At 45.1% G+C, this 144,179-nt stretch overlaps 1 protein-coding gene across 1 annotated transcript; it reads left to right on the top strand.

Annotated features, from left to right (window-relative positions):
• Positions 1-29,958: 29,958 nt before the first annotated feature.
• On the top strand, positions 29,959-128,144 carry PRDM6 (PR/SET domain 6). The gene is made up of 8 exons (XM_032425359.1): positions 29,959-30,025; positions 30,507-31,110; positions 40,171-40,478; positions 96,491-96,618; positions 100,122-100,246; positions 111,863-112,205; positions 120,883-121,059; positions 127,960-128,144. The coding sequence occupies exons 2-8, from the start codon at positions 30,522-30,524 to the stop codon at positions 128,072-128,074; spliced, it is 1,785 nt and encodes a 594-aa protein (XP_032281250.1). The 5' UTR covers positions 29,959-30,025; positions 30,507-30,521; the 3' UTR covers positions 128,075-128,144.
• Positions 128,145-144,179: the final 16,035 nt, after the last annotated feature.

The raw sequence follows: 144,179 nt of genomic DNA, 5'->3' as shown, positions 1-144,179 counted from the left end.
AAAGTCACATGATAATGTCTAAAAGAGAGGAAGGAAAGATAGCATAATTTACATATAGTATTTAGGACCGAAGTGTCATGATGGTTTTAATTTACTTGTTAAAGAATTCATCAAAAATGTGAGTGTCTAATTACAAGGATGTATATATATATACTTTTTGTAGTTTTTCCTAATAAAAATTTATGAATAAAAATATATGATATAAAAAAAGTTGTGTAAATGCTGGAAGCAACAACTCAAAGTGATACTCCCTGAGGACAGACACCAGAGATGTGGTGAAGAGGTCAGTTAGGGACCCGTGTTTTTTTTTTTTATTGGTTTGGTTTGGTTTTTGTGAGAAGCCTTTTAGTTGTTACTTTCTGACCTTGTAAACGATGAGCATGCTTCACTTAGATAAAAATAAAAATTTACTTAAAAATTTGAAGAAAGAAAAGAAAAAAAGGACTCATGGTCCAGTTACGTTCTACCACTACCAGTTATATGACTGGGCAAGTCCTTAACCGCAGAAGACCGCAGGGTTCTGAACTGTTCTGTGAAGTTCAGCTAGCCCCTACTTCAAGTCAGAACCGCCACTTCTCTCATCAGATACAGCTTGTTTGTTTATTTAAATGTTGTCTTCTTCATTACTTTAAATTTTATATGTCTAGAGGTCCAAAACCCTTTCCCGATTATCCATTCTCATTGAATAGAAAAGTAACTCTCAACAGTGATGACTTTAGCTGTTGGTCACAAAAATTGGCACTTGCACCTGGGTTGATCGTCTTTACCGTCAACAAGAAAAGCTGGTCTTCCTAGATTTCCAGTCTTTAACGTGGAAAAAAATATGGAGCATGTGGAACAAAAATAGCTCAAATGTAGAATCACTCAGGGAATAATTTGGACTTACATAGTTAAATGAAAAATCTCCAAAGTCATATTCACCAGAATTACATCCAAGAACAACGTTTTATTTAGCAACTAACTGAGATGAATAGCAGCTTCAGTAGCTCTAAGCAAAGGCTCTATTCATCAAATTTAAGGACATAGGCAAAGGAAATTGATTCATTTCTGGACCTGATTGAGTTTCCACAGTTGGATGCATTGGAGGGAGACACGGCCTGAATGCTTCAATTCTCTGGTCATTGCCTGCATGTCATCTGGTCTGGAACGCCCTGCCCTTGCGTCCTCGGGTCCGACCAGTTTCCCCACAAGAGAAGAGACTCTTAGCGCCATACCACTTTTATGATAATCAATGAGATCTTTAAGAAATACTTGTGATCTTTCAATGGAAACAGAGCCTTCTCTGCGGAGATGCCTGTAGGTGGGAAACTAGAGATGCATGAAATTTTGGAATACCTTATGAAAAGGAAGGCTTAGCTTGGTGCGTTGGACTCCGTTGGTGTTCCAGCAAATGCTTGTTAAATCAATCAAAGGTCTCATGTTAAACTTACTGCATTTGACACAGTTACAAGATTTATTTCTTTTCACCTCCTCCCCCTCATCCTGTGAGTCTGCTTGGGAACCAGAAGGTCCTTCTCCTGTGGCATGTTATCACGGCCACTTCTGTTCCCTGGAGTCACTGAGTCACACTGGCTCTAGAGATGTCTTAACTTATCTCTAGAGTATGAAGGCAGGGACCATGTCTGCTAATTCACCCTTCGCAAGGCACCTAGTAGGTGCTGGGAAAATACCTGTTAGAGGAGCAGGCTTGGTTCTGGCTTTGTATTCTCATCACCCAGGAGGCTTGTTGGATGTCAGGATGCTAGGTTCCTTAGTTAACTCATTAACTCGGGTTTGGAAGCCTTGCCCCTGGAGTCAAAAGACCCTCAGTTTGAACCCCAGCTTGACCTATTAATTATAGGACCTCAGACCATTTCCTTAAACTCTCTAAGCTTCAGTGTCTTCAGCTCTAAAAAGGAAGCGATAACCTTCCCAAGATTTTGATGAGAGTTTAATGAAATTATGTATCTAGGATGGTCTAGGATAGAATCTAGTACATCATAGGTACTCAGTAATGCTAGATCTTTTCTGTTCACAGATCATGTTACTGATCAGTAGAACTTGAAAGTAAGAAGGAGCTGCAAACTTTTTAATAGTTCAAAAAGACCAATAGAATTGTTACATTGACTTATAATATTAACAAAAATGTTAAGCTTTTTAGGGAAATGTATCAACTTACTGTCTCATGGTAATCTTTCTTGGTACATAGATGTCTCAGATTAATTACAAATGAACTATTCATATATGTAACGTAGTATGTAAAAACTCAAAATTGGGACGCCTGGGTGGCTCAGCCGGTGGAGCATCTGACTCTTGATTTCAGCTCAGGTCATGATCTCAGGGTCGTGAGATCGAGCCCACCTCTGGTTCCACCCTCAGCAGAGTCTGCTTGAGATTCTCTCCCCTCCCTTTCCCTCTGTCCCCACCCACTTGTGTGGATGGGCACGCACACGCTCTCTCTGTCTTTAAAACAAATAAATAAAATCTTTTTTTAGAAAATAAAAACTCAAAATTTATGAAGTATCCTTTGTTTCTTGGAACTAAAAATTTCTTGGAACTCAAAACTTATGAATCCTTGGTTCTTGGAACTTGGATCTTTGGTTATTCAGAACCACCTGTTTTGGGGGCCTGGCTCTCAACTCTCTAATTATAATGGGCTTACAGAATTTGGGGACTGAGTGTTCAATTTGAGTGTATTTAGTCATAAAACGAAGCCAATTTTACAGCAATAAGAACACATTCTGGGAAAACAAAGCAAGTATAATTTTGCCTGAAACATAACAACTGCATATGTCTAGTTTTTGTTAGAGGATTTTATTGCAAATCACTAAATAGTGGATGACGAATCATTTTACCACAGGCTTTTATTATCAGATGGCTGGAATCTCGCAGTGGCATGAACTGACTAGGACATTCTAAAGAAAAATAGAGTTATAGTTGAACAGTCCAGACTAATTGTGAAATCCTCAAAAACCCTCAGCTCTCTTGCATTTTACTATTTAAAATGTTTCAAGAAATTACCAGCGAGAATACTTTGGGAAGATAGTCTAAAGATAAAAAATCAAAGAAGAGTAACTATTTACCAGCCTCCTGAATATACTATAAAAATCCTAATGATTTCATAAGATATCACCTGCTTATTTGTTTATTACCAAATTCCAATGGGACTGTTTATGGCATGAAAAAAAAAAAGCAAAAGGGGGAGGAAAGAGTTTTTTTTTTTAAATTTTATTTATTTGAGAGAGAGCGAGAGCATGAGCAGGGGGTGGAGCAGAGGGAGGGGGAGAAACAGACTCCCTGCTGAGCATGGAGCCTGGCCCAACATAGGGCTGGATCCCAGGACTCTGAGATCATGACCCGAGCCAAGGGCAGATGCTTAACTGATTGAGCCACCCAGGCGCCCTGAGAGAGAGAGAGCTTTGGATGCGTTGGTAGTATTTCCTGACTTCTCTAATAGGTGGATGATTTTTATGTTGTTTTGTATTTTTAAGTCAAATTTCCCATGATCCTGGTTTGAATTAGACTGAAGCTGGACTGAAATTGGGGGGAGGATGTTTTTTTACTAACAGAGTAAATAAACATTAAGCTGCTGCAACCATGAGATAAATCCTTGTATATGTTTTCTTAAACCAAAGATGTATTACTGCCCCCCCTCCCATATTTTTATCACTACTCTGTTGATGACATGAAAACCTGCTCTAGGGAAGACCGCAAGGAACCATGTGTCGTTTGTGCCCGTTGGGCATGTAAAATGACTCACATTTCCATCACCTGTCCCCAAAGAATGTGTGTTGTGTGTTTTATCTTCCCCCACTTAGGGTCAATTCCATGATGAGGCTTGATATCCCAGAGTAAATCTTGAAGGTGTTGCCTAGTTATTTGGACAAGAATTGTCTCTTTTAATCCTTTGCTCACAACATATAAAATAATTAAAAATAGAACATTGTGAGTACAATTACAGCAACTTGGATCTTGCAAAAGTATGAAAGGAAGCTCTCGATTTTCTTACCAAGTGTACATTTTAATGACTAATACCTCAATAATAATATCTCATAATACTGTTACATGATATTCATATGTCATAAACAATATCTCGTTTTGTTCCTACAATCACCCTATGATGTAGGTGGTACAAATATGATGAGTGTCACTTTACAGATGAGGAAATCAAAGCTCAAAGGGAATTTAAGTTACGTGCCTGTAGTGAAATGGCCGGTAGGTAGTGAATCACAACTCAGGCTCTAGTCCTCTTCCTCCTCCTTCTGTATTTCTTTTTCCGCTTTTGAAAAATGAGGTGAGGGACACCTGGGTGGCTCAGTCGGTTAAGCGTCTGCCTTCGGCTCAGGTCATAATCCCAGGGTCCTGGGACTGAGTCCTGTATCAGGCTCCCTGCTCAGCGGGAGGAGTCGGCTTGTCCCTCTCCCACTCCTCCTGCTTGTGCTCTCTCTCTCTCTCTCTCTGACAATTAAATAAATAAATAAAATCTTTTTTAAAAATGAGGTGAAATTCACATAGCATGAAATTAACACTTTTAAAGCGTACAATTGTGTAGCATTTAGTACATTCATAATATTAATCAATCAGTACCTCTATCTGGTTTCAAAATATTTCATCACCCCCGAAGAAAACTCTGTACCCATTAAGCAGTCATGCCCAGCCTCTTCCAACCACCCATCTGCCTTCTGTCTCTATGGGTTTACCTGTTCTGGATATTTCATATAAGTGAAATCATACAATATGTGACCTCTTGTGTCTGGCTTTCATTGAGCATGTTTTTGAGGTTCACTCACATTGTACTGCGTATCAGTAGTTCATTCTCTTTTAGGGGTGAGTAATGTTCCATGTGATGCTTATATTATAATTTCTTTATTCAATGTATATTTGAATTATTTCTACTTTCTAGGTTTTTTTTAAAGATTTTATTTATTTATTTTAGAGAGAGTGAGTGAGAGAGAGCCCAAGCAGGGAGAGGGGAAGGCAGAGGGAGAAGCAGACTCCCTGCTGAGCAGAGAGCCCATTGCAGGGCTTGATCCCAGGACTCTGGGATCATGACCTGAGCCGAAGGCAGATGCTTAACCGACTGAGCCACCAGGTGCCCCTCTACTTTTTAGTTTTTGTCAACAGGGCTAAGAACATCTGGACATTTGTTCAAATAATGCTAATTGTTGCTAATGGCTATTTAAATTCTTTCCATTTTTTGACCGTTATAAATAATGCTATGAACATTTGTGTGCAGATTTTTGTGTGGGCATACGTTTTCACTCGTGTATATACATAGGAGTGGAAATGCTGGGTCATGTGATCATTCTATGTTTAACTTTTTGAGGAACTACCAAACTGTGTTCTTCAGTCATTGTACCATTTTACATTTCCACCAGAAATGTGGGAAGGTTTGAATTTATCCACATTCTCACTGACACTTGTTACTCTGTGCGTGTATTTTATTTTTTTAAGATTCTATTTATTTATTTGACAGAGAGAGAGCAGGAGAGCACATGCAGGGGGAGCAGCAGAGGGAGAGAGAGAAGCAGGGAGCCCGATGTGGGGCTCGATCCCAGGACCCCGGGATCATGACCTGAGCCGAAGGCAGACGCTTAACCGACTGCGTCACCCACGTGCCCTGTGTGTGTGTGTTTTAATTATACCTGTCCTAGTGAGTCTGAGTGAGGACCTAGTAGCATCTCATTGCAGTTTTGATTTGCATTTTCCTAATGACTAACAATTTGGAGCATCTTTTCATGTGCCTATTTACCATTTGCATATCTTCTGTGGGGAAATGTTTACCAAGTCCTTTGCCCATTTTTGAATTGGGTTGCTTCTGTATTTCTTTTTTTTTTTTTCTTTAAAGATTTTATTTATTTATTTGACAGAGAGAGAGATAGCGAGAGCAGGAACGCAAGCAGGGGGAGTGGGAGAGGGAGAAGCAGGCTTCCCGCCGAGCAGGGAGCCTGATGTGGGACTCGATCCCAGGACCCTGGGATCATGACCTGAGCCGAAGGCAGACACTTAACGACTGAGCCACCCAGGCGCCCCTGTATTTCTTTTTTAAGAAGTATTCTGTCTCCCTTAAAATTCCATACTCGCTCCCTTGGAAAACTTACCTTCCCACTCTATCGGTGCATAATTACATAGAGAAAATACAATTGCACATTCCTGAGATATTTTTACATGTGTATGTTTGTGTTCGGGGGTCTTTGTTACCTGTGTGAAGCGTCTATAGTTCTCCACAGGTAGAACTCATGACCTAAGACTGGAAGGCTGCGATCATTCTTGGGCTCGTGGTTCTCATTCATGGTCATTTGCCAGTCACCAGGGAGCTGTCCTCAGGAATAGCCCCGAGGAGCCAGGGCTGAGTGGTATGCTGGATGGCAGATTTAGGGACGTGGGCTTCGATTTAAATGGAAACAGAAAGAAGAGGAGTCGCCTGGTTTGCTGTCCTGTGTCAGATGATAATGTGACACCTGCTTTGGAGTGAAAGGTAAGGCTGGGGGTAAGTGACAGCGGGGATGGCAGTAATGAGAGAAAGCCAGATACTCTTCTTAGGTGGCTCTAACAGCCTCTTGGGCCAGAGGGTATGACCACGGTCGGACACTTGCCGGGAGTCATGATCATGTTTATGCTCTTTGTATTTGTGTACCTGTTCCCTTTTGTCTGCCGTGGTGCTGAGTGCAGCTCTTTGTGAACATGCCAGCCTGTCTTAGGTGTGCTCACAGAAGCACGGGCGAAGGTTCTGTGCAGATTAGGGCCGCTATTTTGAAGGGGAGGCTGGGTGCTTTCAGAGCCACCCGGGCCACTATTTTGAAGGGGAGGCAGGGTGCTTTCAGAGCCACGCAAGCTGGTGGCTGCAGTGGAAAGAAGGGTGAGAAGTGACCAGAGGGAGAGAGAGGCTGGGGAGCCAGACTTCAGGCTGATTTTCTCTGGGACCCCTTCCTGACATGGCTCTGTGTTTATCCCTCACACGGGTCTATATTCTTTTGCAAATGTGACTGGATGAGACTCGGAGATATTGATTTACAGACTCTTCATATTCTCCCTTTCACCTCCCTTCTTTTAATCAGATGGTTGGCTCTGGTTCATGATCTCAGGAAAAGGAGGTAACTGGCCACAGCGCAGAAATACCTATAAATGACTTATTTTTGTGCTCCCATAGCCCACATATTGGGGGGGGGAGCTTAGAAGATTCTGGATCTGAACAAAACGCCTGGGTGAGGGGGGGTGCTTTCCTCTCACCTCCAAACTCGAAAGAAGATTCTCCTGGGCTGAGCTGGGGAGGAGGAGAGCTAAGGTGGGTACGTGGACATGAACAGGGAGAGGTGTGGGGGTCCCCAAGCAGACAGGGCAGTGCCCTGCTTTCTGGGAGAGCCTGGATGGTGGTGAGGCCCCACGGAGGGAAGAACTCAGTGAGCTGTGCTAGGCTGAATAATGGCCCCTCCCGAAATGTCCCCATGCTAATTCCAGAAGCTGTTCACCTATGTTACCTTCCACGGCAAAGGGGACTTTGCGGATGGGCTTAACTGCAGGATCCTGAGGTGGGGAAAATGAGCCTGGAGTACCCAGGTGGATGCAGTGGGACGACTGAAGGCTTGCAAGAGGGAGGCAGGTGAGCTGGATCCCTGGAGATGTGATGATGTCACGCTGCTGGCTTGGAAGATGGAGGAAAGCGCCGGGGGTTCAGGCGCTTGCAGCATGCAGCTGGCTTCCAGAGGTGGCCAAAGCACGTAAACGGATTCTCCCGTAGCGCTTCTAGAAGGAGCCAGTCCTGCTGACTGACACTTTCATTTTAGCTCCTCACACCTATTCTGGCCTTCTGACGTCCAGAACTGTGAGGTAATACGTTCGTGTTGTTTGTGGTGATTTGTTATAGCAGCGCTTGGGGACTGGGACGGGGGGCAGACGCGGGAGTGCTCAGAGGCTGGGTCGTGCATCTCCTGCGCCCCAAGTGGGACCCAGCAGCAGCAGAAAGCCAGCAGGATGGTTTAAGGGACCCCATGCAGGGCCAAGGGAAGCCCCAGGCCTGACTGTGTGGACTGATGACCAAGGACCCAGTCCCCTCGCAGGCCAGCGGCACCCCGGAATTTCCTGTCACAGTCCAAGGGAAGATTTGCTCTCTCCACGCAAGATTAAATGTGTGTCACCCAAGCCTCAGTGAGAACTGAGAAATGAAATAAAGTAGGTGAGCATTCTCCCACACCGGGCAGGGGGACTGAAATTCCTACTCTCTATGTAACGTTTTCATTTCAAGAGGAGGGGATGGAGCATCCGCTGTGAGCTCTGTGCTTGATACCCGTGTGTTCTAGTTAGTTGTCGCGGCCCGGTGAGGTCAGCATCCCTCATCGGCGTCAATTTAATTTGCTCCTGAAAATGTGCCAGAGAGAGGACTTGCGAAATGAGACTCTATTCCGTTATTTTAAATACAAAACATTATAGTGAGCTCCAGTCTTATCTAAAAATCACAGTCACCTTGCTCCAAATATCACCGAACATCTCAAGTAGCGATACAACCACTCATCACGGATTTCTGTATCATATAAAGCATTAAGAACACCAATTGTCTAATTATTAAACACTGGGCATTTTGTGTTTGATACACAATACTATGCAGTATTACACACCAACTACATTTTCCTTCCACACTGAAAGGAATGGTAATGAGAATAAACAATAAGCAGAAATGTTAAAGATACACAATGAGTGCCAGGAACACTAACGAAGGGTGCAGGTCTGAGATGACCATGGTTTTCCCTACAGCGTCCTGGCTAGGGGCAGGCGTGCACCGTCACTTGGTCTCTGCCACGTCCATGAGGAGCCCTCAAAACCTGGATGACCACCGAATGCATGACCAAGTTGGGACAGTTGTTGGGAGGCTGTTGATAATCACGATGGGATAATGGTAAGAACTGGAACACTCTGGAGCAAAGTGGCATGTGGTCATTCCATTTAGAGCAGCTCTGCACTACAGAGAATGAATTTTGCATTTTATGGTGAACATGTGGAGGGTAAGGGTCCAGGGTGTTCTTGTTCCTCTTTTTCAGGCAAGAGAAAGCGGGACTGAAAGCGAGTAAGCACTAGCCCAGGGTCCCACAGGGTAGAAATTCAAACCATCTGTAGGCTTCCTGCTGTGGTTTTTGTGAGTGGTTTCAAAGCCTTTAAACTTGGACCTCTTTCCTGAGACTCCAGAGAGTTTGTTCCAGCCCCACCAGAGGCACGGGGAAGCCGACGGCTGTCCCTCCTTCCCACCCCTGGCTTACAGCCTCCAGGGCTGATCGGAAGGCGCCAGTCTGAATGGTCCTTCATCCCGAGTGTGCTGGTCTATGTCAGGGGCCCCCCTGGAGCAGGGGAGATGGGACACTGTTGTTGCCCTGATGCAGAGCCATTGATCCAGCCATCCATTCTTTCAACTGATATGATTGCCTTTGCTTCTAACCCATGATTCCTCTCATGAGCCCTCTGTTGGTTTGCTAGCACGCTGTAACAAAGTAGCCCAAGCCCGGTGGCTTAAAACAAGAGAAACATATTGTCTCACAGCTCAGGGGCCAGAAGTCTGAAACCAAGGTGTTGGTCGGCAGGGTCATGCTCCCTTCAGAGGCTCTCGAGGGGAATCCTTCCGTGCCTCTGCCAGCTTCTGCTGGTTCCTGATGTTCGGTGGCTCTTGGCAGCCGGACTCCCTTCTGTGCCCCCATCTTCATATGGCCGACTTCCCCATGTGTCTGTGGCTCTACGGTGGCCTCCCTAGGAGGATATCAGCCATTGGATTTAGGACCCATCCTAATCCAATATGACCTTATCTTAAATACTTACCTCTGCCAAGATCCTATTTCCAAATATGATCCCAGGGTGAGGTTTCTAGCAGACACTCACTTGGGGACCGGGGGGGGTCACTATTTAACCCATCGACACCCCCTTTTACTTCTCACAAAATCTCCACCTCTGTGCTCTTGCCAAGGCATGATCAAGAGTTAAACGTCACTGGAATATCCATCCGGGAAAGTCTCAGGTGCCACAGTGTGGTGGCAAAAGATGGGGTGGGGGTCGGGCCAGGGGCCTCGTCTGGAAACTGTGTTGGCATGGCTCTTTTACCAGATTGGGGGAAAGTCCATTTCTTTACATGAATAGGGGTTGAGGGGTCAGAGTTTCTGATGGAAATTGGGGAACCTTAAGACTTTCCAGAGCTGAGGCACCTGGCCCACTCAGTCAGTAGAGCGTGCAACTTTTGATCTCAGGGTTGTGAGTTCAAGCCCCACATTGGGCTAGAGTTTACTTAATACGAACAAACAAAACACAACTCTCCAGAGCCACTTCTTGCCATCACTGTTATTAGGAGAGTTCTTTAGAAAGAAGAAATTCTTCTCCACCTTAGTTTTAAAAAATCAATCTTTAAAAAATTAATTTAAAAAATCCATCTTTATATGAATGGGTTAAGTTGAATACATATTACTTGAGTGATTTGATTTTTTGACTTAAGGAATTTGAAAAAATTACTTTCTGCATTTTCCTCTCGACTTGTTTAAGTCAGACCCTCACCTGTGGAGTCTCATCTTACACCGTTCCCTATGTGTATTGTTAAATTTTACATTTTCTTACATGTGGTATATTCTTGCCCCATCCAGCTCTCACCGTGTCATGAGCCAAATGCCTTGTGTATCACTTAGTTTTCCTGATTTGCTTTGATGCCTCTGAAAGAATGTGCCAGATCCCTTGGTGCAGTGTACCCTGGGCTTTAGTAGACTGTGCACATCTTGCACACCCGTACTGTCCCTATTCATCTTGGCACCCCCTATAGTGTACAGCATAGTCTGCCTGGCACAAGGATGGCACTCAGCCGCATGCTTGTTGAATGAGGGAATACCCCATGTGAGAGAGAGACAGATTTCACCTCCTCTGCTAATTGGATGAGCTCCCTTCCTTCCCATGGTGTCCCTCCTCTCTCGAGGCTGCCCTGCAGAATGATACATCTGTTCCTCTCACTGCCCAGCAGCCTCTGCTGGTACCTCCGCTCCTGTGTTAGCGTGGGTCTCATGCCTCCACCCAGCAGCCATTCCTGCTCTGTGGACCTTACACCAAGGAGAGCGGGAGCTGCAAGTTAATCATGATTGGAACCTTTGAGATCCCAGGTGCATGTTCAGATGTAAAGCACCTCATAAACGTGTAGAGATGGCTTGACGCAAGGTGCATGAGATGACTGCTCCGATTCCATGCCTTATAAAACTGCCTGGGTTTTTATAGTTAAGAAAACAGCCTACAGAAGCTCATGCTCCACCAAAAGTACAAACATGCTCCAAGAAGAGAGACTGTGGGTCGCTCATGACCCAGTTCTAGAACAAAGTACGGATCCTTCAAACCAGTATGCCTCGGTCTAAGCTTTCAACGCTTTCCACTTTGGAATCACAAATCTTCGGTCGTCACACTTTTCCAAGCAGGCATGCTTCAAGCATTTCAAATCCTAGTTCCTTGGGGGAAGGGTTCACAGCAAAAGCCTCTCCTAACCTTGCTAGGTGTCTAGAGAAACACTAAGGATTCTTCTCCTTTCTCACGTCGCTGTCATATTACCCCCTATTCGTCAAGTTTTGATGGTGGAGGGGTATCCTGAACAGTACATCACATATATCACGTTTCAATCCAGATAAAGAGTTGAAGATAAAGACGTTGATGCCACAGACAATCAAATAAGTTATCCAACTTCCTCCTTTCCTTGTGCCCCCAATAAGCTCTCTGGCAACTTTAGAGCGGTGAGGGGAATGTTTGGTCTTTATCTAGATTCCTTCTTTGATCTTATTTAACAACCATGTGCAGAGACTTCCCTAGGATTCCAACACCCACGTCATCACCACCCTTGACCTTTGTGCCACAAGATCTGTAGAGAATTGTATGGCCGAGCCGTTGGGACACAGCTGATCACTTCGCGTAACTGGACACACTCTCCATTCAGTTTTCACCTCGTTTCATTGCTCCAAATGCAGTCACTTGCACTGGGCCACTCAAGGGCTGGCGTGTGGCCCTTCATACTGGGCAGCCATCATGTGGTTACCCCATGGCACATGTCTGTTCCCACTTGGCGGGAGCCGCATGGTCCCTGATTTCAGAGCTGGTCACTGGAAGCATGACAGAGCACAATGGGAGACAAAGCTCTAGAACTTCAGCACCTCACCCCATCGCATATTCATTCAAAATTCAACGCACACTCATCGAGAGCAGGCACTCTTCTAGGCACTAGGAAAGAGCAGGAAACTAAACAAGCCAAGATTCTGGCCCTCCAGGAGCTTACCTTCTCTTGTGGGAGGCAGATAATAAACAAGATAAATAACAAAAACATACACTATATAAAACGGTGATGCACACTGTGGAGAAAAATAAAGCAAGGAAGGTGGATAAGCAAGAAAGGAGAAATGGAAGCAGGCCTCACTGGGAAGGTGACATTTCCATAAAGCCTGAAAGGGAAGAGGGACTGAACCATGATGATATCGAGGGGAAAAGCATTCCAGCCAGAGGAAAGAGCAAGTGCAAAGGTCCTGAGGTGGGAACATGCCTGTGTGTCCTGTGGAAAGTGAAGACACCAGTGTGGCTAGAGTAGGGTTGACAAGGAGAGTGGGAGGAGATAAGGCTTTTGAAAGACTTCAACAGTAATGGATTTAGCATTCCCTAAGGAAAATTTCATTTTTAGCGTTAAAAAATAAAGAAGAAATGTAAAGTATTTGGTGGAGAGGAGAACAGATGTAACTGTCTTTGATGAGATCTAGTTCCCTTTCCTTGTAAAAGTGACAGTGGTGGGAGAAGAAGGGGAGGGCGCAAGAGTAGAGAGAAGTAGTGAGAGGAAAGGAAGGAATAGGGCGAGCTCGCCCAGCCCAGTCCGGCTTCGTCCAGTCTCCCCACCACACCCCAGATCTCTGTGTCAGACCCCCTCTGCCCACAGCGGATGCACCTGTACAGAACATCCAGAAACCACACGGAACTGACCTGTCCTGAAAGGAGCTCAGCAACTACTCTGAGACGCATCTTCCGTCTGCCCTGCCTGTGGACTCACCTCTGACAACCCCCAGCAGCTCCTGGTAGGAAGGCAGGATGGGGTCCTATTTGCCTGACCCTAATGGAGAGGAAGAGATTACAGGGGACACGGTTTATTTATCCAGCATTTGTTCATTGAGCAAATATCTCTTGAAGTCCTACTATGTGCCAGGCACTGCTACCTGGGATCAGACATTCTTGTCCCTGTGCCCAAGGAACCTATAGACCCGCCACAAGTAAAGGGCACCCTCTTCAGGTGTTGGGGCCGCATTTTTTTCCATCTGAATGAAAGGGCTGAAATGAGCACATGAAATGCTTGAACAGCCTCTGTGCAGCCCCCAAGACCTATGCGTTGGTACTTCAGGCAGAAAAAAAGGAGACTCCACTCAGGATGCCTGAAAGAGCCCCGCCCAACCAAAGCTGTGCTATCCTTTAAGAAACAACACAACTTCAGAGGATGGGCCAATATGTTCCTCAACAGCTAGCATCCTTTCATTCCTCCCCCCTCTACTATGCTACTAAGGAGAAACTCAGTTTCTTGCTCTCTACCTCCAAAGAAGCTCCTCTTTAAAAAAAAAAAAAAAATTATATTTTATTTATTTATTTATTTTAGAGAGTGTGCGTGCAGGTAGGGGGAGGGGCAGAGGGAGAGGGAGAGAGAAAGAATCTCAAGCAGACTCCACACTGAGCATAGAGCCCAACGGGGCTCAGTCTCACGACTGTGAGATCATGATCTGAGCTAAAATCAAGAGTCAGACACTTACCTGACTGAGCCACCCAGGCGCCCCTCCAAGGAACCTGCTTTTAAAGACCCAAAGACTTTGTCCCAAATTCACACCCCCCGAGAGAAGAGATCTCACTGGTCAGCCATTCCACCTCCTGCGCAGTGTGCCTCTGGGCCGAGATCATGGGCAAGGCTACTGAGGCATGGATAGATAGCTATGACGGGGTCAGGCTCTCATTCCTGGCTGGATTAGCTCCGGCCAGTGCACTGGTTTCACACGATAATGATACACCTTGATGTTACCTTTACCCATAAAGAACCCCTCACGCAGGAAGTGGTGGAAATGACAGGCATGGTGAGGTTCCCTATCAAAACTCCTGTGAGAATCCAAAGGGCCTAGAATAATAAAGAAAAAAAAGTCTTGAAAAAGAAGAGCGAAGTTGGAAGACTTAGACTTCCCAATTTCAAACCTTGCTACACATTTGTAGTAATCAAGACAGTGTGATGCTAGCATAGGGATAGACATACACATCAGTAGAATAAAATCGGGAATCCAGAAGCAACCTCACCTTTATGGTCAGTTGATTTTTCCACAAGGATGCCAAGACCATTCAATAATGAAATAATAGTCTTTTCAACAGAGCGTGCTCAGCCAACTGGCTTTCCACATGCAGAACAATGAAGTTGGACCCCTACCTCACATCATATTAAAAAACCAATTCAAAAGAGATTATAGACTTAAATGTAAGAATTAAACTATAAAACTCTTAAGAGAAAAGAGAAGAGTAAATCTTTGTGGTTTTGATCATAATATGACACCAAAAGCCCCGTGACAAAGAAAAAGAGATAAATTGTACTTCATTAAAATTTAAAACGTTTGTGCTTCAAAGGACACCACCAGGAGAGTGAAAAGACAACCCCCAGAATAAGAGAAAAGATTTGCATGTTATAGATCTGAGACTTGTATCCAGAATACCTAAAAAAGAGTTTGAAGTCAACAATAAGAATGCAAACAACCTAATTTTAAAATGGGGAAAGGATTTTAAAGATATTTGCTCCAAAGAAAATATACAAGTGGTCCATAAGCACATAAAAAGATGCTTCACATCATTAGCATCAAGAGAAAATCTTTTTTTTTTTTTAAGATTTTATTTATTTATTTGACAGAGAGAGACACAGTGAGAGAGGGAACACAAGCAGGGGGAGTGGGAGAGGGAGAAGCAGGCCTCCCGCGGAACAGGGAGCCCGATGCGGGACTCGATCCCAGGACCCTGGGATCATGACCTGAGCCGAAGGCAGACGCTTAACGACTGAGCCACCCAGGTGCCCCTCAAGAGAAAATCTTGATACATTTACATAAAAATAGTTTTGAACAATCTGCATTGCAAACACCACTGTAACAAATTTAAATAGCAAACAATATTCTGGAGAAAAGATACAGGCAGTTCATATCCCAGAACAAGGGCTAATCTCCTTAACATATTAGGAGCTTTTACAAGTAACCATTATAATAACAAATCCCACATTTTAAAGGGGAAAACAGTTGAAGGAATGAATAGAGGTTTTTTATAAGAGGAAATTTTGTTTTCTTGAAAGAGAGAGAATGTGCCCATGCCAGCAGGGGGGTGGGGAATGGGGAGAGGGGCCTGAGGGAGAGGGAGAGAGAGAATCTTAAGCAGGTTCCACCCAGCATGGAGCGCATCAGGGCTCCATCTCATGACCCTGAGATCTTGACCTGAGCCGAAATCAAGAGTCTGACACTTCACCGAGTCACCTAGGTGCCCCCGTAGAAAGAAATTTTAAAACTACCTATAAAAAGATGTTTATTTTCAATAATAAGTGGTGCAAGTATTACAACCTCATTGAGAAACCAATTTCCCTGGTCAAAGTGGCAAAGATCAATAATTTTCATAACACTGTTAGTGAGAATTCAGGAATAACTTTTATACATTGCTAGTAGAAATCCATGAAGGTGATTTGGCTAGATATATCAAGATTACAAGTGCTACGTAGCCTTTGAATCAGCAATTCCACTATTGGAAATGTGTTCAGTAGAAGGTGTACATACTTAACAACCGACTGTCCCCCAAAATAAGGGAATGGGGCCTTTTATCTATAGACATTGCCAGTTTTAATGGTATAAATACTTCCATGTGGTTAATTTCAAGCTATTCTCCTAACATCAACCAGTGCTCACGGGTCCTGAAATTTTAACAAATGGCTCTCAAAAAGCCCATGTGAGTCCGCAACACCACACTATTGAATAGTCCTCAGAATAGGCAAAAGAACATATGCAAAATTGCGCCATTGTGTGTAACAACAAAGATTTGAACCATTCTAAATGGCCATCGGTAGAGAACTGCTGAAATTAATGATTAGACCATACAGTTATTAAAAAATTTTGAGAGAGCTCTTTATTTATAGATCTGGAACAATTTCTAAGCTATATTTCTTAAGTTAAAAAGAAAACCAAGGTACAAAGCAGTGTGTGTCATCTAACATTTGACAAAAAAGGGGGGAACATAATCCATAGAATGTCTCAGGAAGGGTATTTAAGAAACTAGAAGCATTGATTTCCTCAGCGGAGGGGAAATCGGTCACACACACACACACACACACACACACACACACACACACGTACACGTGCACTGCTCAGCACTCTGCTGAACATTCTAGGGGGCTCTCTGCAGATCTCTGGACTGCCTTCTCTATGTCTTCTGAGTCCTCTCTTCTGCAGATTCTAGCTGCCTTGGACTCCTCAAAATCTTGGCTCTGTCTCAACTCAGCAAGTCTGCTGGTCTCTACCTGATTTCCTCCTGTCTCCAGGCAGTAGGCTGGGGCAGGTGGAGAGCTCATCTCCTTTGCTTCCCCCTTCTCAGAGATCAAGGTCTTTCACTGCCTGGTGTTCAATGTTTTGACAACTGTTTTTTTACATATTTTCTTTAGTTCCTTAGTTGTGTTGGACAGAAGGGTAAATTCAGTCCCTGTTATTCCGTCTTGGCTGGAAATAGAAGTCCAATAACGTTTTTAGAAAAGAAATATATAGTAGAATATATTTGTGACTTCAGGATAGGGAAAGCTTTCTCTCTCTCTTTTTTTTTTTTTAAGATTGTATTTATTTGAGAGAGACAGAGAGCATGAGTGGAGAGAGGGAGAAGTAGAGTCCCCGCTGAGCAGGGAGCCTGACATGGGGCTCAATCCCAGGACCCTGAGATCATGACCTGAGCCGAAAGCAGACGCTTCACTGACTGAGCCATCCAGGCGCCCCTAGGGAAAGATTTCTTAATGAAGCATTAAACATAGATCATACAAAAATGATTAAAATTTTATCTTAAAATAAGGCCCTATCAAGAAAGTGAAAATAAAAGTCACAGAAGGGGGAGAAGATTGATCTGCAGTGCATACAATAAACGAACAACCCATAAGGGGGAAAAAAAGTTGCAAATCAAGATCTAAAGATCAGACAACCCAAGATAAAATCTTGCAGAAGTCATTAATAGGTGCCACCCAGAAGAGAAACTCTAAATAGCCAGTGATCCTATGAAATGGTGCTCAACTCATAATCAAGGAAATGTAAGTTAATACTGAAATGTCAAAATTTGCCAAGATAGACCAAAAAATGTAAAAACTAACAACTCCAAGGGTTAACAAAATATGACACAGCAAGAACTCTCTTCCTTTGCTTGTGGGAGTACAAACTAATGTAACTGTTTTAGAAAACAGTTTGGTACTTTCTAGCAAAGTTTAAGATATACAAACCTCATGATCCAGCCAGTCCCCTGATGGGTCTGTACCATTCAGAACCTCATGCATACATGTAACAAGATATAGGTTTGGGAATGTTCATAGCAGCATCTTTCATAATAACCAAATAATAAAAACCATTCAAATGTCCACCATAAAATGGATGAATTATGGTATGTTTTCTTATGATATATAACCTTAAAATTCAGTGAGCTAAGTCATATACAACAATGTGAATAAAGCTTAACTTTATAATTTTGAGCAAAAGGAGGCCAGATTCTAAAGAAAGCATTTGGCATGATTCTATTCATAAAATTCAGAAACAGGTGAAATGAAGGATATTAGTTAGAGATGCACTCTTAAGTAGTAAAACTGTAAATAAAATAATGTAAATGTTTCCCTTAAAAAGTAACTCATGTCAAAATGAAAATTCCATGAAATGATACATGAAAAGCACTTAACCCATTACTTGGTGCATAAGCTGTGCTCAATAAATTTTAGCTAAAAGTGTTTACCTTTGTCCTAAAACCCAGTCCTTTTCCTGGCAAACAGCATGTACTTGAGTTGGGGGTGAGGAGGTGGTAAGGTAGCCGATTAACTCCAAGATGAGAGTCCTAATGATCAAGACAGTGACCTACCACTTAGCCTACTTGTTATAGACTCTAAAATGGCATGTATTTCTCCCGAGGCATTTCTTTTTGTGTGAAATATATGTGTTCTCAGTCATAATTATTGATTTCATATCCATCCTTTTCTTACAGTCAATGAGAAAATATATTCAGCCAAGGCAAGTAAATGTACATTTAAGAGATTGGCCCAAACATTGGAATAAATTTCTTGAAAGTGACTAGAATCAAGTTGGGAGAGAAAATATGAGGTCTGTGGTCAAGGGGAACTTGGAGATGGCACAGATTGTCTTGACAACGCCATCTGTGCATGGATGGGGTGTGATTCATAACTAGAGGTAAAAACATAATCAACCTTGGTTTTCAGCTAGAGTTGAGTAAGGAGATTGGTGGCATAATTTGGGAAGTGCTCTCTGGAAGTGGGAGGGGGAAACAAGACTGCAAGGAGCTGGAACAGTTAGCCATCAATGTCTTCATTCCATGTGCTCGTTGCTGAGCCCTGTGTATTACCTGGAGTTATCTCTAGAATACCAACAATGGAGGAGCCATAGAATTTTAAACATATTTTTAAAAGGCAATGTACATAATAAGCTAGAACCTATAGAGAGCACTTTCTATGTTGTAAATATTTTTCCAAGACTAGCACATTGAATGCTCATGACACCAGGAAATTACAGATGAGGTCCTTGAGGCAAAGAAAAGTTTAAAGAACTTATCAGAGGTCACATGATTACCAGTTACAGTGTTGGAGCTAGGTATGAATACAAATGTTCTGATTTAGAGCCACTAACTCTACCGTCCAGCTATACTGCCTTTGTAGAGAGTGGACGTCTTCGTCAAACATGAAAATCATGAGCTCAGCACCTAGGTAGCAAGAATAATTAATAAAAATTGAGTCACCAGCTATGCCTCATTAATAAAACCCTTCTGTAAACCACATCGTGAATTACACAGATGATTCCGAGGTTTGTGTATTAAGATTGCATTTGGCCGCCATCAGAGGGTTTATTTGTCTTGCTTATCAAGAAGGCTAAGGGCAACGGCGTGGATGGAACTAGGGGGTATTATGCTAACCGAAATAAGTCAATCAGAGAAAGACAAGTATCATATGATCTCACTGATATGAGGAATTTGAGAAACAAGGCAGAGGATCATAGGGGAAGGGAGGGGAAAATGAAACAAAACAAAACCAGAGAGGGAGACAAACCGTAAGAGACTCTTAATCTCAGGAAGCAAACTGAGGGTTGCTGGAGTGGTGGGGGGTGGGAGGGATGGGGGATGGGGTGGCTGGGTGATGGACATTGGGGAGGGTATGTGCTATGGTGAGCGCTGTGAATTGTGTAAGACTGATGAGTCACAGGCCTGTACCTCTGACACAAATAATGCATTATATGTTAATAAAAAAATAAAAAATAAGAAGGCTAGGGGCAGACAATCCAAGGCTAGGATTGTAGCTCAGTGATTCCACATGGGACCTGGGCTCCCTCTGCATTCTCGCTTGTCCCTGAGTCGCTCGTAACTTTCTTCCTCAGCAGTGCAAGATGACTTCTATACCTCCCCTCACGATGTTTGTGTTCCAGGATGAAAGAAATGGGGAAGAGCACGAGACGAAAGCCAGAAGTCTAAAGGGCATGGCAACTGAAGCTCTCTCTTCTTAAAAGCTTTCTTAAAAGTTTCACCCAAGGATTTCTGCTTATACGTCCTCGGCTGCTTCTAAGTCAATCCTCAAAAGTGAGTAGGGAAACAGGGGGTGCAAATGGGAGCTGGGTTGGTCAAGTACTGGTGTGCGTCGCAGGATGACTTGATAGTTCCAGCTCTGCTCCTAGGAGACATTTATGGTGGTTTCAGGACGGAAGGCCAAGTACTTCTGCCTATTATCCAACGAAGGAATACAGATTTGCTATCACCTGCCTGGGCTTGCCAATGGCAATATTCCCTATAAAAAGGGACCTGTAGCTATTAGCAGGCAAAACCATCCTAGGGGAGGGCCATCTACATTTACTTGTTTAGCATTCATTCCCAAATCTTCTGGTAACAGCACCTAGTTTTTCTTTGAAATATTTGGTATCCCAGTCTCAGTCTCTGGATTTGGTTAGGGCTAATGTCCAGGCTTGGCCAGTCAGTATACTCCATTTCCTTTGTTGCAATGATTATTAGTTCAGGGATAGCTGGGTGACTCAAATTAGCTCGTTAGGACTCAACACCAGAACTTTTTTTTTTAACAATTTTATTTATTTATTTGAGAGCGAGAGTAAGCGAGAGTGAGAGAGCATGAGCAGAGAGGTGGGGGAGCGGCAGAGGGAGATGCAGACGCCCCCCACAAGCAGGGAGCCCGATGCGGGCTCGATCCTGGGACTCCAGGATCATGACCTGAACCAAAGGCAGATGCTTAACCGACTGAGCCACCCAGGGGCCCTCAACACCAGAACTTTTGTTGGAACAATTGGAATGATTGAATTTTCCCCCTCAGATTGCTATCTAGAAGAATAAGGTGAGCTTGGAGCTGCTGGGAGCAACCACATGGCAGATTTTGCATGAAATTAAAGTCGGAATAGGGGGAAGCATCTGGGTGGCTCTTGATTTCGGCTCAGGTCATGATCTCAGGGTCATTAGATTGAGCCCCACATCGGGCTCTGGGCTGAGTATAGAACCTGCTTAAGATTCTCTCTCTCCCTCTCTCTCCATGCCCCCTCCCTCCCTCACGCATGCATTCTCTCTCTCTCTTTCTCAAAAAATAAAGTCAGAACAGAGGAAGACCGAACCAAGAGATCAAGAGAAATACTGAGACTTCATGATGTTGTTTGAACCCCTGACTCCATCTATACCTGAAAGTCCATAACCTGGTTTTTTTTCATATGTAAGTCATAAAATCCTTTAAAAAAAAAAAAAAGCTATTACTAGTTGAATTTAATTTCTGTTACCTGCACTTGAAAGAGACTTCAGTAATACACAGCCAGACTACCTCATCGCCAATTCTTCAAATCCCACTGGTCCTCTGTCTTCATACACACAATACACAGTCACTCCAAGATTCACATGGGCTTGAGCCTCTCCTTTTTGTCAGGGAGAAGGGAGCAGAGGGGCCCATGCCGTCTGCTTTCACAACTCTGTGTCTGGAAACCAGAAGACAAATAGTGCCAAAAATCATATCACAGGTAAAATGGCATCTATGCAGATGAAACATTGCTAAGCATGCACTTCTTTCCACTCCCTTTCTACCAAGAAAAAAAAATCATCTTGAAAATGCTTGCACTTGTCTTACAGAGCATTTTGGGGGCTAGCCTTGCAAAGCGACCCATGAAAATCTGTGAGAGGATGTGACCAATAGAAACTTTCGAAGGTGATGAAATCATCGTGATGAACGTCTTGAAGAGATTTACTGGAATGCTTGGCCTTCTCTGCTGGCTCCAAGACAAACATTTGTTTGAGGAAACAATTGTGAGAAATGCTTCTGTTTGAAAAACATTTGCTTATGGAGCAAACATTTGATGTTGAAATCTATACTTAAACAATTAGGTTGCTGCCAAATAAAATACTTGTCCATCCAAACATATGTTTCAATGGAAAAATGCTTGCCAATGTAGATAGACAAGAAGGAAATGCCCAAAACTTGGTCATACTTAAAAATATGTTCAAAAGTCAGATTGTTAGTTACTGAATTTTCAAAATGTTAATTTTCCAATCAATGTCCCAGGGTCCCTTGTCAATTACTATATTATAAAGATGGACTAAGAATGTATTACATGAGCATGCATAGCCTTTTTAAAGTTTCATTTAAGAATCTGGCAGTCTTGCCAATGAAAAAATGATTATTTTTCTTTGAGTCTCAAGAATCTTATCATTGTTCTGTAACTTCTTTCTTTTTTTTTCTTTTGACGGGGGGATTAACAATTATTAGTCTGTAAGTAATCCTCGGGAAATCTATCTGCCTATTCTAAAACATTTTCCTACACGGTTTTTACTTCAGAAGGATCTTTTAAACTTCTCTCAGGCCTAATATATATTTATTTTTTTAATAAAAAAGTATGTTTATATTAAATTATATGTAATAGATAATATATAAAAATATAAAATAGATAAAATATATTTATATTAATTATATATAAGGGTACCTGGGTGGCTCAGTTGGTTAAGCATCTGACAATTGATTTTGGCTCAGGTCGTGATCTTGGGGTCATGAGATGGAGCCTCACGTCTGGTTCCATGCTCAGCAGGGAGTCTGCTTCTCTCTCTCCCTCTACTTCTGCCCCTCACCCTGCTCACGCTCTTTCTCTTTAAAATAAATCTTTTTTTTTTTTAAGATTTTATTTATTTAACAGAGAGAGAGACACAGTGAGAGAGGGAACACAAACAGGGGGAGTGGGAGAGAGATAAGCAGGCTTCCCACCGAGGAGGGAGCCTGATGCGGGGCTCGATCCCAGGACCCGGGGATCATGACCTGAGCCGAAGGCAGACGCTTAACGACTGAGCCACCCAGGCGCCCCTAAAATAAATCTTTAAAAAAATAAAATTATATATATATAACAAGGTTATATATATATATATATTTTTTTTTTAAACATAGTTCTTTATAGTTTGAAAAAAGCAGATCAGAGAGTCCTAGCTTGTACCACCGAGAGCCAGGAAGTGGCATTGCTGAGCTTACCAAATCATGGTCATTGTATTTTCTGCTGAGCTGCTGGCTTTATACTGGAGCTCTCAACAGTTTTTCACTTACCATACTTGTAAATGAACTAATGTTAGTTCAGGACATTCTCATAAAAACACTGTTTTGGATCTACGGAAGAGAAGTTCAGGGCCCCCAGGGAGTGGTGTTCTGCCTCTGAGAAAGGGCAGCCAAACCTCCCACTGTTATGCCCATGAACAGACTTGGAAAAGTCCCCTGAGCCTCCCAGTTTATCTGTGTCGGGTCCTCTCTCCAGGTCCCTGCTCAGGCAGTCCCCCTGTCCTATAATGCCTTTCCTTGCTTCCTTGCCACCTGCCTGAATGCAGACCATCCTTAGAGCCCATCTCGTTTGTGAAGCTTTGCTTCATCATCTCCTGGCCTACAGTGACAATGGTCTCCTCTCCTGAACTCATGTGGCCGACTGGCTCCAGATCCTGGGAACTGGGCAGGGAAAGCTGGGAACCCACCTGATTTCCCCAGATCACTAAAGGCAGGGACACTGCGAATTTATCCTCTTTGGCTTTCCCCCAGCAACCTGCACAGGGTCTTATTTGGCTCTAAAGACAAGGTTTCCTGGTTCCAAAAAGGAAACTGAGAGTAGGATTGATTGATTAATTGATTGATTTCCTGGGAGGCTCTTATACAAAGAACATAGACTCATCAGAAATCATACAGTAGGGACGCCTGGGTGGCTCAGTTGGTCGAGCATCTGCCTTCTGCTCAGGTCATGATCCCAGGGTCCTGGGATAGAGTCCCCCCTGAGGCTCCCTGCTCAGCAGTGAGTCTGCTTCTCCCTTTGCCCTCCCCACCCCCGCTCACGCTCATGCTCTCTCTCTCAAATAAAAAAATCTTTTAAAAATTAAAAAAAAAAATCAAAGAATAAAAACACATTTCAGTGTCATCCTTTGACCCCCTAAGTCAGAGGAGGGTGAGAGCACCACTCCAGCTAGCAGAGCATATGATGAGGGGGCAGACGGGTTTCCCAGGGCTCCCACAAGCATATCGTAAGAGCTCCTGTGGGAGTGGGGGCCCTATTCCCGCGGGCTGCCCTGGGACGAAGCCCTCAGGGCCCCCTCATTCGTGGGGCTAACCAGAAGCCATGCCAGCTCCTAGACGGTTGCGAGGCACTCAGGAGAACCAACCATGCGCTAGGAACCACCACCCCTCAGGATGTGAATCAACCGTAGCGTATTTCCTAATTTCAAACAGATGCACTGCAATATGCATGCCTCATCCTGATTAGAACATAAGGCCTACAGGCTTCAACTAATTTAGGCAACAATCTAGTGACCAAAAGCAGACTGTGTTAGAACCAGGTAGCATTTGCTAGAAGAACGTCAGAGGAGATTGTCCCGGAGACGCCCGCCGGTAGTCTCTTGCACACAGTAGAGGTCCGTTACGTGTTAGGTATAACTGTTAACTGCCAACTCCACTCTATCTGTCTCTTCTTACAGATTCTGGGGAAAATGGAAGAGCGATTTGGGGGAAATTGCCGGGGGAAGGGGCAGTAGCTAAGAAGGAGATTGTGAAGGAACTATATGAGTTTCTGAAGGGACAGTTGTCCATGTCTAATTATTTCTCTTTTCTTTTACTTGTCAAGACGAAAAAAGAGCAGCCGGTTTTCACTCCATGGCTATTCATGAAATCTTTACGGGACTGAATTTCCTCGATACGTTTTAAAGTCATGAGGCCTTTCCAAATCACGATAGCCGACTTCCCTGCACACGAAGGGATGTATTTCAAGGCTTTCCTGGGAGAATGAACCGGCCCCAGGGATTGGCAATGGACGGGAGAGCCTTTCACCTCGAGGTCAGCAGGTCAAACCCAAAGCAGGCCTGGGGTGGCTGAGAGGCTTTGTTTGAGTGACAGGTGTTGGGGGACCCGGGAGAAAGGCGCTGGCCGGTTGGGCTGCGTTTCAAGTGAAGGGAACAGGTGCTGTCCTGGGTGATGCTGGCAGAGGATGAAAGAGGGCGGTCAGAAATAGGCCCAGCGTGGGCTCCCGGCCCCAGGAGGCATCTCTGACCTGGCGAAGTGAGGCGCTTGCCTTCCCAATCCAGTCGTGACAGGAGGCAGGCAGAGGAGACGCCGGGTCTGAACTGCCAAGGCCTCAGAACAGAGAGCCTCCTGCTGCAGCCTCTGAGGAGAGAGCTAACTTCGTCATCGTGGGGAGCCTTCCAGCACCTTTCATCCCCCCCCACCCCAGCCCCAGGTCTTACCCCTCACCGGCTTTCTTTCCCACACCCTGCCTTCTGTTACTGAGTGAGGAGAAAGCAGGGAAGATGCCAAGGGGTAGTGGGAAGATGGCAGTGATTAGCATAAGTGGCCTGGGTTTCCTTGGTTTCAGTTTCGTAGTGCATTTTACACACCACACGTCTGAGACTCACTGAGGTGGGGTATAAAGTGGGTAGGAGAGAGGGAGGTCAGACTTTGGTAGCTCCTTCATAAAAACCTTAGGATGGAAAGCCGCATTAGTCCCATCCTTCCGTTTGAAGGTTGAAGGAAACGGAGGCCCTGGAGGCCCCGAGTCGGAGGCAGGTCACTGGATAAGGCGCTAAGTCACCAGCAACAGAAGGGACTTCTGCTGATGTCAACAATGAGCAGATGTCTTTGCAAGGACCCGGAGGAGCTCCCAGCATCTTTCCAGAGCCAGGGGGACAGGCAGGAGCCGAGGGAGCCCAGTAGGGCCAGAAGCTGACAAGGCAGAATCCTTCCCAGGGCTTTGGGACTTCTTCAGAGGAGGCCCCTTTTATTAAGGGAGCCCTGGGGCCAGGAGGGTAGGGCAGGGAAGGCCCCACACCAGGCACAAGTCTCTATTCCAGTTTCACCTGAGAAGAGGGGCCTTCCCTGACTGCGGTAATTCAAATACTAACATCCTCCGCCCACACACAGCACCTTCTTTTCCCCTCGCCCTTTCTTCAGTGCTCTCCAGAGCGTTATGAGCATCTGACAACTACTTATTCATTGTTTCATTTTTTCCTCCACCCCCCCACCCCTTCAGGGTAGACTTCGTTCGGATCTGGACTCGGTGGTTTGGTTTTGTTTGCATGCCCCCATAGTGCCTTCCTGAGGGGACAGTGGCCACCAGAACCCATCTGTGCCCTTTGGCGTGCAATGTGGGGGCAAGTTGCAAAGCTCCTCCTTTGGGGACTTCGTGGGGGGGGGGGTAGGATAGTCTCTTTCCAGAGATTTCCCCCTTTTGCCTGCATTCCAGGATCCTCAGATGGCTCTTCCAGATCTTAAAGCTGGAGGAACGGGGCTTTGTGAGTAAGGCTGAGTGAACCGATGTGGACAGAGGCTGGAGGCCGGAGTCCCTGGGCTGTTTGGATGCCACGTTTTCTACCAAGTTTTTGTCAGCAGGCTAGAGGGACCAGTCCACGAATCTGGCTAAACAAAGATTCCTCCTAGCTGGGTCCAGCTCTCTCTTCATTTCCCTTTTTCTCTTTCTCCCTCCTTTCACCTGCCTCCCGAGACCCTCCCCCTTCCCCCCTCCCCTCCATTTCCCAGGAAAATAAATCTCTGGGAGGAGGCGGGAGAGCGGGTCTCAGAGAACCCTTCTGAATAAATGTCTATATTAATGAATTATTAACTCAGCCATCCATGACCTTAAACCTAGAAGCGAGAGCGCCGAGGGCAGACAGGAGAGCTGCTGAATCCTTTATTGGAGTCCTGTCAAAGGCAGCCGACCATTTGCTCCTCTCCTCCATCAGGAAAAAAATAATTAATATGAAAGGCAAACTTTAAAATTGTATGTCAAACGAAATCAGATAGAGGGTCTCCCTGACCGAATCCTCTTCTCGTTTTCCTGCCCCTTCCTGCCCCTCCCGCCTGGCTCCGGCCTCCAGCTCCCTTCTTCCCCTCCCAGCTCAGGGTGCAATGGGCTTCCCAAAGATAATTTTCAGGGAAAAAAAAAATTGCTCGAGAAAATGATGAATTTGGGTAGTTAATTTATCGATCCCGGCTCCTCTTCCCACTTGTTTTATTTTAGAGGTCATTAATCAATGAAGAAAAACACCACCGTGTCCCCCCGTTTGCATTTAATACACTCACCCTCCTTATTTATTCCTCTGGAACAAATTCCCAGCAAATATTCGCCCATCGATTTGGGAGCGATGGATTTTTATAAAGGTTTGATCGCTTCCTAAGTGGTGCAAGTGATTTGTTTCCGCGGTCTTCTTCTAAATAATGAAGAGGAGGGGAGCGGGTTTGAGGGGTGCCGGTGGGCTCACTTTCTAAGACCCCGGAGACGAGACGTGCCAGGGAGGCGGCGAGCCCCGCGGGACCCGGGGTCAGCTGGGTGGGCGGGCGGCGGCCTCCGCCGGCAGTGAGCGCCCCGGAGGTCGCGAGTGGCGGGACCCCGCGGACCTCGGCCCCAGTCCAGCCCCTCCCGCCCAGCGTCGTGGGCCCCCCGGGGAGGCGCTGGCGAACGCTCGGACTCCCGCCGCACTCCCCGCCAGACCTGGTCTTGCGCTCCTGCACTCCCGGGCCTTCTGAGCGCCCGCTCTTTTAACCACCTCCTTCACGCAAGTTCTCTAAGGCCTTTGGACCCTAGGGTCCCGTCGCCCAGAGAGCCGCGTCCGCCCGGGGCCGCTGTGGGGGGGGAGGAGAGGAGGAAGGGGCTCGAACCTGATGAGTCAGGGACACCACACTCTGGCATAGTGACGGACTGAGGCTCCGCTGCAGTCTCTGCTTCTCCCCCTTGACCCCCCACGGCAAGGGGAGCCAAATCTCCCTCCAGGAACCCCGACACCCTTCTGGCGTCAGTCTGGAAGGTGAGGGGAGAGGTTGGACTAGGGCGGGCAGGAGAGTACACGTGGCGCCTCCTTGCCTGGGTTTCTAGCACTCAACAACGGCGTGACCTTAGGCAACCTATTTTCTGAGCCTCGGTGTCCCCATCTGTAACATGGGGTTAATGATAATGCTTTCTCCGCAGAGCTGCTGGGCGGAATAAACGTAGTGGAGGCGCCTACCCGCGCCTGGCCAATCCGAAGCTCTCACGGACAGATCAGCTAATCTTACTGGGAAGGCAAACCCCCGGCTTCCCAGGGTGCGGGCGCCAGGAGGCCTTGGGAGCAGTTGCTGCAACCAGCGTCTGAAAATCTCGAGATTTTCGAGTGTGTTTGGGGGGGCGGTACGGGGAGGAGTTCTCTGAGAAGGCCAGTCCCGGGGACCAAAGGCTCGTGCGCAGCCGGCTTGGCCCCAAACAAGAAGGCGGTGGGGACGCTGCCCGCAGCGTCCGGGCTCCCTTCCCTCGTGCTCCCAGTCTCTCCCAGAGAACCAGCAAGGAACCAGGAGAGTGTGAGAAAGAGAGCTTGCCCCTTCTCCCGAGGCCCGACCGCGCCTCTTCGGCAGTTCTTCCAGCAAATTAACTGAAACGGGCCTGGAACTTCCTACTCTCCTGCCGATGGAGTTGTTCAAAGCCCGCGCAGACTGCTCGGTTAGCCTCGGGGCCCACAGCACGTGGGTTTTCCCTCGTGGTGTTGGCCTTAAACTTGGGTACTATCAATCTATCCAAGAATGACGGATGACCTTGTCACAACGACGCCAGTCAAAACATTGTCGGTCCAACTCTTTTCCAACCAGCGTCGAGGCAATCCTGCGTGAGACCCGGACAAAGTCTAAACAGCGCGGTTCCCAGGCTCAGACGAAACGAGCGGTGGGAAGACAAAAAGAAACAAGCAGAAATCAGGAGAGAGTGGCTATCAATTGTTCGGAGTGGCGGGTGCTAAATAATTTGGCTTGTTTGGGGAAAGACAAACGTCATTTCTTCTGAGTGTGGACAGAACTCCGGCGTTGGGAAAGCGCCCGAGCCGGGCAATTTCACACCCCCGGTCCGTGCCGCTCCCCCACCGAGCTCAGCCAGTGCCTTGGAGGAGCTGGGGGCCGGGGCCCAATGCGTGGATGTGAGACCGCGCAGGGAAGGGCAGCCGCGCGGCCCAAGGCACCTGGAGTGGGCAAGGTGGAGGTGGGGCTGCTCTCGCAGCCTGCACCTCGGACGCCAGGCTTGGGGCAAGAGCCTCCTACACGACCCCCCGGGGCAGCCCCTCGCAGTCCAAGGCACACAAGCTTCGCCGGCGTTCGGGAGCAGTTTCACACAGCGTTACAGAGCTCGGGATACTTGCCTCCGATGCCCACAAGGAGAAGGAGCGAGTCCCCCAGGGAGACAACTCGAGAGTGGGTGGGCTTAGCGCTCAGCCGCGTGAGACTCCGCTGCGGCCGCCTCCCCAGCTCCGCGGCCAGACTCGAGTCCCGCCAGGACTGGGCGCCCTTTAGAGACCCTCGGTCTCACGCCTCGCAGCTCACCAAAGCCTGCCTCCTCCGCTGCAGACTGAGGCTTTCCTCCCCGTGCGCAACCCGCCCCGCGCCCGCCTCCCCACGCCAGGATTGCTGTGGGAAGCTGCGTGGCGGGCTAGCGGACTCTGGCACCCAGCAGTACTCCCGGAAAAAACTGAGCCGGGCAAAAGCGCAAACCCGGTACTGGGACTTGGTCCGCTCGCCGGTTGGGCGCGCCGGCTCCGATGCGGGCCCCCGAGCGCGTGCGGAGATGCATTCCGGTTTCCGCGTTTCCACCGCTTTCAGGATCAGAGCCGTGAGCTGGCACCTAGAAAAGACTTATCATGGGCAGAAAGAGACAACAGGCGAGCGGGAGACGTCACGCCAAAAACGGGCGGGGGGCGGGGTGGGGGGGGAGGGCCGAAGAAGTATCTGTGCGGGAGAGGCGCACCAGCCGGGTGTGGACCCAGCCGAGTTAGAACTTCCTTCTTTCCCTCTCCCCTCCCCTTCGTTCTTCTGGCCTGCCTCCCGCCTCCCCCCACTCCCCACCTCTCTCTCTCTCCCCCTCTTCCTCTCTCTTTCTGTCTCTCGCCCTTCTCCTCCCTTCCCTCCCTTTTTCCCTCTCTCCCTCTGTCTCTGTCTCTCTCTCACACACACACGCACACACACTTGTATTTTGTGCTGTCGTAAAACCCACGTGTCCAGCCGGGAGGCTGCCAGAGCGTGGAGCTGAGGAAGCGGGACGCGGCGGCGGCCGAGCGCAGCAGCCCACCGCGGCTCCGATCCGCGCCCGGGCCGGCCCGCGCTCCCGCGCGCTCGGCCGGACTGCTCTAGCGCGCTCCGCCGGCCTCGGCGCCCAGCGCTCGCGGCCCCGGAGGGTCCCGGGCGGCCCGACCACATCTAGGGCTTTCCTCCCCCGCCGCGCAGGGGCATGTAGCGCACCCGGGACGCACACTCTCCCGCACGCTCACCGACACGCACGCACGCACGCACCCGCCGGCGGCTCTGAGTTTCCAGGTAGGGCGAGGCTCGTCTAGGGCTGGGGGTCCGGGGCCCCCGGGGACGGGAGGCTGGAGGTCCCGGGCTGGGGGCGGGGGGCCGAGACTGTCCCGCCTCCTGGCGCCGGAGGCCAGCGCGGCTCCGGCGCTGCGCCACTCCGGCTCGGGTCGGCTCCGGGCTCCGGCTGAGGGCGGGGGCTGCCTCCTGCCGCCGAGCGCCCTCGCGCCGGGCTTCAACTGTGCGGGGCGGGAGCTGGGGCGCCCCGGGCTGGAGGCAAAGCGGGGTGCACAGAGCTCCCTTCGCGCGGCGCCGCGGCTTCAGAGTAAACTTTGCGCCCCAGCGGAGTTGGAAAGAGGGAGCCGCGGCACCGGGCTGCCACAGGCGGAGCCCGGGGCTCAGCTCTCGCTCCGGGGTCTGGGCGGCCAGCCTCCCCGCCCCTCTCGCACCCGGCCCTGGGGCCCGGCTCACGCGCCCCCTCCTCTCTGCCCTCTGCCCCCAGCTTGAGAGGTCGGACATGCTGAAGCCCGGAGAGCCCGGCGGCTCGGCCTTCCTCAAAGTGGACCCAGCCTATCTGCAGCACTGGCAGCAACTCTTCCCGCACGGCGGCAGCGGCGGCCCGCTCAAGGGCGGCGGCGCCGCGGGTCCCCTGGGCGCGCCGCAGCCTCTCCAGCCGCCGCCGCCGCCGCCGCCGCCGCAGCAGCGCGCAGAGCCTCCGCCGGACAGCTTGCGCCCGCGGCCCGCCTCGCTCTCCTCCGCCTCCTCCACTCCGGCGTCCTCCTCCACCTCGGCCTCCTCTGCCTCCTCCTGCGCCGCCGCGGCCGCCGCCGCCGCGCTGGCGGGTCTCTCGGCCCTGCCCGTGGCGCAGCTGCCGGTGTTCGCGCCTCTGGCCGCTGCCGCCGTCGCCGCGGAGCCGCTGCCTCCCAAGGACCTGTGCCTCGGCGCCGCGTCGGGCCCGGGGCCTTCCAAGTGCGGCGGCAGCGGCGGGGACGTGCGCGGCGGCCCGCGCTTCCGCTGCAGCGCGGAGGAGCTGGACTATTACCTGTACGGCCAGCAGCGCATGGAGATCATCCCGCTCAACCAGCACACCAGCGACCCCAACAACCGTACGTAGCCGCGGCCCGCGCGCGCTCTCCAGGGGCGCTGGCGCCGTCGAGCGCGGGCGCCCAGCCGGCAAGCGGGGCGGGTGAGCGGGACCCCGGGTGATGGGCTGGTCCAGGCCGCGGCTCCGCACCTCCCCGACCATTGTGGCATAATTTTGCCAACGCTAGAGAAGGCGAGAGAACGGAGGGGAGGCCGGGTGGCACCTCACGGTTTCCTTTTTCTACTCCCCTCGGTCCCTGCTTCGCAGCCCGGAGTGTTTAGACCCGCGCTGCTCGAGGACCGGGCACACAGATCTCCGCCCTCCCGCGCGACTGCGCCCCGAGGCCGGGCGGGTACTAGCCGCGCACGCTGGGGGCTTGGCCTGGCCTCAGTGGACTCGGGAGGGACCCTCAGCGTTTCTGGGGAGCGTGAGTTCTAGGGCTTGTGTCTCCTTCTCCCTACCTGATCTCTGGAGTTAACTACATCGGCTCGTTTTCGGGCCGCGGGGTTGTCAGGGGACCGGCCGAGAGCTGCGGCTGGCCGGGCCTCGCTGGAGTAGGAATTTTGGATGGCACTGGGTCTGTCTCTCTCTGCAGGCAGGCATTATTCTTAGGTCTTCTATTTATTTAGAAAAGGAGGAGAAGAAAAATTGCCAACTGCTTAATGAGAAGACGTTTCCCACTGCAGGGTAGGGTCGTTCCCTGCGGATCCCGCGTTCTCCGTGCACCCTTGATCGAGTAAAACGTTCGCAGTCCTACCGTAGGCACGCTTGTTGCTTTACTTACTTGTTTTTTAATGATTGTGACAGTAGTTTTTTAAGTATTAGCAGGGTACTCTCCTTGTTGCCGAGTAAATGGCAAATGCCTAATTTAAAAATTAGGCAAATGCCTACTTAGAGCTAGAAGATCTCTTCTAGCTTCGATTCCTCTATTCAGTTTCAAACGCTTCTCACAAGTACAAGCTTCGTTTTGAGGTCTTGCAACAAAAGGCTAAATGAAGACCAAGAAAGTGTATTGCTGTGTACCCAGTTCTTTTGGGTAGTATCAGAAGTTATGATATGTTTACACCTAAGGCATTGGTGTAAGTGCTCCATATACTTCCAGAGATCTCTGGAGAGAATATTAAAGGTGAAGAGAGTCAGGTTGAAAGCAATAGAGGATTTGAAAGATCAGCGCTCACTTGGCTCTTTTCGTCTCATTCCTTCGTTTAGTTTCTGCAGGAGGAAAAGTTGATGATAAACATGTATAATCATTCTATTTTGAATAAGCCCTTTCTTGCAGAATGTCTACCGCTCCATGAACTTCTTAATTCGTTGTAAAAGCAAAATAACTACAGGTTTTAGCTAAAGGACTCCCAGTGTCATTACTTTGATTAGAAAACACTAGACACAAGCCTAATGATGGCGGTATTTCAGTCTTTTCGTAAGGGATGGGGATCATTTTTCTGATGGAGATAATTATTACTAACAAAAAAAGAGCAGTTGTATTTACTTTTTTCCTCTCCAGAATTTGAGAGTAAAGTACTGGTTTAAAATGAGGGTTTCACCTCGAATTTGCCCTACTGTTAAGAAGAGGTTTGTATTTTGGAGCTTTAGAAAATTTGATAAAATTATATTGTCCTAATGGATTTTTTAAAAAAATACTTCTCTTCCTCCTGAATTTCTTGCATGTGTTGTTTTCAAAACAGTTCTTTAAAAAAATGTGAATTAAAAAGGCAAGAAATGCTTTGGAAAAGACAGTTCTCACTGCTAAGTGATATATAGTCATTGTGGGCTGAGAGTGCCTCATCAAACTTGCAGTTTCGCTTCTGAATTAAATGAGTGTTGGAAAAGTTGCCAGCACCAGCACCCCAAAGCCCTGGCTGTGGCCTGAGCTCCTGTATTGTTCACAATGCAATCTTGAGGTTCAGTGCATTTTCACCAGAGGAAAACCTAGATTAATCTGAGAAAGAATTGGGATAGATTGCTAATTAATATGTGGCTCTCGAGCCAGTTTATCATCCAGGTAACATTTTCCTCTGGCCGGAGGAAATGAATTATGATTTATTTAAATTATTCCCATTGTGTTAATATTCTGGTATCTCCTTTTGAGTCAACTGGACTGCTTCCCTGTGCAAAGTGCAGGGGAAACCACAGAAGGCAAAGAAAGGCAGATTGTCTTATTAGAGGTTGCACTTCACATTGTTGCCTAATTAAAGGGCCTTTGAGAAAGAAAATGGAAAGCTGAGGTAGCTTTGTGTAATGCTGGCCAGCTGGGCCTGCCATCCTTCCAGAAACTTCTCTGGGCCAGAGCACACACTCATTGGAAACCTTGGGATGTGTTTTATAAAGATGGAGTGAGATGTGATTGGGTTTAATCTAACGAGGGGGTCAAAACAAAACAGAAATGCAAAGGGTGGGAAACTTTTGGTCCCCCCTTGGTGGGGGAAGTCGGTCTGTTACTTGAAAGGTGGTGGACACCAGAGCTGCTTCCCATTCCCAGGTTGTCTGCCGGTAGGGGTGACGTGGGGTGGGGTGGGAGGCTGCCCAGAAGGGAGCATCTATTAATCCCCCTCCCCCTCCCCCCCTACACATTTTCCTACTTTTCCTTTTAGGTTCTTGCCACCTCCCTGTAAAAGCATTCTGTGAAGTGACCACTCAGCATTGCTTCATTTTATTACTTTGTATTTAAAAGGGTGTTGAGTCATTTTCTCTTTCTCTTACAAGGCAAAGAAAGGGACCCCCTTACTTGTCTTCCCTTTAGAAGAGTCCCTCTTTGCTTGGGAGCAACAACCCAGTAACATGTGTGAATCATTAACACTCGCTTCACCTTGAAACTTTATTGGCACCCTTTGGCAAAGGCCACAGTGAAGGCCTAGCGGAGGGTCCTGTAGCTTTCTTTCACACCTAAAAGACTTAAAAACAGCAAACGCTGTATAAGCAGGGCAGGGTGACCTCTTCCAATATATTTCTCTTATCTGTATGGGTTAATTTCTTCCACCATTGAAGTACACTTTCCTCTGACTCTCTGAATGCTTATTTGCCTCTTCTCACCTCCCTGACACTGGTGGGCGGTTTGTAACAGAAACGGAGGATGGGGCCTTTCTTCTGCGTCTTGTGTTACTGCCCGCACGCATTTGCTGCTGGTTGCCTGAAGCCATAGATTACGTCAGGCTCCTCCGCGGTGGCCTCTTCTCGGCCTCTGGGAGCTGGTGCCTTGCTTGAGACCCTGTCACTCTTCTTGGAAGGTAGCGAAAGGCGGCCACAGGGCGCCCCTGGTGTTTGTACGAATGATACCGGGCAGTGTCTGTCTCGGGGCCGTCCCGATTACCTTTTAAGACCTTTCAGGGAAGGTGTTCGTTTTGCACATCTGGGAGGGGGTTGGCAGCTAAGTCCTCTGGGGGGGTCTCTCCACGTGGAATCCGGACGCTTTGCAACTTCCCCAGCGGGAGGTGTCTGCCTCCTTCCGTTTTGGGGGAACCCTGCCGCGCAAGGAACAGTGCTGGGAACAGCACTGGCAGGTGCTCAGGTGTGGGAGTAGGGCGCGGGGCTTTTCTATTGGTAGCGCCACCCTTTCGAAGACTGGGGAGAAGGACTGTGGGAAAGGAGGACATCTGGGGTTTGTCCAGTTGAGCAGTTAGAGAGAGCGAGCGCTAAAAGGAGGGTGAGTGTTTTCTGACCTTCCCCAGTCTCTTCCCACCCCGTTGGGAAACGCAGGTACTGTTTCGGGGAGCTCCCGAGCCCAGTAACCCCGCAGTGGGGTCTTCCTGCCACCAAGGCCCAGGCTCCGCTGCTCCCGCCCAGCGTCCCCGCTGTCAGCCGCCAGCGACTTAGATTTCAGACCTGGTCCCTGGTGGGAGGGAGGCTCTCGGAGTCAGTGTGTGGGCTTTTGTGTTGTTCTATTTTTCTTTTTCTCTTTTCTCTCTTTTTGTGTGCAGGCCCAGCCCCATCCCGTAACACACATGATTTAGCTATTTTACATCATTCGTTATCTAGCGCCCTGAAACTGAACATAGAGCCATATATTAGATTGAGGTTAGAAGAGGTGGCGACTGTTTATTTAAGGTGATAAAATGGTCCATCAGCAGTAATCTCCATCGATATGTGCCACCAGGAGATGAAGGATGAGGGGACAAGCCACAATTAATTGCCCTATAGTTTTGTATGAGAGAGTGGAGCCAGCCCAGGCCCGCTTCGATCTCCTCGCCCCCCTATTCATCATCTCAGCATTGTATATGGCGGCCTCGCAGGGGCAGGGGCCGGCCAGGTTGATCTCGGCGCAATATTCTCTCGCCCGCACACCCTGGCGCTCCCATTTAATTTATTAATACAGTCATCGGAAGACAAATAAAATCTACATTGCGCTCCCCCCCGTCTTTCCCTCTCCTTTTGTCTCCCGCTCCTGGTCCCTGGGCCAAGCCGGCAGCCGGGAGGAGCGGAGGAAGCCCAGCGCGTGTGCGATTCGCAGGGAGCTTTAAACTCCCCTAAGAGAGAGTCTTCCAGAAGGTTCCGCGCGCCCAGGTCGGCTCCCCTTCCCGGTGGCCGGGCTAGCCTTCCTCGCCTTCTGGACGTGCCTCCGGGGCCTCTCCGGGGAGCCTGAAAGACCCCAGCGGCGGGGGGTGGGGGGCGGTGGGGGGGAGGAGGCCGAGCAGCGGTGGGGGCGGTGGCGCGGCCACTTTTGGTCGCGTCGGGGAGCCCTCGGCCGGCAGGCAGGGACTTGGGTGCGGGGCCTCCGGCGGGCCTGGGCCTGGCGGTCCGCCCCGTGCCGTCTAGCGGCTGGCTCGCGAGGGCTGAGTGTCGGCTGGAGGCCGGGAGGCGTGCACCCCGGTGTGGGAGGCTCGGGCCGCGGCGCTCTGCCTGCTCCCCCCACCCCGACCCCGTCTCGGGACCCCGGCGACCTCGGGACCCCGACGACCCCGCGCCCGCGCCCGGAGCGCGCACGCCGTTGCCAGCAGGCGGCACTCCCGGGGCGCCTCCCCGGCCGGGATCGATGGGCGCCCGCCCCGCCGGGCTCGGCCTGCGGGACTGGGGGCCGCGACCTCCCTGGCGGTCGGGGAGGATTTATAGCTTAGCTGTTACTGCCGCCCCGGCGGAGAGGCAGGCTTCTCAGCTGCTCCTCGGTTTCCCTTCCAGAGGATGAGTGAGGGCGGGCGGAGGAGGCCACGAGGCGTCGGGGAGCCCAGGCCTAGTGTTTTGGGGGGCTTCCCGCGGGCCCTGGCTCTGCCGGGGCCCACACGCGTCCGTCAGCCTCCCCAGACAGCAAAAAAGGCCTGAAACGTTTTAAATTTCACCTTTCCTAGAACGCGAAATCAAACACCAGAAAAGAAAACCATGGCCTGCTTTGCCCCCTTTACCTTCAAATAGGTCCATTTTCAATTGTAAAAGTAGCGCATGTACTTGGAAAAATATTCAAACAGTACACAAGGATATGACACGAAGAGTGAAAATCTGCTCTTCGTTACACTTGGCCTGGCCTTCCGAAGTCAGTAGGTGAATAAGTCTGTAACCTAGTGATACCTCCTTGTCTTAGTCAGGGACGCATAAACGGGAGCACGGACAGATCTACTCAGGATAGAGGAGGGACCAGGATCTCTCATACTGCCTAATGCTAAAATGGCATTCCAGAGTATCTCGCTTGGAGAATCTGATCATATTTCTCACAGATACAGAAAACACTTTACAAATAGTAATCATGGATTTAGAGAAAATTACCCTGATTTTTAGGATAACCTAAGAACATTTATTTGCTTACTCTTTATGCATACAAATAGACTTGTGTTATGTCCTGCTTGGTGTGGAATGCTGTATGTAATGTACGTGTTAAATCCATTTTGGAGGGGTGCAGTTCAGGCATCTAGCCAGCTTCTCCCTCGGACCTTCTCTTGGAGGTGTTTATGGCCCCTCTCTAGAAATCACTCTGTTAGGATGTTTGTCTAACTGTGCCACTTCTCTCAACCCCTGAGTAATAACTTATTTGTTATAAGCATCTTCAAGCTCCTCTGGGACCCTGAGACATAGAGTCAGAGGCCAGTTATTTTCAATGGCAGAGGTTTCATGTATTAAAAAACATCAAGATAGAACATGGATTTGGATGTAATTGGTCAACTTCTCCAGCAGAATATTTTGCTAGAGGCACGAGGTGGTTTATCAGTTAAGACTCATGTAATTAAAGGCCTCCCTTACGTTGCCGTGGACTCCAGGCACAGGTATTCTTCTACATTGTGGGAGAAATTCAGCTTTTTCTTCGGCAAAATGCCACTATTCAGTTTTTCAACACTGCTGGAGACAACTGAAACTTAGCAGGCAGGGGAGAGTTTTAGAGGACTTCTTAGAGAAAGGGCTAGCCATAGTTTCATCCAGCGAACAAATATGGTTTGCTGTCTTTGGGGGGGGCGGTGGCTGGAGTTGGTACTTTTCCTCCTTATTTTATTACTGATGTAGTTGGGCTGATAGTACATGGTGTGGAGATGTGGCAAGTTGACAGGATCTCTGGTGCAGACGGGTAGGGAGTGAATACCAAATGCTCTTGCTTCTCGCCCTAGGCCTCGTGGAGCCAACCAGAAAGGGAAAGTGGGTTAAGCAGCTCCTTGGAGTGATGTGATTTTTATTTTTACGGGGCATATTGCCTTTGCTTACTGTCGTTTGTTTTAAGCTGTTTTTGCTAAGGTGCGCTGAAAGGTCATCTCTGAGGTCAGACGCTAACATTCAGAATTATGGACATCATCTATTCACTTTACAATACATTTAACCGCCCCAAACCCAAGATTATGGGAGAGAGATACAGGAAGCTCTGTAATTCACTGACGCTAGAGCAATTTTTGTGGCCCCTGAATAGTGCTTTCAGTGAAATACTGCAATTCTATTGATTATGAGTGTGGGTATAAAACTCTCCCAGCTTTCATTAGTCTCCCTAGATCTTTAGATTTGGAGGCTTCGAAGTCAGGCAAACCTGGCTGTGAATCTTTCTCTACCACTTTCTAGTTTCTGATCCTTGGGCTAGTTACGTTGCCCGTGAAGCCTCAAATTGCCTCATCTGCAAAATGGGGATCATGATGTGGTGATTATTTGATTCAGGAGAGGTGTCTGGAACAATGGAGGCCCTGGGTGACTATGAGTTTCTATCATCTTTCTTTCCCTTCCCCCTTTGTCTTGAACTTGTCATTTTCACAGTCAGAAGCTTGAGAGGATGTGTGAAGCGGATCCAGAAGGGGTGACATACGGTAAGGGTAGGAATACTTTCCATCTAGGCCCTACAGTCAAAAGCAGAGCCTGACACAGTATTTACATCAGTTGGTGTTACTGGGAGAGGGGGCTTTTGTGTGATGGAGGTCCAGAGACTTGGGCACTTCCCCACCTGTAGAAACAGGTTGTCACTTTTCACGAGGGGGGGCCTGGGGACTCCTCCAAGAAGCTGCAGTCAGAGGGTCCTGTCATTTCCTGGGCTCTCTTGGGAGGAGTGCGGGGAGTAGTGGACTGAGGGGAAGGCAGGACCAGCTGGAGCCCTCCTCCACTGAGCTAGGATGAAACAAATGGCGAAACCAGGGTTCCCCCACCAGGGCTGGGTTGCCCTTAGGAGTTCCTTCCTTGAAGATTCCTCAGTGACTCCCTTTGCCAAAAGTTACCTGGACTTTCCTTTGTCTTAGCAAGGATGGGGCACCCTTAGAGCGAGCCCCCAGGCCTGGCAGCAACCAAAGCCGGGCGCAGGGGCTAGGAGGCTCCGAGGGCGGCCCAGCGCTGGCGCATCCACCGGTACCCCAGCTCCCGCCGTCTGTCCGTCCGTCCGTAGCTGCCTGCCGTCACACTCGGTGCCACAGGGCTCCGTTGCGTTGGCGGGGGGAGGGTGCGCTGCGGCTCCCCTGGGAGGCTGGGCTGGGGAAGCTGGGTCGTGCGGGTGGGTGGGCGCCGAGGCTGCCTCCCTGAGGCAGGTCTGCAGGGCCGGGGCGCAGACACCGCGGCTCCGCCAGGCCCATTAATAACCCGGAGGGCGCTGCGATCCGACAGCGCGGTCGCCGCAGGCCCTGCTTCCTGCGGCCGCCTGGCCTTTTCCCATCCAGTCCGAGGCCAGGGACCCGGGGCATCCACAGCCACCCAACCCAGAGGGAGGGTGAGGATCCCCTTGCGCTGCGGGCTGCTCTGGGGAACGTCGGAGCGGGAGCCTTGTTCGAGACACTTCTCCGAGAATCGCATGCAGCCTTGGGGATCACCGTCTGGGCAGGAGTTGGGGCCTCTCCACTGAACCATTACCCCATCCGTAAATTTGCGATTTATTCCTTTTCGGCTTCTGGGAAGAGCTTGCACTCCAGCACAGGCACTCCACACCTGCCAGAACAGTCCCCCTTTCTCCACCTGAACCCCTCTAGCTGGAGTGGCCAGAGCAGGCGCCGTAAGGGACCCCAGCACCAGGGCGCCCTCAGAGGCCGGTGTCTGGGGTTCCGGTGCCACGGGGTGGGGGGGCAGGGGGGCAAGGCCGGCGCCGCGCTCTGGTCCAGGCACCGGGGGTGGGTGGGTCCCTGCGGGTAGGGAGGGCGCTCTGTGCTGGACGGGTCGCCCGCCTGCCCCGGTGATTTTAGAGGGATCTTCTAGAATTGCAGAAACAGGTAAACCAAGTATACCCAGGCAACCAAAGTAGAATCTCTCGAGACAGAAGGTTGAGCAAGAGCTGGGGCCTCTTTTCCCGGCACAGTGAGCAACACACCTGCAAACAGCTGGTAGCTGAGGACTCCTGGGAACAGGGGAGAGTGGCAGAGGGAACTAGAGAAAGAAGGGAAGAGGGAGAGAGAGACACACACCTCGAGGAGTGGAAGCCAGGCGGGGCTTCTTCAGAGACAGCCACGCCGGCCACCCCCAGCTCGCCAGGCTTTTGGGGCGCCCGGGGGCTCGACCCTTCCGGGCCAATTTGGGTGCGGCGATTTCCAAGGGAGAGGCGCAGATTTACCTCTCCCCGCTATTCCCAGTGGCCTCGGTGGCCTGAAGGTGTCCCCTCCCCGGCAGGTGGCTTACGCAGGAGGGGATGGGGTTGTCTCGGGGCTTTTCCGCACCGAGGATGGGCCGCCTTGAGCGGCGAGTTAACCTTCTTCCTTCCCTCCCTCCCGCCTGTCTCCGGCAGGTTGCGATATGTGCGCGGACAACCGCAATGGCGAGTGTCCCATGCACGGGCCCCTGCACTCGCTGCGCCGGCTCGTGGGCACCAGCAGCACCGCGGCCGCCGCGCCCCCGCCCGAGCTGCCCGAGTGGCTTCGGGACCTGCCGCGGGAGGTGTGCCTGTGCACCAGCACCGTGCCCGGCCTGGCCTACGGCATCTGTGCGGCGCAGAGGATCCAGCAGGGCACCTGGATCGGGCCCTTCCAGGGCGTCCTCCTGCCCCCGGAGAAGGTGCAGGCCGGCGCCGTGAGGAACACGCAGCATCTCTGGGAGGTAAGTCCCTCGCGGCCCAGCACCTTGCCAACCGTTTGGAGCTTTGGCCGGCAAAGAGCCTGGCCCTTGGTGGGGTGGAGGGTCAGCTTTGGGGAGAGCCTCCCTTGTTCTCCAGAGGGGAGTGGAGGAGAGATTTCTCTGGTCATGCAAATGCCAGGTGTCCGCAGCACCTGCAGTAAAGAGGTGCAGGCTTTGGCCGGGGCCAGCAGCAACCCAGCTGGGCAGACAGGCCCCACAGGTTTCTGAAGATGGGATGCCCTTAGCAAGCTTTGCTCTGTTCCAGCTGGGATGGATTTGACTGTTGGTCTCCCTGGGTCTTGAGAGAAAGAAAAGCCAGCCGAGGTGATAGAGCAGAGGAGGCTGGGGCATTGGGGTGTAAGCTAGATGAATTTTGTGTCCCATTCTGAGCTCTTCCAGGATGGTTTTGGGCACTGGGCAAGAAGGAACATAAGCATAAACTGGAGGAAGAGAGTCAGGCTCCTTTTCTCAGATGAAAACAATTTTCTTAACGCTGAACTTGAGAGACTGGGGCATGTTTCTTAACTTTCAAAGTGTCCCAAGTAAGCAGATTACATCGTGAATCAAAAATCACAAATTCTGCTTCTTCTCTGACAAAGTACAATCATGCAGTCTTCCCCAAGACAGAAAATCAAAACATAGGAAAACTCGGAGCACTTTGATATCACCCAGTCAATGATATTACTTTAGTGGCACAATCTTATCTCATGCAATTATTTAAAAATAAGCCATGTATTTGAAAAATGTTAATCTGAGATTTCTCCCAAAGCTTTATGGTTGATTATTGAGATCCAGTTCTGAAGAGGCAGATTCTTAGCCATAGGTAATCCCCCCCCCCCCCCCCACCACCACCAGCTTTAGCCACCTCTCACCCTTGGAGTGATTTCTGAAATACAAGGTGGTAGAAGTCTTACCCTTAGGGCCATATATAAATCTCACTGAGGCCAGGCAATACAATGGAGTGGAAGTAGCCAGAAAAGAAAGTCTCTGAAGAGCCAGCAGCCAAGTTGGCATGGACCTTAAGGCTCCACTAATGGGTCGTTTCTACAGTACCTTGTCGCATACACTTGGTCCCGTGGCCTGTCAGGATGGGCGTGCGCGCTGTGAGCTGCCTCCTAGCCACTAACTGAAACTCGTGGGACTCAGTAATCCACTCAGATTTTTGCTGAGCACTCTGGCCAGCACTATCTTAGGCCCTGGAGTCATAGTGTTGTGAAAAACAAACCTGGTCTCCACAGCCGTTCCATGAGGGTTGGCATGGGGCGCTGCGGCCTGTGCCTGTAAAACCTCCTTTGAAGGGGGAGGAGCTAAGCGAATGAGCTTACAGCCCTCGAGCCCAAGATGGCCACATGGCAGCCATGGGCTGCGCACCCCACAGTTATCTGCTGGGGCACTGTGCCCAGGCTCCCAGGTTCCATTTCGCTCCTAAATTGGAAAAGTAGTGACACATTTTTAATCATTCAGGATAGGATTCTCGAGCGAGGAAGAAAACGTTGGGTGTATTTATGTCACCTTTTTTCTTTTTTTTTTTAAACAGAATTTTTTATAGGAAAACAGGACAGGAGAAAATGGCTCCGTACATAGAGCCAGGTTAGAAGTTAGAGCTTTTTGGATTGGAAAAACTGACAAGTGGGAAATAATCAAAGCATCTGGTTTTGAAATATTTCCCAGTTGGTTTTTGTTTCTGACTAATTAGTTGTAACCTCCAGTGCAGTTTAAAGTTTATAAAACACTTCCAGGCACTTTTCATGTTCCAGTAGTGTTATTAGGAGCTCTAATACACTACAGTTAAAGGTCTGCCAGGACTTTTCGGAGGAGATGGTAAAGCAGTCGTTCAATGGTACAGATTTGCTCCATCTGCAAATGTTAAAATTGAACACTGTCATCTTGCCCTCTGATGCCCCAGGTTTGGAGTTCATCTATTTTTAGAGTGCCAGGGGACAAAGCCATAAACATGAAAAAAAAAAAAACCCCAAACCCATAGTTCATTGTTTTGTTTTGTTTTGTTTTAAAGGATTTGGATATGATTGGGATGTTGGCCGGAGATCACTACACATATAGACTATAATGATACATATTAATACTGAAAACTATGGAGCCTTCCTTTTGTGCCTTTCCTTGTACTTGATTAAATTAAAATTCTGTTGAAATAAGAAGAGTGGGAATTGAGCGATGTTGTTGATACCTCAGTGGATAGGAAGTGCATCTTACCTGTTGTTTTAGGCACATGAGTTAGTTCTGTGTTAGAAAGAAGACTTGCTGGGTATATGCATGCTTGAATGATCTCCAGATCCCTCCTTCTAAATTCAGAACATGATCTATTTATTTTTATCATCTGTAAGAATAGTTAGAATAAGCAAACATTTCGGGGATTGAAGGGATATTAAAACTGCAGCTGTGCAAAATGTATCAGTCTCCGGGGAGATCCTATAAAATGTGACAGAGTGGAGCCAGGTAACTTAGTGCCAATGTCCCTTTGTAAGATAAAACACTTACTCTAATAAGTTTCAGGTTTTTATTAGTATGATTATTCTTAAGCTATGAAGTCTGACTTTATTTTTAAGTTTAAGCATTATGATTTTTTTTAATGAAACATGACGATTAGAATTTAGTTCACTTTATAACAGGAGATTCTAAGTGTCAGATTGTTCCTTAACTGTTAGTCTTTGCTTTCAAACCTGAATTCTCTTGTGAAAAAATTGTCATCATCATATTCTTCCTATTAGGAAAGATTCTGTGATCGGAATACACACTAGATCTATAGGAAACTTTTGGCACTAATTGTTTAATGACTCACGTAATAATTACCCATTTAAAAAACACATTCTTTTAGACATCTTCCAGAATATCAGGTCGACATAAAGCAGATCTTTAAAAACTTAAAAGCGGTTGAATCATTACCATTGTCTCTCTTCCTCACGTTTTTTCAAGTCACTTGCTGATGAAGAAATGTCTTTATATTTAGAGTTCAATACTCAGGGCCTGATGGATCTTACCGGGGTTACTTATCTTTATTTCAGTACAATAAATGGATTGCTAATCTTTTCCCGTCACTGTTTCCAAGTAGATGATGGATTTTTGTTTCAGTTTACAGTTCATTGTTTTTAGTATGGCTGTGCTTTATTATACACATGAAGGCTTATTACAGAAGCAATCAGATTCACCTTAGTTCCTGCTTTTGTTTAATCATTAAAAGCTCTATTTTCTTTTGTAGAAAATGACTTTTTAATATTTAACATAGATCAGCCATGGAGAGCTTATTTGTTTTGTCAGTGTGCTGTCGTCTTTTAGTTAATATTTTCTTTGTACCAATCCTGGTTCTTAAAACTATAGCAATTTAAAGAAAGTTCAATATCGTTCCATTACCTTCAATATATTTTGGCTCTCTGGGGGTATCCGTGGGAAATTCTAAGAGTTTTTCTTTTTCTTTTTTCTCTTTTTTTTAAAGCCAGAAGCCCAGGTGATTTTTTTTGTAATTTAAGGAGATTAACAAACTAAAAGCCAAATTACTTGTCTTTTTTTTTTTTTTTGGTCAGTTTCTTTTAGAATCCGATTTTAATGTGTTTTACAAGAAATAATTCACAGAGTTTAAGACAAAAACATGACAGGATGGATTAAACAATCACTCGCTTTGCTTATGTACATTTATTCCAGCAAGACTTGGATGCATGGTATATTTCTAGCTGTTTGGCCATAATGAGAAAAATCTTTCTGAATGTTTTGCAAAGAAAACATAGTCTTTCTCAGCAATTAGGTCTTATTGATAGAGTGAGATAATTTTGTTCTAATGTGTTTTCTAATAAAGACGTGAAAAGGCACGTTTGATTTCAACATTTATGAAAACATTATCTCAATTATTAATGTGCCCTTTTTCCCTTGAGATAAATTAATCTAGTTGCACATGGTTTCCCCTTTCTGCTTAACATCAGAATTTAATATGACTGGACCTGAGGAATGTACATCGTGTAAACTTAAAAATTCTATTGGATATAAAATACGGAAGTTTAAAATAAAGTTACAGTTTAAGATAGGCCAGAATTACCCAGGCCTTTCAAATCAGAGTCTGATTTGACAGGAAATTTTAGTGACAATGACAAAATAAATCGCACTTGTTTTCACCCTAGAAAAACTATGCTGCTAATTGAAATAATGTAGTGACTTGTTAGGATTACAGTCAAGGTACTAGGAAGGGCTTTAATTTCATAGAATCTGTCTTTGCCTCAGTAAATTTGAGTGTCTCGTTTTCATTTACACTACGTGAAAACCTTCATTATTTTTCTTCAGAAAACCAAGGGGGATAACATAATGTGGGGTGGGTTTTTTTGTGTTTGTGTGTGTGGGGTTTGATTTTATGCCATAATATTTTAGATTTAATAAGAGATTTGCTTTTAAGCAAATGGTCGATTTTTCATCATTACCATTTAGCTTAGGTCAAAAGACATTGATGAAACCAATATTAAAAATATATTACACGTTGCTAAATGTTTATATTTCAAAACCATCACTGGCAATTGGTACTTGAAGGAAATGAATTGGCTTCATATTTTAAATGCATTACATATGTTTTTTACCATTACCCAATTCCTCGTATAGTACTGTACTCATTTGTATATATATTTCGATGTTGAAAAAATTTAAAATTAATCATTTAAAATGAAATTAAAATCACTTAAAAATTTGATGGAAATCATTTTAAAATTGTTCCAGTGATAGTATTATAATTACATAGTCCATAGTTTTGCTTTGTAGACTTCGGCTCATTGGGCCTGATTCACCAAAGCACAAAGGGATGGAATTAAGTGGCTGTTCCCAGTTATATTGAAGTAGAAATTGTTCTTCCTAGTAATTTATCATTTCATATAATAGACTGCTTGTCAGCGTGGTTTTGAATATGTCCATTTCATGAACTCCAAATGATTTCTCCTTAAGAATCAACCGTAGTCCTGCTCCTCTGATGTCTTCAATTTGCAGAGTAACAACTGGTGTATCTCTTCGGCTTTGCCTCATTTCGTTTGAAGATGTCTGTGATAGCGGTGCCCACTTGATAGAGTGTGAACATCTTGTAGTTTTACATAAACTGCTAAACCATCTGCCGCCTCTTGGAATGATTTCCAGCATTGTGTTCAAAATCAAAACTTAGTGCTTCAAGTTGTCTTTGCAGAGGCCCGTGAACGGGTTTATGTCTCACCCTGCCCAGTGCCACCCGTGGTTTTCCAAGTCCAAAAGTGATACTGCTTTAAAAACAAAACAAAAAAAAAACACCGATAGCAGCCATTTGGAAATTCTCACACTAGTGAGGTTTAATCCAAGTATGCATGTGACAGGACAGGCCTTCAGTTACAAATACTTTATGAAGAGTGATGTGTTCTGTATCTGCAGGACTATTTTTCTCATTAGTCAGTTCATTTTATCTGTTGTTTACAGATCGCTTCTCTTATTGATAGCATTTTGTCCATGTGAAGGAAATAAGTATGTCTTGTCACAACCGCATATTCCCTGACAGCATATGATTCCCGCCCCCCCCCCTTTTTCCCACACTGACTTAAACGTAGGGTCAAGAAATTAAAATCAGAAGCTCAGCCCTCCCCCCTGGTAGCCAGCGAGCCTACGAAAATGTGTTTATGGTAACCTTGGGCCCGGAGGAGCCTGCAGGGGAGCCTCTTTATTTTATTATTTTACTGTGTCACTTAAAGCACTTTGAATTATTCGAGGAACTCTCTTTTGTTACCCAGAGATCACGTATAATATGACGGGTTTTTGCCAATTTGATGGAATATAAAAAAAGGGCCTGTTCCTTAGCTGAGGAATCAGGTCCACAATATCCAGATCCCCTCGTGCCGCTGATTGGAAGAATGCGTGCCAAGAACCACTGCGGGACTGCCTTGCTCTGTCTCTTCCTCGCTTTCTTTTTTCTTTTTATTCTGAATCTTCTAGGCTCCAAGATTTCATGAGTTCAGACATTCCATGTGTATTTACACAAGAAATACAGACTCCGGGATAGCTACTTAGCATAAAAGCCAGAGAAGCCGGAGCCGAATATACTTTTCCTTGTAAGCATTTGCCACCTCGCTCAGATAAGTTACAGAATTCCATTATCCAAATTGTTACACATGTGTGACAGAGGTTGACCTTTTGTCATGTCAATCCTTTTTGTGTAGGCCCCAGGCTCCAGCCTAATGGCTCAAACCCTGATTTACTCACTGTAATAAGGGCAGGAGGTCGAGCAATTGTCAGGCTGTCCTCTTCTTGGAGCCTGGTTGAAGGCTGTTAACACAAAGCTTTTCAAAGTGAATTTACAACCAGCACCACTGACAGAGGCCAATCAGCGCACCATAAATGTCAGGTTAGTGAGATTGAGCAGTAAGTAAAGGAGTGACAGCACGCTATTGGCTGGAATCAGTTGGCCAGGGTTTAACTGAGAAGAGCAATCTAGGGGTGTCGAGCTCAGGTAAGGCGCTCAGTGTGCAGCCTGGGCTTCCAGGTGGGAGCGCGGAGAGGTACCTGTCGGGGGGGAGCGGTGCTTAGCAGGCGCCGGACGGTCGCGGCGTCCCCTGCCCCCCTCCGAGGCTTGGTGGCAAAGAAGGGTCCAGCGTTAGACAGAAAGGAGAGGGAGCAAAACTGTGAACAGGGTGGGGCTTTCAAAACCAGGGGACGCAAGGCGGCACCTACCTCTTCAGCCAAAAGGTAATTGCTGTTGTTCAAACTCCAAAACTCTAACAGGGATTTCCACCGAGGTGCGGACGCAAGGAAGCCCCCCTCTCCAGCTCTTCTTGGGGCTGAGCAATGTGAAACTTTTCGTGGAAGTCACTAATGAGTGATTATGGGTTGCAGGCCTGAATATCCGTGAGGTGTGGTTTCTCTCCCCCCCCCCCCCCCCCCCCCCCCCCCCCACGGAATGTTTTTATCATTTTGTGTAATGACAGCCTGGACAACAATTCATTTAGCTCTGAAGGCATCAGCATTAAAATGGAGGAATCCATTAAAATGCTGTATGCAAGGATTTATAAATTAGGCAATTTCCTTGATTATTGCAATCATTTACAAAATTGATTGTTCCAGTGTGGTATAGACAGATTTCAGCAACTATCATTGACAGCAAGCATAGTCTCTGGTATCTGTAGCTACTGGTCACTAAACCAGGTCACTGTACCTCCCCGCCCCTCCCCTGTTGTGTTTGGTCTCAAGGTCAGGCAGACTTTCAGAGAACCTTAAAAATTAGGAAGTTTCCGTGGTGTTCAGAGGAGACCTACCTAGGCTCTGAGGGTAGGTGCAGGTTCTTTTAAAGGTTTGTAGCCGTGTTTGCACAGGTGAGTTCTCATTTTGGAGGAGGGTGCTGATGATCCACGTGTTTCAGATCAGAAGCGCAGATTTTGAAATGATGCCAACTTAAAAGGAGGTAATTTTTGCAAATCGCAGCCGTAAATATTTGTTTGATTGAAGATCTGAAAGTCAATAATGTGTTTTATTTGTTGGTCCTTAGAGTTCTAATTATCCAATAGATATATTGTAGAGTCACTGGATTTTAGGTCAGTTAATTCTGGAAGGCATAATAAAGACATTGTTACAAGTGTGAAGCGCTCAAAATGCTGCAGATTTTCCTATAGGAGAACACACACAACAAGTCCACTTGGTGCTTAATCACTAACCACAGACCACAGAGTTGCCTTTATTCCTGAAATATCAGAGAGGGGCATGCCAAATGTGTCTGCAAAACTCTGTCCCATGAAAGCTAGCCATGCGGTTTATGCTTAGTACAAAATAACTGACTTGAGACATTTGTTTTTAATCATCATTTTGTTTTTAATCACAGTTTTTCCCTTTTGGAACTCTAAAACAAAATGGGGCTTGTAAAATAATAACACTTGGGAAAATCATTTAACACTGTTAAGAAGACAAAGACATTTTTTAGCTTGTCCTCCTTTGAATACAAAAATATTTGATCTCAGGGTAGTCCTTTGTTTAAAAGGGTAAACGTTGTGTTTTAGGAAGTCCTATAGCTTGGTGTTTGGGTATTGTTGCTTCAGAAGCCAGAAGTTTCTTTTCAGTTTTAATGAGTTGTAATATTCATGGCCTAAAAATTCAGTAGAAAGGCAGTATTTTCATTTCAGTGTCTTGATATTGTCGCCTTATTTTTATTTAAATGTTCCTTTCCACAGGTATGTCTGGTTTCTGTTAAGACTTAAAAGCCATGGGACCAGATCTGTCTCGGGTGAACTGTGAAGGAGGCACTCACTATTAGAGATGTTTCTACCAGTGCTGTTGTACATTTATTTAATAAACTGAAATCTACAGCATGCCGCTCTGAAATAAGGATACGGGGCTAAGCCCATTTTATTAAAATGAACAGTGTTTTTCGCTCTCTGTGATCACTTTAAATTAAAGCTGCCTCAGATAATGAAGTGTCTTCTATAGAAACATTCAGTGTAATCTAATTCAGCAGAAACTTCTTAAGTGCTTTTTAATTGGAATCAAATTAAATGTAATCAAGTCATGTTTTCAGGGTCTTGTAAAGCACCGAGACCTAAGTGTTCTTAGCACGCTTGGGAATATTAATGTTGATCACAAATTTAGTACAATGGTGCTAAATTCTCAGATGTCCATGCAAACTTCAAAATGGTAGATAATCCATAAATAAATTTTTGGTTAGAGGACAATGCTTTCAGAATCTGTTTCGTTTGTCCCCAAACTAATGTTGAAATTCATTTGTAAGATATATGTGTGTGTGTGTGTGTGTGTGTATACATATACATATATATCTGTATATATAAAGCATGTATCATTCCTGGGGGAGAGAGTTCTGAAAAATGTTGGACTAGTGAGAAAAGCACTTAATTTCAGTTTGTTGCAAATTAATGGCAATTTACAATTTGACCTGGATAATCTACAAAGTGGAAAATCTAATAATTAAGCTTTAAGTAATGGAAATGAGCTTTTCTATGGAACATAGTTAATGCTCATCCTAAGAAATTCAAACTGTATGGAAGTATAAACCAGTGGTTACTGTAGTGGATGATTTTTTTTTTTTTTTTTTTAAAGTAATCTCTACACCCAGCACAGGGCTCGAACCCACAACCCTGGGACCAAAAGTCGCACGCTCCACCAACTGAGCCAGCCAGGCACCAACCCCTGCCCACCCCCCCCACCTCGTTGTTGATTTTCGTAATGGCCTTTTGAGAGATGACTATGTAATATAATACGTATTTATTTCATTGAAATCACAGTTTTGGTAGATATTTGCACGATGTTCTTGATACTACAAAACAGATTTTGAAGGCGGCAACCAATGGCACCATTTTCATAGGACTTTCTGCAATTGGTTAAATTTGGCTCAGCCATGAGTAGGTTTTGATTTGGGGTCTAGTTCCATCCTCCCCTCTCTATTTCTCGTGGTGGGAAATTTCATTAGCAGTCTGCAGGCCCTGCTGTATTATAGAAACACTTCTAATAGTTTTGTATGTTTTTCGTGTGTTTTTAATATGACCAGAGGCTTTCTGGGGTCTATAGGGAGATTTTAGTGGCCCTCAGAGAGGAAGAAATTTCTGTTTTTCTTTTTATACATGAAGGTGTTAACAAAAAAGGATCAGATCTAAGTAGGAAGACTCATTAATTTACCTACTTGCATGTTAGACTTTAAGGAAACTGCTAAATTTCTTTGTGCCATTATTTCTCCTTGTATAAGAGAGAGTCCACTATACTATTGTGCAAGCTAGACAGTATTTATGACTTTTGTATAACAAGAGAGATTTTCCCTTTTTTCAACTGGCATTTTAATAATAATTTTTAAGTCTCTAGTGTACTCTGCACATAGTTAGAATGTCATTATTTGTCCGATAAAACAAAAGATTGTGCAGAGTAGACCATGGTACACACTTTGAATGGATTTGATTACTTACTCTAAAATCAGGCTTAAATAATATTTAAATGCAAACTTATTTAGTGCTGCTTACATGTAAGAAAGGATTATATATTAAAGAGATCCCAGAGACGCCTGGGTGGCTCAATTGATCAAGTGTCTGCCTCCGGCTCAGGTCATGATGCCAGGGTCCTGGGATCGAGCCCCACATCGGGCTCCCTGCTCAGTAGAGAGCCTGCTTCTCCCTTTCCCTCTGCAGCTCCCCCTGCTTGTGCTCTCTCTCTCTCTGAGAAACAAATAAATAAAATAAAATGAAAAAGGAAATCCCATACAACATGGGTGTAAAAAAATCATTGGATGGCTTTAATTTTTTTTTAGGTTTATTATTTTTTTTAGTAATCTCTACACCCAACATGGGGCTTGAACTCCTGACCCATCAAGAGTTGCATGCTCTTTCTGAGGCAGCCAGGTGCCCCTGGATGGCTTTAATTTTTAACACTACATTTCTAATGGAGGGCAACAAGGATAACTGTAAATATTGGACACATAAATAAAAGTTTCTAGGTATATGATTTTAGTAAGTGAACTGAAGGCTCTTCATCCTTATGACAGAGAATGGACTTGCAATGCGAAATGTAAGGGGAATGACTGAGAAACATCTAGAAAAATCAGAAGGAAGCCCCAAAACCCGAAGGTCCTTTGACCATGGACCTCAAACCAGGAGCCATTCATTAGGTGTGACACTGGATATTGAATTCTGAATAGAACAACGTCTCAATGCCTAGCATATTGTGGCTTGTCAATATATATTCAATGACAACAAATCAACATTGTGGCACATTTACCACCGTCCATAAAAACGTGTGGGTTGTATACGTGTGCTAGCGAATACTGACATAATGGTACACCATACAAATTCTAACTCTGTCAGTGTTGACCTTAAGAAAAGCAACAACTCTAACCTTGGGTTTCTTTTTTTTAATTAAAGATTTATGTATTTGAGAGAGAGAGAAGGTGTGCACAAGTGGGCGGGGGGCAGAGGAGAGGGAGAAGCGGGCTCCCCGCTAAGTAGGGAGCCCGGTGCGGGGCTCGATCCCCAGGACCCTGAGATCATGACCTGAGCCAAAATCGAGAGTCGGATGCTTAATGGACTGAGCCACCCAGGCGCCCCAAAAAGGAAGAATTCTAAGTGACAGTTGGCAATTAGAACATTTTAGATGAAAAAGTCAAAATAAAGTGAAACATGTCCTAAAGAACAAAAATTTAGGTTGAAATTAATATATTTTTTAAGATTTTATTTATTTATTTACAGAGAGAGAGAGCAGAAGCACGGGGAGTGGGAGAGGGAGAGGCAGATTCCGTGCTGAGCAGGGAGCCCGATGCGGGGCTCGATCCCAGTACCTCGGGATCATGACCTGAGCTGACGGCAGCCGCTTAACAGACTGAGCTACCCAGGCGCCCCTGAAATTAATATTTTTAAAAATACATGTTTATTTCATATTAATGGTTTCTCTACTTAGATGGCAGTCTAAGCAGGGGTGATACTCAAAATATTTGATAACCAATTCAGCTCAGACTTTGCCCAGTGAACCAGGATGCCTACCATTGGATCTGTGTCCCACAGGGTTGTGTATCAGCTCTGAATCTAGGAAAGTTAGCTGAGCGTTAGCATAACTATTGAATAAAGAATCAGGAAGAATAATAAATCTATAATAGATATAGGGGTTTGGCTTTATAAGGTAAAAAGTTCTGGAGCTTGGTTGCAACCACGTGAATATACCTTACACGACTAAACTGTACACTGAAGAATAGTTAAAATGGTAAATTGTGTGTATTTTACCCCAATTAAAAAAATAAGCTACATTTTCAGCGACTTTTCTTCTAATTCTCAAACTCTAGCATACAAAAGAATTTCCCGGTGCAGGGAGCCAAGCGAAATTGAATCTGGGCTCCTGCCGCTAAAAGATTCTGGTTCAGTCATCCTGCACTGGGGCCCATCAGTCTGTTTTCTTAACACATATCTCACGTGGTCCTCCAACTGCACTTTAAGAAAATGAAAATGCCAGACTCCACCTTTCTCTACCTTACTCCTGTGGTTGTCAGCTTCCCTTCCTGCTTCTTCCCTTGTTTTGGCCCCTCTGGAGCCAACCTGGCCTCTCTCCTGCTTCGTTTCAACCCTTGGTCTAGTCTCTTCTGTTCCTGTGTTAATTCTAGTCTTGCCTTCATTCCTGCTTCTCCTTAGCTAATGTCCGGGTATTTCCCATCTCCTCCCTTACCACCTTCCTCCAGATGGATAGATGGATAAATAGACAGACAGACAGATAGAGATGAAGATAGAAATATTGATAGGGCTAACAGGCAGCAGGATGTACTACCATGACTTTCATCTGATATATTTTGGAAGTCTACCTGGCCAGGTGTCAGGAAGTGGCCAGAAAAGCAGAAAGCTTTAACACTGTGTATCCTGCAGTGTGTCCTTAGCCCCTAGGTAATCAAGGTGTGTTCAGAAGGGGGGGGCCTTCTGGACGGCATTTGGTGATGTTCACAAGGCCTGAGCCCCAGCTCTGTCTGGTTCTGAGCTACGTGGCTGCCAGCAGACGCCGTAAGTCCCTCCGCTCTTCCCAAGCACGACTTAACCTCTCCGTATCACCTGCCAGCCCGCCGCCGTGGAGAGAGGCCATATGCACCATGCATGCCGTTTGCAGTGAGGGGTCTGTAAATTTTCCGTATGCCAACTCGATCTGCACATTTGCTGATCTTTTCCTGTCTTTCTCCTTGGCTTCCCAGTTTCTGCCCTTTGATGGAGGTAGTCTGCGGGCATGCAGCCTGGTTCTGGGTCTCCCCTTCTCACACCCAGCTCTCCTGTTCTTGTTGTTTCAGTTGCTCTCTTGGACGGGTGGCTCCCACATTCCAGTGTCCACAGAGGTCTTTCTTACATCCTGGATTTTCAGTTGTCTTTGAGACATCGCTGTTCAGAGATGTTTCATATTGAATTCACTACCTGCCCCCGCCCCCTCCTCTCCCCCCCAATAGATGGCTCTTTATCCTTAACTTACAAGGCTGTCATAGTCCTTTTTTGGCCTGTGAGCCCAACATTTTGGAGTTACTCTAATGGTTTTTAAAAATATTTGGATTCCTGGAATCTATCTAACACACAAAAGGCACTTAACTCAACATTGTTGATCTGATAGCAGTGATAAGAGCCAACACAGTTAATCTGAGACTGAGTGCTAAAGAGCTTCCCAGGGCTTGTCTTAATTCATGCTCAGAATAACCCAATGAGGTAAGGACTACTGTGGCTCATTTTTCCGATGAAGAAACTTTGCAGATGAAGGCAAAAGAAGTTAAATAACTTGCCTGAGGTTGTATGTAGTGAAGGTAGGATTTCCACCGAGCTGGTGTGGGCCGTAGAGTCCTTGCTCTAAACCAGTCCGTTGCTACATTGCCTGCCCCGGTCCACTCTCACCCCTGAGCTCCCATTATTTTATGGGGCTCCAGTGTCTGCTACAGACTTCTGCATGCCCCTGGCCCTAGCCTCTGGGCCTTGGTGTGAGCTTTCCCTCCTTGGGAGACACTGCTTTGGTTTCTCAGACACAGCCCAGCTCCAGCTTCATAGAGACCTGGTACTTAGTCCCTTGACATGATTAGTCCACCTTGTCTTCTAAGACCATGGGCGCCATATTTGTTATGCTAGAGAATTCAGACTTGCCAGCATTCAGAGAAATCCATTTATCAAGAGCCTACATACATGAGGTGTTGTGCAGGTCACAGAGATGGGCACGACCAACTCTGCCCTCAGGGACCATAGAATGGTAGGGCTGTGAGTAATTCCATGTGGAAACAGGTGCAGAAAGTGCTATTTCAGTGCACAGAGGTGACTTCCTGCTGGGAAGTTAGGGAAGGAGGAGGTATTTGACCCAGGGACATAAATGATTAATACTCAGGGAGTTGGGGATTGGGAAGGAGGTGCTCCTCGGGGAAGATCAGCCCCCATCAATGGATCCACAGTCTTCCCAGTCCCACCTCTGTTGCCTCTGTCTGTCCTTCCTCTCAGTGAATGGCTTCCTGTTCTCCGGTCTACCAAAGGCTTGCTAGTTTCCAGTGCTGGGATGTTGCGTGAGCAGTTTGTGTACCCAGATGGCTCACCCTTCTTACTCTGGTCAGCCTGCACCTTTGACTTTAGTAAGAGCCCCAACTCCCAAGAATTCATTTTAGGCTCCTCCGGGTCTCCACCACCCTGTCCACGTTCTCATCTTCCGCCATCCCCTTGATGCTTGTTGACGTTGTGCTTTATCCCCTCATGTTACAGTTGTAGCCTCAGTTGGTAAGCTCATATTTGGGACATTCTTATACTAAAAAATAACTGGTTGTTTACCTGTAATTCAGCTCTGACTGGGTGTCCTGTATTTTTATTTGCTTAATTTGGCAATCCTGTTAAGAGGCTCATAGAGGAGAGATGTCACCGAAAAAGGGATGACCCCTGAGACTTTCAGGAAGGCCGGTGTGCTGGAAACCAAGGGGGTTCTAAGAGACATGGTGGGAGACAAAGTCAGAGGGACTCAGGGAAGGACTGTGCATTTTCTTGTGGGTGAAGTAGACCTTGAGCCAGAAGTCGCATGACCTGACTTTACAAGACAGAAGGGTCACTCCGGGCGCTGTGTGGAGGAGTCCATGGTGGGCCAGGGCTGGTTGCTGGTAGCAGGAACTCCCAGGACAGGGTAGATTGGGAGTTACAAGAACATGTGGTTATTTCAGTCCGAAGGCCTCCTTGAGCTCGGCTGGGGCATGTGGGAAGGCAGCGCTTTGACTAGAGGAAGGCTACCAGGTCTCTGGTTCTGTTCACCTCCTGAGTTGGATCTGTTCGTCACACGTGACTACCATTGTGACAGATGTAGGCACGGTCACAGACGCCTCATCTCCTGTCCCTCCTCTGCCAGCCGTGGGACCCGTCTTCACCTCTGCCTCTCCGGTTGGCATGGCGGAGACGCACTCGTACGTGCCGCCTCTCCTAAACGCAGTGGAGTCTGCCAACCACGAGGCCATTACCTGCTCCGGTTGAGGTGGATCCAGGAGCCCTCCCCCACGGAGAGGAGGCTTCATCTGACTCACCTCAGCCTCCTACCCAAACTCTCATTTATCTCCCCTGCTCACAGGGAGGCAAGCTGCACGGGTCCACGTGAACGGGTCCACGTGAACACATGGGTCCATGCACGGGTCCACGTGAATGCACACCCTCGTGCTCAGGGCTCTTCTCTTGCACTTTTTTTTTTTCCCCCATGGTGCTTCTTGTGAAGTCTTTCTTTTTCTGATTACAAGGGGTAAATGAGCAGGAACCTGGAAAATGCAGAAACATGATTTTGAAAATAAGAGAAAAATGAGCTGTGCCTTTAATTTGGTGTCATTCTTATTGTACTTAGGATTTTCTTGTAACATACAGATAACAACACTCTCTTTGCCCGTAGCATAAAATCGTGATTGAAAATTCATCGTGTATACACATGGTGATTTTTACGGCCGTCTACCCTGATTGTGGTGGAAGCCGGTGCTTGAACATTGGTGTCGGTCCTTCCTCCCTCTCTGCCTCTATCCCTTTCTTCCTCCCTCCCTCCCTCTCTCCTGACTTTGAAAATATTACTAACCATTTGCTCTCCTGAGTGCCTCAGATCAAGCTTGCCAAAATACCTGCAGGAAAAACACACACACAGATCGACCATCTTTATACAAATAAGAAGGATTCTAAGAACGACAGCAAATATTTATCCATCGCTTTGTAAAAGAGATTTCATAATGGGCTTGCTGATTCTATAGCCGTGGCCTCCAAGCGCAGGGCGCGCTCTGTCCCACCTGGCACTGGGGAGATGGGGAGGCTGGGTCCGCGAGCCCCAGCTGAGCTGGCTCCTTTGACCCGAGTGTTCCAGCGGAGGTCTCCATCTGTCCAAATGTTAGGCTGGAACTAAACGCCTCCACACAGTGATGAAATCCCTAACAAATGTAGTGACAACACTGAACATAAGGCCTTAATTTTTTTCAAACTGCTTGCATTTACAGTTAATTCAATTTGAATGATAAGTCACCTCCATGCGAATGACTCACGCACTTACTGTTGGGAGGTTTGTTTTCTAGAGACATGGGAGAAGATGTTGGTTTGCAAAGCGCAGGGCAAAGGCCAAGGTAACAGCGCCTGGCTTCCAGCTGAGAAAAGTTGTTTCGTATCTTTACTCCAGGTCTGGAGTCACACGAGAAAGTGGAAATCTCTTTTAAAGGCATATTTGGACCCCTGTCCTCGGTGGCAGTTGGAGGGGATAAATATGCAGATCAAACTTCCTTAGGTAGCAAAGTGAGAAACAGAGTTTTTTTTTGTTTTTTTTTTTCTGCTACAGGGCATTTTGCTTCAGATCTGCTGAAACCCCTTTCCCAAGTCCAAACCTTTGGGGACCTAGAGGGGCAGATAGATGAGGCCTTGCAGATTGTGACACAAGGAAGGAAATGATTTCAAAAGCAAATCACATCCACGCTGTAAAAAAAGACCAGAGAGAAACAGTAAGGAAATGTCCAGAAAACAACCATATAAATAGATGATTGCTGAAATATTTGGATAATTTTGAGAATAAATGCAGGCTAACATTTTTGGACAGTGAAATCAGCTTTTCATAATAACTCTGTCTCCCAGCCCATAATTTCCTTGTTCTCCCTAATTTACTTCACTTCTCTGTAGCTGGCAAATTCCCGCGTTCCGTACCTCAAATAAACCGGCTTTCCAGCTACCAAGTTCTGTTGTGAGACTCTTACCTCCTCGCTCCCCTGCTTTTAATGCACAAACTGGTTCTCATCACCAGGCCAGGGGCTTTGGAGCCCTGGAGGGGCTTTGGGCTTTCTGATGACTCTCGACCCCGGCGCCTCCAGGGATGCCCAGTATCCCAACACATCATTTAATTTTGGACCCAGGGCCAGAGTAACTCCCGAGTTATGCAACTTACAGCTCCAGGTGAGGGCAAGACAGACTGGGAGAGGGCAGTAAATATGTCTAGGCGGTCTCTGCTAGGGGCTTATGGCACAGGTGGTCACTGCCAAGGTTGGACTGCCCTGGAAGGCAGTGGGTCATTCAAGGTACCTTTGGGTTTTGGCATTTTGTTTTTTTCCTGGCCAAGGGAGAGGAGCAGCTAATGACCTCTGCTTTTGAAAACATTGTTCAGTGGCCAGGTATGGTGGAAAGTTTCATGCTCTTGACTTTGGATTGCAGCAAGTTTGTGCCTGGGAAGTTTAAAATGGGGAGTTTAGGGACACATGAGAAAGGACGAGATCACCAGGAGAAAATAAGGTGGGTTACGTTTTGCTGTCCCATCCCCTTTCTTGTTGGGCTGGAGTCACCGATGGATTTTTCTGCTTGTAAGATCGCTAATGATGGACGTTCTGTTTTAAGTCTTGCTCAAGTTGCTAGAGAAGGAGAGCATGTTGCACGGGGTTGAGTGTGAAGCCCAAGCATTGCTTTGCATTGAGAACTGCACTAGAAATTGTGGAGTTGTGTTAAATGTTAACAGAGGCTGTTCCAATTCTGGAAGACTAAGGAGAGCCATTCATCAAGTCATATATTTGATAAGCTTTTCCTATGTGCTAGGCACTGCACGGGGTCGATGGGGGATGGTGTTGTGTTTGAAAGACATAATTCGTGGGGCGCTTGGGTGGCTCAGTCAGTGGAGAGTCCAACTCTTGATCTCAGCTCAGGTCTTGAATCTCAGGGTCGTGAGTTCAGGCCCCATGTTGGACTCCACGCTGGGCCCATGTGGAGACTACTTAAAACAAAAAAAAGAAGCAAAGACATTGTTTGTTTGTGCCTGGGAGGAGCTTACATTCTATGAGGAAGACATCAAATATCCGAGAAAGGTATTGAAGTGAAATAAACAAGTCAAAGTGAGTGTAAGTGGGCACGTGATTGTGAACATCCACAGGGAGAACCAAGGAGGTGAATGAAGGGCTCATGGGAGAGCAGAGTCCTCTGATGCCTCTGGAGGCCGTTTTGCTGGTGGGTTTTTCAGGGATGGGTGTACGTGGAAGACTAACCAAGAAGAGAGATAAAAGTAAGACGGGAAGAAGGGCAAGTGCAGAGCCCACAGGAGGAGGAAAGAAGCTGTTAAGTGAAATAAGTCAAGCAGAGAAAGACAATTATCATATGGTTTCACTCATATGTGGAACATAAGGAATAGTGCGGAGGACCACAGGGGAAGGGAGGGAAAACTGAACAGGAAGAAATCAGAGAGGGAGACAAACCATGAGAGACTCTGGACTCCAGGAACCAAACTGAGGGTTGCAGAAGGGAGGGGGGTGGGGGGATGGGGTAACAAGGTGACGGCATGTGTGGTGATGAGTATTGGGTGTTATATGCAACTAATGAATCGTCGAACACTACATCAAAAACTAATCATGTACTATATGTTGGCTAGCTGAACATAATAAAAAAAATAAAAATAAATAAAATTGAAAAAGAAGAAGTTGTTTTTGTCTCAAAGGCTGACTCGGTCCGTGGTCTCTCTCCGAGAGGTGATGAAGTCAGGCTACAGACGCAGGAAGGCGCATCAGCAAGCTTCTTGAAACCTGATTAGAGAGTTGAGATTGGCGGGGTGCAGAGGAAACCACGACGTGCTCTTTGGGAAGGGGACTCGAGGCAGGCCGGTGGCAGGTGAATGGGATGTGGGTTTGACTCAGTGGGCCATGTTTCAGCTATAGGTGACAGAAGTCTCCCGGATGTCTGAAATCGCCCCTCCATTCAGACTGAGCAAGATGGCAGTAAAGCTAGGGCCAGCCCTGGACGAAGGCACAGGGGACCTTACACGTGAGCTGCCCATCACAGCGTGCAGCACCTGCAGGGCGCTGGAGTCTTAGATTTGGTCCGAAACTCCAAATAGCTTCTAATGAGATGGACAGGGAGCGCAGAGGGGCAAGTGTGAGTAGAACGGGACTCCATGGGGGGTGACGAGCCTCTCTAAGGCAGAGAGCAGTTCTCTGGGGTGGAAGCTTTTTTTTTCTTCCCCCTTTATGGATGGTGACTGTGGTAGGGTCACTCACAGGTGTCCGATCTTCTGTTGGAACAAAGGAGGGTGTCTTATGCTTTGTGCCAAATGAATGCATCTTGTTAGATTCAGGATCTAGTTGTGCGAGTAGCCCTGACTGAGCTGTGCACAGTTAGAGGAAGAAAACAAGCAGAAACCTAGCAAACTCAGCTGCCTCGGAGCACAGAGTAGAAAGATGGGTGTGTGTGGGGGGGAGGGGCTGTTCACATGACACTTTCAGGAAAATGTGGATAATGGGCCACGTGACTAATGTGTTGCGGGTAGCGTGCACCTTTAGTATTTCCTGCACAGCAAAAATGAAAAAGAGAAACCAACAAACTAAAATCAACACTCAGGAATCCAAAATTTTGAGTGAGTAGCCATCCTAGGAGGGAAGACCCACGATGAGATTTAAACAACTGAAGGACTGAGAACAAAATGGGTGATAAAGGTTAGGCGTTGAGAAGGATAGGACCTGGGCAAGGGGATGATCATCCCTGAGAAGATGGAGAAAGGGCTGCGGGGGTGGGGAGGACCCAGTGACCCAGTGAGAACAGCTGGGGTGCAGGTGCCCGGTACGCTCGGGCTCCACTGTCCTGCCACCTTCCGGGCCATCATGCCGTTTCCTCAGCTGCAACCTCTCCACTCCTGCTCCAGTGACCAGAAGCTTCTGTGGTGATGCCTGGCCCTGCCCCCCCCCCCCCCCCCTTGGAATTAGAGGAATGCATCTGTTTTCGGGCTGGAGATTAGAGTTTCGGGCTGGGGGGACTACAAGGAAAGCTGTCTTTTTGGGTGGCCCCATAAGATATGCTTCAGACCCCAAGCTGATACTTCAAAACTTCCTTCTCTGATAATCTATAATATTCTGTTTTTAGAACTACACTGTCAGCGGGGTCAGAGAGACCCTTCTCAGATGATTCATCCATTTAAGACTAGCAGTAATATCTCTTGTTTGGAAATTAAGCAACAGAAAGGAATTCAAGGGGGCAAGCTAAATAAGGACATTTTAAATGAAAATGTATCTGTGGTTATACTACCAAGTTAAGTCAGATTGGTTTTATTCCAGAGTTTATACAAGGTTAAAAGATTATATTTTAGTAGCTGTTTTCCTTTTTTTTTTTTTTTAAATTTGAGAAGCTTAGGTTGAGTTAAAAATTATTTTTAAAGGTCCTTCCCTTACCGTGTCGACACCCATTCGGTATCTTGTAAAGAGTTTTTGGTTAGTTTTGAATATCTTTCATTTTATGAGAGGCCTTCATTGCTTCTCAATTGACCTTGTTCCAGAAATGATTAGAAATGGTTCTGAGAAAGCCTGAGTTTAGCGATGGATACGTGTTTCAGATGAAACTGGGAAATTCTAAGTAGAAACAAATGTGCATAATTTAAAAATATTCTAGAAACATTTTGATGCTGGGATGTGGTCTACGCATACGGTATCGTCTTGGCCGGGTTGCTTGATGAAAACCTTCTCTAGGACTTCTTTTGTTTGTGTGGGTGTGGAATGGATGTTGTTGCCATGATGTGATGTTTTGCTCCATCATCTGGAGACCCATGTCACACAACAATAGAATGAGATGTGGAGTCTCAGTCTGAGATCTCCTTCTGTGGGCTCTAGCTGACAAGTTGTGCAGTGCCGGATTTCTTTCTTCATTTTTTTTTTTTTTTTGGTCTTATTAAACAAGTAATTGGTGTTTATGACAAAAAATGGAGAAAATACAGAAATTTTAAATTCTCATAATCCACTCCTAGAGACAAACTCTAAAATTTTACATGTATTTTTTTCTAGAAAAGTAGATATCCATTCATAGGTGTGTATTCTGCCAAAAACTTTTTTTTTACTTGAAGTTATTAGCTAACTACGTCCTGCTATAATTAATATTCTCTGTAATCATTCTCTTTGACATGTTGTCCGTCAAGTGAAGGAGTCGGAATTTGCTTAACTGTTTCCTTGTCATCAGATACTTAGCATTATGTTGCTTACCGTTTTTCATTCTTTTAGTTGAACATATTTAGAAATGGTACTTTATCTGTTGGAGTCATAATGTGGACTGCTGTCTCTTGGGAATTATTTTTCTCTTTTAGGGGTTATAGTAATAATGAATAAGGTAATATATGATAAACATTGCTTATGAAATATGGGTCCCATTTTTAACTTAATAGGGCTGTCTTTAATATGTGGAGTTGACGTTTATAAACATTAACTCCCTGATGTTTTGCAAATGGTAATTCCAAAAATGTGAAATTTCTTACTTTATGCAAGAGCAGGGTCCTGAAAAATGGCTTTAGGTCCCATGTTGCAAACTGAATATCTTTAATCCACGAAGGTGTGGTGTCCAGGCTGCTGGGCTGCCTTTTTCCCCTGAATTTTTATAGAATTTTAAATGTAAGCAGTAGAGAAAAGTAAGTACAGAGAAATAGTATACTACATTCTCTTGTAGCCAGGATGCATTTTGAATAATTTTCTTAACATTTTTGTTTCTTCTGTTCTCTCCCACTTTTTAAAAAAAAATTTGTCATTTTTGTTGTTGTTGTTGGAATATTTTAAAGTCAATTTCAGATACTATAATGATTAACCAACAAACACTTTGTATCTATCTCTAAAAGATACAGATTAAAAAAAATACTGTATAACCACAATACCAACATGTACTCAGCAATGTTAACACATTTGTTAATATCTGATTTCCATATTCCATCATTTCCGGCCCCCCATCTTTCTTACAATTGGTTTGTTTGAATAACAATCAAAACAAGATCTTCACATTGCATTTTGTTGAAGTATGTCTTAAGTCTCTTTTCATTTCTAACAGTTCAGTAGTTGGGGGGCTTTTTTTTTTTTTTTTTGAATGAGAATTCTTGAGTCTCACCTCTTAGCAAGAAATCAGAATCATCAGGAATGTGGTCTGATGGTCTGCATTTTATAAAAGCTCTAGTGGTGATTCTGACCGACAAATAGCTTTGAGAACCTCTGCACAAAGGAACATACTTTAAGACACCTTAGGAATGAATATTTTAGTAAAGAAGTAAACTTTTGCAAATGTAAGTAATCACCCTCCCTATTTCTTAGTTTATTTATTTTATAAATGTGAACCCTTTCTTTATTGGATTTCCCCCAAATGGGACTCACCTGTATGGATGAAGGTTGAGATGCCTTGTGGCTTTTTTCTATGATTGCTGCTTTTTCTCCTGGTGGTATTCCTTGCTGTGGGTGTTTTCGCTGCCTTCTGTGGAGAACTCTATGATAAATTTCTCAGTCTGTTTGCGTCATATCTGTAGTTACCTGTCTTCCCTTGGCAAGAAATTTTAGAACTGAAAATATGCAGGGAAGTAGAAAGAAAAATTACCTACAATCTCTCTGCTTAGAGGTAACCACTGTTAGTATTTTCACTGTGTTTCATTCTAACCTTTTCCTATGACAATAAAAAACATACGGCACCTGGGTGGCTCATTCGGTTAAGCGTCTCACTCTTGATTTCAGCTCAGGTCATGATCTCAGGGTCATGAGATTGAGCCCCACGTCAGGCTCTGAGCTGGGCGTGGAGCCTGTTTGAGACTCTCTCTCTCCTCCCTCTGTCCCTCACCCCACAAAAAATTAAAAAAATTAAAACGTTAAAAAAACCAAAGTCTAAATTCTTTGAAAATTTTTGTAACTTTCACAAATAATATATTGCAAATGTGTTTTCAGTGACTGAATATTCTTTACTGTACGTTTAATGGCTGCCCAGTATTCCAGCATATAGGTGTGGTCTAATTTTGGATATTTGTCTTGCTTAAATTTTTTCTATTGTATGGATAACACTCTTTTAGAATCCATATGGTTTTTTGTTTTGTTTTGTTTTTGGCACGTCTGTGATTGTATTCCTGATCTAAATTTCTATTCTTCTAAGTTAAAATGTCAATATATTTTAACAGCTTTTAATTTAGCATAATTTGCCTTCGAACGGGTTGAGTTTCCGTTCATCTGAAAGGCTGATGGGGTATTTATTTCCCTGATTTCTTGTCTGCACTGTGCTCCTTCTCACTGTGCAATCTTCGCGTGTCCTTCCCACTTTCACATTAGTAGTTTTTAATATAGGCCTTCAGTGATGCTTTCTGAGGCACATCTTTCTGATGATGCATATTTGGCCCGTTTGACCATTTGAGTGTTAGGAAAACACACTTTGGAGGTCTGGGAAACCACCCGTGGTCAGTTCAAAAGCCCTCAGCTCTCATTACAGGGAATAAAGGATGATCGGAACTATGTAGCTGGCTAGTAAGGTTTTTTTTTTTTTCCCATCGACTTTGAATATTTTGGATACTGCATTATTGGCAGAGATCATGAAATGTCCAGGTTCTGCAGGTGGCTGCATTTCGTGGGTCAGCAAAATGAATCCAAAATAAATAAATCCTGTCAATTACCTTTAGGATCCTTGGGGTCCAAGTTTATAGAAAAAAACTTTTCAGTTCGTTGTATTATTTTCATTTTTGTTGCCCTTTGTTGTCTTCCTACATTTACACTGATGCTGTAGTGAGTGTATGATCTCTCTCTCCTCCCACGCAAACTCTCATACCACTCTGGTAAAGTTTGAACCTTTGGCCCCATTTAATGCAGACCCTTAGATGTGCCTCCTGATTTCTTGTCTCATTTTTCTGGCTGCCTCCGGTCCAGTCTGTTGTCTGAGACAGGAGCTCTGTGGGCTTTCATTACAGGGTGACTAAAAAAAAAGGCAGTAACGTAGAGAAGAAAAGGACAGACAGCCAAAGTCTGGGTGAGGAAAGGCAGAGCCAGAATATTAGAATAATAGGAAAAATGGAAGAAATCCCTGGTTTTGTGTGGATGGTAGCCACTAAACAAAGCTCACCAGGGTGGAATGGGCAAGGTCAGGGAAGACAGGATCCCTGGCAGATGTCGACCTAGCCCACGGTGAGCCAGCCATGGAGACTGACCTGCCTCGCTGGGCAGCCGCTCCTTCTGTGTGGCGGGCAAGTCGAGGGTGTATGTCTCTGTTTTGTGCTGCCATCGTCCTGAGCAGCCATACCAGAATGCTCCACATTTGTGACTGTTTATGCAGCACAACAGGAAAAGCCAATCTGGTGGTTTTCTAAATAATTATTTCAGGGTAGATGGCCAGCAGGATAATTTAGACGCCAATGGAAATGATTTTATCTTCAGTGGTCCACTTGAGGCACTCACATTGGTAGAATGAATGTTGCCAAGTTGCAGTTTACTTTTGTGCTGTTTAGACACACTTCATATGGTGCTTTGTTTAAAAGACCTCAAAGTATTTTTATGGAAGTATTTACAGGAAGTTTGGTTCTCAAGGGCTCAGGCAAAAATATCATTACCTCATTGGTAAATGTATTTATCCACATCTGCTTTTTAAGACAATAGCCCGATTTTGACTTTGGCATTAAGGGGAATGGCTCAGGTCTTTCCCAGATACAGTGCCTAATTCAGAAACTTTGCTGTTTTTGGCAATCACACTGTCTTGATTTAGGTGGGACAGAGATCAGGGATTAAAATGGCTCTACCCAGGAGGAAAGGAGACAAGTTTGACAGCAATGAAAGCCAAGACATTGCTGCATCCAAAAAATTTATGGTTAAGACCAGGGATGTCTGGAAAGTTAGACAACTCTGTCATTTATTAATTTATCAGCCTACACAACATGTTTTACTTTAGAAGACTGATCTATGACCTCTGAAAGGATATGTCTTCAAGCTCAGGTTTTTTTTTTTTCTTCTTCTTACAAAATAAGGATATTCTGCATATAGTTTTCTAAAACAGAAAGGTAAAGGAAAAAGGGGGCTGTGCTTTTTTTTATCCAGATCTGTGAAAAAAATACTTTTCCTCTGTATTCACATTTCATGTACCCCAAAGGTTTGATGACAACCCCAACATTACAAATATTTCCCTGCAGACGGAGTATGGGTGACTTGCAAAACATTTTTCTTGAAACCCTATGTTGCATTTTCCTGAAAACTCTTCCTGTCTCCTGCCCAATCCACGTAACTACACACACACACACACACACACACACACACACGTGTGCATGCACTTGTGCCCAGAGACTCTTCAGCCCTGGGTGCCTTTTGCGCTGCTCACACAGCTGGGCTTGTACGTTTTAGATCTGAGTGACTCACACTCTATTTGTTTTGATGCCTCATTTACATTGCGGTACCATAAATCACTCCATTTTTTAATCATTTGAGCAGCAAACACCCCAAAGCATTAAAGTTAAACAATGTTAATGGGGATTTACTTTGGATGCCATTGTTTTAATATGACAAATGGCCATGCATCATGCTGCGTAGCACGGTTTATTTATGCAGACATAATTAGGCCTTTGAAATGAAATATACAGTGAGCCATTTGCCAGAAATTCAAAGCCTACTTGACATGGTCCCTCCTGCGATCTTCCTTCTCCCCTGTGCTTCATGGGTCTCAAGTGGAATGGTAACTAGATGAATACTCTTGGTTGGGAGAAAGTGTAATTTGGCTCAAGAGAGAAATCACCTGGTCTTCACACAATGAAATGCTTCCTCCTCCCTGTCTTTGGCCTTTTTTGGTGACTTCCAGTGGGAGAGACTCGAAAGTTAGAGGAAAAAAAATGTTTTGGGTTCAGACATCTAAAAAAAAGAGGCATTTTCCAAGAGTGGTCTCATGGAAGAGAAGGGAAGTTTCAGGCTCTGGAGGACACAGAGCTGCACCACGCATGTTCTAGAAAGAAACTGCGGGATGCGCGTTCTCAGAGATCTTGAACAGCACGCCTGTGCTCATTTTCAGGTCTCGGTCAAGATTCTAAAGGGTCCTCGTGGGCCCCACAAGTGTACCTTTATTCTGCTGAGCTTCTGTGTGGGTGAGGAGGGATAGGAGATGCAGTAGGGCATTCAGTGCTGGGTAGATGTTACTCTATGTTCCTAATTATTTACACTTTAATAGCCAGCAAGTAGGGATGGAGTTGGCACAGCGGACACGTCCTGGGAGTGGGGAACCAGCCTGCAGGGTCTTCTCACCAGTTCATGTCAGGTGTCAGTCCTGTTGGTGCATAACTAGGGCTCATCTTCCTCGGTCTGAGAGGCCGTTGGTGGAAAGAGGGACCATGATTCCATGCTCTGTGTCACATTGGTGGCAATTACCTTATCTCTTGCTTGGCGTGGAATGTCGAGGAGGTGGGCGACGGCTTCAAAGTCTGAAAGCAGGCAGTTGCTGGCCCTAATTGATCATGATTTTTCTGGTCAATGCTCGAAGGTAGTATCTCTCTAGTACCGGAGGGCTGAGAACCAGCACTCTTTGGGATGATCATTTTTTCTAGGCTTAGCTTATTAGTTGTGGAAATGGCCTCATGTCAGCCTCCAGCATTTAGTGGGAAATTTCACCGAAAAGATGGACTCCCCAAATGTCAGCCATGCCAGTGTTTCAGATTCCATTTTAACTAAGTTTTGGCTGCTTGAGCAGGATGTATTCCCCAGACAACAGATGATACATGTTCTTACATGTTGGTAGAATGTAAGAAATAAGATTAATGTTAAGGAGAATGTTCCTAACCATAACAAGAACTTCGAAAGGTTTTACACCTGTCCCCACCTTGGTTTCCAAGAAAGAAATGTTCCTGACACTTCCCTGATTCTAGCCTCCAGACACTCATCACAGTCATAATCGCTAATAAGCCTTCTGTGTTTTATAATGTGGCACATAGTGTCATAAGGAAAGTCGGTGAATGTTTATCATTTTTGTTGTTTTGGTACAGATGACTTAGTGGTCACTTTAGGTGAAAAGCCAGACTCCCCAAATTTAGGGAAAGACCCCACCCCACTCTCAACACTTACTTTCTCTTACTCCTCTTTACTAGAATACCTGAGAAAATCTGGCGGTTGAGGTGGCAGAAAAAAAAAATCAAGAGGTTGGGAAAATTTCCCATTTCCAAGCCTTAGAACTGTAAATTTGAGGGGAAGAGATCTGGTCTCTCTTATGCTCATGAAAAGATGGTACGTGAGGCCTCACTTAGAGAAGAAAATGGAGAAGTGACTTTTTGGAATTGAAAAAACTGAAAACATTGTGAGTTATGAGACTTGACCCTTTTTAAGATGTGTTAACTTCTAAATCCATGCCTGGAAAAAAATTTATGAATGAAACTAAAGGCAAGGATTTTGACCCTAAAACCTAACTTGTAGAGAAATGATTTTCTAAGGGATTTCTCAGATAATCTATTAGGATGAAGCCATTTAGCATCACATGGGATCCAGGACTTGGTATATGGATTAGTATTGACAAAACAGCATCTTCAAATGCAGGAAGAAGCTCCCGGGGTATTCCCTAAACCTCCTAAATCAGGGTCTCTGGATGACACCTTGTGTTGTAAACAGGCAGGACAGTGTTTGAGGACATTAAAAAAAGGTTGTTCTGGGTCTTCCGTGCATCTCTCTTCCTTCCCGTGCTGCCCGCGGAATGAGGCTTCTTGTGACGGGAGCTCCGTGGGATAATACAATGACTAAGGCCTTAGCGCTCATACAGCTTGGCTCGAACCCTAACTGTGCTTCGTGTGACTTTGGACAAGTCACCTTTTATTTTTTTTTTAAGTTCAATTAGCCAACATAGAGTACATCATTAGTTTTTGATGTAGGGTTCAACGATTCATTAGTTGCTTGTAACACCCAGTGTCACTTTTAACTTAGTTTCATTTTTTTTTTCATTTGTAAGATGAAGAACACCAATCTTACCTTACTCTGATGAGGATTTAATGAAACTAAAGTTAAATGAATTTCACAGCATGTTGTTGGTCACAGAGTGTCTTCCCTGTATATGTTTCCTTTTCTTTATTGCATTAGAAAAAATCTAGAGTATGAAGTTCTGTTCCATGTAGGATCTAAGCCAGAGAGAATCAGAAAATCCAGTGTTTCCAACTAAGCGGTTCCAATTTATAAAACAGCACCTGAATGAATTGCCTGCCTGCGTGTCTTCCTTCCCTCCCTCCCTCCTCCTCTCTTCTCTCTTTAGTTGCCCTCCCTCCTTCCTCCCTCCCTCCCTCCTTCCTTCCCTCCTTCTTTCCTTTTCTTCCTTCCCTCCCTCCCTCCCTCCCTTCCTTCCTTCCTTCCCTCCTTCTCCTCCCTTCCTCCTCTCTTCTTTCTTGAGTTGTTTCCCCATACCAGTTGGCCCTGGCACATATTTTGAAGTGTTAGGAAATCCTCAAGCCTGGGGCATAACTAATTTCCTCATACATAGCAGTGGTGCTTGTATGTTTTTGGATTAGAATCAGACCCACAGGATCTCTTTGTGTAATGGCTTTATTTAAATTCTTTCATTTATTTTGGGATTTTTTTTAAACAATAAAGGCCATGTGTTCCATTCATGTGTTTATAGTATTAAGAGATTAAAAATTACGTTTGAGCCAAATGACAGTCGATAAGCAGTTATTAATTCTCCCAAGAAACGGTCTGAAAGGTTGATACAGTGCAGTTCCATCCGTATTTATTCTTAATAGCACATAATATCTCCTGCTACTCTGTTCATTATGTTAAAAATGATCCTTATTAATGTTAACAACATTTACCGTGTGCTGGGCATTGTTCTGTGCACTTTGCACACCTCATCCATCTTAATCCTTGAATCCTCCCTTTGAGGGTGGTTTGATTATTCCCATTTTCTGCATCCAAAACTGAGATCTTGAGAGGCCGTACCTGTCATGACTCTGTGATGCATTTTAGTGATAAATTTGTCTTTCTCAGGAGACCGGATAAAAGCAGCTTGAGGTCAGAGGTCATGTCTGACTCAAATGCATATCCTCACGTTGTGATAAATATTTGTTGAATGAACATTGTTGATGAGAGTGATTTCTCGATACCAAGTGCTTGTTACGTGCCTGGGACAGTTTCAGATGTTTTGCATTCAGAATGACGGAGCTTTGGGTCTCAGTTTTGTTCCCTGGTAGGGATGTGTCCTGGGGTGCGTTGCTCAGGCTTCCTGTGTCTCAGGTTCCTCAGAAGCAGAATGGCATCATGATAGTATCTTTCCCATAGGGCAGTGTGGGGATTAAGTGAGTTAACACGTGAGGCACTTAGAACAAGCCAGGCACAGAGCAAGCAGCCTACAGATTTTACCGGTCATTATTATTTCCATCTTGGGCATGTCTCATTCCAAAGTATGTGCTCCTTCTAGAAGAACACCTTTCTTTTAAAAAGGGTATATAATACGTAAGGAGGACAGCATGGTGATTCGGTATGCATGGAGAGAGTGAAGTGAAGCTCACAGGCCAGCCCGTACCTCACCACCTCACACACTTGGATTGTTTGTACATGTGACAAGCGTGCTCGAAGTCTGATCTCTTCGCGTGTTTCCACTGTGATTAAGTATACGCACCATGCCCATTCGTTCACTTTCTTGATGTCCTAATTAATAATGTTGATACGGAGACATCCTGACTCCCTTTGTCTTATTCCTCCAGCTAAATTCCTATGTTGTGGTCTTTTTATCACTAAGAATCCCATCCATTAACACATGGGGTGCCCAAGTGTGGAAAAACACCTCAGGCCTTTCAAAATTCTTGCTGGCTCAGTCTTCGCATAAGCAGGATAAACACTGTCCCCTGTCCGAGTAACGAGTTGTGTGGCTTTTCTTGTTTGTTTCCCCCTCCTAACTTATCAAAGAGAAGTTTCCAGATCCTGAATGCTCTGTAAGTACTTTCTAATGGGTTTCCTTGTTTAGTTTTTCACAAGAGCAGGTATATCATCCCCGTATCTTTGGTGGAGCGCTCTCAAAGTGTGTTGACATTTCAGGAAGCTTTGAATGTTTCTAAATGCATCAGTGTTTGGGGCTGAGTGGTTGGACCAGACTCCTGGAAATGCGTCTACGCACGATCGGTCCCAAGTCTGATCTCTGACACGATGCGGTTGTGGTTGTGGGCCGATCTGTGTGTATCCCGGTGGGTAGCTCTTACAGACCCCCCCTCTTAACATCATTATGGTAGCAGTTTTAATTATTTATTAAAAATATTCTCTCCCAGCTATATTAGCTTTTTGTTAGTGTTTTTCTATTTTCCCCAGGATGTAAGTTTTATAACTTTACGTTTGTTGAAGTTTGAAAGACTCTTACAGTATTGTCTTTAAACCAGTATTACCTAGAAGACTGCTTTCTGACAAACAGGGCATTTTGTCCCTTGACTTCTCCTAGCCCATGAAGTGTACAATAGTCCTATAATTATCTCCCCACTAAGGGGCCTTGTAAGGAGAAAAACACACTGATACTGATAACACAATTCATGTTCTGGAAAAAAAGAAAGTCAGCATCACTGAGTACGGGAAGGCTGTGGACATGGAAGTAAAAAGAAAATAGGACATGGTCACAGAAATCGTGTGAATGGCCTTTGTCATAATCTCTTTTTCCATTTAAAACAAAGGAGTCTTACTATCATGGGTTATGTGTTTTTACCAAATTAAAGAGAGTAGTAGGAATCTCATCAATTCTTCCTGTAGAAATGTGTGTTTTGCCTGTAAGTGAGAGAAATAACCTTTGTTGGTAGCCCTAGTAGTCTTCTCCTTTTGAAATGGAATCAGACTGAGAACTTCATCCTAGAAAAGGGGGAAAAAATAGTTATGGTATCTTACTGCGCTTTCTTTGGAAAAAAAAAGAAAAAGAAAAAAAGCTAAAAAACAGAACACAGCCAAACTATTCTTTTTCATTAAAAGTCAGAATTAGCATTGCAAATACAATCCAGAACTTCAGAGCTGTCACTTAGGGTGAACCTTTTGATAAATTGGATCTTGATATTTACAAAATCTATTAAAATACAACCAATAGTGTGTTTGTTTATATGTTGACAAGATGATATACACCCTGAAGGTCAAGGGTGATGTGAACTGTTATGGTGTTCTTGTCAAAGGAGCTAAAAAAGGGGGGGGGGGCTGTTTAAAGAGTTTTGATGGAATAATGCCTTCACCAGGAGGGTGACAGCAAATGCAAGGATCCTCGTGAAAAAGTTCGATTGATTTGAAACAAAATCTGTGATGTTTATCAATCAAAAAAAAAAGAAAGTTTCTCTTCCTTCTGTTGAAAAATTGGCAGCTCAAATGGAAAAACAAATAGTGAAATTAAACAGAAAAGCATTGATTTAACTTCTTGGGTGGTTTATCAAAATGCCACAACGAACTTTTCATTCTGTCTTGTCATTTATTAATTACCGTCTTTTAATCAAACCAGTGAAGGATCACTTTACACATTTTTGGGCTACTTGTGTATAAATAGTTCCCAAACTGAGAGTCACTTTGTCTTTTTTTTTTTTTTACCAAATATCTTGCTCTAATTGTCAGCCAAGTTGTAGTTCTTTTTCCCTTGTAAAAACTCAAAACGTATCTGAGAAATAAATTCAAGGTTTACATAATATTTTTCCTAGCATGATTTTACCACTGCATTTGAATTCCTTTGTTCTCTTTTCCTTAACAATTGTAATGGCCTGAATTATTGGAGACTTTAGTTCTAAAATGTCACACCAGAAAGAACGTAGATGCATTCAAAGTCAGTTAAGTTTTTCGGCAGAGATCTTTAGTACTTCAAAAGGTAAGAAACAGAGTAAAAATTGTTCATGTTAACTTCAAGGGAATAGATTAAGCTTTAATGAAGGGTGTTTGTTAATAGGCTGTTAACAAAATATGAACTGGTAAAAGGAGGTAGATTGAGATGTTATATCCCCTCCTTTCTATTTAGAAAGCATTTTAATTTTTATGTGTTTTGGGTTATGGTAGCACATACAGAAAGCTATTTAATGGGAACATTTGAATTTGTTTTTGAAAGGAGCTGAACTTCTCCATGTGTCTGCCATAAAATGGATTAATTCAATGAAATGAAGCCAGAGTAACTGTAAACAGACGTAAAAATTATTAACCTCATATCTCCACCATTCTCACTATAAGATTTCTGCTAAACAGTATGTGATTTTACCCCCAAGAATTAATTCTTTGAGTACTTTTCAATAAGCCGGTTCATCTCGAGTTATGGCTCTCAGCATGTGGAGACGTGTAATAGGATGTTACATAAGGCCTCAGTGTTTTAAGTAGCGAATCATAGTGCAATGCTCTGGGCAATAAGGACAAACAGATCTCAGCAAAATAAATGCAAAAAAAAAAAAAAAAAAGCAAAAATCGGCTTTAAGAAATACTGATCTGTGTTCTCCTAAAGTTAATTAAAAACTTTTGCTGAAAACAAATCTCTCTGGTTGTCTTGATTTAAAAGATCATGGTCAAGCCAGAATTAGCGATTGTTAGATGGTTTATACAGTTTGCAAGCCGTAATGAGGTCCACTGTATGCAGTTATTTTGGAAGTAACAGAGTCCTACATGAGTGTTATCCTTTGAACACCAGCGAAGCTAGCTTTGCCTGTGCGTGTTCAAAACCTATTACTCATCCTATCAGATGAAGTTTTAGAAATCAGTGACTCAGATGAAATTGTCAGTGAAAAATCTTTAAGGCAGTGTAGGATTGTGAAAGTCACATGCTGAAAAAGATAAGGTCGTTCCTCAGAAGAAAAACAAAACAAAAAACAGTAAGACATCATGGGCGGCAGGAGTGAATGTGGGAGTCCCCCTCCCCCCCGTGGCCCCCCCCCCCCGGGGCTCCACTAGTATTAAAGACCTGTGGATTTAATAAAACTTTATAGTGTGTCCATTAATGGTTGCTATAGATGGGATGTTGGTAATTCAACATTACCCCAAACTACCCTCAGTTCCCTAGCCCAGAGCCCCAGGAACTATATCTAAGCCACTAAACTATTACTAAAGCCGATTAATCACCCCCGACTGCTTCGAAATAAAACAAATGATTTAAGAATTAAAAGTTTCTGCATCCCATTATCAAACTCATTAAGTCATCTCAGACTGCTGAATTTTGGATGAATTTCTAAATTCCTAAGAATATATTCATGCACATTCATCACCCCCTAAACACACACACACATTCTCTCTCTCTCTCTCTCTCTGTTTCTCTCTCACACACACACACACACACACACACACACATCCATGTTGCACAAATACTAAAATAACCAAACCAGTCCATTTGGACAGCACAGTTCAACTATTATTTTAGAGTTTCATTAGTTTGTTTTGTTAACCGTCCCATTGCTTTGGGATATTAAAAAAAATGTTTGTAATACATTTTCACTCTAAGTAAAGGAAATTAAAGTATTAAAATTACGTTTGCAGAGGGTCTCAGTTCCAACCAAAAAAAAAGGAAAGTTTCTTGTTCGGCCAAGCCTCACCGTTGTGCTGGGTCTGCCTGGGTTTTGCAAAGGTCTCTGTGAAGTGGAAGTGACCAGGTTTTTTTGTGAGCGTTTCAAGGACGCTGTAAATGAAAAGGCCATCTTTTCGAAAAGCCCCGTCCCACTCAGAAGTCAGGCCTTTATCTCCTTTTGGAAATCATTCCGCTTGTACATTTCAAGACTATGATCCTATGGCTCCATCTTTGAATGTATTTCTTGGCCATGGTGTAACATGAACCACACCACTCCTATTTTATTTCTGCCCTGACCATTTTACTGTGTTTCTGGGGTTCATGTTGGCCGAGAACAGCGGTGAGATGTAGAAGGTTGTTCACCCAACACAGTAGACTATTTTACAGTTGATACCCAGGAGGGCCAAGTGTTTCTGATTGTTCTTATTTGCTGTTCTTTGGTAGGAAGAATGAAAGTGTGAAAAGAACAAAAATAACCTAATTAGAAATTACTTAAATAGCCAGTACTTCTGAAAGCTTACAAATAGATTTTGGTACCTTTGACTCCATTTGGGAACATTTTGGCCACAATTTTTTTGAAATGTAATCTTCTTTTTCGGGGGAGGAGCCTGGGGATGTAATGTGATTTGGATTGTTTTGGTTTTGGTTGTTTGTAGTGCTGTTGAAAGGTTGAATAGGGCTGATGTTACATATGCAAATTTATGCAAAGGAAGAGGCCTTGTATTGGAATTTTTCTTTCTAGTTTCCTTCTCATTTTCCAGCTGTAGTTCACTTCCCATATTATTTTTGGGTGCTCTCTCTCTGTACCTCCCACTGCTCTACTCACATCCTCAGAGTTCTCCCAGCAAAGTGGACATGGGAACCTCAGCAGCTGAGGGGCACCCCAAATTCGTAGTGTGGGGTGGGGACAAAAGCCCACACTCTACGGCCAGGCCCCCGAGGCCCCGATTCCCAGCTACGTCGCTTCCGAAACAACCCTATCATCTTGTGCAAGTTCCTTCTCTTCGTGCCTCAGTTTCCTATCTGTGAAGTAGGTTCAGAGATCGTTGTGAAGATTCAGCGAGGTGATACATGGTGTGTCTTTGCAAACATCCTTGGTGCAGGGCACGCGCTAGATACGTGTTTAGTGTCTCTCGCCAGTGTGCTCATTTCCAAATCACTTGCACATTTGTGCGCACAGTAGGATCGGAACAAAAGAGCACCAAATCGGGAGTCTAGAAACCCGAGAGTTGGATCTGGTTCTGCTCTGCTTTACTGTGCAAGGTGCTGGTCACTAGAAGTTTTGGGATCCTCACATTTTCGAATGTAGAAGACTTCCCAGGTTACCCTGACATTCGACTTACGAATGCGCGGAGCACATCAGCAGGGCGTGAAATGACTCGCCCCGTGTCACACACACCTAGGGCAAGGCTGGTCGCGGACGTCCACGTTGTATTCTTATTTCTTAACCCAGCCTCTCCCAAAGTGGGGCATGTTGTTGTATTCAAAATAATTTTAGGTCGTCTGCAGAAAAGTGGTTTTATGCATCTAGTACCTCAGACCCACGATTTTATAAATATTCTTGCTTTTGATGACGCCAACGTGGACAGATCGATTTAAAATCATTTAAAGAAGAATATTAAGTATGTGATGGTACGGGTTACGTAAAGATACAGCAAAACTCGTTAATGCTGATGCTGAACTATGGGAAAGCCTGCTCGGGGGGCAACCTTGTCCCTTTCACATAGCGATAGAGGCCAGAACTCTGGGACAGAGGATTTTCTGTGATGTAAGATTTCTTTTTTTTTTTTCAGTCATGAGTCTGTGTCCAGAGATAAAAACCTTTTAGGCTTTGAGGAGTTTTTCCTTTTCTTCTAAGTTTTGGTTTTGTTTTGTTTTAAAGAAGAGCCTCAGCGTGGTGAACTGTAGGACATCGTGTTCTGGAATCCTAAGTGCAAAGGGAAGCGGTAGTTTTTGGCAATTGCACCGAGCTGAGGGAAGTGTGAAACGCACTTTAGAAGGAAAAGGCAGATATGAAAACCAAAATGTCAGGAACGGTTCTGATAGCGGGTTATCTTATCACGTGTATATGAACATGGACCCATTCACTTTCAGCAAAGATGGTTCAGCACCTCTGTGGGCTCGTCTCCTTATCTGTGGGCACACACAGGTAGACTGCGTTTCCCACGGTAGCTGTATTTTGGAAATGTTGTAAATACGTTGAGTTGTTTTTATTCGAGTCCTCCTTGAGGGCTCTCGGGAGGGTGGATGTTCTCAGTGAAGCCTTTTGACAGGCAGAGTCACCCCTTTATCTCTTGTACATGTGGATTTTGATATATCGCATTTTCTGCGATCAAAGCAGGCATCATCAGAATGCTCGAAGTTTGGGGCATATTAGATAACAAGTGTCTGGTTCTGTTTCAGTTGTTTGTGCTGTTTGTTGTATTATTTTTGGAGGCCGGGAGGGAAGGCATTGGGAACGTCCCCTGGTCTCGGGCAAAGGAGAGGCGTGGCTCTTTGGGTCTCTTCTTAAGCACCATGCTCCCTCCCACCCCCCACCTCCACCTTTCAAGTGCACTTCAAGGTCATTTTTTAAATGAATGAAAGTTCTAATATTAAATTGCAGTTCTTTGACAAATAAGATAAAGAAGAGCCTTCTTTTTTCTTTTTTAAAGATTTTATTTATTTGAGAGAGAGAGAGCAATCATGAGCGGTGGGGGAGGGGCAAAGGGAGAAGCAGGCTTCCCGCTGAGCAGGGAGCCCGATGCGGGACTCGATCCCAGGACCCTGGGATCATGACCTGAGCTGAAGGCAGACCCTTAACGACTGAGCCACCCAGGCACCCAGAGAAGAGGTTTCTTTTGTCTCAAGCTAGAGATCTAGCCTGGCTGAATGAGCTTTAAAGGATGCCATGGAATCTCGTGGTAGATGCTGAGTGCCATTCCTTTTTAAGGGGGTCTGTGCGCTGATCTCATGCAGACAGTTCAGAAGGAGCAGAGCCCCTAATTACAGTGAAGGTTTGGTCTCGCTGTCGTGTTACTAAATTAGCATCCATTCTGTGTGTGCCTGGCTTGGCATGCTGAGCTTCAGAGAGAGGAGGATGTGGACAGTGGGGCCATAGGATCTAGGTAGATCTTTTGCTGTTCTTGAAAAGTTCTTTGGAGAATTTTTTCCTCCCTGGCATATGCTGAACCTGTCCTTGGCACACAGGCTTCACTCAGTGTGGGCAGGCTGTGCCGGACCCTAGAGGCTTATTTCTATAAAAATCCACCACATCGGGGTGCCTGGGTGGCTCAGTCGGTCAAGCGTCTGCCTTCAGCTCAGTTCATGATCTCAGGATCCTGGGAGCAAGTCCTGCTTCAGGCTCCCTGCTCTGCAAGGAGCCTGCTTCTCTCTCTGCCCCCTGCTCATGCTTTCTCTCTCTCGCTCTTTCTCTCTCAAATGAATGAACAAAATCTTAGGGGAAAAAAAAGAAATCCACCACATCTAGTATTTTGATTCCATTGACTGATCCAACCAGTGCTTAAAATGTGCAGGTTTGGACTTTGGGTGCAGGGTTGAATTGAAAGAAGGCGGGGATTCTGGAATCCACTTGAGTTTAACTAAATAGAGGAGTGTGTGGAATGGGCTGGGTGACAGAAGAGGGGGAAGGACCCGTGGCCACAAGGATGCGGCAGGAATGGCTTCCATTTGACAGAAATCCTTTTATAATTTGTTTGTGAAAAGATGCTGACATACCTGGAGCCCTTATTTCAAACTGCAGTAAGCCCTGCATTTGATTTTTTTTTTTTAAAGAAAGGAACTGTGGCATTGCTTGTCACAGTTTTTATTAAGGCATTAAAAAATATTCTAAGCACTATTACAAGCTCCTAAGACTTTCTAAGTGACATTGTAATGTCAGATCATAATTATATCATAATTACTGTGATTGATGAGAAAAAGGGGATTGAGTTCTAAGATACTGTAACATCTTTAATCTGAAATTATCTGTGCTGGCCAAATTGGCTTGCCTGTATTTTCTTTCCCAAAACATTTGGTCTCAATTGTAGTTTTCTTTCTTTAAAAAAAAAAAAAAAAAGGTCAGAAAAAGTTCAAAATGACATGATGGAATATATATTTGTTTGGAAAAATGATCTGGTTATTACCATGGCAGCTATATTAAATTTTTAGGGTTATGTGATATAGTTTTTATATTAATACCATCTTTGAAATTTATTTACATGATGTCACAGCTCTGATGGTTACATTACATCCTTGAAAGCAAAAATGTACAAACTAGCCAAGATTTATGCAGCTTCTTAGTAGGAGACAATTATTCCATTTTAAGGGGGGAAAAAAGGTATTCGTTGGGTTTTAATTATACCATTTAGAAGATGACATGTATTTAATTTATGGCGAAAGAAATGCAAAGATGGTTTATAGAAAAAAATGCTTACCTAATAAAAAGTGTCTTAGTAAAGCTCTGTAATTTTGCTTTGTAATGAAAGTAGTGGTCTGAGAAATGGGTTTCACGAACGAGACCGTCCTTGTATTCATTCTTCCCTGTCATGCGTGGAATTGTTACACGTGTTTACTCCTGCTGGAACTTTGGTTTGTAAAGAGCTTACTGATCAAGAGAAGCTAAGTTGTTAATTTCTTAAATAGATTCTAATTATAGGTATCATTGTTTCTGAAGTTATTTATGGGCCTCTTCTTTCAACAGACAGGTCTCCCCTTTTAAATTGAACTTCAGATTCTGAGTTTAAAACATTTTTTAAAAAATGAAGTCTTTTAATTTTTAGGGTTAATTCTGATAGTTGTTACAAGGGTGATGATAGAAAACTATTACTGAAATAGAGAAATGTATACTTTTTCTGAGGCTTCTCATTATTCTAGTTCCTTGGTTTTATACCCCAAGAGCAGAATTTTTCTGTAAAATAAATATATCCAATCCTGATTGTTTTGAGGATATTGAAGTAATGTTATTTTCCCCCTTTAAACTATTATTTTAACTTAAGAGGAAATACAGTATGATCCACTGAGCTAAAACTGAGATGATTTGGAAATTCGGGTTCAAGTTGGAATGTGCCTCAGTTAATATTGTAAACATTATTGAATGCCTTGGCATTTATGTTTTTAATTAATAACTATTTTTAAATTAAACAGTTGCATAGAGGTTTTTCAAAATTTGTTATGATCTGGCACTTTTAATATTTAAGGTAATGGGATCACTGAGCTACAGGAAAAAACCATCATTTTTATTTTTCTAGAAATTCTCTTTGTAGCTGCCTGTGAGGCACAGTCCTAAGCCCCTTATTGCCTTATTTTCCTTAATCCTTACACACCCTGTGGGGTGGTTATTCTCTTTTTACACCTGAGAAAACAGAAATTAAGTAATGTGTCCAAACTCACACAGCTGAAGTTCCTGATCCCTGCTCTGCCCAATTCCACTTAACACACAACACCTGAGGGTTGAACATTCTGTACTTAGTTTTTCAGAGCTATTGAAGTGGGTGGACATTTGTTTTGGAAAGGAAAACCCAAACCCACTAGTCAAAATCAATGAAAATGGTGTGGTTTATTGAGCACTTACTATGTTTCAGGCACTTATACGGATTTTCTCATTTCATCCTCATGGAAACCCTTGGAAGTTGCCTGAACATCTTCCCCATCTTACAGATGAGATAAGTGTTTTGCTCAGGATGGTGTAGGTCATAATTGCTGAATCCAAGATTCATACCCATACTGGCTGATTCCACTCTTACCATGTCTCCTTTTCCCTAAAATCTAAGTGTATCCATTACACGCTGTGTAATTGAATTCACTTTCAATTACACGGAACTTAAAAGAATATAACTGTTTAAAAGCTTATTCTTAACTTGCTTATATTCTACCACATGGGAAGTATAAATTGTAACTAAATTTGCACTGGTGTAATAAAAAAGCATGTGACTTATGGTTATATTATTCTGCCCCCCCCCCATTGGCATAAAAATATTTTTATATATGCTTAAAATGGTTGTGTTATGGCTTTTATCCTTCTGGATTCCGGCTGCCAAGTATTTATATTTAAGATACATTTTTGCATAGTTATCATTTCCCAGGATCATAGAATTTGGGCTGGAGCATCCCGAAGATCATCTAATTTAATGTCCATGCCTCTCACTGGAGAACATGGAGAGTCAGGTTAAGTGATTTACCCAGGTCGCAAAGTTAGTACTGCCCAGGTTAGAATTAGAGCCCAGGATTTCTAATCTGTAGGTCATCTACTGATGAATCTACTAGGAAATATAAACGCATAAGCCAAAGGAAGATCAACAGTGCTTTCATTTATAAAAATTTTACAGCTTCCAAAGCAAGTGGTTCTACTGGGTGGACTGATTCAATGTGAGTATATACTTTCTTTTTAGTAGGAAAAAATGGCAGCATCCAAGGGTTTGATCCAGGCTGGAAGGGAATGCTTTGGAGTATTAATAACCATTAACTCACTAAATCCAGCAACAGGCAGTGCTTAATGTTCAGAAGGCTGAAAGACTTAGCTGCCTGATGTAATCTGGTCCAGTCACATGATCTCTACCCTAAAAATATCTGTCTTAGGAACTAAATCAACCTAAGGACTGGATTCCAGTTTACTTTTCTAGTGCTCCTGAAAATGTGGTCGAGGATTTAAGCAAAACCAGTACATCAAAACACATCTGCTGTCAAATATAAAATGAAAGGGCCATAAAAGGAACATAGGAAGCCCAGAGTTTGTAGATCTGGAAAGAAAGAAATGAGAGTGAGATCTGGTGCTTTGGAGACCAAGAAGTCTGTCAGACTCTGAAGAGAACCTGCTCAAAAGTACGTAACACACGCTAAGAATTGTAGCTCATTTATTGGTGTTCTCCTCTCTGTTGCTCCATTCAGTACTGTCCTAGCTGAATGTGTGGAATTTGGCATTAGTTGTGTGTGTGTGTGTGTGTGTGTGTGGCAGGGTATATGTGTGGTATGTGTGTATAGTCTGTCTGTGTTTGGTGTGTGTGTGTGTGTGTGTGTGTGTGTGTGTGTGTGTAAACATACCCTTTTAAGAATCCCCTGACAGTTCTGAGCCTTCTTCCCAGAGATGATCCATATACACATACACCGGGTATTCACAGCCTCGCCTGGAGCCCCTCCACGGATCCCATTGTGAGACTTCTCTCCACATTCTTTCCTCCGGGCCTACAGAAGGGAATCCTAAGTCTTGTCTAAAAATGAGGAAGCATACAGATCATCACAAGGTGGTAATTAGGTGGTTGCTTTCTTTGGGTGTTGACGTTAGTCATACACCTCTGCTCAGAGGATTTGCACACCTCGTGGCCCAGACATTGGGGTTTACTGGCTCCCTGGGTTGGATTTCCGGGGAATCATGCCTCGTGGACTTGACTGCCTATCCAGGAACACAGGGCCGCCTCTCTGTGAGAACACCCTGCGCCCCGTCCCCGGCTGCAGGCTGGCCGGCCGTCTGGACCAACGCTGTGAAAGGGGGCTTTCTTCACAAGCCCACACCGGGGCTCTTTTGCGGCTGGGCCACTTCCACTTCTTGAGGCCCTTGATATATCGAAAGATGAAAAAAATGCCAAAACAAGGTTACAAAAACAGTGGTACACTTTACATGTTTACCTGTAACAGCTTAATGCTTTTAATACCAGAAACATAGAATTACGCTTTTCATAAGTTAATGACAGGATTTATAAAAATGTTAAACTTAGGGCTGGCTGCAGGCATGTGGCCCTGTCAGAGGACCTGGTTTAAAGTGGGCAGGGAAGGTCTCTCAGTCCGTCCGTCTGTCTCTGCGATTGTGTGCATAGCCTCATTTGGAGAGGACGTCAGAGGTCTAAATGGGAGGCTCTTTAGGAACGTGAGGCCCAGTGGCCCCACCAGCACGCCCTGGGGAGGATCCCCAGCAGCCTGTCATGCGGGAGGCACTGGGTGGCCCCTGTTACCAGAGTCCCTTACCATCTCCTCTGAGCTGCTTAAGGCACCTGCGCTCCGGTCCTCAAACTGTGGCCGTGCAGTCAACGGCCTCCCCCTGCATCTTGACGAGGACCCACGATGGACCCTCGGTACAGTGGGAAGGGTGTCGGGAATGGCCATCTGTCCTCCCCACGGGGACTTCAGCCCTGGCTATGATAATTTGAAATTCCTTTAACAGGGCGCACCCACTTTCAAGGCTGGCTTGGAGATAAAGTTCAAAATGCAGCTCTTCTTCCCGGAATAACACCTTGACCTAGGTTCCCAGGCCCCAGGAGCCTGAAGAGGGGAGTGCTGGGCCTGGAAAAGAGGCATGGAAACCTGATGGGGGGAGAACAAGAGTTACCTAAAGGGAAGACTGGGGAGAGTGACAGCCATCAGCAGGGGGCAGGTTTCGGGGATGGTGTGGCTAGCGGAACCAACATTTGCAGGGAGCTGTGTGTTCCAGGCTCGGGGAGCCTTCGGCCTTGCCATTGGCTGAAGTCTCCATCCAGCTCCTCTGCAGCTGCCTTCTCTCTGCAGAGGCTCTTGGGCATTTTTAAAGGAAGTGGTAATTTTAGCCAGGGAGGCAAAGCACAACTTTTTCAGGCAACAGTGCATCTTTTAAAATATTCGCAGTTGGGTTCAGCTCTGCTTTTGCTGGGTGGGTCTTCCCAAAGAACAGATGGCTGTGATGCAGCACTTAATGCTTAGCTACCTAGAAGGCATCCTATTCTTCCTCTATATCCTTCTAACTGTCTATGCATTCATCTTACCTGCCATCCGCACCTCCATCCACACTTCGTCTACACGTGTCCACACTTCTACTGCACCTCCATCCACACTTCCATCCACACATGCATCTACACCTCCATCCACACGTCCATCTACACATGCATCCACACTTCCATCCACACCTCCATCCACACATGCATCTACACCTCCATCCACACCTCCATCTACACATGCATCCATGCCTCCAGTCACACATGCATCCACACCTCCATCCACACATGCATCCACACATGCATTCACACATACATCCACACCTCCATCCACACAAGCATCCACACTTCCATCCACACCTCCATCCACACCTCCATCCACACATGCATCCATACCTCCATCTACACCTCCATCCACACATGCATCCATACCTCCATCCACATGCATCCACACATGCATCCATACCTCCATCTACACCTCCATCCATCCATCCAACCAACCAGCTAGCCAGACAGCCAACCAACAGACATGTCTTGAACACCAGGCACTACAGCATGCTAAGCTCTGTGTTGATCACTAGGATTAGTATGACAAATATGACAGACTTTATCTTTGTCTTCCTTGAGGTTTTGGTCTGGCAGATTTTAATCCAGTGTTTGTTTAATGCTGCCTTCACTGTCCAGAATTTCATTAAATAACTTGTTTTAATTCTCTTAAGTCCTGTTATCCTTTTTTGCAAAATAGTAAATGGATTACCCTTCCTACACCTAGGAACACCATTATGGACATAAAATATCCTCATATCGTATGGGAAAATCCATAGATTGTGTTGCCAGGATAAATGTCTTCTGATTTGCTTCTGTGTGTACATCTCCTGTTGAACTATAGTCTTTGAACTATAGTCTTTGAGGGTGGAGACTGGGTCTTAAGTTTTTAATGCCCTGCACCATGCACAGTGGCTGGCCCATAGTAGCTGCTTACTAAATGTTTGTTTAGGGGCACCTGGGTGGCTCAGTCGGTTAAGCGTCTGCCTTCGGCTCAGGTCATGATCTCAGGGTCCGGGATCGAGCCCTGCATCGGGCTCCCTGCTCAGCGGGGAGTCTGCTTCTCCCTCTCCCTCTGCCCCTCCCTCTCGCCCTTTCTTTTTTAAGTAAATAAAATCTTAAGAAAGAAAGAAAAATGGTTCTAAGAAGCCAAAATCCATCCCTTTCCCATGTCTCTTGCTCCAGGACAGACTTAGATTTCATGAGATTTTTTTCCCTGTGAGCAGTTATCTTTAGAAGATGGCTGTCTAAGTGTCCCAGCCTGGGGGCCATGCTTGGTTTAGGCCAGTTGTGGTCTTTTTGCTCCCATACTTTACACACTCGAGTGGCTTGAATTGGAGGGTTCACTTAGTCTCTGCCATCATCCCGTAATCCAGGGCAAGATGGTACAAATTGAGTGCTTGCTCAGCACTGTCTTGACCTGATGTAAGGAATGTCTCCTAAATTATCTAAGATCTGAAAATATGTTTTTTTTTTTACTCTGGACAGATGGTCATTTTCCCTTTAATAAAGTGTGTCTGACAATCACACTTTATTGGTGTGGTTAGGAAAAGAATGTCATAGACTTGGGAAAATAGTAATTTAAGGAGTGACACATTTCAGTGAAGAAATAAAGCTGTACACCGTAGGAAACCCATTACTTCATTGGGACAAACGTTCAGTGTCTTCAGAAAGTTCTTACTAAAAAAAGCAGGTGAGCTCTAGGGCATGGTGTGTGTTTGACTACACATACATGGAAGTAGGCTCTCTCTCAGGGACATTGCCTTTACAAACATTCCCTACTTAGTACCTTGTAAGTATTTAATATGATTGCTAACATTGCTGTTTGTACCTAGGCTCGGGTCCAAGCTGCTTCTTGGAAATCATATTCTTCAGTAGCTACCCTGCTGAGCTGTAAAATTAGTAATAGTTTTCAGCAAGCCCTATATGGTGTCAGACCCACTAGAATTTATAAACCAGAAATTTCTACTGTAGTAAGGGTTAAGTAGTACTCCATAAGATATATTGCATGAACCATATGGAGAATTCATGTGTATACCACAGTGTAATAACTTTAGTGTGTTATTTTATGGTCCTCAAGTGTCGAACTATTCAGTATATTATTATAGATCGTGTGCAAATCCTTCAGTTCACCCTGGTCGTATTTATGGGATTATTTTAACAGCATAATGGTCCTCTTTCCTGTTTGGTGGAAAGCGAAGGCTTTGTTTTTCCACGTGGAGGGGCATGTTAATTCATATTTCCCTGTAATTTCTTTTCTTTTTTTTTTTAAACTGAGACTTTCTTGCATAAAGCACATTGTTGTTGTTGTTTATATTTTTTTCGAAACCCCCCTTTCCATGATAGGAGAAAGGATGGTGAGTAGCTGAGCCTGTGTGCCAGCCAGGGTCTGAGATCAGTCCCACGGCAGGGTTCTCTGAGGCGGGGCAGAGCGGGATCAGTTCTGCTGATCCCAGTCCACCTCCGCGGAAGTGCAAACAAGAGAGCAGGGCAGGAAAGGGAGGGAAGCTGGAAACCGTGGTGTTTTACTCATTCGTTGCAGTATACGGAGAAAACCATGGTAGTAATGTGTGTAGCCCTTTGTTGATGGTACACACAATTCATGACAGTGGCCTTTATAACCCCCCCCCCCCCCCCAAGCATGGAGTAACTGTGAGAAGATGCAGGTTTTCTTGATTACTTCGATCTAAATGTTTATTCAAGCTTTCATTAGAGTTTTTCTTCATTTACACAAGGGCTCTCTCCGCTGAACGAATATCCATTTTAAAATGTGGGCTCTGTGCAGATGAAACAAGTTTTCCCAGGATCCAGAGTCACTTCATTTGTAAATCTGTTTCGTGGAGGTCAGGACTTCTTGTCGGTGGCCTTGATTAAAACTGGACTTTTAAAAAGCCGAACTGAAGCAGTTTTTAAATGGGTAGGTTTACAGTTTGTGGAAGACATTCATGCTGATACTTAAAAAAAGAAAAAAAAAAAAAAGGAAGAACAGAAATTGCTGCCTGCAAATATTTCCAGGGCTGTTCTGAGCCCTGGAGGATGAGCAGTATTTTCCTTTTTCGTGTGGATGTTGTATGGGGTGCCGGAGACGGTTGTACACCGTGGATATTAGTCCTGTGACGGAGGACGGGGCGAAAGATAGGATTGCAGCAGAGCCTGAGGATGGCACCCGGCCAGTGCCCTGAAAAATGGCAAACGTGTCACGGCTAACAGCTGGATGCAGAAATATTTCTCTTTAATTTGGATGGATAAAATTTTTTTCACAGCGGGGCACTCTCAAAAGAGTACAACATCAAAGAGGGTGGGTCTCACCAGTGAGACATCAGCTGGCTCCAGGATAGAGCGAAATGAATGAACTGTTGGGACTTTTCCAGCATCTCTGCTTCTGCCAAGTGAGAAGTTAAAGGTTCAATGGCTTGTTCAGATCACAGACAAAGTCCTGATAATGGAAGCCTGATGCCCGCGCGCCACCCCCCGCCCCAAAGTCTTCCTCTGATCAACAGACAGAGGATGTCTGAAGAAGACTCCAGATTGATGGATGACAGGCTTCCTATCGACGGCCGTTCCCCCGTCCTCGGAGATAAGTGGGATGCACCAAGCGCTCTACCAGCTCCCAGGAGTTCTTGGGGGCTCTGGGCGGGAATCCTCCCAGCCCCCCATTGTCCTCTGCTAGCCTGACACTTAGCAGCAGCTGACCCCCAGTGTGACCAAAATATCCGTTTCTGTTTCTTCACGTGGCCGGCACTCTGAGGCAGGCTTTGCAGACCCCATCCCGGGTGTTTTATAGTTTATTGACACTTTTCAACTGTTTTTCTGATTACCATATTTCAGTCTTGACTTATATGTTAGTATTATCTGCAAGCTCAACATAAACCTCTAATGATTTTCTAATATTTCTGGGACTTGATGAATGTGAATTGACAGAGTACAGTATATAGCTTTATATCAGCATTACTGAAAATACAACAACGGGCTATATAACCATTACTCATTTATTTTATGGGGGCATTTATGGCTTGACCTTTGAAGCCTCATCTGGAAATCTTGGCATTCCAGACATTCCAAAATATGCCAAACCAAAGGGAGAGGAAAGAGTTTTCCTGTTACAAATAACAACAGAGTCAGTTAATTCTAATGGAGGGAGGAAGGAGAAATTATTGAGAAGAGACAACCTATGGTTGTATATCTGAGATAAAAGTTGAAAAACTAAACACAAATAAATATGGACACACGTAGCTGGTAAGTGCTTTAATGAAGCTTTTGTTGTAAAATATGCTTCTTCCTCCATAGACTTAATGTCTCCCCAGGTTTTTGATGTCCTGGGCCATCATTGGCAGGAGGAGGAGAGTGATTTTTTGCAGAGTTGGGGCTTCTTACCTTTCTTCAGTTGCATGCTTGCTTTGTGTCAATGTTACTAACAGATTAAGTAATTCTCACTAACTGGGCGTGTGCTCTGAACATAGGAGTTTGTTTCATGCATGACGTTATTAATCATTATGAACATTTTTATGACCCTCGCTTGGAGAATTTCAGATGCTTTTAAAGAAAAAGCTCTGCATTTCTCCCTGATAGGACAAATGGGGTATGATGAAAAAAGCAATAATGAGGTGGCCTATGATGGAGGTGGGGGTTGTCCTTGTCTCTCACGTATCAACCCTGTGACTTCAGGCAAGTCACTTAACCCTTTTTAGCCCAAGGTTTTTGTCTGTACAACAGAGTAACATTCTAGCCTACCTTACAGGTCAGTCATGAGGATCCAGTGAGCCTGTGAAAGCATGTGACCTAGTTGTTCGCGGCTATTCCTTCCTGTGTTAAGGTGGAGGCAGATGCTCTCCTCAGTTTTAAAGTACTGCTCCGTGGCCTCTTTTCCCAAGCTCTGATTTCACTTGATTTGAAAGTTCATGAGCGAGGAGGTTAGGAGCCCACCGTGGCGTGGTTCTTGCTGTCTTCCTCTCTAGACTGGGAGGCGGGGTGCTCCCTGGCTGACAGTGCTCCCAGGCGATGGAATGCTCCAGGTGGCCATCCACAGATGTCCCCTCCTCCTCAGCCAGTACATCTGAGCGCTCCAACAGCTCACCTACCTTGAACACGTTCAGTGTTCATAGAGACGTGAGGCACTCTTAAGTCGAGGCCTCCTCTGGCCAAATAATGTCACTGACTTCAGAGGTCAAGCAATGCAACGTGGTAGCGATGTTCACTGAAGGGCTTTTGGGGTCCTGAAGCCACAGTTAATTAAAACGCATGTAATGACTGCCTGTTCCTTATAAATATGCCCCAGGTATGTTCTTACAGGTGTGGGTACCTGTCTTTTGGATGACATTTTTTTAAAGAGATTTTATTTATTTATTTGAGAGAGAGAGCCTGTGTGCACACGAGCAGGCGGGAGGGGCAGAGGCAGAGGGAGAAGCAGACTCCCCGCTGAGCAGGGAGCCCGACGTGGGGCTCGATCCCAGGACCCTGTGATCATGACCTGAGCCAAAGGCAGACGCTTAACCACCAACTGTGCCACCCAGGCGCCCCTTGTATGACATTTTTATAACACTGCATGAAACCAAAGACTGAGTAAGTTTCGGAAGTGGGAAATGTAGGATCTTCCTCACTGTTTTCTAGATGGTGTTCACATCCATGCAGCGTTTTAAAATATTTTGTTTTCTCCTATAATAGGCTCATCTGGGGGATAAAAACACCAACTAGAATGATTGTTTTACTCGTACATCTCGCTTGTGTCACTTCACATCCTTTTCTTTTCTCTTTTTCTCTTTCAACCAAAGTTGATTTCCTGGTCTGTACAAAGGCTTGTGTAAGGTGCCTGTGGGTAAATTTACAAAGTGGTTACAGTGTCGTCCTGCCCTCAGTGAGCTTGCGGTCTGGTAACCTTAGTAGTAATGAGTTTGCTTAGATTACACCTAGAACCCTGTGGCGAGGGTCCCCCAGGAGGTTGGTTGGTTATGTTTGGGCTGATGTTTCCCATCTAATTATGGTGATGGCCTCAGGGTAGCTAATGTTCTTTGGGCTTTTACTGTGTGCCCAGCTCTGATTTCAGAACTTCACATATACCAGCCCATTTGATTTTTATATTAGCCCTTTGATGTAGGGATTATCGTTAGCATCACTTTTTCAAAGAAGATCTCAGCTTCTTCTAGAGGATCAGTGACTGTCCAGGGTTCCTTGGCCACCCAAGGTGGAGCCACGCTTTGGAGCTGACACCCACATGCCCTCCGTAGGTGCTCCTGACTGGAGTGGTTCCGTGGCGTGTTTTCGTTGATACTACGTAAGGAAGAGTCCTGAACAACCATACTGTTAAAAGTGAAAGTTTTTATTTAGCACCAGAGGTATTCTGGTTTTTAAGTGTTCCCAGTTCAGAACAGTCAAGAATGACTCTCTTGTGCTGATAGCTGTGTAGCTCACCACGGGCCACAAAATATTTGCACCCTCTCCCTCCTGACACCGAGGAATCCCACAGTGAAACATGATTATCCATCTTGGCAAACAGCATATTTTTTCAACCGAGGTTCTCAAATTCCTAATACGCTTGATTGTCGAGACCCTGCTTTTCTGAATTTTCCAAAAAGATGCGGACCGTATGGAGGCGCTGTGGAGAAGAGGTAGAGGACGTAGGAGAAACCATCTTGGTTTCTGTTTTTCCCTGGCTTTTGACTCCTCCAGCTGCTGTAGAAGGACTTCAAATGGTGCTGGGTTTTCAGGTCTAAACCGGAAAACTCCCAAAGACCATTTCTTGGCCCTTTGCTGTGGGAATTGTTTATTACATTTTAATCATCACGTGAAATTTATCTTTGCATTTCATACAATTGAAAGAAGTAAGATTCAAGGAGGATGTCACATTTTCTTTTACAAGCCCCGGATTGAGGGGCGCCTGGGTGGCTCAGTCGGTTAAGCATCTGCCCTCGGCTCAGGTCATGATCCCAGGGTCCTGGGATTGAACTCCACTCAGCGGGGAGTCTGCTTCTCCCTCTCCCCTGTTCATGCTCTCTCGCACACTCTCTCTCTCTCTCTCTCTCTCAAATAAATAAAATCTTAAAAAATGTTTCCATTAAAAAAAATAATAATAAAAAATAAAAACCCTGGTGGATAGTGCTTAGAATGGAGTTTTAATTATTGTGAGGATTCATTTCAATTCACTCCCGTGTGTTTTGAGGTCCTCCTGTGTGCCAGGCCCTGTGTTAGATGTTTGGGCCTGAAATGGGCTCCCTCACGTGAGCTGCCCAGCGAAAACCGAAGGCAGCAGGTATTTCAGCTCGCCACTGAATGCTGGTGTCCGGGGCCTCAGCACAGGGACAGGCCAAGGTGTGGCAATGAAGGAGAGGGGGCCGACGATGTCTCCCTGCTCACTGCAAATCGGCGAAACCTTTTCATATAAAACCCTTGGATCTTTTTTTTTTTTTCTTTCCATGCCGAAATTCAAGGACCCATGTTCTGGAAGGGAACAGATTAGTGTTTAAGCTCTAAGGCAAGTTCCTTTTGTGTGTAGCCAGGCCTCAGCACACTCCCAGTGGGGAGGCAGGGGGATGGTGGGTGGGAGGGGGCCTGGCAATGAGACTCCAGGCTGCCACTGACTCGTAGTCTCTCTTTGTCTAAGTCACCAACTTTTGGAGCCCCCATTTCCTTATGGACAAACCGATCTGGTTGGAACCGATGGTCTCTGAGGTCCCTTCCAAATCTGATTTTCCTGGGCTCTAAATATAGCCAAGGGACTCAGCATTCTAGCAGAAGAATGGGTGACTGAATTCTTCACGGAGGCCTGTGGGTTTTCAAACAGGGTCCCCCAGTTCATGGCCAGCCCTTGGTGATGTCCCAGCAGCCACCTCCAAGAGGAAGGGTGAGGTGAGGTGAGCTGGCTGGGTGCTTTCTGGTGGACTTGCTTTTTATCTGTTTTTATAGTGGAATTTTTTGTCAACTTCTTTGCATTAAAGGGGATCCTTTGCTTAGAAAGATCATTGAAAGCCTCTGCTGGTAAAAAATGAAAGAAATGAACTCTGCTCCCTGACTCCTTGGAAAACTGCAGCACAGAAAGCTTGGATCTCAGCCAGATGGTGGCTTCTGGGCAGCCCAGGAGGAATGAATGTTTGCAGTGTTTCCACATTATCAGTTCACATGGTTTTCCTTGAAAGCGCCCCCAGCTATCACAGACTGAGTTATAGCGGTAGCAATAATTCCCTTATGGCTGGGATTACAAACTTAAATGCTTAATGAGGCCAAGCACGTAGGTAAATTAAGGAAGTAGGGAGCCTGGAAGACAATAGGGTGGGGTAGAGACTGTGGAGAACTGGAAAAGCACATGGCTGATCTAAAGGCGGTGACCTTCTTTTCTCTGCTCCATTGGATTATTGCCAGAGATTGGGGACTCACCTTTTGACTTTTTTTTTTTTTTTTGAGAACAATTATAAATGAGGTACAATTTCCAAATTTTTAAAACATTGTAGAGGAAAAACAAAGTTGGTCAGTTGCCTGAGTTCAACCTGAGAGCCCCTGGTTTGCAGATCTAGCTTCGGAGAAAGAGAGTGCTCAGAGCTGCCAATATATGCAAATTACTATCGTTCAGAAGATGGTTTTCTTGCTATATGTGAAAATGAGCCCCACTTAGTTGCTGGCTTATGTAGTTCCTGTGATTATTATCATTAACATAAATTGGCAGCATTTATAAATGATAAAGCCACGGACCAGCCACTTAGGATTAGTGTTTATAACACAACACGGTTGTATTCTTTACTCATCCTGTTCTCATTTAAAATAGATTCATGTTCTAGGAAAGTAAGGTCATAGGAGAAAGTGGTGCTCCCTGATATCCAGGATTGTGATAAGTGTACGGCTTTCCCTTGGTGGTTTTCAGTTAATGCCATGTACCATCTGTAATAAGCAAGAATGTGTGATCATTATTTGAACCACATGTGTGGTGTCCTAATAAATATTATTGGATTGAAAACTGCAAAAATCCCCTTAAAAAGGTAAGAATTAGCTTTCCCCCTTATCTCTCCAGTCCCATTGATAAAAGAGAAAAGAGAAAGTACAGACCAAAAACAGTGGTTTTAAAACAGCAACAACAACATCACAAAAGAAATCAGTGGCTGATAAAGTAGTGATACATATTACAAATATTTTCCTAGGAGGATAACACAGAGTTTTTAACCTTGGGTAAGATAGTGTGCTTCTCTATTTTAACAACACATGCAAAGACCAAACTACAAAGAAATAAATGCCTAGGATTTAATTTATTTTTCTCTTTGATTTTTTGGAAAAACAATCCGAGAAGCACAAAGTATAAGGTGTAAGTGTCAATATACAGGACAGCAAAAAAGTGAGTGTTAAGATTTTGCTGTATTTGCTTCAGATTTTTTTTTTAAGAAAAACAAAGCTTTTCAGATAAAGCTTCAGATAAATTCCCTTTATTTTGCTCCCATTCCTTTTTTCCCAAGGTCAGAGCTCTCATAAAGTTATCAGGAACCTTTTCAGTGTCTTCAGAATTTTACTGTATGTATAGTTAGTTACATATATATTGCAATATACACTGTTATAAAATATACTATTGTTTTTTATATTTTGAAATATTAACAAATGGTATCATATGTATCAGTCTGCACCCTCTTTTTCTTTTTTTTTTTTTTTTTTAATATTTTATTTATTTATTTGAGACAGAGAGAATGAGAGAGACAGAGCACATGAGAGGGGGGAGGGTCAGAGGGAGAAGCAGGCTCCCTGCCGAGCAGGGAGCCCGATGCGGGACTCGATCCAGGGACTCCAGGATCATGACCTGAGCCGAAGGCAGTCGCTTAACCAACTGAGCCACCCAGGCGCCCATGCACCCTCTTTTTCTTAATCCACTGCTCTCTGTTCTTGAAGTTTATCAGTATCAACAAATCAACCGGATCTGAATACAAACAGATCTAGTTCATTTTCTTTAAGTGTCTTATACTATTGTATTGGATAATTAAAGCACAATTTATTTATTCTTATGATGCCGGATAGTTCCATTATTTCTCATTATTTACTATTACAAACAATGCTCCGGTGAATGCCCTTGGACTTGTCTCCTTGGGCACACATAGGGGGGTTTCAGTGGAAAAATTTCCTAGAAGTGATATTGCTGAGTCCTAGGATTTATGCATCATCAGCTTCATTTTGACGTCTCCAAAGTGTTTTCCAACGTGACTGTGCTTTCTTATACTCCTTTTCAGCAAAGCTGGAGCTTGCTTGCTTTCCTCCCTTTTCCTTCCTTCCTTCCTTCCTTCCTTCCTTCCGTCTGTCCTTCCTTCCTTCCTTCCTTTCCTTTCTTTCTTTCCTTTCTTTCTTTTTTTTTTTTTTGGAGCTACCTTCCTAAAACCAATGTGCCAGATACGCTGCTATGGTTTTGAGAGTTTTCTACTGCAAAATTTTACCTTTTTCCCACCAAGTATCCTGTGTGTTTCTTTACATGTATTTCCCGCACTTTCACTGGGTCTTTTTTTTTTTGGCTGCTTTAGAAAGAATAGAGCAAATACTAAAACTTTGGTTGTTTCATGTTCATTCAGGACAGAGTACAAAGTCTAAAGCAAAACTATGCTTTATTCAAGTGTTCTTCCAGAATGAATCTTTCCCTTAGTATAAATTTCACTCTCTTACCTTCATCGTCATTATTTGAATGAATGAAATTTCTGACCTCTTTGACATTTTCGTAGATCCTGAGAGGATTGTCTCAGCACCTTGTGCACGAATTTTGGTGTTTTTCTGCTTATTTTAAATCTTTTGAAAGGAAATGAAAACAAAATGAATGTTGGTGTCAGCATTAATTCATCTCCTTAAATTCCTTGAGTTTTTTAGACCTCCTAGGTATCTAATTTAAAATTTCATTTTAGTGTCACACAAATGTAGCTGTTAACACAACCTCCAAAAACACTTTCCTGAACTTGAAATTGTTGCTCTCACCTGAAACTTGTTGAAGCATTTCTTCCCTTATACAGGCACCAGTGCCCTTGTATAGTTCAGTTACACAAGGAATTTTACACATACCCCCTTTTTATTTTTTATTTTATTTTATTTTTTTAGAGAGGGAGAGAGGCAGGGAGGAGCTGAGGGAGAGGGAGAGAGAGAATCTTAAGCAGGTTCCATGCTCACTGATGTAACACTCGATCTCACAACCCTGAGATCATGACCTGAGCTGAAATCAGTAGTCAGATGCTTAACTGACTCAGCCACCCAGGCGCACCCACATACCCCCTTTTTCAATACACTGAACTCTTAAATGGAAACAAAGTTGAACTGATGATGGAGAATAATGATAGGGCCCAAACGAGTTCCTAGAGCTTTTCTGGGGAGATCATCCTTAGTTCCTGTTTAGGCTTACATTTGGGCATCCTGGTTTTCCCACTTTTATTATTATTATTGTGACTTGACATTTTATGACATTTATGAAGCTTTTATTTGAGGGGGCACTTGGGTGAGATGGATGTAATCAGATTTGTGTTTTGAAAGATCAGTCTGGCTGTGGTATAGAGACTAGGTTGGAGGGGCCTGGGGAAGGTGCAGGGAGGTCAGTGGGGAGCTGGATGAAGGCCCGCAGGTGCACGAGGAAGCCGACCCCGGCTGGGATGGTGACAGTGGAGGTGGCGAGATGGATTCACTGGAAAAACATTTAGGAGGCAAATTTACCTGGATTTGGTGACGGCCAGGCACTGCGGGCTGAGGGAGAAGACCACATCAAGGTCCAGTGAGTTTCCTCGACCCTGATTGGGTGCGCAGCTATGGGATCTAAGAAGGCGCCTGAGATTTTCGCCCTGGTTCTGTGTGAAATAGTGTAAAGTCAGGGAGGCCTCATGCCCTGCACTATGCTGTGTGATGCTTGGAAAAAGCCTGACAAATAGTCACCTGCTCTCCTCAAGGCAGGTAGGAGGCAGGCAAAAGTGGTAGGATTCCTGTAGTTACAGTCTACGCAGCTTGAGGAGTGTAGGAAGAAGCCCCTTTATACTCATTTTCAAGACTGGCTAGACATGGTGTTCAGATGAGCCATCATTCAAGGTAGCAACCCACTACAGGTAAAGGTTAGAGAAGTTGTTTTTGTTTTTTTTTTTTTAATATTTATTTATTTGAGATGGAGGGAGAGAGAGAGAGAATGCGCACATGCAAGAGCAGAGAGAGGGAGGAGCAGGCTCCCCATGAGCAGGGAGCCCGACACGGGGGCTCGATCCCAGGACTCTGGGATCATGACCTGAGCCGAAGGCAGACGCTTAACCGACTGAGCCACCCGGGTGCCCCAGATGTTGGGGAGTTTCACGTGCTGTTGATGACATTGGCTAGAAGCACAAAGGAGCATGGTATTTCTCAAAATGCTTCGTAATTATTTTCACCAACAGCTCTCAAGGAAAGTCTGTTCATCGGGGAAGGATAGGGCAGAGGGCTGGGTCATCAACATTTTTGGCTCCATTTTAGATAAACATTGGTGTCTGAGAAACTGATGGCTTTTGTTCAGTGTCGCATGGGCTGTCAACAGCAGACTCGGGGTTGAGACTTTGAATCTTTGAGCTTCCTAAAAAGGACACACCAACAGTAAGAACAACAGAGTCACTGCAGTGTGATCTAACCTAAAGGCAAAGCCTGTCATTCGTTTGCTCAGGTAGCAGATGTGTCCACCACGTGAAATGATTCTGTTCTCTGCCATGATCCTCAAACTAGGAATTTAAAGAAGTCATTAATCTTAAATATAATATAATCCAGGAATGTCTTTATTCTTCTCAGGCGACCTTGATTATCAGCTGTGATCACGCTTGCATGCTACCCAGTCAAAGCTTCTCCAGCAATTGCCTTCATTAGATTGATGTCTTTCTTTTATTTGGGGGCAGGGGGTTAGTGGAAAGGTTGGGAGTGGAGACAAATGAGTTGAAGAAAAGCAAGAAAAAAAAAAAGTCAGCTGTTTAAAATGACTGGAGATAATAAAAGAAACTGTCATCACTAAGCCCTCTGGTCCCCAGAACAGAAATACTGAGCTAAATTAATATGAATGACGATACTAATTTTAGGGTCTAATGTAACCAGTGAGTCTCTCTGTAAGACGTACTCTCCTTGTCCATTTGGAAGAGACTGGAAAGGCTGATCAGAGGGTAAGAGACATAATTTGTCAGGATGCTCTGGGGAAAACCTCAGCAGTTACCAGGATCCCCTCGCTGATTTTATTTGGAAAGGACCAGCCCTACTGTGGTCCTTCTGAGAACCCCACCCCTTGCTTCCTGGATGCCCCAGGGCTGGGAGTCCCTTCTGAAGCTGCTGTTACATAAGCCCTGATCTCCCACTCATCGAGCTACCACATCCGCCAAGGTGCCCAGGGCTCACCTGTTTCTGGAAGTGGGAGCCTATTACCTCACTCGTCAGGGCTGACTCTGGGTGTGCTGGATTGATATTATGCGTGAGACTTTTTGTCCCATGCTCTTTGCCTGGTTTGAAGCAGATTTCATTTCCTTGAATATGATCTTGAAAGAAAATTTGCATAAGATGACTTAAAGCAGTCATTGTTAGACCCACCTCAGTTAAGACATTGAAAATCCATAGGAAGCAGTTAATTTTTTTTCTTTCTCTTTTTGAGAGTCTCTCTTTTTTGATGGTCCTCCTTATAGTTTCAGGTCCTGACAGCTGAAGTCCCACATCCTCTGCGACGTGAGAGTCCATGTATTACATCCAAATTTTGTTTTTTGGGTTTTTTTTTTTTTTTTTTTTTTACCAGTTCTGTGCATTTCCATAATGCTCCACCTGCCCTCTGCTGGGTATCACCGAGCTTGTCCAACCCACGGTTACTGCTTCCCGAAGGCCTTCGAACAGTTACGTGTTTGAGCCCGGCGGGGGGGCCTCTGGTGTGGATGTTCCAGCCATGTCAGTGTGGCCTCTCCCTTCAGCTTGCTTTGTTTATCCAGCAGCTCATTACTTAAGAGTAGCCTGTCAAAATAGGTTTAAATATCCTTTGGGAAACATGGTCCCTCACATCCTTGAGATACCAGAAATATGTTGAATACAGGGAAGATTGGCTTGATAAGACAAACATGATCGACTTGCATCACCAAAAAATATTTTCCTGTCATTCCGGTTGTGTTTCCACAGGCATCAGTAAGCCCCCCGCAAACCTACAGGCCATAGGTTTCTGCAGCCGACACATAAAGACACCAAGGGAAGCAGGGAAAAATGATTGCTGATGATTCGTTCTAACTACTTGACCTTCTGACCTCTTCTCTAGATATATGACCAAGATGGGACACTACAGCACTTTATTGATGGTGGGGAACCTAGTAAGTCGAGCTGGATGAGGTATATCCGGTGTGCAAGGCACTGCGGAGAGCAGAATCTAACAGTAGTTCAGTACAGGTAAAGTATATCTTGATTTACCCCTTATGGAGCTGAAGCCCTTCGGCTTGCATTTACAAAATTCAGGCTTGCTGCTAGTTGTGAAAAATCCTGCAGAGAGTCCTGCAGAACCCTGTGGGAACGGGCAGGAATTTCTTTTACTAGGTTTCTGGGATCTCCTTAGTTCTTGCAACGGTAATGTCGTGAGAATTCCGGAATAAAGATGCTCGTGGAAGGCCTCTTTCTCTCGGGTGCACACGGTCAAGCTCCTTCCATATCACTGCCGGAACATCTACCACTGCCTGGGTGAGCCTGGAAACCCCGCTGGTGTGGGGTGATTTCCGCGCCCCCCAGCAGATGTGTACTCGCACAGAAATAGGAGCGTGGAGATTCAGCCTCGGATCCCTTGCAGCCCATCCTCTGCAGGCTTGCTGCCTCAGGAAACTGTCCTTCGTACAAAGGCGTGGGAAACCAAGCACTAGCTCCCACCCCGCCCCAGGCTGCTCTTCTCAAATTGTTGGGCTCAGCAGCAGCGGCTGAGCCCAAATCACCTCTCCCGCTCCCTCGCTCCCTCGAAAGTTGCCAGAGCGTTTGGCTTTGGCTCTTCGACTGTTCAGACTGTGTTTCAGGTGATGAAGCAGCCCCAGAGCACGGAGAAACCCCCCAGTTCCCTGCAAAGGTTGCACAAAGCCAAAAGGGTAGCAAAGAGGAGGCGGGGCCTCCCTCGGTTCCCAAAATCCCGTGGGCGGGGCAGAGGGGGGGATCCCCGCCTCCGCTCAGTGCACCTGTTGGTCAGGCATTTCCACTTGGTGCTAAAGAAGGCTGGAGTGGAGACGAGAGCACGAAAACAGATCACAGAGGCAAAAAAAAAAAGCCCTTTTCTCAAAATCCCTCGAAAACATGTGCCGTATAAATATATGACCTCAGTTATAAACAGCCGTGTTCCCTTTAGAATCAGAAGCAACTGTTTAGCTTTAGTGGGCATCAAAGCAGAAGGCCCTGTCCTCGGCAACTTGGAGTCCTGCCTGTGGCTGTTTATTTCCTTGCTTGCTTTTTTCTTTTTTTAGTTTTTAAACATGAAGCCTTGTAAAGGAAAAAAAAGAAAAGAAAAGAATGGGCTTTCTCCCCCCTATCGGTTGAAGGCTGCACAAATCTGGCTGCCTCTCTGAAGGTCTCTAGTTCAAAAGGAACCTATTTGGGCAGCCTCGGTTTCTTGTGCAGTTATATTTCCTTAAATAATGGTTTCGGTGCATGCCGGTGTCTGGTTACGCTGCCATGTGCGGGCTCTACTCACCTTTATAGCAGCCACATTTCTGTCGTGAAGCTTTTAGGAAACTCGGATCTAGAAAATTAGTAAACATTGTGCTCATCCACTCGTCCACTCGGCGAGAGATCGTTTGGCTGGCTCTGTCATGAGCACCCGGGGAGCTCTTGAGGCAAACTCTGAATTGGGGGAAGCAAGACGCCCCTAAGGGGAAGGTGGGCAAGTCAGTAAGTCAGTCACCTATCTGTCAACCGTGAGTGGATTTTACAGCTCCCCTTTCATGCCGGCGCTTAAACTTCCAGATCTCTCCGCCGATCTGTTTTTGATTACTTCGGATCTCTCTAAAATGAACTACAAAAACACAATTTAGAAAAACTGGCATCTATTACCAGTGACCACGTCCAAGAGTAAGAAAATAGAAAAGTTGGACCCTGAAGAGCCAGCCTCATTTTTATTGTACATGAATGTCCTCTTCACGAAGAGTCAGCTGGTTTAGATTCATTCTGTTATGATTTGTAATATCTAAATGGAATTTTCTTCAAAGCGCCCTTGATTGATTGACCCTTAGCTGAACGTTTTGTTTTTATTTTGAGGCTGACAATAATGTTTGTTGGCATGTGTTCTGCTTCAACTGCGTTGGGACGCCATGAAGCTATCTTTATGAGTCATCCAACCACAATACTAAATACATGTCAGCAAAGGAAATATTATCTGAAAAGGGAAAAATCCCTTTGATGTGCTTCAACATGCAGAGATTTCTGCGAGTTTTGGAAGCTCTGCCCGCTTGTAAGGAACGGTGTACGCTTACACTTTTTTTTTTCCCCTTCTTTTTTTCCTCCTCTCGGCCTACTCTGTGCCTCAGAAGACCACCCATTGCTCGAAAACAGTTCTGCTCTTTCAGCGGCAAAGTGTGTCATTTGGTTTTAGCACATTCATTTGCCGGGCGCTGTGTTTATATTAAGGGAAGCCAAACCGAGAGATGAAATGTTACAAGGGTGAAGTACAAAGTCGACTCAATTTTTCTCAAGTTAGGAGATGCCAGTGATTTATAGCTCGGCTCCAATTTTGATTTTTTTATGTAGCAGTGGAAAGAATTAATAAAATGCACAGCTCTTGGAGTTGCGGGAGGGAGGAAGGGTAGTGAGGTCCGGACGACTGGCTGGAGTTTTTGTCAGATATTCATAGAATGTTGGGAAAAACATTCTGCTTAGCTAGCAGTGCCCTCGTGAGACAGAATGGCAGCAAGGAAGGAAAATAACAAGATAAATGAAATTTTTGCAGCTGCAAGTAAAATATTGAGAATCTGCACTTTTTTATTGATCTTTATGATCCTATTGCCAAGAGCCACTTTGCGGTGACGAAATATGTTGACAAGGGCATATCTCACTGCCATGAAAAATGTGGGGAAGGATTCGCCTTATGTCTGCAGTGTTATACAAGGAACAAATTGCCCTGCTACAGCCAATTCCTTACAGAAAGGCTAAATTTAAGGCCCAGCAACCCTAAACGCTTTTATCTTGAACCTGAGGCTCATATTTGTAGCCATTCTTCATGGAGGAAACCGGTCACGGTCTCCTCTTTTTTTTTTTTTTTTTTTCTTTTTTTTTAATCTGTAGGTTTTTCCTTCCAGCACCGGAGCTGTTATAAAAAATGTTTATTTCTTGGTGCGTTCACTCTATCATTTCAGAGGGTAATCTTTCAGCCGGAGTCAAGTGTGCCTCCTGTATTATTGAATTTCCACTCATTCCCCGTAAGAGGGGTTTTCTCTTCTTTCGTATCAAACTTTAGAAGACAGGCAACGGGGAAGTTTTTTTTTTTTTCTTTTTACTTCCCTCAGTCCTTCGATCCCAAAGCTGCTTCATTTTACTGCAAATCTGGGGACTCCCAATGCCGAGTCGTGGGAACACGCGTCATGCTTTTCTTTCACATCAGAAATCGATAGTATTAATTTATATATGAGGGTGAGGCGCCAGGGTCTGCAATTTGCCAAGAGAGAGAATTTTCTCATTAGTGTGAGGTAGGATTTTTTTTTTTTCTTTAAAGGAGCCCTGGCTCTCTGCTATCTCCTGGGCCCCATATCTGTCTCTTCAGCCACGATGTTCTGTGGAGGGACATTGTAGAGATAAATTGTAAGGTGTTTATCACTCTGGGGTGCAGGCTCTCATTGGTTGCTGGGAATGATAAGGGGGGGGCAGAACTTTTTTCGGGGGCAATAACAATGTACCTCTGACTAAGCTGGGTTTTCTTTTGTTTTGAATAGGTCGAATATATTCTACCGAGCCTGTATAGATATTCCCAGGGGTACCGAGCTTCTCGTGTGGTACAATGACAGCTATACGTCTTTCTTTGGGATCCCCTTACAATGCATTGCCCAGGATGAAAACTGTAAGAATTTATTTTAGCTCTGAATTCACCTCTCACAATACCTCTTTTTGAAAGCTAACGTTTTAAGAGTGTTGCTTGAGACTCCTGAAATACGGTTCGCTCTGATGCGTGATGCAAATGTGCACGAGCCTGTTCCCTCGGTTTCTTTTCCCTCTGTTGTCCTTTGCTTTTTCACAGGGCATCTCGACTTAACACGGGCCCGTCCTGTCTTCACCCGTTGACGATTTCACAACCGTTGTCAGAGTTTTAAAAGATCTCTGGCAGCAATGTGAAGGCAGCTGGCGTTCATTGAGCACCTACTGTGTGTCTGGTTCCCTGCTTGCCGCCTGGTGGGGTTACTGGGGCAGCACGAGGGACAGCACGTGTGCTTGAGTGATGCACGATCTTGCAAGAGGCACACTGCGGGGCAAAAATGGAATGAACGAGAACACGATGCTCTGTCATTAGGAGTAAAAGCCCTCTGGTTAATTGGGTGTGCCCCCTCCTACGTAGTCCTCGGAGGGATAAACGGTAGCAAAAATCGTAGACCTTTGACTGCGGAATTTGTCTCCCTAAATGTCTTAGTCTAAAATAAACCACATCACGTTCTTCCATCTCCGTGACCGTGGCCATCGTTATCTCTAAAAAAAATAATCTACCACCTAGGCGAGTGCAAAACTTGAAGCAATTTTTACTCAAACGTGTAGTTATGTTTTATCATTTCTTGGGACAATATTTGAAGGTGATTTCCAGGATTTGGAACAGAATGAGGTCATGCTGAGGGGTTTCAGTGAGAAACGCTGGTTTCGGTGATGTCATTTTTTTTCCTTGGCACCAAACTGCCAACGGATAATTGGGAGGAGCTAATGATTTGGGTTTATGTAACAGAAAAAGACACAGAGAGAACAGATCTCTTGAGGAAACGTCATTTTGAAAAAGAAGTGTTATTTTTCCTTTTCCACTTACTTTCTCTCTCTCTCTCTCTCTCTCTGTCTCACACACACACACAATCTAAAAATTAAAAATGTTCATGTTACTCCTGAGGAAAATGCCAACGATCAGACATTTCTTTTCCACGTTGTCCTTACATTCTTTGTGAAAAAACAGAATTCTCAAAAAAGCGTATTCCCGCCAACTTTCCCTTTCTCCTTTACCCTGACCCCAAACCAATCTCAAATCAAAAAATGAGTCTTCGGACATTCAGCACCTTCATCTTGCTTCCCAAGTTTCTACTGGAAAGTCCTTTTCTGCAGTCATGCTCGTGTCTGAGGGAGTGTCTGTTCACGGGAGCAGATCTCAGTGGGGGACACGAGTGTGCGGCGTGTGTTAGGAGACAGATGTGCACAGGGGGTCAGTACCTGCCGTCTTCCCACGAGGGTTCCAGGCCCTTGCTCTCCTCACACTAGACCACAGCCCCTGTATGGAAAGACAACAGCATCCGGCCCCCCGACCTGCTGACATGGGCCCGTCTCCTGAACCTTGACGTACCCTCACCTTCTGGAGTATGGAATTGATCCCAAGGCCTGTCTGAAATCCTGTAAGGTCTTCTGTTTCCTCTAACAAAACTTGCTCCAGATCTGAAGACGTTACTGTGGTGTGTGTGTCCAGAAATGTCAGGATAAGCCTATCAAAGCCTAGAGTTCTGATGGACATTGAGTCGTCCAAGGATGTATTCATTCATTGCTCAGATATTTATCAAAAGCCTGCAGTGGGCCTTGTGTCTTTGTAGGTTCTGCAAATACAGCAGCCGAGAATTCCTGCCCTCATGCAGCTTACGTTCTAGTGGAGGGAGACAGATTAATGCATGAATGAAGAAGTGAGTAAATACATGGTTTGTCAGGTGGTAATGTTTTGTAGAGAGATGGAAACAGAGAAGGGATGAGGCGTGCCAGGAGTCGGGACATGCAGTTTTTGAGAATGATCAGGGTAGGCCCACTGGGAATGTGGCCTTGGGAATGAGATTTGAGGAGGGGAAGGATCAGCCACATGTTTGTTGTTTGGGAGACGGGTGTTCCACGTGGCGAGGTATAAAGGGTGGAGGCCCCACGATGGGGATGTTCCCGGCCTGTTGGGAGAGTATCCCCGGGGTCAGCATGGGGTTTTGGAGTGAGATGAGAAGTTTACTTAGACGTCAGGTGGGGCATGAGCAAGGAGCTCGTGGGGCCCAGAAGGCCCCCATCGGAAGCCTGGCGTTTCCTCAGTGTGAGCTTCGCGAAGGGCGCTTACAGCAGAGTTTCGAGCAGAAGGGTGATATGTTCCAGCTGCCATTGTAAGAGGATGACTCTGGCCACTGAGTGGAGACCAGAGAGCAAGGCCTGAGCGTGGAGCAGGGAATCCAGTTCCAGGCCCTTGCAGGAATCCAGGGGGAGAGATGATGGTAGTTTGGGCCAGTGTAGACATGGTGGAGGTGATGAGACGTGGTTGGATTCTGGATGCATTTTGAAAGTAAAGCCAACAGCATTTGCTGACACCTTTGGTGGTGAGTGAGAGAGAAAGAAGTCAAGGATCACTCTAGGGCTTTGGTCTGAGGAACCGGAAGGATGGAACAGCCATTTACTGAGTTATGAGTCAGAAATGGAAACCACCATGGAAGTGACTTCTTAGGGAGTGCATTTCTTACCCTTGATGTGATCTCTGAGGTGGAAGTCCTACATTTGCAACATTGCTTTCACTTTTTGATGCTGTTATATGGACGAGATGGACTTAAGGATCGGGCTGGAGGATTTGGGGGTCTTATGTGCCATCCACAGCCACCTGACAATAGGTATCTGAGAGTGTACCATCTGGTCCTCGGAGTGCCGAAGTGTCATCAGAAGGGTGCTTTCTGGAAGCACCAGATGCTTTGCTTTTTAATCCTTCTCTTTCCTAGACTCCAGCTGTGTAAAGCACTCTTGAGATTGCTGATTAGAGTATTCCATTAACTCTCCCAGGGTTTATGTTGTATCATTTAGCACCTGAAATCCTTGGAAGAAAATGTGAAAAACTAGAGGAGCTTAAAGTATTGTGGATTCAGTAGATAGACTAAGCAGCTCTTTTGCGTTGAGTTCCAAGCTCAAAGTGAGGGTGGAGGGAAGTTTAAAGAAAATTAAGTCATTGACGGAAACGATCCACAATGACAATCCCCCCTTCCCCCTAACGGTATTATAGGAATTTTATTTCAGTTCCTGTCTCAAAGTCATATATCTGTCATGTGATTGGCCACCCAAGAAACCAGCAGAAAGCTTCATCAGATAGTGTAGAGGAGATATATGACTTTAGCTCTAAGATGGATTCTCATTCCACATGATTCACTGAGAGAGCTGGGAATGCTTTCTAATGAGGGTTCCTTATTCTGTACAGAGAAAATACTCTGTGTGATTTAAAAGCACAAATGTGTGAAAGGGCATGGACAGATAATTTAACAGATAGCCTTCCACAGCCCTTAGTAATTTAAATCATCTCAACTGGATTAGCAATTCTAAGATATTTTTTATCCCACTGAGCTAGCCACAGAATAAATCGGGTACCTTAAAAAAGGGGCTTCTTGAAGATACCGGAGACTTACGTGACAAAATGCCTCCACAGAGCCTCCTTATAGGGCTATGCACACACCAATTACTAAAACGCTCCCTGGATGAATCTTGAGACTTTTGTTGCCATTATTTGAAGGGATTAAACATTTCAGCCCGTAGTTTCCTTTGTTAACAAAACGGATATGTGGCCCAAGACATTCAAGGGCAATGTGATTTTATTTTTTTTAAAGATTTTATTTTATTTATTTGACAGAGAGACACAGTGAGAGAGGGAACACAAGCAGGGGGTGTGGGAGAGGGAGAAGCAGGCTCCCCACTGAGCAGGAAGCCCGATGCGGGACTCGATCCCAGGACCCCGGGATCATGACCTGAGCCAAAGGCAGACGCTTAACCACTGAGCCACCCAGGCGCCCCTGGCAATGTGATTTTACTTAGCGAATAATACTTATTAAGCAGTTTCATGTATTAAAAGATCATTTTCCTCCCCTGGTTCTTTCATCCACACAAGTACACGTTTCCTCCTGAGCGTGTGCGGTGGGCTGAGGCTTGAGTGACCGTCCCCTCGGGGGGCGCCCGTAAAACGGTGGGTGCCCTCAAGGGCCCAAACAAGCCATAGAAAGCCGCCAGGCCTCAAAGAGAGGGCAGGGTTTCCCACAGGCACTGGGGCTCTGGAAGCAACTCCTCTGTTATTTTCTTTTTAAGAAACCGGGGTTATAAATGTAATAGAGCTCCGAGGAGAGAGCCGCTCCATCCACCGTGGGCCTTTCAGAAGAGCCCGAAGCAAAGCCTGTGTCGACAGATCGCATCCGTGAGGAGGAATGAGGCTCCCCCAAAGCTTCCAGGGGGGGATTAGCTCCTGCCGAGTGTAAAGACCATTGTGCATTCGTATTCATTTCAGAGGAAATTAAAAAAAAAAAATAGGGAATAAATGTTCAACAGGTCTTCTTGCTGCTCAAGCCTCGGCCTGGGACGCCAAGTTGCCAGAACGTGGACCTCTTTGGCCCCGCAGCATTCCCATGCTGACATGAACACCACCTCTGTCCGGCCTGCCTCCTTCTCTTGACTGTACAGAGCAGGAAACAAAAAGGGGCACCTCTGCGTAGGGCCCCTCACCCCTGCCGTCCCACCGACAGGGAGGGGCTAGGCCCAGGCTCAGGCCTTCCCTCTGGGAAGGAGGAGAAGCTTGCAGTATCGTTGGGTCGAGCACCGTGATGAGGAACAGGGACTCAGGCCCTGTCCTCAAGCCTAGAAGAAGGCACATGAGCACGCAGCAGAAACCAGACACGGCACAGGACCAAGTCACATGGCCGTGTCCATTAGCCTGAGCTGAGGGGGATTGGGCTGAGCACTGATACAGTTGGGAGGACTCAAGGCTCCAGGCCCCTTGTGTACCGTAGGGAGCTGGGATTGGACTCCTTACATAAGTCCAGGAACTGTCCCTGACTGAGGACTAGAAAAATGCTACCCACCGGCCAGTGAGCCAAGGAGCTGTCCATTTCAGGCCACTGGGAAAAACACAGTGCCGCTGTCTAAAAACCAGCCCCTGCCTTTGGGATGTTGTGGGGCTGGATTTTCACTACCTGCCAGGTATAGAAACATTGGGCCAACAAACAAAGATTGGTCCAGAACTGCGGAAACCTGTCGTGTGCTAGAAGAAGCAAAGAGAAGTCACCCCATAGGGATGCCTCCGTATCGGCACAGGACTCCCAACAGAAGGCAGCGCCCACTGGAAATGCGCCCGCAGCAAGAAATGACCAAAAAAAAAAAAAAAAAAAAAACAAACCAAAAATCCCAGGGAAACCCACTGTTGTGAAAGATTCAATCTCTTTGGGTGCTTTGGGATGCGGGGGTATGCTGCCTAGATCCCAACCTTGCTATCAGCTTGAGGCACTCATTCCCCCAGTTTGTGGAGAAGAAGGGGCTGCCAGCTTTCAGATGAGTTTGTCTCCAGGAATTATCTTCCACCTAAGAGAGCCTCTCTGCCCTCGGTCATTAGCCTGTGTCCAGTAGCTGGTCAACGTGGGGGCTGCTAAGGACTGCTCCCCCTGTCCCAAAGCAGGACAACTATGAAGGACCCCCCCCAGCTCCAGAGCTGTCCATCTCCTCCATGGACATGGTCCTCCTGCATGCAAAACTGCAAATCTCCATTTCAGTCTTTTTCCAGGGGACCTGACTTAGGTATTCCCAGATTTGCGTTTCCAATCCAGACCTCTCTACTGAGCCCCATACTCCCGTCCACTTGTCTACTCCACCTTTGCCTTTGGTATCTCACCTGAGTGTCCAGCTCAGCATGTACACCTGAAACCATTCTGCCTCTCCCTCAGTTCACTAGCTCACCCCCATTCATCCAGTTGTTCTTTCTAGAAACCCCAACACCTAACTCTCACTCACCTTTCTATCCAGTCAGTTACAAAGCCCCGTTGATTGGATATTCTTAAGTGCCCTTCTTTTCACTTCTGCTACCCCTTGGTCAGTGTGAGCACCAGCTTTGGCACAGACTATTGCAATAGTCTCCAGTGTGTCACATTTTCCTCGGTGGCCTCACAGTGGCCCAAGTGAAGTCTCATTGATGTGCTTATTTTACGGTTTCAGCTCATTTGCGTGTTTTGTGAATAGGTAATTTGGTTCCATAGACCAAAATCCAGAAAAGACTATGGACGTATAATTCCCCTCAGAAGTCAGTTGATAGATTCCCAGGTCTCCTTCCAGATGTCTTTTTTTTTTTGCCTACTCTATTCAAGCATGGTCTCCCTCTCTTTCTCTGGCTCTCACTCTGCCCCTCGCCCTTTTCTGCAGATAGTGGTAGCGTACTATACACATTGTTCTGCACCTCACTTTTTCATTTAACCGTATAGAATGATGGTGCATTTAGAGCATAAATCTCATCACCTCACACCCTAATTTAAAACCCTTTTTTGGCTTGCCATTACTCTTATAATGAATCCCCAGTTCTTCAGTACGGTAGCCCACGGTCCGCATAGAGTCTCCAGAAGGTATTTTGTGTGGCTAACATCGTGCTTTACAGAATGAGAATTCAAGCATTGTTGGACTGGCCGTGCCCTGTTCAGTTTAGATTTTTAAAGATTTTATTTAATTATTTGACACACAGCACAAGCAGGGGGAGTAGCAGGCAGGCTCCCCGCTGAGCAAGGAGCCCCATTCAGGGCTCGATCCCAGGACTCTGGGCTCATGTCCTGACCAAAGGCAGACACTTAGCTGATTGAGCCACCCAGGCTCCCCAAAGTATAGCTTCTTAGAGCAGGACTTAAGCAACACAGAAAGCTGTTCTTCCTAAATTGCAGCCTCACTGGCTACGACAATCGAAAGTATTCACAAAACACAGGACATTATCAGAGAGGGGACAGCCCCTCTCTGTCCAGCCCCTGTCCAGCCCCAGTTTGTTGCAGACCCTGCATCCTCTGTTGAGCTCCTTCCTCCCTTAGCATCTGCACAGACCCTATGGCCAAACTGCCCACGTTTCATCTTCTTGCATTGTCTTTTTTTCCCCCTTCACACCTGTCTGAGACCTGTGCATCCTACGGGATTCACATTCAAGGTCACTGCCTTAGGGAAGCTGCCCCTCCCGCCCCAGCTGTAGCCATCCTGGTGATATGCTTCCCAGGCACCTCTTCGTATCTCTCATATAGCACATATCACACTTGTAGCAACATGCACATGTTGTTCACATTTTGTTCTTTCTGAACCTGGGAGATGCCTTGCAATGAATGGTGATTGACAATTCACGGTACAACCTGAATTGGGCATAAAGTAAGGGCATTTTAGATTTGATGAAACAGAGTAAGTACTTCTTTGTAGAAACATCAGTTTGATACCTGTCTCTGTCACTGGAGTGTAAGTGGCATGAGGCCAGGGGCTGGGGCTTACTTACCCCTCCACACCCCCCCACCCCCAGCCCTGGTACCCGCAGCACCAGCCACGTCAGGCACGGAGCAGAAGCTCACTAAGTATTTGGGGGCTGAATGAATGGACGAAAGGTTGTCTTAGGGATTCTGCATTTGCCGCTCCCACTCTTTTGATTTTCCAGGATTTGATGAGTTCATGTTGTTCCTTGACTCTAGATCCTTTAGGGCTTTGAGAGTTTGCCCTCTACCCCTTCATCTTTGTCTGGTAGGTGGAAGAGATTTACCAGCTCAGTGTGTCTTCGTGTAGAAGGCACTTCATCGTCTAGGTCACTTTGGTTAGTCATCTCAGTCCTCTTGCACTTGTCTGTACGGGCTGTCCCCTCTCTGATAATGTCCTGTGTTTTGTGAATACTTTCGATTGTCGTAGCCAGTGAGGCTGCAATTTAGGAAGAACAGCTTTCTGTGTTGCTTAAGTCCTGCTCTAAGAAGCTATACTTTGGGGAGCCTGGGTGGCTCAATCAGTTAAGTGTCTGCCTTTGGTCAGGACATGATCCCAGAGTCCTGGGATCGAGCCCTGAATGGGGCTCCTTGCTCAGCGGGGAGCCTGCCTGCTACTCCCCCTACTTGCGCTCTCTCTGTGTCAAATAATTAAATAAAATCTTTAAAAAAATAAATAAAAAATAAAAAGCTATGCTTCATAGATTTCTAGGGTCCTGTGGAAGTGTGTAGGAGCTCTGCAGGACAGGTTAGAGATCAGATATCATTGCTTTTGTGATAATTATTTCTTCCCATCCTTACTTTTTCTTCTCTCTGCATTACATGCTCATTTCATTCAGCAAGATTGAATTGAGTCACACTTAAAGTAAAGGAGCATATACCAAAAGGAGAGTAGCATGTCACTGTTGCTACTTATTGCTTGAAAGCTCTGAGGTGTCCCAGAGAAGGAAATAATGAGACAGAGCATAATTTTATTCCAGCCATCTGCACTGTTAATTGCCCTATATTATTACTACCTCAAATCCCATATATCCCAGATTATTATACAAACTGGTATAAATTTTTCTTTATTACCATGTTGACATTGATCATTAGAGTTAAATTCATTTGCCCACCAGTTCTCGTGCTTCGTATAAAGGCGATGTGACCTTATGGTTTTTGAAAAGTAATTTATTAGGTTATTTTTCAGGAGAGGTGAGAAAGTCAGAATTTGTAATCTCTACGTAAAGTCTCCTTTGCGTTAATTTCTCCCAAAGGCATCATATTCCTCTTCCCATCGTGAAGCTTGGGGCTGGTGATCCTGCTCTCATGCATGCTGATGACATCTTCATTTGACGATCTTTCCACCATGCCTTCCTGTTGGTCTGGCATTTCCCGCCCCGCAAGAGCTTCGTGTTGCCTGAAAACGTGCGGGTTCCCCTGTGATTTGTCTCTTCTGGATTAGTTATAACAGGCGACACAAAGTGGGTTCTGCCCTGATCTCTGACAATGCTGCTGTTATTTTTTGCTAAAAAAGTGCTAAACCCTGTGTAAAATCCTCCTCCTTACCTTTCAACGCCTATTTCAAGAGTAAACAGTCTGTGTGCAATGATTTTTTCGGGGGGAAGCCTAAAATGTATGGACAAATTTCATATTGATTATACACTTTTGCCTCAGAAGTTGAAATTACGTGTAAATATTTATATATAAAATAAAGGTAGACACATAAACATGCACATGGGTGTGTATAGGTGTGTATATATATATACATATATGTATATATGACATATATGTTTATAGGATATATTTATACACACACACGAAACACTGTGCTAGCTATAAAATGTTCCTTTTATTTTTGAAACACAGCTGGTGAGCAGTGACAAGATAGGAGTGTGGCCAGAAAAAAAAAAATGCCTTGGAAGTTAGAAGGCTAAAGCTTACAGCTCAGCTGTGTCCTTAACTGCCTGTGACCCTGGACAGGTTCCAGTATTGGACCTTCTGGGGCTTCAGCTTTTTTTATTTGTAATAAGAGAGAGTTTTGGTTTAGATCAGTGATTCTCGAATCTGAGGGTCCATGAGAAGCACTTGGGAGAGCGTCTGAAAGTGCAGACGCCCAGGTCCTATCAAGAGAGTCTGATTTAATTTTTTAAAAGCCTCTCCTGCAAGTATAAATGTGCATTCAGCTGCATAGACCCTAGAGTCTTCCCAGGTCTGCGAATCTCTTCTTTCTTTTCCCTTCCCAAGACAGGATGGGCCATGCTGCCAGAGCCCCATAGACAGAGCTGTTCCTTTTGGTGGATTTGTGTCATTGCTGTGATTATACAGAACAGTCTCTGGGTTGGACAGTCCTTAATGGCAACACACTATCCACTTTGTGTCTCCACCACGCATGGTGTCTCCATGTCCAACTCAAGCACGGAGCCTCCTGGCGGTCACGGTCCACCACCATTCGCTCTTTGCAGTTGAACACACTTGAGTTTGCACGCTACATCGGCATCTCAGCGATGGTCCGTGGCAGGGAAGGACGAGAGCCCCCAGGTCATGTGTGTCCTTCCATGTGACCTTGAACCAGTGGCCAAGAGCTGTGGTTTACTTCCCATCCCTGTCTTTTTGCCCCTCAACCTCTTCCAATTTTTTGGTCTCTGATTTTCTTCTCTCGCCCACCCTGTGACCTTTAATCCCTTTGACCCCTGAAATAACCAATAAATACATTTTATTGACGCAGTAGTTACTTAAAACAAGAATGGCAGTTTTAAAGCATATTAGCTTCTGATCACTTCTGCCCCTGTGAGTTGACCAGTGAGTGCACGAGATAGGTTATTAGCACCATAACAACTTAAAAAAAGAAAACGATTTCACGTCTGTTAGGCTCCCTTCCTCAGAAATGTTTCTTACTTCTAGTTCTTTCCTCACCATTGCAGTTCACATCCATCTTCCCTCATTCCAGTCTCTTCTCTATAATAGTAAGAGTGATGGCTCTCGTTGATGGGAGGCCGTATGGTGGATACTTTCATTGTCTCATTTACGTGTCCTAACGGGGTTTCAAGATGAGGCCAGTGCTCCTAGGGCTTCACATCTGGGGAGTGGCAGCCATGGCATTTTCTAAAAGCTATCTATGTATGGACTTAATCCTTAGGGTGACTATTTTACATTTCACCAAGGACAAAATTGGGGATTTCGACTTTCGGACTTACCAGCCGTCCCAAGGCTAATATAGATAGTGGAGGTAAGACGGAGGCCATCTCAACCACTTAGCCATGCTGCTGTTACTTTTAGGATTCTTGCTCTCACTGGCCTCCTTTTATAGATGGGGAAACTGAGGCACAGACATATTTTATATATATATATATATTTTCTTTCTTTCTTTCTTTTTCTTTTTTTAATAACTTGCCTAAGATCACCAAGCTAATAGAAGGCAGAGTCAGGATTTGAATCTTGGTCTTTCTGATTCCCAAACCCACATTGCCAGCACCCTACTCTGTTACCCTCATCTTACCTTATTCACTGCACCCTATCTGTAAATCACCCGAACACTTTTCTCTTGCCATTTTCTTGCTTTTCTTTCTTGCTGTTTCTGTACAGAGACATTCTGTGTCTATTTCCTGGGCCTGACATCTTTTATTTCTTTCTTTATTTGGACTTTAAAGAGCCTCTGAGGTCTGCCCCCCTCTTGCACCCCTTATTCCCATGGTGTTGAGAACCCATGCCCTGCTTGGTCATCCTGTCCCCATCGCCATCCCACCAAGCTGCCACACTTCTGTCTCCAGGTGTCTATCACATTGCTCGCTTCGTCTTTCAGCCAGTTTTTCTGGAATGTCCTGTGCTGGCAAGGTCTAGTGGAAGGCCTGAAATCCTGAGGGCCTGGATCTCTACCTTCTCACCATTGCTCAGGGTTACCCTCTGTGGGCAGCCACCCTTTCTCTCCCCCTCCTTTGTTGGTTGTCCCTTCTGAACTCCCTCTGAACCTCGGGTGCAGTGTGGAGCCTCATTCTGGAGTCTTTCTCTCTCAACTCGGAAGTGAACTCTGTGGGGCAAAGACAGCATGCCAACAATCCTGAGCGTATAGTATTTGCTAAATAAATAGGCACTGAGCGAGCTAGTAATTGGCAGCAATCCTGCTTCCCCGCCCCCCCCAGTCAAGTAGTCCATTACCATGTGACTTTGGAGTCCAGAAACATTTTTTTAAATCTTGATCTAAAGGAGTTTTTTTTAAACTGTGTGGTACTGTGCTTCTTTTAAAGGCCAGCAAAACTAATCCCCGCACCCTCTTGCTGTTCTCCCAGTAAATGTCCCCTCGACGGTCATGGAGGCCATGTGCAGACAGGACACCCTGCAACCCTTCAGCAAGAGCAGCAAGCTGCCCCCCGCCGCCCCGCAGCGCTCCGTGGTCTTCCCGCAGACTCCCTGCACCAGGAACTTCTCTCTCCTGGACAAGTCTGGGCCCATGGAATCGGGATTTAACCAGATCAACGTGAAAAACCAGCGAGTGCTTGCGAGCCCGACTTCCACCAGTCAGCTGCACCCGGAGTTCAGTGACTGGCATCTCTGGAAATGCGGCCAGTGCTTTAAGACTTTCACGCAGCGGATCCTCTTACAGATGCACGTGTGCACACAGAACCCCGACAGGTAACCCCGACTCTCGCTGAGGGAGACCCACTGCTTGCCTTCCGCCTGCCAGGCTCCGGGCGCCTCCTCCAGCCACACCATGCCTGGGGATCGGGGGGCAGGGGGAACCCTCTGATGGGAGGTGTGTGTGTTCTAGAAGGGCAGAGATGAATGGTGGGGCCCCTGCTCAACTTTATTGTTGGGACAGGCTACGGGAACGACAGGGGTTGCAGGGAGGATTCTGCTCTCGCTTCCCACGTGGTTCTGTCCATGTCCAACGGGGAGCAAAGTAGACAGCACATGTCTGAATATCGGAGATGGAAAAATGAGGTCCAGATCATCAGAATCCTCTCTGTCTTCCTAAGATAATATAGCTGGATGCTCTGCTTGCTGTCGCGGGCATTTCAGGGTTCACCTCCAGTGTGCCGTGGGTATGAACTTAATTAAGTACTAAGAGGTAATGAATTGGAATTTTTTGCTTAGTACTATTTTTCTTCAGTGCATGCAAAGCCATAAATCCTGCAAAGCTGTCAAAAGGAAATACCTACTCTGCTAGTGATGTGGAGGAAAACAGATGCCACTTATTCAATAAACTAATATCCACACAGAAGAAAAATGTTGACTAGATACCTCAGAGTCAAAGTTGGTTTGAAAGTTTGTCAATAAAGAATTTTATGGCCATGAACTGAGGATGAAATTTAGCTGAACAAGTGAATTAAAATTTCAGGTGCTCTGACGAGTGGCACAGTAGATATAATGGAACTATTATTTATGAATCAAAACTGGTTTATTCGACAGTCTTGATAGCTGGGAGCGCAAAAGACAAAAATCAAAATAATTCAATAAGAAAGGAGTGTGTTTTCGCTCTCTCCTTCACATCCTGTGAAAATTTGATTAAACCCCAAATATCTAAGAATAGCCTTGAAAACGCACTTTGAATAGAAACGCAGAAAAGGATTTTTGGAAGGAGGATAGGAGACTCGGAGGCAAGTCTTCTGAATTATTTTCTTAATTTGGCCACTGATTCACTTAAGCCACTCAAGCCCTCTTTGCCTTATTTTCTACACCCGGCTGTCCCCTCCCAGCTGTGCAGAGTATGACAGCGTCGTAGAAAACCCAGCAGGGACACAGAGAGAGGAGGTGTGCTGGAGAGGGGTTGGACGTCTTCTAAAATAATAAAAAGAATCCCTTTTAGTGTACATATGCACATACACTTATATGTGTATATGTTTTTATTTGTGCCATTCTAGAAACCACTTGCTTAAGCATCAAAGCATTGCTGTAATTAATGTTGAAATGGTTGCATTAGGGATCTTAAGGCAGCGGGGTCTTTTTTTTTTTTAAGATTTTATTTATTTGACAGAGCGAGCACAAGCAGGGGGAATGGCAGGCAGAGGGAGAGGGAGAAGCAGGCTCACCACTGAGCAGAGAGCCCAATCCGGGGCTCAATCCCAGGACCCTGAGATCATGACCTGAGCCCAAGGCAGACACTTAACTGAGCTACCCAGGCGCCCCAAGAGCTGGGTCTTTATAATCTTTTACTTTCGACAGGAGAGGCCCTAGTAAAAAGATCACCAGAGCTCTGAACATCTTAGTACTTTTTAGCTTTACAGGAGTTACAAAAGTTTTGAAAATATTTTCCTCACTCAGAAAGGGTTTTTTGGGGCACCTGGGGGGCTCAGTCGTTAAACGTCTGCCTTTGGCTCAGGTCATGATCTCAGGGTCCTGGGATCGAGCCCCGCATCAGGCTCCTTGCTCAGCGGGAAGCCTGCTTCTCCCTCTCCCACTCCCCCTGCTGTGTTCCTTCTCTCGCTGTGTCTCTCTCTGTCAAATAAATAAATAAAATCTTTAAAAAATAAAAATAAAAATAAAAAAAAGAAAGGGTTTTCTTTGAAAGTTCCTCTCTCTTGCAAGTATACATAGAGCTTTAAGATCTATCTATCCAAAGTTTGCAATGCATTTTCATAGTTTTTTAAGTATAAAAGATGCACCAGTTTGTGTTATCATCAACTTGCTTTTTAAATTGAGTGCATTCAGATGGATGGGTCTGTTACTTGCACAGGTGCATTGTTATAAAGATTGAAGATGCAAAGTGAAATGATGGAAGTTTCTGGATACTGGAACACAAAGCTTAGCTTTGAGTATGATATGATTTCATGCTGAATATCACATAAAGCAAAGAGAATAGGTCACAGTAAATAGATACTGAAACAGACTATTTTGTCTGAGCCCAATTACACTTAGAAAACCGTATGTGCATTATGGTTTAAGTCCCTAGGAAGTCTGTCCCATCAAATAATAGTGTCATAATTTGCAAAGCATCTATGTAAACTGTCAGAAAAATACCTGACAGAGAAAACTTACGTATACAAAATGCATTTCCACGAGACTGTTGGGTCAGTGCTGATTCCAAGCTAATTTAGAGTTATTGGCACAGATCTGGACGGCATGAGATTTCCATCCTGTGCTAGACCCTGTTGGGCTTATTTGACTCAGATGCCCAGCTGTGGTGATCCCAGCCTTCCCAGATAAGGTATAGTGATGGGTGCTTTGATGCCCAGGTAGATAGCTAGAGTGGAATCACATTACTCAAGCGGTGGGTTTGTATTTCTCCCTTCCCTGTGCTTTGTTGGTCAACACTTGAGAGGTGGTCACCATCATTCATGGATCAGTTGAATTTAAGATTTATGACTTCAAAAAATTAGGCCCTCTATAGGCAAAGTAATAAGGTACATTGTTTCTTAGTCATGTTGGGGAGATGCCTGAATTACTCCATCATAACCAAATTGATTATCGGAGGTAAGGGGCAAAATAGTGGAAGATACCCACTCACTTTGACGCACTTGTTTCTTTCTAGGTACCCGATTTGCTTTTAGCATATAGGACTGGAATAGCTCTTTTCTGTCCTAGAACCTAGAATGCTGTCTTGGAACTAGCAAGTTTGGAAGTAAAAGACACTCTCCATAATACTTAACCACATGAGTGAATTGCTAAATAAGAGAAATATCCAGAACTAAATTGGAGCATCAGATTTCTATATGATGGTCCTGAAATTTGGAGCCTTTTCTCTTATTATCTGTGGAGAATTACATATTTCTCTTATTATATGTGGAGAATTACAAATGCTGAATGTACGTATTTTCTTTAGTTATTGACTTCCTAAGTCAGCTGACTTTTGTGCGCATTCAGCCGTATGCAGTGACAAAGCTTAGAACCTGCCAGTCAGAAACCGTTTCCCCTCTATTTGAAAAACTCGAACGCTTTTATTTTGGTAGGAAAATCTTGCTAGAACCAGAGGTGAAAAAGAGAGACACCGAAGACAAAGTCAGAAGGCAAACAGGTTAGAGTTTCAAACAGGTCCAAATTTGAAACAGGCCCCTGAATCCGAGGTCCAAAAGATTTTTCACTCAACAGATGGAATATTTGGCCACAAAACCCAAGACATTTGAACCTTCATCAAAGAGACTATTTTTGTGAGCTTTTCCATGTGAGAGACCATCAAAAAGTCTCTGCCTTGATAGAAAAGAGAAAGCTCTGGGGACACCTAGGGTTGCCAGCATTATTACCATTTTTCATTACTACATTATTTACACTAAATGCAGAAAGAAATTCCAGTTGACCTGGTCAGGTAAGAATTAGCACTGAAGATAAAAAAAACACATCCAGGAGGATCCAGGAGCCACAGAAATGTTTTTTCTTGATTTTGTTCTGTTAATATTAAATAAGCAAACAAACCCCCAATTCTCTTCTTCCTTTTTCCCAAGCTACTGGCTTTGTCTTTTCCTGAGTGAATTCAAAGGGAAGAAGCTGTTAGGCTCTAGATCCATCAAGATTTTATTTAGGGACTTCACAAATACTTGGGTTTTTGCATTAGCTTATGACCTAGACTAGGACAGCTTAAATCCCTTTTGCTTGAACCAGAAGTTAGAAATCCCTTTTCTCTTCTGTTTTTCTGCTGCAGAAACTCTCAACAATCCCACTGGGGGGGCTCCAGAAAGGGGTAAGCAATCTCGGTGGATTATTTTCTGATGACCATGTCTTCTTTTTATTTTCTGCAGAAAGTGTCTTTATAATGCTTATCTTTATGTTGCGTCCTTTTCTTGTCTCCTTTTTGATTTTTGTGTGGCCCCTGTTTGCCTTTTAGCCTCCTGGGTGCCCCGTCAGCTATTCACATTTGTGCTGTGTTGACTATCATCGTCTGTGATTGGTTGTGGTGGTACCAGAGGGCAAGACGACCCTCGGAGGTGCTGTTTGGTGGGAGGCCCTCAGAGGTGCTGTTTGGTGGGAGGAGCCTGGAGATAATCCATCACCATCACTGTAATCGTTTCTTTGCAGTGTGTCCGTGTTCTTGTGTTCCACTGTCCTCCCCCACCCCTCCACACCCCTCCCCCCCCGCCCCCAAGCGTGAAGCTTCTCTTCTTTCTAGGGCTCCGTGTTCTCCAGGTCCTTTGGCTCTGCCCTTTTGCCACTTCCCTGAAATCTTTCCTCCTTCCGTAGAGCTGCTTTCTTTTCTCCCTCCAGACAGCCCAGCAGTGACCTAAGTAGTGCTCCCTTTGAAGTCTTGGAAGATTTGCACGTGGGCGGACTTGACGCGGGGCAAGGAGAGAATGCGGGCCCAGCCGGAACAGCTTTTGTCCTGGAGGCTTCCATTGCCCCGAAAGAAAAATCAAAGGATTAATATTTTAAACCAGACCACGCTTAATTTTGTTAAATGTTTCATCCTTTTTGCTCTGTGTACACCAAACCAATCACAGACTCCAAGCAAATGAATTGCACATTGTCCTGGAGAGGAATCTTGGGCCGGGTTACTGCCAGTCACGGAGTGCCAGGGGGTGTACAAAATTGTCTCGCTGCTCTCTGTCTGCTTCAGAATGGACTCATGGTGATACACATTCACTAACTTGACCCAGGCTTTGTCGGTTTTTTAGTTTTTGGTTTTTTTTTTTTTTTTTTTTTTGAGTATGGAGCACCTTCTCGTTTTCCATGAAGCCTTGATATTTCTGTGTTGACACTAGTCGACTACACACAAGGCTAGGTAAATTTAAAATCATCAAAATAAAGTAAAATAGCACATCCATTTCTCATGCCATGAACCATGGAGCTCATGGCTTCCATAGTAGATAGTGTAGATAACATTTCCAGTGCTAGATGTCTCAAGTAGTAAAAAAGCCATGAGCTTCTTCTGGTTTTGAGCTGTCATCCCTTTGTGAGGAATGCTGGTTGCGTTTGTTTTGAGAATAATGACATGTTGTCTGTGGATGAGGACTTGGGGAGAATCAGAGTGCTTAAGGAAGGAGATTCCCACTTAACTGTGAACCTGGAAAGAGGAGAGCTAAACACAGTGCTCCATGACATCAGTTCTCCCAAGCTCCTGCTGGTAGGACATGTCGAAGGGAGGAAGAACTTTGGAGTTGAAATGGATTGTATCTACAGGTTTAGTAATGTAAGCCTTGACTTTTGGCCAGACCTGGACAAGTTAATGAGAATGTTAGTCATCAGGATAAAAAGCTGAGTAATGGCAACGAATTTCATGCCATCAAAGCCCTTCAGGTGTAAATCGTGAGTCTTAACCCCTGTGGCCAGTTGTTCCAAAGAAGATTCCACAGCGGTGATAGTGTTTTCTGAGACCTGCCTTCGGGCTTGGAGAATTCATTTTGTCTCAAACGTAGGCCTTTGTCCTCAGGTGAAACCTGATGATGCAGTCGGTGTTAAAATTACTTTTGGATTGTTTCCTTTTATTCATTTTTTAGGAAATAGTGAAAATCCAGGGAAAGAAAGAATCGCGTCTACTTGTACGACTTCTGTAGTTTCTGAAGGCCGACTTTCTATAAATTTCTAGGCTGAGAGGGAGACAAGCTGTTATTATAGTGACAGCTAGAGTACACATTTTAGTTCTGAATTCTACATAAAGTCAGCTTTTGCCAAGGTGAATGTAACCATTTGGTGCAAAATCTTATTCTTCAAGGTACTTAAGAATGAAAGGACATCGATTTGTTTCTTGAGATCAGTTAAAGTAAGGTTTAGCACTGCCTTGTGGTACTAGATTTTCTTGTTGCCCTGAATTTTCAGCTGTTTACTAAGTTTAAATGGTTCATATTCTAATTAGCATGTATACACACACACACACACACACACACACAACCGTAGAAGGCCCCGTGTCCAGGGAACTGGCTGGTAGACAGAATAGAAGATGGAGGTCATGTTGTTGATGTTGTGTCTCGTGGGGCCGTGTCTCGGACAGATCCTCAGGCAGCACACGTTTGTGGATCATCTGGAAGCAGGAACAGAGCGTGGCGAGATGCAGGAGAACAGCTAGTTCAGTGTATCCCTCTCAGCAGAGAGATGAGACAGCAATCAGAAGTCGAGTTGACTTGTCCAAGTCCCATAGCTGCCTGACTGCCTAATGCTAGGGGCTGAAGCAGGACTCCGCTTTGCTGTCTTCCCTTTTGTCTAGACCCTTCCATTCAGTCCAGCTAAATTCTACGAAGTTTTTAAAGCTGTGCCTTTGGTCACTGGATACCTAGCAAGTACCTTTCCTGCCGGTAGTGGGCAAAGGGGGATGTGTTAGAATCCTCTTTGCCTTTCATTGGGAGTCTCTTGATAGGAGAATTCAAGATAAGCCTCTCTGGGGTCATTTCTGTTCTTCTGTGTGCAGATCTGGGCCGCAGTGACTGTTAACATAAAAAGGATGGATTGACTTCTGACCGTAGGAAATAAATCACCCCAACTTTTGACAGCGGACTTAGAAAAAAAGAAAAGATTAATTGGCTTTATTTAGTGGTTTATTGTTTCTTGTGATAGCTATTAAAAATAGGTAACCAGAGGCTAATCACTGTTAATGGTCCCTTCACTATTAGAAAAATCAATTGTCAGTGGATATAGCATATATTAATAAATTATTTTGTTTATAATCTTCCATAACATTTTAAAAAGTTGACTCCTGAGGGAATTCTTTCTTGAGGCACACTTTAAGGTTAATGGTTACTACAAAGAACAGATTTGGCAGGAGGACCTTCCCGTGTACATAAAATTTTAATGGCTTTCAAAGCATTATTTAATAATTGCAATAACACGCACATGTAATTTATCAAGATTGATAAACTCCTTACCAAGGATGCTTATATATATTTTTGGAAACTTGTTTGAGAGCAGTTAAAGAGATTTCTAAATGTAAGTAATTAAAATTGTATAGTATTGAGTTATTGAGCAATCCTGGACTATTAATCAAGCTAAAAAATTCTACAATCAGTGCTCAGTGCGCTGAAGCCTGGTAAAATAATAGTGTTTGTGTTCAGTGAGGCAAGTAGCCACAATTAAGCCCTTCGCTTGACAAATGAGTGGGTCCACTTTATTTTGCACTTAATTGAATCATTGTACATGCTCGCTCACCATTGTCTCCTGGCCCTTCATTTTGGTTTCTGGTCTTTGGCGCTCATGCATTTGTGGAAGGTGGAGCAATTAAGTCAGCTTCTGCCATGGGCTTTCTCAAATGCAGCCAGGAACGTCTGGGCCACAAACCAGGGCTTTGCCAGCGCTGTTCACATCCCTCATGACAGATTCTTAATTTCCCTAACCAAAACTTTGATAAACAAATTAGAGCGCTGTCCAAGAACTACGTGAGGTAACTTCTAATGGGGAAAACTCCCCCAGGGTTTCCATCCCTCCCTAGATTCTGCTTCAGTCAGCAGCAGAACTTGTGTAGAGAAGACAGAATTTTAATCTATTTTATGAAAACCCCAAATTGATTTCCTTCTCACGAGCTGGAAAGAATGTTCTCTGATAATCTTGCTAATTATCAGGTATTTGTCACAACTTCCTCCCACTTGCCTTCGCATCACCATCATCCCTCCTGCAAACATAGTGACATCCCGTCATTTTCTGTGCTGCTATGAATCATTGCTTGCCACCAAATTAAACTGGGGAGCTGAAGTTTAAAGAAAAGACCCAGTGGTTAAGTGTGTGTGTGTGTGTGTGTGTGTGTGTGTGTGAAGAGTAAGCCTAAGTCAGGATTGCTTTTATAAAGAGACAGATCTGGCTGGGTACATGACCCCAAGTTGAGGTTGTGTTTGCAGACCCCAAGGCAGTTGAGCATTTATTAAAACATGCAGGCCGCTTGCTGCCTTCTCTGCATGTTTACCTCAGGATCAAGTCCACACACCCTAGAGTAACCTTGGCCTCAAAAACTTAATTCCTACGAGGACGGTGTAGCCTCCGTTTTCTGAACTGACAGAGATAGTAACAGATGCTTTCCCTGCCGTGGAGGATTAGGGTGAAGATGAAAGTAGGTAATTGACGTAGCGCTTTGAAGAGTTTCAAGTGCCACGGAATTAGGAGCAACAATTACATATCTTCTCTTGTAATGTTCTGCTTAATCGAGCCCATACTTCCAATGCTCCCAAAAGTGCGCTAATATTTGCCTCGGGTGGGGATAAAAACAAGAAGGCAAGGGTTCTTGAAATGGTATGGTTAATACCGGAAAGGAATACTCAGTTTGGGAATTAATGTGCCTCAGAAGCTCTGTGAATTTTGTTCCCGTGGCAGCATGCACGGGTCTCGGGGACCCAGCAGCCAGAGCCCGAGGTGCTGTTCGGAAAACTGAGAAAATACCACTGGAAAGTTCTGGCCCTTGCCTCATGATGCTGATTTGCCCTGACTGACGCAGACAGTAATGACCAGGCAGTCTCTTTATTTGTTTCAGACCTTATCAGTGCGGTCACTGCTCCCAGTCCTTTTCACAACCGTCCGAGCTGAGGAACCACGTGGTCACTCACTCCAGTGACCGGCCTTTCAAGTGTGGCTACTGTGGCCGTGCCTTTGCCGGGGCCACCACCCTCAACAACCACATCCGAACCCACACTGGAGAAAAGCCCTTCAAGTAAGTAGAGCCTATCCTAGAACCTTCTTTCCTCTCAAGCTGTGCGACCGTGGACACAGGACGATCTTTCTGGGTCTGTTTTCTCATCAGAAAAATAAGAAAGTGGGAGTAAGTCATTTGAAGGTTCTTTCTAGTTCCCGAGGATCTATGCTTCTAGAATTGAAGCTGGAAGCCCCCACAAGGTGCCACTTTTGGGCCACCAGCAAGCCCAGGACCGTCAGTGAGGTGGCCCCGATTTAGGACGTCTAAATAGTCATCCCTTGGGAAACTTGAATGTTTTAGGATTCTGGTGGACTCTTTCCTCCTCTTTCCTCCTCTTTCCTATCTGTTCAAGTGGTTTAAATCTGTGATAGCGACCAGCTTGTGGCTTTTCGAGTGCTCTTCGGATCTCAGAATTACTATGTTGGTGACACAAAACACAAGCACATACAGGGCACATCCGAATGCTTGAGGATTCAGGGAATGTGGAAAAAGGCAGGATTGGACTCCAAGGACTTTGGCAAGGTAAGAGCCCCCCAGAGAGAGATTGTTTCTAGATATAGCACAGCCATGAAAACAGTGGACATCTGAATCATGCACGATGGCCTGCTCCTTCACTCATTCATTTATTCATGTATGTGTCGTTCATTCAGCAAATATTTATTGAGCATCTACTTTTGTACTGGGCACCCAGCTAGGTGCAAAAGATACAAAGGTGAATGAGACTCGCTCCCCCAGTCTTTGAAGACCACATAATTTATGGGGAAGCCCAATTAATAAGCAAGTATTACAACATAGGATGAAAAGTATAAAAGTGAAGAACAGTCAGCCATATTCATACAGTGCTGCAGGGTAGCCCAGAAATGGAGTTATCAGTGCTGTCTGGCGGACATGATGTTTAAGATGGGTTTTGAAGGATGAGTAGGAGTTTTCCAGGCATACAAAGGAAAGAGGCATTTCTGGCAGCCCAAGCAGTGTGTGGAAAGGCTTGGGAGCGAGAACCAGTACGTTTGACTTGGTTGTCTCGAAGCAACTTCTGCTCTCTGTGTGATGGACTCTTTTCTCTTCAACCCTCCATGTATCTCTTTACTCATTTGCCATCTTGGTTTTCCCTGGTTGGGAAGGAAAATTCAAAGGACATAGATGTGTAGCCTATTTACTTTCTGTAGGACAAGATCAAGCAAGAAGAGAAATGATTCAGGCAGTGGGAGACGAATCCCCTTGCTCAGTCTCAGCCAACAAGTCTTTGTAGAGTCTTATTACCCATGATTTCCCTTTCAGACCTATTGGCGTGGTCCGTTGTTGCTCTGGCACTCGGCCTGAGGCTCGGCTTGTCTCGGAGTAGCAGAGTCTTGCTGGCCTGGCTCTTGCCTGCCTCGGTGTCTGCCATCAGAGGGAGGAACTCCTAAAAGGTTGTCATCTTCACTTACCTCCCCACAAATTAGTTACCTTTATTCATTATCCTTAACTAGTCTCACCATGGTTTAATTTATGATATTAATAATCAAAAGAGTTTTAATTGTTCTCTGCGTACATGGGTGCGGCTTGTGCACTGTGCAAAAGCATTGGGCTAAGGGGACAGGAAGAGGTCTAAAATCAAACCTGTACTACACCAGCCAAGCTGGACCTTCTGGGGGCTGTGATAGCCCAAAGGGGCCGCTTTTTTTCTAATCTACCCTAAGGGCCAGTGGTTAGGGCAGATACTGGAGTTCCTGTCATAGGTGTGTGCGTCCCCTACAGTGGACTTTGTCATCGCCCTCAGGCCTGACCCTCGGGGGCTTCACAGATTCTGGCTTCGTCACTGCTCTGGATGTGGAAGAGGGCAGTCGCCCAAGTCCCATGCCTTGGAGCAGGAGAGCTTTTCAAAAGCAAAGATGCGGGAGGATTGACAATCCTTCTGGCCCCTTACATTAGAGAGGGCAACCTAACAGACACAGTGCCAGGAATCAGATTGATTTTTATCTTGTTGCTGTGTAAATAGATTTTAGTAATTAATTGAAGAGGTTTCAGGGTCAAAATGGGAAATAGATTTCTATTAATGTTAAGGTGTTACTTATATGTAACCTCGTTGACTCCACTCAATTTTTTTCTCTCTAACATCCTGTTTTTGTCATGTTTCCAATAGAGTTGCCATTTTAACTTTAATTCATCAGATTAATATTTGAGGGGCTTTAATAATTGCATCCTTTTCCTTTCTTAAAGTATGTTTTTGTGACCGTCACCTAATTTCATCCGGAAAACGAATTAAGAAAACCACAAGGGTTGGCTGAATTCGATTCTAGGTACATGCTTTAGTTCCTTCTGCTCTACTGTAATTCAGATAGCTACATGCTGTATGTAGGGTGGGGTGCGTTTTTTAAATTTTGATTTATCAAATATATATTCCCAGGAGAGAACCGAGTGTATGCTCATTTAAATAGTGCAAGTTTTTAAACATCTTCTAGGAAATGGAAAGCTAAATCCTTTGGTGTATACAATCAGATTGTCCAGGATTGAACTATCCCAAGGGAGTTTTGGGAAGCTTCTCACCATAGCTCACAAATATCCATCCCACGGACATTTGTAAATATTATGAAGATACCCTTTTACAAGCTCATAAAAGAAACATTCAAAAAAACTTTTGTTGCAGATTAGTCAATAAAATGGATTTCACCGCAACAGTTACTTTTACTACTTCAACTAATGGGCATTGGCTTAAACAATGTTACAAAGAAGGGGAAGGACCTCATAAAGATGCAGAACCCTAAACTGTACGCCTCAGGCAGGTTCCATGGAGATGCCCCAAATGGCTCAGCCCCCAAACTGTCCCACCCACCCAGGGCCCTGGAGGTTTTCACAGAATTCTCAGGGGCCTGCTGCCACAGGGGAGGGTCCTTTCCAACATCTAAAATCTGCTGGGATGTGGGTGTAGGCAGATCAAGATTATTGCCATCCAAAGAAGGCTGGAGAAGATTTGGCATTAGGAGATCAGAGTCTCTGTCCAGGCTCTGCCTCACGATCTGATTGGCTGAGATCCCACTGGACTGCTGCACCCCCAAGCAGCAGGTAGATCATGGGCCTGTTGACAGGCAATTTGGCTGTAGACTTAGAACTTCTAAAGTAAAGGAGCACAGGGGTGCCTGGGTAGCCCAGTCATTAAGCGTCTGCCTTTGGCTCAGGTCATGGTCCCAGGGTTCTGGGATCGAGCCCTGCATCAGGCTCCCTGCTCGGCGGGGAGTCTGCTTCTCCTTTTGCCTGCCATTCCCCCTGCTTGTGTTCCCTCTTTCGCTGTGTCTCTATCAAATAAATAAATAATACCTTTAAAAAAAAAAAAAAAAAGTAAATGAGCACATAGGAAAAATACTGACCAAAGGAGCATGATGGAGGTCGTGGCTTTCAGTTTGTACTGTGGGACTGGAAGTAATCGAGAGCAAGGAACAAAAGCAAGACATTATTTCATTTAACAATAATTGCCAGCTCTTTACTGAAAAGAGGAAAGAAGGAAGGAAGTTAATTGACATCGAAAACTTATTCTTTATAGTGAGGACTCCTTTCTCCCCCCCCCCCCATTCCTAAATATAATCTCTGAAGATTTCAGAGAGGGGGGCTGCTCTCCTCTGCTCTGCTCTGCCTGGATCCATGTGAACTGCTTGATGCCCAGCTTTGGAGCCTGGGAAGATTAGGACTTCCCAGAGGAAAGGCTTTTCTCCTCATGTTTGTTAGAAGCAGGGGAAGATACTCACCAGTACATCTTTGCCTTAAGTAAAGACAGATTGGCTCATTATTTAAAAAAAAAAAAAAAATCCAAGGATATCCCGAAGAGCATCTAATATTTTTAACAAGATTTAGGCAACAGAGCAAATAAAAGGGGACATCAGTAACTAGGCATTGAGCACTTCGTATGCACAAGCCCTGCACAGTTTGGTTCAATCCAAGAAATATTTGGTGACCAGCTGCAGAGGCACGAAAGAAAGCTTCTTGCAGGTTTTCTGTGTAACGGAACTTGATGTCATTTTGGCCTCTCTCAGTTTCAGGTGGCAGTTGTTAGGCTTTCTGCACCGATAAGCCAGGCAACCATCACATGAAGTAAGGAGTGACTTCAAATCTAAAAGGAACCCAAATCTAACTAAGATACCCATACTTGTAGACAGTTGGGGGTTTTTCTCTCTACTGAAATATTCCGATGCCTTTCTGCTTCAGTGTCCCTGTGATGTCCCCTTCAAGGCTGTGACGTCAGCACGAAGAGGAAGACCCACGTGCAGGAGCCTTCCTTTGCTCCCGGCTCATTACCCCCATCTTTCTTTCCTTATTATTTGCTGCACCGCGTGAAGTCCAGGGTTAGAGGTACCAGGCTTTTGCATGGAGTCTGTCTTTCTGAGGAGTTTCATTCAGCTATAAAAATAACTCATGAAGGGAATTTTTCTCAAATTAAAGGTGATGAATGTAAAATGGAGGCTCTTCCCTTATTTAAAAGAATATTTTTTCAGGGGTGCCTGGGTGGCTCAGGTGGTTGAGCGTCTGCCTTTGGCTCAGGTCATGATCCCAGGGTCCTGGGATCGAGCGCTGCATCAGGCTCCCTGCTCAGCGGGAAGCCTGCTTCTCCCTCTCCCACTCCCCCTGCTTGTGTTCCCTCTCTCGCTCTGTCACTCTCTGTCAAATAAATAAAATCTTCTATAAAAAGGATATTTTTTCTATCTAGCTCTCTTCACTTCCTTGGCGGGTTGATAAGGAACCCACCCAGGTACACGCATGTGCATGTGTTTTCATTCGCTCACGAGGCACATGGCACTGGAGATGGCATCTCGGGAGCCCGACAGAGTGGACTTGGTAGATTTCTGATTCCGGGAGCTTAAATATCTGTGCAGCCACTTAGGCAAACCGCTTGAGAAAAACGTAACTCACCTCCGAAGGTCTCGGTCCAATCTGGATATTTAATCATCACATAGAGACGTACACTTTGCCTCATATGAAGCACGGAACTTTCTGTGTCCGAATTCTTTATATTCGAACACCCAAGATGAGAGGTGCAGAAACGCAACCCGGGGAAAGGGTTTTTCCTCGTAAGTGTTCAAACCAGTCTCTTTGAAATAGATTCCAAAGCTTCAGAATTTTTTTTTTTTAAAAAGGGAATATAATAATTTCAAAGTTTGTCAGGCAGTGAAAGGTAGTATATTTTGACACACTGATCCAGTAACTAATCAGTTTTCTAATAAACAATCAGCAATTCGCTAACATGTCATCAGCACCTCGGGAGCTCTGGAGAGAGGATGAGCTGCCCGTGGACGTTAATGAATACACTAAAAATCATTAGCTGATCAATACTTCTGAGTTATTTTCATTGAGCTGATAGGTCTGATACATTAAAGCTGACATTATACATTTGTCAAGATCACAGTGCAGTTTTTAACAGTGGAACAGGCTGCTAAAAATATTCCCGGGAAGATAATCAAAGAAACACATCTTCTTCATCCTGACACATTCAGCTGGCACGGGAACTCTGAAAAATCCCAGCGTGATGGTCAAGCCCCCAGACTCCCAACATTAAAAAATAGACAGGAACCCCCAAAGTGGATGGATGTGTTCTTTGTTTGTTTGCTTGCTTGCTTTAGGTAATTATCCCTCCCTGACAAGGCACTTTGTATGATGGACTAAAAAAAGGGGGGGAGGGAAGAGAGGACTGTCCCCCAGATAACGGGGCACGTGATGGAGCCGTGAGGACTTTAAAGGTCTTGAGAGCTCTACCCCAACCCAGGAGCGCAGGGACCTGAGACCAAAGGTTGTGTTATTTCGAAGCGGGACGAGTGTCTGCAGCGCTCCTGAATATCTTTTCCTTCAAAGGATCGGGGAGAAGACATTAAGGGGATGCTGTGGTGGTCGCTGTGCCCTCCTGGGGGCGCAGCTGGTGCTCCAGGCAGCCCAGACATGCAGGGCGGTGACAGGCCAGTCACTGTACGTGTCAGCTTGCTGCCCCCGTTTGCGTGTGTGCGTAATCATAGACACCCAACCAGGAGTCACAACCACCACAGCAAAGCTAGACACCACCATTGGATGTGTGTGTGCGTGTGCACATGCGCGTGCGTTAGTATTTCTGTAGCTTGGGTAGCCATCGAGCTAGTGAGGGTGTCGCATGGGAGATGGGTCGAGCTCAGGGTCTCTTAGGTTACAATCTTTTTTTTTTTTTTTTTTTAAGTTGAAGACAGTAGATGTTCTAGAAGCGGGATGCCACTTTTCTCATCAGACACACTGACCCCTAATTCTGGCCTCCAGGGACATTCTTGCCTGTACCGTCTCGCCAGGTGAATTTCTTGAGCCACGCAGACACTGGCTGATGGTGAATTCGTCTGTCTCCCACCCCACCGTGCAAACAGCTCTTTTAGCCCCGCGTTTTTGGCAGCGCTGTGTGAGACTTCTGCACGAAAGCAGCCCCCCACCCCCCCACCCCCCACGGTCGCGCAGATGGATGTCGCGCTTCTTGCGCCTTCCACATTCGGAGGAGGTGGCTCTTCAACCGCCGCGCTGAGCGGAGGACAAGTCCCCGATTTTAAATTAGCAGCAGGGGAAATTCTACTTGTCACCAATTTCTCTTTGGGGTTACGGAGCAGAAAACTCCAGACAAGCTGGGGCTTTGATGGCTCACTCCTAAAAATCTCTTTTTGTTCTTTATCTATTTGAACTGACAGTGATCAGAGCTGCAGCAGGACAAGGCTCTCTGGAGAAATCACCTTCCCCCTGCCTATTGACAGATCCCTCTGTTCCGCACCAGACGGGCTTTGTCCCGTCGCAGGCCTCCAGGCCTGGGAAGGAGCCACCAATTAAACCTCTTGAGCCGGTAAAATCTGAAGCCACTTTGGAATGTCGGTTCTCATTAGGCAGGATGAGAGGAAGCCCATCACCCTGCAGGCCCCGCTCCCTGGTCTCAATTTTCTCTCTTGCCTCCACCAGGTGCGAGAGATGTGAGAGGAGCTTCACGCAGGCCACGCAGCTGAGCCGGCACCAGCGGATGCCCAATGAGTGCAAGCCAATGACCGAGAGCCCAGAATCAATTGAAGTGGATTAACTGATTGACTGGTTGGAATTAAACTGCAAGGAAAGTCATGATTAAATGTCATGGACACTTAAGCAAAACCAAAGATTTCCTCTGAGCAACTTTCAATCAGTCCCAGAAAACCAAAAGCAGTAATAAAATAAGTAAGATGTTAAGAGAGATTGATCCTGGCGTGCAAGTCCGACCAGGGCAGAGATTATTTATTTATGACTAGGGATGAGACTTGTTTCAGTGGACGACTAACCTGGGACGGCTCCCGTGTCCGGTCCCACCGTGTATTTGCTTTGTTTCTAAAAAGCTTTTTTAAACTGTTATTTAATACCAAAGGGAGGAATCCTGTGGGTTCTTCTGCCCACAACTTGTGACTGAGAATGCACAGGGACTTCTTTCTCATTGCACCTTTTTTTTAGTAGCATGATTCAAGGGGACCCATTGTACAGCCCCCCCCCCCCCCCCCACAGCTTGGGTTTGGGTGGTCTGACGCGGCCGCCCGGCAGGACCGGAAGCCAGAGCCTCTGCTAGGTCAATGCCACCGTGGGCCCCGAGGGTGGTCCCTTGCTCTGTTTTCCTACGCACTTTTTATGCCACTCCTTCCATCCGGCAGCCTGGCCTTGTTGCAGAAGAGCCTGGAAGAGGCAGAAAACCGTTCGGTTTCAGAATTCAAGGAGAAGAAGTGGGGACCTGACTTTGGCCTGTCAAGATCTCAAAAACATTGAAAATGTACAGAGCTTCATAATACAGTATATTGTTCCGAAGCAGCTAGTTGAGAAGATTTTGTTTTCAGTACCATTTTAGCTTAAAAAAAAAAACAAAACAAAAAAACAAAAAATAAAGTTCTTCGGTATGAAGCTGAAATAGAAGGTCTGAGGCTTCAAGGAATTTTTTCGTTGTGTCTATGGTGGTGTTGAATATGTGAGCAGAAGGGTGCCCAGCCCCATGGTCAGCGCCCGGTGGAGGCACTTTCCTCTTCCTTCCTCCCGTAGGTGAAGCCCGGGAGACCCCTTTCCTCCCTTCCAAGTGTCAGGGGAGCTTTTCGGCAAAAATAAGTGACAGGAGCCCAAACCCAGAAACAGAGGAGGAGCCCGGAGAGGGTTGTGATGAGAACAGACTGCGGCAGGAACAGCTCATTTCATCCATTGGAATTACCTTTTCCTCTCCTCTGGCCCTTGACAAGGCTCTTCTTTCATCATTAATCTGTTGAAAGAGGAAGGATGGTGTCCATAATTGCACTGTTGTTTGAGTGCAAGGAAAGCGAGTGAACTTCAGCTAGTCTCTGGGCAGCTCGACAGCAGTGCCCAGTCATCCCGGGGCACATCCCACAGAACAATCCGTTCCCCGGGAGGAACCGGTGGTTCCTGCCGGCATCGTGGCGGAGACCGAGTCCACCTTGTAGATGTCTTGATCACCCGATAGCAGGACACAGCATTTTAAGGAACTCCTTGTCTTTTAGCCCTCCCAGGGTCTTCCCGTAACAAATATATGAGACACAGAACTGGCTCCTGGAAGGCAAGGGTACTTGGTGGCTCACTTTACTTGGTCCTCATGGATTTGGCTCTCAGAACATCTTCCTTCCCTTCTGATTTTGCTTCCCGCCCCTTAGCATCCAGCTGTCACGTTCAAAGTGGAGGAACACAGGGCCTTGTTAATTGTGTTTGTAATTTATTTATATATATGTTGTTAAAAAGCAAAACCGAATCGAGTCAGTTTGAAGGTCTGATTGGGTTTCTTAGAGGATTCATGAGTTGGGCCACGTCCTATCTCACCAGCTTCCAGGAGGTGGACCAGCTAAGTAGGAGGTTTTTATAGGAAGGAGGGTAGGGCAAGGAAGGTATCAGCAAAAGAAACGGGAGGATTCTTTCAGGCCAGGACATCATCTTTTTGGGGGGGAGGGGAACTGGCAGGATTTTTCTCATGCAGGTCACCTTGCTAGTGCCAGTCAGGAAATTCCAGATTGACTCTTAAACAGTTCATGGGACAGGTTCAAACTGTAATTAAGTCTTGGTGGGCTCTTGTAGGGGGCAGATGACTCCGTCTCGGGCTTGTTATTTCTTTTCACAATATATTTATATCTCAAAATAATCTCTAGCATTGTGGTCTCCAAAGAGGAACTGGAACAATCCTGACCCCCGTTGTCCAAGATAACCTAGAATGTTCCCTCCCTCCGTTCTTCTTGGCTCTTTGTCACGGAACGTGTAAGCATTTCGTGCTCCTATATCATTGTTGCTGATTCAAAGTGTTCTGTCTGGTAGATAGGAATGTCTTCCAGTTTATAGTTCCTTGTCTTAAATAATGGAGACATTTGCCAAAAATGTGTGCCATTGGGAAGGGTGGAAAGAACATGGGGCCATATGAACCCGAAACCTGTAAGGAAGTGTCAGATCGGCTATAGAGATGAGCAAGCTGTTCCATTGATTAAGGCAGAAGCATTTGGTTGTATATTTTGAACATGACAATAAGGGACTCACCTGTATGTCCCTAACACTTTTTTCCAGTGAGAAAAATCAGTTCTGCCATTTGCCACATTTCAATCTTAGAGACAAGTGCACTCCCCTTTGTTCCCCTGAGCTCCGCATGCAGGAATGAGAAGACTTCATTCCTCCCTTGATGTCTGCCACGGGAACTTTCCATAACAGTGGTCTCTGTCACTCTTCATGGTCTTGTCAGCTGATCCCAAGGTCCCACTTAGTATGGCAGTAGCCTTTCTAAACCAGAAGATTCTTCTAGCTTCCTCCGTCCATTTAAGCTTATTTTCCCCCTTTCTTAGTAAAGGAGACTTTTGGCATGTATTTCCCACCAAACTTGGCCAGCAATATTTTCTCTCTAACAGATAGAAAATCAGGGACACTCCTAATGGTCACATTGCTGAGCCATTGCCCATGTCTAGCAGACTAGCCTCGGCTGTCTGTCTGTAAGACAGGTCTCCACCTGTGAACTGACCTGGAGCCCTGAAGTAGGTCCTGACATCACTTGGGTCCCAGAAGCTTTTAAGTGAAGTATGTGCTGAAATAGGGATTTCGCCTTAAAATCTCCCAACTGTTGCTTTAGCGTTTTTATTTAAAAATTGACAGATACTCACACGGGACCTGCAAGTGCGTGGCAGAAATTGTAGTCATCAAGATTTGCCCGTTTCCCTTATTAGCAACCTCCTAATTCATTACAGCGTAAAGAGAGTAAAGGCTCTGAATCACTGAGACGGGGAGGCTATCTGCTGAATCGGTATTTGACTCCTGGAGTGTTCCCTGTTTGCCCTCTTCTCTCCATGGGGAACGTTTGTTTTTTTTTTTCTCCAGAATAAGATGTACCATCCTCACACATGCTCATTTGTCTAGTTAAGAGTCTGAGCCAAAGGGTCATGCCAGGTGGGGCTGCAAACATCACATTTCTAGAAAAATCTCAGTAACTTGAAGTAAAGCCAAATATTTTCCCCAGGAAATGTGCATGATTTTTTAAAAAAAAGATAAGCTTTTTGTTTTGATGGTCTTTATCTTTAAAAGTGACTTTTTTTTTTTTTTAAAGGGGAGATATACTTTTATAGAGTTACTGTGTGGATAATTAAAGCTGTAAAACTAAATCTTGTATAATGTGTTTAATTTGATTCAGTTAGTAAATATTTATTGAATGTCCATCCAAGTGCAGCCTTTTGGTGGGGGGAAGAAAGATTTCCGGTGTAACATAACAGAAAAAGATTATGTTACCACTTCTCAGAGGGCTTTATAGTTTATTGTATTGTATCTTGGAAAAACTTGTTTCTAGTCCAGATATACAAAGATTTACTAACAATTGCCAACTCATCAATTCTTTGCATCAGTTGCCTGGTTCCTGGTTTCATTCCTTTACCCAACAAATATTTAGTGAACTCTTCTTTGAGATAAAGACCCCATTTTAGGTGTTTGCTTTAGGTGGCATCATGTAAGCGACTGTTGGTGAGAAAATGTGATTCTCCTTCTAAGTGGCTGGCTAGTGGCATGGCGATTTTAGTTCTTTACACTGTTATTTTCGTGAAGTCCCAGAGATTGCTGCGTCTGAGAATCAGAGAGCTGTAAACACAGCTAGAGACCAGAAGGTAGCGTATTTCAAGACCAATGAAGATGCGCCACTGCATTTCTTTGGTTGACCCCCTGGACTAGTGGTTCTTAGCGTCCATATCAAGATACTAGGACTAGAGCCAGAGTCTTAGGGCTTTTATGACCCTCTTCCGGTGATAAAGGCAACAAATAGGGACAGGGCTGGAGTTGCTCAGGGAAGGAACCGTGCAGACGCCGTGTGGGTCCGCGAGGCCTTGTGGGTGGCAAGCCTTGGCAATGTAGCCCCTGTCCCCAGGGTGTGGCTGTGGGGCTCTCAGAGGTGGGGACCCCTCAGTTGTACTCAGGTGTTTCAGAGAGCACATCAGCGTGGATATTCACCTCTGGCTTATGGAGAGCAGTTGTTTGGTTAAGTTTGTTCTTGAACCTCACTGTCCAGCTCTTAATGCACTACAGCCAGAGCATCTTCCTCTTCGATGGCACCACGTTCAAGGCCCCCGGTCTCTGGTGCATCATTGCAAAACTAATTGCTAGCTATTGATTGTAAGAGCTGTACACGTAAGGAGCTAATATTTCATTGTTTTTCATGGTAGAAATAGCATCATTACTGTATGTGTTTGCACTGTTTTAAAAAACCAAACCCAAGTATCTGCTGAGTTGTTTAAAGTGGGAAACATGGTGCATCTCACAAAGCAGGGCATTTCTGGAACAGCAAGCACAGGGTCCGTGGGTCACTCCGGGCAGGCCCAGCAGCCTCAAGTTTAGGAGCGAGTCTGTCATTCTCTTATTAAGGCCACATATGCCCGCAAAAGTCAGGCACATTTTCAGAAATGTTAGTTTCTATTTTCCTCCCTTGATGTGAATTTAATTTTATTTCCCATAACCTTTACCAATTCCTGACATCAAATCTTGAAAGATCCTAGGAGCTATGCTTCTTTAAGCGAGAAACGGCACATTCCAGAAATGTCATTCGTCAGGAGCCTTTCAAGGCAAAGAGGTTTGGAGACCTTTTACGAAGTGACGTGACGTTTGGGTACTTATCCACCCGAGAGTTTGAGGTTTCCCCATCACTAATACTTACCTGAACTACCACAAAATAACAACACAGAGTCCCGGGAAGACCCGCATTTCAGACCTTCTCAAGATTAGATTCTACAAACCCGGCGATCAGCTGTCGGGGACAACTGGCTGGGGAGAGCCAGACTGAGAAGGATATTGCTTCCCCCCTGGAAGCCTTGCCACGGGTGTTTAGCCTGTAACTCGTGGTTGTGTTTAACGTCGAAAGTATTTATTTAGTTTCTTCTTTTAAGTAATGGATGTCAGATATTTCATCAGATCAGTATCAAAAATGACAAGAAACAAAAATGTGTCCGAAAACAGGGCAAAGGCGTAAAACTAGTGAATTATCTTCCCTCTATATTGAGATGCTACTGTTGTATTTAAAAGAAATCTGTTGAGGGGCGCCTGGGTGGCTCCATCCGTCAAGCGCCCGACTCTTGATTTCGGCTCAGGTCATGATCTCAGGGTGTGAGATCGAGCCCCGTGTCCAGCTCCGCGCTCAGCGTGGAGTCTGCTTAGGATTTTCTCTCTCCCTCTCCCTCGGCCCCTCCCCCCTTTAAAAAAAAAAAAGAACCTGTTGAGCAAATTTTAATAGAAAAATGAAGTGAGGTTATTCTCCAGATGTTGACAGGGATAATGATAGCAACAGACACTCCAGTCGCTGTCAGGCACCGGTTAACTGCTCGATGTGGATTATCTGATTTAATCCTCAGTATCTCTATAACCAAGGTCCTATCATTATCCCGTTCTCATAGATACTTAATCTTAGCAGCTTCTTTACCTTCCCACCTGCCTGCCCCACAGCTCTAAATTTAACCACACGACAATTTTTTTACAAGGGAAAACCTTTTTATTCAAAGCTTCTTTTTGAGAACGAGAGCTTTGTCAAAGAAAAAGACACAAGCATCCCGTGTTTATAGAATGTGTTTCTGGAAGCAATGCTGAGATACTCTTAAAATATATATACGTGGTAGTTGCTGATTTTGTAATCACCAAATCTCTGCTGCTGAACAGCAGAATTTCAAATATCCCATCGCTGGCCGGCATTGTTTTTGTTTTTTTCTAAACATGCAACTAAAATTCTGCATTAAAAGAAAAGAAAAATCCTCTCAAGCATGCCATGCACATGGGAGACAAATGGCCACAGGCAGGAAGGCAGATTATGTTGAGCACTGGCCAAAAGAGAGCTAGGCTAGAACACTATTGACAGGCGAAAACACATCCTGAGCTGGGCTAAGTGAAATCTAGTTTTCTTCTTTGTTCTGGCGAAATGCTAAGTGAGTTACTTTTCGGGCATCAATGGAGTAATTATGTAGTTGTGTCCATTAAGAATATGAGCTTATGTGGTTAGCCTGTTGGTTTAGAGCAGTGAGGTAGAAAGATTGGAGTCCTTACGGGTTTGGTTTGTCAAAGGCACAAACAACGGAGTTGTGTGCGTGAGGTACTCAGGAACCAGGTCACGTTCTTAGGCACAATCTAGAGACTATTCGTGAGGTGTGCTCAGAAAGTTGAAAGAATTTCTTCACGAACTGCCTTTATTACAAGGCAATTCTTTATCACAGTATTGAAACCACAGTGTATGCTACTTTTGTTCCAAATTCAGATTCTAACAGGCTTATTTGTTTGTCAAAAGGATGAACATGTTTTTCCCCATCAGTCAAACATGGCGGGTTCCAGTTGGTGTTTCCTTTCTTACAAAACCTCTCTGTTGGTGCCTTTCTCCCTCAAAGCTTGGCATATCACTCCTGACTGAAAACAATCTTGATAGAAACTTCAACCAACTGGAGGTATAGTCTCTACAGCAGAACTCTTCTTGTATGTTTTGTGTGTGTTTGTATGTGTTTTAAATCACGTCATGGCAAGTGATCACCTCATGTGAAGGAGAGCGGCCATTTAGACCGAATGTCTGCCTCCTCACACTGTTGACACCCCGTCAAGCCTTGTCTACTGCCAAAAATCAACCCTCGTAGACTCCCTTTCTCTGAACGATCCAGTACGCCTACCTGAGTTTTTCCCAACTTGGAGAGAATGAAGTAGCAAAACCACAGGCAAAATTCTTACCCTGGGGAGTTCTAAGTACTCTGTGAAAGACGCGGCCTCTGGTATAAACGCAGAGGCCCAGGTGGTGACTCCGACATTGAGGATTTTGGCTCACATCGGCAAAATTATTTTGGAAACCAGATGTCCCCAGGTGAATTTATGTTGTTCTCTCCAGGGCAGGCGTCCAGCTTCGTAGCATGCTAGTAGAAGTGTGGTATTTAGGTGCTATGAGGGCACTGTGTCAGCTTCCTCGATATGCTAATTTTAAGTTTCTTGTGAAAAAAAAAGTAAATTTATTGGGAATGCTCCCCATTGGAATAGAAATATGACTCTCTCCTCTCTAACTTCCCACCAAATAAAATGTTAGGGGTAGCGCTTCATTTCGGTTCTTTTTGAGGTTTGGAAAGTTTAAACAAGTCAGTCGCGAGAATGAGGAGAAGCTCGCTGTGGTGTTGAAGGCTTGCTGTAAGGGCCACTGAGAGGACAGCTGCGGCTGACTGACTTGCCCTTAGAATGGCCAACAATTTGTTTATGCTTTTAAATCTTACTAGATTCACATCTTTAAAAAAAAGGAAACACTACAAAGGACCAATGAGATCATACGTGCAGCTGTCTTCTTATGATAGAATCTACTGGGATTACATTGTGTTTAAATGAAAAGCAGGCACACACTTAGAGATAATCGGCCAGCGAATGTAAATATACTTGATTCATAAGGCATTCCTGTGCTGACTTGATCTGCCCGTGGGTTCTGCCTTTCCAGTCCCACATTGGTCATTTTTTTTCCCAAGGGCAAGCTGTTCGATTCTAGAATCAGTCAACAAACGGATTTGGTAGTAGGTGTCAACAAATTCTTCTTGGGAAAGCATTAACTGGACAATGGAATGAGCAAGTTTGTGGAAGTCACGAGCAGAAAGACTGTCATAATTCAGCCCTGCGCTTTATTTGGGTGTTTTTGACATTGTTCTTTTCCTCACTCCTGTGCTTATGTGTTCATTTGCCTAACCAAGTTGGGTCCACTAGCAAGGAAATTTCTGTGTAGAGGCCCAGCCACATTTGTGTGGCAGGGTGGACTTGACTTTTTATCTCTGGCCTCCTTAGCCTTAGAGAAGAACAGAGAGCTCTTGTTCTGAGAGTGGCCCGGGTCTGTGATCCCTCTGAGTGTCCAGGGCCATGGGGCTTGTCAGTCAGAGAAGCCACAGTCCGCTGTTGGATTTACCTCTTGTTCTGTTAGGAAATGAAGTTCCACTTAACTCGGAAAAAGTACTTGAGCTTCGAGGAACATTAAGGAAAGCACCGAGGCTGGAGTGGAATGAGAGAGGGGGGAGATGGTAGGGGTTAACGTCAGCAAGGCAAAGTGAGGTGGACCATGAGAGCCTTGAAGGCCAATTGGGAGAGAACCTGAAGGCTCTTTCTCAGGAGTGAGGTGGGGAAGCTGGCTTTGAGCAGAGATGAGGCAGGGTCCGCTTTGGAAAGGGTCCTTCTGGCTGCTCTGTGGACAACAGACTGTAAAGAAATGGGCTGAAGATGGGAGTTGGCTAGGAGAGTGTCTCACTACAGGTGAGAGATGGTGGTGTCTGCCCACAAGGGGAGCTGTGGTAAAGGTGGCAGAAAGTGCTAGAATTCTGGGCACACCGTGACAATTGACAGGATTTGTGGATAGATTGGATGTGGGATGTTAGAGAGGTCTCAAGGATGACTCCAAGGTGTTTTAGCCTGAGCAACTGGAAGATTGAGCTTTTCGGTTTGGGGGCTTACGTGTCCGTTTTAGGTCACGCATCCTTTCCACAAGCATCAGGAACGTTCCTGTAGAATAAAGTGGAGATGACCACGCATGACAGGCAGCTATGCAGTGAGCTTGTTGAGTCTCCATGCGAGGCCAGGCTCAGCAGCCAGCCCCAACCTGGAAACAAGGGGGTTGAATAATATCCTGCTGCTTCTGTCACACCATGTGGATATTCCACTGCTCAGGAATGACATGTGGATATTTCTTGAGGAAAAGATTACATCAGAGGGAAGGGTCTACTTTCAAAATAGTAGTACCCTGCCGCCAGAGGACGTCGGAGTCTCCTTCTGGAGATTCTTTAGGGCAAGTGTGCTCTGGGAGTACGCATGGGGAGGCCGTGTGGAAACTGGCAGGGACAGATTTGAAGGAGAAGTCCGTTCTCTCTGGTGGAGGTGTTCGGGCAAGTCTGAGGAGTTGCTTTGTGAGATGTGCTGAAATGAGGAGACAGGGGTTTGGGTTCCCTACTAAACAACTGCCACCAATACTTGATGTGGGTTCATGTGGAAGCTCTGTCACCTAGATTGACAGCTATGCAGTGTGCCTTTCCCTGGGACATTTGTGTCATATTTGAATCAAAGTTGTTTTCTTTTATTGGATTTTTACCATTGTTGCCATCCCCTGTGCGGATAAGAGTTTTGTACCTGGAAACTAGATAGCTTGTCAGTAGTGAACAACAAACCAGTGGTTCATAGCACTGAGCTGACCTGTGGATCTTTCTTACCTTTTTGGGTCAGTGGATTTCTTTGAGAATGTGACTGCTTCACAGAAAAATGCACAAACACACTGAACTGTATGTTGAATTTCAGGGAGGGGGGCCTGGATCCCAGCTTAAGAACCGCCAACTCTAAGATCTTGCATTTGGAATGGCGCCTTCCAGTCATGAATTGTATCTTCAAAAGATTGAGTGGAAATGAGAGCAAAAGACTCCTAGTTGATAATAAAGACATGTATTTCTTGATTCTCTACTTGAAGATTCTAGGTAACGAGGAAGAACAAGTGGGGTTGATTGGTTTACTCTTCTAGCAGGAGCGACAAGAAAGCCAGGCCAAACCAACAGGTTAAAGGGGTCACTTTGTTAACATTTAAAAGGGGATCTCACAGCCAGGCTGGGAATCTTCCCACCTGTTATCCCAGATTATTCCACTTTCCCTTTCCCAAATTAAAACCAAATCTGTGTATGTAGAAATTATGTACTACATGCATACAACGGTAAGGGAATACTAGTTAATTTGGAATCCTAGTCACAACCAAAGTCACTTAGTATCTATCAGAGCAGGTAAAAGAGAATTTCTAGCTTCTTTTTTTTTTTTTTAAGATTTTATTTATTTATTTGACAGAGAGAGAGAGAGAGAGAGCATGAGTGGGGTAAGGGGCAGAGGGAGAAGCAGGCTCCCCCCTGAGCAGGGAGCCCGACTTGGGGCTTGATCCCAGGACCCCGAGATCATGACCTGAGCCGAAGGCAGACACTTAACCAACTGAGCCACCCAGGCGCCCCCAGAATTTTCAGTTTCAAACTAACCATAGAATAAAGTGGGGAGTGAACTTACAAGACCTTCCTGTCAGTTTTCCCTGCCTTCAGGTAGCCAGTGGGTACGTGTGCGTGCATGCGCACACACACACGTTATAACAATCTATTTTATCTTTAACATCCTAAATAAAAGAATTTCAAGCTTCCATATGCATTCTCTTCTGAGTTTCTACCATCCTCTTTCCCATTTGTAAGGGGTTGAATGGTACATGTCCCCCAGCCCCTGACCAAAAAAATGGTACATGTCCCCCAGCCCCTGTCCACCCAGACCTGTGAACGTGACCCTACCTTGGAAAAGCGTCTTTGCAGATGTAATTAAGGATCTCGAAATCATCCTGGCTTACCCAGGTGGGTCCTAAAGCCGAAGGTGCTCAGAGAAGGCCATGTGAAGACAGAGGCAGAGGTTGGAGAGATGCATCCACAAGCCAAGGAATGCCTGGAACCCCCAGAAACTGAAAGAGCCAAAGATTCTCACCTAGAGCCTTTGGCCGTGTTTACACCTTGATCTCAGACCCCTGGAGCCCCCAGATCTGTGAGAGGATAAATTTCTGTTTGTGCTTATTTTTTACTGCAGCCGCAGGAAACAAATACATGATGTAGTTCCTAACCCAGCTTCTTGCAAATAGTGAGCAATCAGAATTACCTTTGGGAAATTCTCTCACCAAGATAATTTCGTTTGCTCATCTTCTCGTCGGTCAAGAAGTCTTGTCACTTTTGCAATGCAGAATGACAACATTGTCTAATGATAACCGTTCTTGAATTAATGAAGTACCTGCGTTTTTACAGAAATCTGTGTTCTGCTGACTCTCAGGACTGGCAAGCTCTTTTTCAGATTTTGGCTAACCATTCTTTGCTTTTCAAACTTTTATCATTTACAGGGCATATAATGGCAAAGAACATACGTGTAGCCCACTGATTTTAGGTATATTTCAAAAGAGTTGTCATAAATTTGAAATAATGAAACATTTTAAAATTCAAAATAATTTTTTTAATGTAAACTATGGGAATAATAGCATCTAAATAAAATCTTTCTCCACATTATCTTCCTGAAAAGTAATCTGATCATCTAGGTCCATGGTGAATAACTTGAGGCATAGGTCTGTTTCCATCCCTCATCGGTTTTGTCTCTTTTTCTTTCTTTTCATTTAGAAACATTTAATTCTAATTTTAAGTTATTGGCAATGACAGCAGGTATTCGATGGCTCTGTCAGAGTCGTCTACATTCAGGTTACGCACAAACCCGGGAATTAAGAATTTTTCCCTGAAAATTACCTTCGGAACTGTGTCAAAATCTAACCTGAAGAAAATACACTGTTTCGAACTTTGAAATTTGAAATTTGAAATTCCAACTCAAGAGTTAAAAGCAAATGGTTTCCTAATCCACTAAAGCTGTGGAAAGTATTTCTTCCTGTTCTGTTGTGGTATCTGTTTATGCTCTTAAAATGTGTCCAATAATACATCATTAGTTTTTTTTTTCTCCAACAAATGATAAAAATGATCGAATATCAGAAAAGCTCTCAGCCATTAGACGTTTGCATTCCAGTTTTGTCCTCTTAAGAAATTATGGTTTTGACTTAAGAATCACAGCATCTTAGGACTTCTTGCAGAATTAGAATGTTCTCAAATTGCAGGGCATGTTATGAGCAGTTCATAAAAATACAGCCCACCAATTTTTAAGCACGTTTAAAAAATGCATCCCTTGGAGAATAAGTCCTGGGGGGAAAGCATGTTTAGTCACCAGAATGGTCTTTTCCTTTGCCTGTCTTTGCGTTCATTCCCTTTGCCCTGTGAGTTTAGAGTTGTGGCCACTACAGAGGTGAGAGTAGAGTGTAGTCCCCATCTCCAGTGCGGATCGGTTTGTACCTTGTTGTCAATGGCGTGTGGTAGGAGGGAGCGTGCGTTAGTTCTGAACCTCGCCCTCGAGAGGTTTTGTGTGCATCTGCCTGCCAAATTCAACAGAGCTGCCAAGCTAATCCCCAGATGATTTCAGCTGCTCAAGCAAAACATGTATTGTAGCAGGCCACAAAGGTTTTGTGATTCTTTGTGATGTGGACTAACGTGGCCACATATAATCAATACGAGACTCAACACAGCTCAGTGTGGACCATCAGAGGGCTTGCATTCACCTCCTTCATACCGAACGTCAAAAACACATTCAGTGGCTGTGAGTTGATGATATTTGCAATTTTCATTATTGCCTTCAACATTTAATTGAGATTGAGAGGCATGTTTTTTGGCCACCCGCTGTTCTTGGGGAATAAAACTGGGTATGGGTCAACACTTATTAATAATTGCCCATTGTTTTACCCTTTTATTCTTGGCACACACATAGGTTAGCGCCCCACCAATACTCCAATGAGTGTGCATTTTCTACTGCTGTCATAACTCATCAAATGATTATTAACCAAAAACATCTCTTCGTCTGTAGTATTTGCTTTCAGTGTGAATTCGAACAAAAGTCCTCATACATTTCTCCCTCATTTATGTATGTATATGGATTACATTGTACATCAGCATCTTTGACTGTAAGGTGAACTCTCTTAGCACACGGCGTGTCTACTGATGTAACAAACATTTATTTTATAGCAAGTATCCTGCACCAGGCCCTGCCTCGAGTGCTTTACCTTACTGGTTTACTTAATCCTTTTAGCAGCTCTGAGGTGGTTCTTGTATGATCCCTGTTTTACACATGAAGAAACTGAGGCAGGGGAGGGTGAGCGCCTTCCCCAAGGTCACGCTTCTAGCACAGGGAGGAACCGGGAGGTGATTAGGCGTTCTGGCTCTGGGGTTGGTGTTCTCGATCATGACCCATGCTGCTAATTATTCCTCCACACTTCATGTCATGGTTAATATGTGATACCCACGGGGCCATTTGAGAAGGCAGCTTCCAATGGCTTGTTCTGCTTTCTCGCCAAACACGATTATCAGTCAGGAATAGATAGCTGGCTTTACAAACTTATTGGCGATGGTGTGCCTTGTTTTGCTGTTAAAGGTGCCCCTTTCAATGATGCCTCGGTACTTTTGGTCTCCCCTAGGCCTCAGCAGCACGACTGGTAATCTCTTACTGTACAGAATTACTCTGTACTTGTTCTAGAAAAATCCTGGTAGCTTTTCAGAAAGGTGGTTGTGCTGTGTTTACGAGTAAGGGGAAGGTTTAAGATGCTTCCTAACCCCATATGACAAAATTTCATGACATAATGTACTCAAGACAGGGGTAGATGGATAGATGATCATACAAAATCTAACTTTCAGATATTATATCCTGGGATTCACTCATCCCGGCCCATATAGATACATATTTCACATTGGTACTTGAGTCCTGGTGTCATTTACGTTCATGACATTACCCTGAATTGTAGATTTTTATTACTTCTTCTGCACTTCAGCATATATCCCACTGTGGAGTTTGTGTGTGTGTGTGTATGTGTGTCTGTGTGTGTGTGTCTATGAATTGGTAGTAAAATGAGGCATAATTGAGAAGCAGCAGAGAGGTCAGAGTCCACAGTCTCAAGCCAGCTTGCCTGAGGTCAGATTCCAGGTGCAACACTTAAGAATTAGGTGACCATGAGCTAGATACTTAATTAATCTCTGACTCAGTTTTCTCACTTCTAAAATGGGGATAGTAATAATACCTGCCTCCTGGGATCAGTCTGAAGAGTAAATGTATTCGCTCGAAACAGTGTCTGGCATAAACTAAGTGCTTTGTAAATATTTGCCATCTAACCAATAAAAATGTATGTATAACCCAAACGAAAAATACAAATTTAGCTTCTGTAACTATGAACATGCAAATATCATGAAAGACTCTCCCCCTGTTACCTGAAAGGTAGTCATGACAAATTAGCTCCCTGTAATCCTAATGGTGCGTGTGTAACATTTAAGAATATAATGGTTACTGAGGACAGAAAGGGATTTTCGCAAAAACCATCATCAATGTTACATTGCACATTTGTGCCCTGATTATCAACAAAGTTGTCTTCTCACCTTTTGCACTGAAATCACCAAACTACCAAGGGACCACACTCTAGCTACTCTTGCTGGATAATCACTTCTCCCAAAACTCAGTGACTTAAAAGGATCTTTAAATTGTGCTCACGATTCTGTGGATGAGGAATTCGGGAAGGGCTCTGCTGGGCAGTTCTTGTTTGGAATCTGTCAAGCAGTTGCAACCAGTAAGCGCATGGGGCTGGGTCCTCTGAAGCTCCACGGGGCTGCTGGTCCAGCGTGTTCTGTGGTGTGGCTGACACTTGGTGCTGGCTGTCATTTGGGAGCTCAGCGGAGGCTGAGGACCAGAGTCCCTGGACATGGCCTCCCTAGCATGGCAGTCTTCGGGGAGTTTGACATGTTACTCCGGCTTCCCCCAGAGTGAGCCTCCCAAGAGGGCCAGCACTGGAATTCTTTTGACTGAAGCTCTTACAAACCTGCCCAGACTCAGGGGAGGGGACACTGACCCCCACTTCTCAGTGGGAGGGATGTCCAAGAATTTGGGCGCCATGTGTTTAAGTGCCACACACCACTTACTTGAATTCCAGCAACTCCAGAAACCTGCAGAAACATTCCTCTGTGATATGTATGTCTAGATTATTCAATCCCAGTTTCTTTAATTTTTCTTCAAGGACTCCTGTTTAAACTTTGAGCCATTCACAGAGATTTATTCTGGGCCTTTCATAATAGAAATAGCCCAGGGCCAAACAAAGAGACCTTGGCAATCAGCTAAAACTTGGAAAGTATGAGGAGAGTCCAGTAGGATTTCTTGAAAGTCATTGATAGTGTGTTCTTCTCTCTCAGAGCGAGGAGCTCTCACTGGTCCTACAACCACAGGGCATTGAAATAGCTCCCTATATGGCCTGCATAGGATTGACTGAGCAGTGTCAAAACATCACCTTTCCTTAGACTTGGGCAATGAACTGCTGTCTCCTGGCCCTTCTGCTTCTCCCAAGTAAATTTTGCACATGACTCTGGAAAATTAATTCCTTCTTCCCAGCACGCTCCATGTTGTTCCTCCTCATGTACTGCCCACCCCTCCCTGGGCACTCCTGTGTGAGGGCTCTGAGTCTCAAAGGGCCTCTTGCCTGAGCCTTCCTTTTTTAGGAGCAGAGAGAGACCTGACCTAGTGAGTTCCAAGTACGAGGGCACCACCCACATAAAACAGGCCAGAAAGCAACTGGCCTAAGAGAAATTATTCTTAGATGAATCCATATGGAAATGGGCCAAAGCCTACAGCTGGACGAATTCCGTTTTCAGGTTTAGAAATAGTTTGCTCTCTGAAAGTTGACGTTGTCCGGGGGACAAATATATTTGGTAACTCCCTTTGCTGTTGACTGGGAGCAACTTGGATAAATTTGCTTTGGGCCTAGTAAAAAAGGCCACTCATCCCTCAACTGAGGAAAATAAACTGGGATTCTGTGTAGAGGTTCCTTGGGTCTCACAAAGGAAGGTTAGAAGAATCATGGATAGGTTTGGTTCGTTTTCTTTGAGAAGACCATTTCCCATAGCTAAGAGCTTACCTCCAGCATCCCAGTCGGCCTCCCCCTTTCTAGCCTGTTTTCCATTTAAGATAACTTTCCTGGATGGAGTGGGGCGTGTTACCCTTCCACGGGCTGTGTCTCTGAACATGAGCCAGGCAACCAAGAGGCCAGGCCCAAATCTGGCCCCCTGCCCTCCCCTGCTTTTGGAAGGAGA

Source organism: Phoca vitulina, unplaced genomic scaffold (assembly GCF_004348235.1).
Source record: "Phoca vitulina isolate PV1807 unplaced genomic scaffold, GSC_HSeal_1.0 scaffold32, whole genome shotgun sequence".
Classification (NCBI taxonomy): Eukaryota; Metazoa; Chordata; class Mammalia; order Carnivora; family Phocidae; genus Phoca; species Phoca vitulina.
Note: the sequence above shows the minus strand (reverse complement) of the source record. Positions and strands in the feature narration are given on the sequence as shown.

What these genes read in the sequence shown, in the direction of transcription:
- PRDM6 (XM_032425359.1), top strand. Translation starts at nt 30,522, where the DNA reads ATGCTGAAGCCCGGAGAGCCCGGCGGCTCGGCCTTCCTCAAAGTGGAC. An exon ending in TGCACACAGAACCCCGACAG is followed by an intron (nt 112,206 to 120,882) that starts GTAACCCCGACT and finishes TATTTGTTTCAG; the next exon opens with ACCTTATCAGTGCGGTCACT. An exon ending in ACTGGAGAAAAGCCCTTCAA is followed by an intron (nt 121,060 to 127,959) that starts GTAAGTAGAGCC and finishes TGCCTCCACCAG; the next exon opens with GTGCGAGAGATGTGAGAGGA.